This window comes from Mustela erminea, chromosome 7 (assembly GCF_009829155.1).
Source record: "Mustela erminea isolate mMusErm1 chromosome 7, mMusErm1.Pri, whole genome shotgun sequence".
Classification (NCBI taxonomy): Eukaryota; Metazoa; Chordata; class Mammalia; order Carnivora; family Mustelidae; genus Mustela; species Mustela erminea.
Genome location: NC_045620.1, coordinates 20,062,867 through 20,184,762, shown reverse-complemented (window position 1 = coordinate 20,184,762; position 121,896 = coordinate 20,062,867). Strand labels below are relative to the sequence as shown.

Below are 121,896 nucleotides of genomic sequence, written 5' to 3'. Positions count from 1 at the left end.
CCATTGCTGCTGGAAAGACCACCTCGAACCCTCACACACCACACTAAAAAAGTCAGAGAACCGCTCCCTTCTCCCCAGTATGGCGGCGCCGGTCACGTGGGTCAGCGGGCCGGGCCGGAGCCCTCCTGGAAACCTGCCGTAGGTCACGTGGATGGGGGGGCGGTGGAGACCACGGGGGCGTGGCCGTAACTCCGCCGGAACCGCAGGGGCCGAGGCTCCCCGCGGGCCACGCCCCCCAGCCCCTCCGGGGGCTCACGCGCAACGGAGGGGTGGAGTCAACCTCGTGACCTTTCACCCCAGCATGGCTGCGCCCGTGGGACCGGTGAAGTTCTGGCGACCGGGTAAGGCCCTTGGAGAAACGCTGGGCAGATGCGGCGGCCTGACTTTGATCTTGGCCGCGCAGCCGGCGCCCTGGAGCCTACGGACCTGCTCGCAGGCCTGACCTCGGCGGGCTGGCCACCGCCGCCTCAGAGCTGGTAGGCTCTAAGGCTCGGGCGCCCACCGTGGTCCCGACAGATTCGGGCGTCCGCCCCCAGCCTGGGCAGAAACTCTCTGTGTGACCTTGTTAGAGTCTCAGCTTCCCCGGGCCTCGTTTTCCCCACGCGTGATGCCTGTCTTGCCCAACGCTGGGAAAGCGCTGGAACGCCCACGCGTGTCCTGTTACCGCCCGGGGCTGCGCTGTGGCCCGGCGAGCCGTGCTGCTGAGGGCTTAGGAGCTCAAATGTGGAGTTGGGTTACCTGGGTTCGACTTCTCGGCTGTGCCCTGTAGTAGCAGAGTTCTTTGGGCAAGTCACTTAATTTTTCTGAGTCCTAGCCTCCTCCTGTGAAATGGGTAGAGTAATAACTATCCTGTGGGCTTGAATGACGAGCACGGTGCCTTGTCTGACCCAGAGTAAGTGTTCATAGAAAAGGGAAAGTGCCTTATTTTGTTTTAGGGTAATTCTTGCCCATCTTGAGTGCCTACCAGAAAGTGACCGCCCTCCTTTGTATTGGCTGTCACCCACTTTCTCTCTATCAGGCAAACAGGAACGTGAGTCACAAAATGCTTTGCCTGATGCGTTTTCGTTTCCTTATTCATCACGATTTTATTGACTGTACTTGCCAGATCCTGCTAGATGCCTTCCTCCTTCCATCAGTTTCTTGTGAAAAACAGAAGTTTTTTTTATCAGTTAACCAGCTTGCCTTTTTCCACCACTTGCACCTCTGGAGGTGTGGGTGTGCAAAGTATATTGCAGCAAAAATGAAATGAGATGGAGAAGGTAATACAGGGAAAGCTTTTAAAAGGTATTTTAGAGTGGTGCCCTGAGATGCTAACCATGCATATATGTGATGTGGGAGATAAGACCAAGCAAGGGATGTTAATTCTTTTTAAAAATCTGTAGTTTGGGGGCGCCTGGGTGGCTCAGTGGTTTAAGCCTCTGCCTTCGGCTCAGGTCACGGATCTCAGGGTCCTGGGATCGAGTCCCGCGTCGGGCTCTCTGCTCAGTAGGGAGCCTGCTTCCTCCTCTCTCTCTGCCTGTCTCTCTGCCTACATGTGATATCTGTCTGTCAAATAAATAAACAAAATCTTAAAAAAAAAATCTGTAGTTTGTCCCCTAGTGACAGTTTTATTCAGCATTTCAAATCATTAGCCAGTTATCTGTCCTGAATTTTATTTTCAGCCAGAACTAAGATTGCATTAGGTAATGAGATACCTTCTATTTTATTTACTCAAGCCTTTAATAACGGGCCAAAACATTAAGTATAACAAAGGCGTGAATGAATTGTCGCAAATCAGAACAGAATACTGTTTTGGCTAAAGAACGTGGGATTGCTGGAAGAGTTCTGTTCCGTTTTTTAGTTCCTTTGTTGAGGGTATACGTACTGAACGCCTAACTGAGTGATCAGGAGGCAAATACAGATGACCAGACCGCTGCTCTGCTCTCAAGATTTATTCTCTCTCTCAAGTTATGATGTGAAGTTAGATATCCTTTAGAAGAGGTATTAAAGTGAGGCAGAAAGAAGTGGTGGTAAGGGAGATAAGTTCTATGAGTCAGACTGTAAAGCTGTCCTTGACTGCCACTTGCTAACCTGCTGACTTGGCAAACTCACTTAAGTGCGCAGTCTCAGTGACCTTATCTGTAAATTGGGCATAAGAGCACCTACCCAAAGGATTTTTTTGAGGATTAAATGAGAATGCATGTAAAGCTCTTAGTACTAGGTACATGGTAACTATTTTAATTACACAGAGGCATAGAAGAGAGGGAAAGATTCAATGTGTGGATAAGAAATACTTCATAAAGATAGTGATATTTTTGAAGTGAACAGTGAAACACAAATAAGGTTTGTTCCTCGGAAAGGTAGGAGTATGGAGCTCTGGGCAAAGGGTGCAGCATGACCAAGGCAAAGTGGGATGTGTGCATGCCTCAGGAATGTCCAAAAAACCAAAGTAATTGAGTAGCGAGATGGTGTTGAGTGATAGGCTATATTTTGGGGTAAAGCAAGAGATAACGCTGTTCTGTTTCTAGTTCATTATTTTAAAAAAAATGCTATTTGTGACCCCTCTACATTCATTCCATAACCCACTAATGGGGCATCACTCAAATTGAAAAACTGAATTGAAAAAATTGAAAGGTGAGGGAATGCTCTGTGGGGGTGGTTGGGGGCTGCTGTTTCCAGCCTTGTTTTGTAGATGGAGAAATGAAGGCATTTGTGCTTTGCAGGATTACGAACTTGTTACTCCCTTAAGTATAGAGAATGCTCCTGAGGGAAGGGCAACCATAGGTCATCAGAATGGACTGTGGGATGTACATAGAGGGGAGGCAGTCCTCACTTGGCTGAATGAAGTCTTTTGTGAGGAGGAGACACACTCCTTATTGATTGACAGTAGCTCTTGTAAAACATCTCATGACAGAATATACTGAGGAGGGGCCGCCTGGGTGGCTCAGTGGGTTAAAGCCCCTGCCTTCAGCTCAGGTCATGATCCCAGGGTTCTGGGATTGAGCCCCGCATCAGGCTCTCTGCTCAGGAGCCTGCTTCCCCCTCTCTCTGTCTCTGCCTGCCTCTTGGCCCACTTGTGATCTGTCTGTCAAATAAATTAAAAAAAAAAAAAAAAAAAAGAATGTACTGAGGAGGACTTAGCTGTAGGGGAGAGCCAGGGAGGGGTAGTGAAGAAGACCCTTGGGTCATTTAAACCCTGGTGTGGGAGCAAGGAAGAGTCCTTGCAGGAGCGATGCTAACATGGCTTTAAGACAGCCTGGAAAGGTTTAAAACGTGTTTTAAAAAGGAGGGAATTTGTGACAAAAGTAGTGGATGAGGATGAGGTATTCTTTGCAGTAGTGTTCTTGGGGAAGGGTTATAAGAAGTTATTTAGATGTGGTGATAATAAGGGAAGAAGGGAAACCTGCCTCTTTGAGCACAGGCTTTGTTCCAGGTCCTGTTCTATCTTTTATCTTGTTGAAAGGAAGGTCAGCGTTTTGGCAAAAACAATACGGCCGTGCCCCACTTACACGATTTTTGGCAATCTTGGACCTCTGGAACACAACTGTGTTCCTAGAAATAAATGAAGAAGGGATTAGAGATCTGTGACAGTGACTCTAAACTTAGCTCTAGGGGGTTTATGGGCCATGAGCATTTTCTATCCCGATACGTTACATTCAGGTGTATTTTTCAGAAGAGGGAGTCCATAGCCTTTATTAGGTTGTTGAGGGGATTTGGGACCTGCAAAAAAATGTCAAAATAAGTTGCTGGGACAAAGGTGCTTTCACATGGCATCAGACTCTGAGTTCAGAAGTCCTGGGAGATGATGGTTTTGGATAATCACCCCTGTAGTGCCCCCATGTTTGATCTTCCAGGCAGGGTTTTTATGATTCACAGAGGCATTCCATCCCAGTGCTCAAAACTCTAGCCTTTGAAAATAGCTTCCTGTGTCACGTTGAATTCCAAACCCTGTGTCACTTACTACTCTGAGTTCTGTCCAAGGGGTACACACACAAATCGGCACGAAAAGTTCTGGAAACTGACCATAGAAATTGAACCCATGTTCCTCTTAAGGCATTTTCCTTCAAAGGCTAAAATCCATGGTACCTATAAGAGTTTTACATGATGGGATATGGCCATTTTCCACCATCCTGAGCACCAGTTTGTCATTGTTCTTACCAAGCAGCCATCGTGGAAAGCTGTCATTTAATGTGCTCGGCACTGGTTTCTTGGAATGGTACTTCACACCCAACCACTCCAGGTCTGTGGTTCAAAATGGGGGCTGCTTCTTTGGAGAACACTGTGGAAATTCCTCAAGAAATTAAAAATAGAACTTCCCAATGACCCTGCCATTGCACTCCTGGGTATTTACCCCAAAGATAACAGATGTAGTGAAAAGAAGGGCCATCTGTACCCCAATGTTTATAGCAGCAATGGCCACGGTCGCCAAACTGTGAAAAGAACCAAGATACCCTTCAATGGACGAATGGATAAGGAAGATGTGGTCCATAGACACTATGGAGTATTATGCCTCCATCAGAAAGGACGAATACCCAACTTTTGTAGCAACATGGATGGGACTGGAAGAGATTATGCTGAGTAAAATAAGTCAAGCAGAGAGAGTCAATTATCATATGGTTTCACTTATTTGTGGAGCATAACAAAAAGCATGGAGGACATGGGGAGTTAGAGAGAAGGGGTTTGGGGTAAATTGGAAGGGGAGGTGAATGATGAGAGACTATGGACTCTGAAAAACAATCTGAGGGGTTTGAAGTGGCGGGCGGGGGGAGGTCAGGGTACCAGGTGGTGGGTATTATAGAGGGCATGGATTGCATGGAGCACTGGGTGTGGTGCAAAAATAATGAATACTGTTATGCTGAAAATAAATAAATGAAAAAAAAAGGGGGGGGGCTGCTGTCTCCTGCATCCCACACCACTGGCCATGGTTGGTTGGATCAGGCTGGGTATTGGACCTGCGCTGGGGGAAGAGGACCCTCCCCCGGCTTCCAGACCCCACACACCAGGGACTCCCAGCCCTACCTCGCTGAGTCTTATACTTTCTCTTTAGCATGTGTTACCACCTCCTGACGAAGCTGTGTTCTGGGAGGAGGAGTAAAAGAAGCAAGTAAGCTGCTCAAGGGTAGGGCCCAGCATCGGGAGTGTTCCCTGTGGTATCTCCCGCACTTCAGTCCTTGTGGAGTGAGTCAGTGGATGGCCCGGAGTTGTGAGCCTGAGCGGCCTTGGTTCCAGCTCCGATCCAGAAGCCAAGTTGAGGGATCGAAAGGAGCTGGTGGAGAGGCGCTAAGATGAGAGAAGGAGCAAGCCCTGGCAACATTTGCGTGCCTGGTTCCTGTTGTCCCTCGTCCTTGCCACCACCCCCCCCCCCCCCCGCCGCAGCAGCAGCCCTCGTCCTGCGCCTCAGCCAGTTCCCACTGGGTTTCTGTCGCTTGTATGAGTAGTAATTGGTAGTGACCGGAAAATATTGTCTTCTGGAATACAGTTATATGTGGCCAAGTTGGAGCCCAGTGGGACTCTCCTCTCGGTTCTTGATGCTTCGGTGAAGCTTTTTAGGGAAGATTTTTGTATTCTCTCAGTCCTTCCTAGATGCTCTCCTGAAGTTAAAGTTGAGTATCTTCTAGTAGTTTGAGGTCAAATGCATTGCTTGTCTTGTATCTTTGCCTTTGAATTTGTAACATCTGCACATTTTTCTGTCCATTGGTTGCATCAGAGAATCTGAAAAAAGCATTTCTCTTACAGGTACCGAGGGACCAGGTGTCAGCATCTCTGAGGAGAGACAGAGTCTAGCTGAAAACTCTGCAACCACCGTCGTCTACAATCCCTACGCTGCCCTTTCTATTGAGCAGCAGAGGCAGAAGCTGCCCGTGTTCAAGGTACACTGAATAAGCATGCGCAGTCGGTTGGCCCGAAGCAGTGTGCGGTGGCCTCAGACTTGGTACCGCAGTGAATCATGTCCTCTCCCTCTTAGCGATTCTGTAGGACACAGTGAGCTCCGAGCCGCCCTCATCTGAGAGGATGAAGCTCAGAATACGTGTGTGTTACTTAACCATATAAACCTTGAAAGTCCTTAATTTTTTTTTTTTTTGGTTAGATATTGTTACAAAATGAAAAACTCGAAGAGATGGGACGCCATTCTTTTCCCCCTTCTTTGATTTCAGTTATGGACAAATTCAGCCATATAGAAGAGTAGAGAAAACAGAACGATGAACTGCTGTGCCTCCAGCTTCAACAGATTACTAGCCTGTGGCCAATGTTAGCTTTCTTTTTTTTTTTTTTTTAAAGATTTTATTTATTTATTTGACAGACAGAGATCACAAGTAGGCAGAGAGGCAGGCAGAGAGAGAGGAGGAAGCAGGCTCCCCGCCAAGCAGAGAGCCTGATGCGGGACTCGATCCCAGGACCCTGAGATCATGACCTGAGCCGAAGGCAGCGGCTTAACCCACTGAGCCACCCAGGCGCCCTGTTAGCTTTCTTTTTAAAGGCGAATTTCTTTAAATAGGACTCACTGGATATATGAGGAGGTTTCTGTGGAAGAAGTTACCTCCCACTGACACAGTGACGGGATTTGGGTGGATATTATGTACTGTGTGCACATCCGGCCCTTGATTTTATTGGTCTCACAAAATGGACGTATGTTCATTTTGTAAGAGACCAAAGCATAAGCTAGAATTCAGAATACGTTTGTTTATAGCCATAGTTCTCCAGTGCAGACACACGTGGTCCATGGGCTCGCTTTCTTCCTGTTGCCAAGACCACATGGGAAGCCAGACTGTAATCAGCAAGGGAGCCGTAGAACAAGGGCCATTTAGATAGAGCTGAAGAATGTTTTCTTCATATAGCCCCCGAGGAAGGGTGATGCGCTCTTGAAGCCTCACGTGATGCCCCTGGAATGACACCAGTAGGTGTGGCCACCAGCACCCATGGCTCGCTGTCTTCTTCTCCTGTACAGTGCTGGGGGAAAGCTAAGTTCTCACACTAAGGGTGTCCCTTTGTCTAGATGGTGTTAATCATTCCTCTTCTCTTAATATGGGCTTTCTCCAAATTGATTTGAAACAGAATCCTTCTTAACTTAGCCAAGTCACCTAGATTAGAGTTTTATGTGGTCCCGAACATTTTAGTCACTCACTGACCTTTCTGGGTTTCTCTCTCAGTTGATTAACTGTATTCAATATATGTGAAGGTAAACCAGTTTGCCCCTCAGGAGATAAGATTATAGGTTCACTGTTGCTGCCTCACTGTTGAGAGATGCAGTTTGAGCTGTGGTGGTATCAGGATTCTGGAGCTAGACTTTAGAGCTCAAACCCAAGCTTCCTTGTTTTTGTGCTGTTCTCACAGCACAAAACGCCATCTGAGCTTCTGTGTTGGTATCTGTAATATGGGACTAATAGCCCCTCCCTCACAGGATCGTTATGAGGCCCAGATGAGATAATCCACACAGAGCATTTAGCAAGGTCGCTGACATATTGTGAGTGTTCAAGTACACAGATAATTATTGTTTACCAAGTATTTAATTTGGGCCTTTTCTTGAGTGTTCTTCATCCTCCAACTGAACTTACAAGAAACTATAAATAAAACAAATGAAAAAGTAATCAAGGTTTAACATATTAATGGAAATTAAAATTTTATGGGTTATTGGTAAAAAGCAAAACAGAAGTTAAGCATAGTTAGGTTCTCATGAGATGTTAAAGATAAATCTAGAAGATGAAAAGGGTAAAAGGGACCCATTCACCAACCCCTCCCCCATTAAAACTAAAAGTAGCTTTAAAAACAGAAATTGAAACTATAAGGGGCAATAAATATAAAGTTACTCCCTTTTCCCTGCTGCCATTACAAGGCAGCCTTCTCAACCGCCTTCTATAGGGTGGTGGTCTTGCTGGGGCCCGATCACTGCTATGCGAGGTGGTCCTCTCACTCCCTTACACGCCCCCTCCCTGAAGCTCTGTCCCCTCCTCCGCACCAGCCCTTGTGCATTTCTCTCCTTTCGCCCGTGGGTGCTGCTGTCATTTTTGCAGTCTCCAGACTGGAAATCTGGTCATGTCTCTCTCGAATGTCACACGTTGGACCTTCTCCATGTGCAGCCCATCTTATCTAGTATGTGAAGTGTGAGTTACGGCCTTCAGTTTTCTCCAGCTCGGTCTCATCCAGTAAGGCACTGACAGCCCAGGGAAGGTCCAGACGCTAGCTCTGCTAGGGAAGCCGGGACTACCTGTCTTGTAACTCATTTCCTAACCACACCTCGAGCCTTTTGTGGGCTCTTGATAATGCCCCTGGAATAGAGTTTGTATAGTTTGCTTGTTTCCATCTTTTTCCTTTTTCTTATGTTATTTCCCTTTCCTGGAATGCCTTGTCTGTTTCTTTTTGTATTCAGATTGTCTTTCAAGTTTTCCTTGACCGTCCACCATCCATCTGTCTATCCATCCGCCCACCCACTGGTTGGATCTACCATTCACAAAGTACCTGCAAAGATCCCAAACCTTTCGCCTTCCCCTACCCAAAATGAAAGCAATCCCTAAGTCCAGGCAACTGACAAAAAACGTTTAGACTAATCAAGAGAAACCACCTGTAACAGGATCTGCTGTGTATGCTTGAGAAATGCAGATTCCTGGGCCCCATCTTACTCCTACTGAGTCAGAAACCCTCGGAGTAGGGCTAGGAATCTTCATTTTTAACAAATATCGTAAGACGATTTCACACTAAAATGTGAGAGCTAGATATTTGGACCTCAAATAATGCCAAATTAAAAACCCCAAGCAGCCAGTACTTTCGTGAGGCCGTTAGGTAGCGTGTTCACTCTCCCAGTCCAACTGCGTCGTCGGGGCCCACTCAGATGGGCCGAGCAGTAAGGGTGGGGGTCTCGGCAGGATTCGCGGCATTCCAGACCAGGTATTTACGGAATACCTTCATGAATTTCCAGGCTGTCAGGTGTGTCTCTCAGCACACGTGGGTACAAAAACACACTCAGAGGCTAAGTAGATAGGATGTTGGAATCATCTCTTCTGTTTTCTGCTCACAGTGAATGGGTAAAGAAAGGCTCAGTTGAAATACAGGTGTAGCTTTATTACGAGCTTGGATTTAGAGGTAGAGGTGAAAGCATATTCTTTTTGTCTTTTTTCCCCCCTCAGTTAATAAGTGAAAGAATTTGTAACTAGGTAATGTGTAACTTGTAGGAAATGTAAAGCTCTCCTTCACACCCTTGCTCCCTGGCCACCCTCTTCTGCTGCTGGAGGTGACACAATGACCAGTTTTTTGTTTGGTATTATTTCCTGCCAGGATAGCTTGTACATAGCATGTATGTATCCTTTCTTTAAAAACAAAAATAGTAGAGTATTATTTATACTGTTTCGCACCTTGAGTTGCTCCCTTAACATATCTTGTTGGCCATTCCTTATCAGTGCAAATAAACATTTGTTCTTTTTAAAAATTTATTTATTTTTATTTATTTTTAAAGATTTTTATTTATTTATTTAACAGACAGAGATCACAAGTAGGCAGAGAGGCAGGGGGGCAGGGAAGCAGGCTCCCTGCTGAGTGGAGAGCCCAATGTAGGGCTTGATCCTAGGACCCTGAGATCATGACCTGAGCTGAAGGCAGAGGCTTAATCCACTAAGCCACCCAGGTGCCCCCCTTTTTTTTTTTTTTTTAAATTCAGTTAATTAACATATGGTGTATTACTAGTTTCAGAGGTAGGGTTCAGTGATTCATCAGTCTTATGTAACACCCAGTGCTCCTTACATCACGTGCCCTCCTTAATGTCCATCACCCAGTTACCCCATCCGCCTACACCCCTCCCCTCCAGCAACCCTCATTTTGTTTCCAGTAGACATTTGTTCTTTTTAGCACCCAAGGATATTCCATTGTTGGAGTGTTTCATAACTAATTTAACCCTGTTGATGAACATTTAGACTGAATTTTTGGCTATTACAAAAAACACTTCAGTGAGTATGCTTGTATATATACCTCTTCGTTCATATGTAGTGTTAGTATGTGTAGTATAACTTCTTGTAAGTGAAAAATCTTGAGTCAAAGGGTATCTGCATTGCATACTTTGTTAAGTTACTGCTCTCAGTTGCACTTGTTTCAGCTTATATGGTCACCAGCACTGCAAACTGGGAATCTGTTTTGATAGTTCTTTTTAAGATTTACTTTCCTTTGGCAAACAGCTCAAACAACTCATTTAAAATTTATAATGTTTAAATATCTTTCTTTAGGTCTTTTAAGAAAATGTATGGCTCTTTACAATGTATGTTTCTATTTTTCAGCTTAGGAATCATATATTATACTTGGTAGAAAACTATCAGACAGTGGTGATTGTTGGAGAGACGGGATGTGGGAAAAGCACACAGATCCCACAAGTGAGTATATGCTCATATGTGTCTTTGCACTTAAATTTGGATGGAAGGGTTTTTTTTTTTTTTTTTTTTTTGCTTTTTTTTTTTTTTTTTTTACAGAGATCACAACTAGGTGGAGAGGGAGGCAGAGAGAGAGAGAGGGGAAAGCAGGCTCCTCACTGAGCAGGGAGCCCAACGTGGGGCTCAATCCCAGGATGCTGGGATCATGACCCGAGCCGAAGGCAGAGGCTTTAACCCACTGAGCCACCCAGGCGCCCTGGATGGAAGGGGTTTATAATTTGAGAACTCTTCTTTACTGTAATTTGCTTTTTAAAGATCTTCTGTCAGAATATATTCAACCCAATTAGATACTTTTTATTCAGCTTTTGGCTCTTGTGATTGATGACCATAGAAGAGTTGTCTTTGATTTATTATAATTCCAAAATAATGATTGAATAGCCATACTCTGAAAGAACAGTGGGGACTCCCTCAAAGAGGTATAATGCCTGGTTTTTGTCCTCAACTAGTTACAGTTGAAGAGGAGGGTGAAATGAATGAATACTGCTCTAGTTGTAAATAAAAATAGACTACCAAAGAATTTCATGGTGCTCTGGAAGGAGCCCTTGTTACGAGGCAAGCCGCTGTCTAGTGTGGACAGAAGTGGACAGAAGGATCGGGAAAGGCTTTGTAAAAGAAATGGCATTTGAAGTAGACTTTGAATGACCAGTGGGAGCTGGCCAAGAAGACGTTCTTATCCAGGAAATACTGTGGCAGAGACACTGGGGTGTGAGAAGTGTTTGGGACTCAGCAAGAGTGGAAAGACAGGGTGAGGTCAAAGTGTGTCTTACAGCCGTGACTTGGAGGGTGAAGAATGATATGTCAGTGGTCAAGAATGAGAGTCACTGCAGGCTGTCCTTCCCTTTTTAATGTAGATTTTTATAGAACTATGAAACTTATATCACAAAGTACTTAGATCATAATTGTACAGCTTCATACACTTTCACAAGTGAATACACACGTATAACCAGCACCCAGATCAAGAAGCAGGAGAGAACATTACCAGAGCCTCAGAAGTCCTCTGTGTCCCCTTCTGGTCTCCTGCCCTCTCTTCCTGCTTCCTGGGGAACACACAAGGATATCTCTCATTCTGGCTTCTAACCCCACAGATTAGTTCTGTTTTTCAACTTACAGAAGAGATAATACAGCTTCTTTTGCCCAAATCAATAATGGATTTAGGCTGTGGCCCAGACATAGGTATTTTTTTTTTTTTTAAAGAGTTGTCATTACATTATTCTTAGGATTTTTTATTTTTTTAAGATTTTTATTTATTTATTTGACAGAGAGAGAGATCACAAGTAGGCAGAGAGGCAGGCAGAGAGAGAGGAAGGGAAGCAGGCTCCCTGCTGAGCAGAGAGCCCAATGTGGGGCTCGATCCCAGGACCCTGGGATCATGACCTGAGCCGAAGGCAGAGGCTTAACCCACTGAGCCACCCGGGTGCCCCAGGTATTTCTTAAAAGGTCCCTGGGTGATCTCCATGGGCAGCTAGGGCCAGGTAAGTGAAAGGGAACAGACAGCAGTAGAGTAAGGACAACAGCACCTGGTGGCCTCTAGGCAAAAGAAGATGTATTATCTCGTAAAGGTTTATTTCTTCGTCCTACTCTGTGGTCTTCTTGGGTTGATGATCCAGGATGGGAGATGACCCAAGATGGGGCCTGGGAGTCTTGGGGTACATGGCAGGATCAAGAGATGGCTTAGGTTTTAGAACTTGTGACTGGAAATGGCACTTCTGCTCACGTTTCATTGGACAAGGCAGGTTTCATGGCCGGGTAGTGGTCAGGTGGCGGTACGTGTAATCTTGCTGCCTCAGGGGTGGGGGTGGCAGGTATTTGGATCCGTCATACAGTACAGCACAAGGATCTGGTCATTCCCCCAGCAAGGCTTAGCTGCCGGGCAACAGAGAGGCCCTGCTGAGGGGTGAGTCCAGGGAAAGAGTGGCCTGGAGGCGGAAGAGCAGGATCTGAGGATCTGGCCTGGGCATTGTGGAGAACAAAGGAAACTTTTTTTTTTAAATTCTGGAGAATTATTTAATAGGTTCACATGGTTTGCAATTTAAGAGATGTGAAAGGACATAAGAAGATCTCTCCTCTGCCCTGCCCTCTGATGCTCATTTCCTGTATGCAGATAGAACTGATGTCATTAGTTTTTCAGAGATTTTCTTACTGCATTTACAGAGAACTGTGTGTGTGTATATCCCCTCTTTAAAAACACAAATAGGTAACATCTGTGCGTGCTTTAAGGTACCTTGTTTTTTTTTCCCCCTTAATGTATCATTTTTCATTTGTGTAGATCGCACATAATTTATTTTACCAATTCCTAGCTGAGGCATTTAGGTTGTTTCCAGCTTTGTGTTATCACAGTGATACAGTGAGTCAGTTTGCATGTAATTTAGCACATGTGTGGGTATACTTACAGAATAAATATAGTAATTAGGGAGTTGCTGGATCAGAGGGCAATTAATTAATTAATTGCTTTTAAGGAACTGTGTTTTCTTGCAAGCACTGTGTTTCTTGAATACATTCCCATGGTTGCAGAATTCAAAAAGCACAAAGAATAAACGATGAGGAGTGACTCTCCGAAACTTTGCTGGTGAAATTGATGAATGGGTCCTTGTGTGATAGTTGATTATATTATTGGTCTGGATACCTGCCACCCCTTGTTGTGGAAGGACCATCCCTCTTCCCCGCACCACGCAGTTCTTCTTCCCTGAGACCACCGCAACTCCTGGGGACGCTAATTTGAGTTACAGCCTAGGAAAATTGGACAGGCTGAGGAGCTGAAGGTCACAGCGAGAATGTGGAGCAGGTTTTTCTCAACACACCGTCTTGCTGGATTTATATAATGTCTTTCCTTGGAAAAGTACCACATGCTAAAGCACCAAGCACCCGTTTGAAATTTCACAAACTATTTGTGGAACCTAGATGATTTTTTTTTCCCCCAGAGCTCTGTCAAAACAATGGACGATGAAAACAAGTTCTTTGCTACACTTTTTGTTAGCGCTGTTTTTGGTGGAGTGCTTCCTTATCCCGCTCCTTAATGAGAACACCAGATTTGGTGACCCTTAAAAAGAGCGAAGATGGAATTCAGCGTGACATCCACTTCCTTTTGATAGCAACACTTTTCCTGCTTTTGCAGCATCTTTAAATTTCCATCTGTCAGCAGTCATAAGCATGCAGGGGTCTGAATCACAGGTGTATGGAGGAGAATGGCTTCATGGGCAGGTTGTTTATTATTATGGAAATTACTTTTCTCTTGCTTACCACTGTTACTAAGAGATTGACTACAAGTACGTGTGTTTTATTTCGGATGGTAGAATCGTGTCCTGGTTATGTGGCATGGCCATGATTTGCTGAGCTTAAATCCCAGCTCTTAGATTTTTATCCAGGTCCTTGGACAAGTTATAGGATCTCTTTGTTTGCTTCTCTCTAAATTGTTGATGATGCCATTACCTTCCTCATAGGTGTGTTGTGAGGTTGAAAAGGGCTTATGCAGGCAAGGTGCTCTGCACAGTGTCTGACACCTAATAACATAGTCCGTGAATCTTAGTTGTTATTTCTCGTAGTTTTGTTTTTGTCTTTGTGTTGATTGGTGTGGTTGGTAGTGTTTTGCTTATGCATTTAATACAAGAGAGGGAAACTTTACAGTTTTTATAGCAAAAACCTACATTATCTAAAACATGTTGTTCCTTACAGTCATTTTTAAAAAACTATTATTTCTAGCTAATTTTGGACTGACAAAACAGTTGCAAAAAGAGCACAGAATTCCCTTAAACCTCTCCCACCACTTCCCCTGGTGCGGTAACCAAAAGCAGGCATCGCCATGGGTACAGCGCAGCCATTGGGCTACAGATCTTAGGCATCTCTTTAGTGTTCTCACTGGTGTCCTTTTCTAGCTCCAAGGTCCAGGACCTCACTTTGCAGTGAGTTGCTGTGTCTCCCCATCTTCTCTAGGTTGGGACAGTTTCCACAGTCTGTCCTCCTCATCCTTTAGGACCTTGGCAGTTCTGAAGTGTGCTGGGCATTTATGTGGTAGAACACCTCTCAGTTTGGATTTGTATGATGTTTTCTCATGGTTAGAATGAGGTGGTGCATTTGGGGAAAGAATACCATAGAAACGGTGTGTCCTCACTGCATTGTATCATGGGGTTTGAGATGCTGATGACTGATCACTGGCCAAGGTTAACCTTGGTTCAGGTGCCAGGTTTTGCCTCTTAAGTTACTGTCTTGCCTTTTGGTAGTTGGTAAATATCTTGGGGGGAGATATTTCAGACTCCCCTTTCCTTCAAGCTTTTGCCTCCTAATTTTAGCATCCCTCAATGGATCTTGTCTGAGCACTTACTCAGGCATTTGCTTGATGCTTTTCTCTTTCCCCTTTTCCTTCATTAAATGGAGTCTTCTCTAAGGAAGAACTGTCCTTTCTCCCTCATTTATCTGTTCAGTTGTTTCTGTATATCAGTGTGGATTCATAGAGATATATTTGGTTCGGTGGCCTAAAATCCAATACTGTCTTTTTTAGTTTGTTATTGTGATCATTAGGAGCTCCTTTAGTTAGACCTTATGTTCTTTCCTAAAGCCTCTGTCCTTTTTTTTGAACATCTCCTTAGTTTCTAGTACTGCAGGGCATTTCAGGCTTGTCTTCTGTTTTCCCTGCACTAGCCCTGGGATCGAACACTTCTCCAGGGAGCCCTGGCTCCTTTATTGGAGAATGGTGTTTAGAAATCAAGAATTGGGAGGTAGGGTGCTCATTGCTCTGAGGTGTCATTGCTGTAAGTCTCAGTGGGCTGATTTAGGAAATATAGATGGGACTGCTAATCCCCTCACATGAAAACATCTGTATATCTGTATCAATCTGTATATGTATTAAAAACCATGAATTTATGCTGATACTTCTGATGGTAATCCAATGCCATGGGGCTCATTTTAGCCTTTCCTTGTTTGTAAATTTCTCCTACAGTGAGAAACTCATTCCTCATTATTTTCAATATGTTAACTTATTTGTTGAATTCTAATGTAAACATAAAGTAGTTCTAGAATTACTAACCCGTACCCCCATTTGGTTGTTTACCCACATGTACTACCTGGATCACGGTTCTCTGTCTTTGGCTTTACACCATCCAGGCCAGACGGTGTTCTCCAGTTACTTAGGTTGTGTCTTCTCCACCCGCTTTGGGGTGATCCTGTAATTCATTTGTACTACAGGAAGGGCCATTTGTTAGTGGATTTCCTCCTGGTTTCCCTTCATGTACATCTTGATTGGTTTTGTTTACGTCTTGGACACTTGAAGAGCACGTGGAACATGCCTGGGTCTGAGTCCGAGCTCCCCAGAAACCTCGACTCAGAGCATCGTCGCTCCCTCTTCATTCCCTGCTGCCCTGTTTCCAGTTCTCCTCCTTCCTCCCAATCCTCCGTCGACAACCATTCTCTTTAGTTTCTTCCCTTCTTTTGAACAAGTGAGCAGAGACATGTAATAGGATTTTAAATTTTTGTCCTACTGTAAAATACATATTCATTTTGAAACAGTTTAGACATTATAAAAATGTGTAACTGATAACAGCTGTTACCCACTTTGGAGTTTAAAAATGTATACGATCAAATGAGTATATAACAAATGAATATATACAGTAAATAAATACATATATAAATACATACATACATAAATAAATACATAAATCAGATAAATACATACCATTGAATTTTATGTGTATTGATATAATGGTGTATATACACATGTACAAAATCTAGTTATTTTATATAATTAATTTATTTTTTAAAGATTTTATTTATTTGACACAGAAAACATAGCTAGAGAGGGAACACAAACAGGAGGAGTGGGTGAGGGAGAAGCAGGCTTCCTGCTGAGCAAGGATCCCAATGTGGGGCTTGATCCCAGGACCCTGGGATCATGACCTGAGCCAAAGCCAGATGCTTAATGACTGTGCTACCCAGGCACCCCCAGTTATTTTTATTTAATCTGACTAAAATGTTTTGTATGGTTGATATTTACATTGATATTTACATTGAGGTGTCTCTGTGCATACTTTAAAATTCTTTGTTCTATAGATTTAGCACTGTTCTGTGTGGCCCGTGGATAGAAGTTTATTCCTTCAGGCAGCTCTGATACTTGGAAATTTGAAGGACTGGGGAGCTTTGCGCAGTGGCAGTATCGTAGCCAATGAGGTTTATCCGAGGCGCGATTATTGCTAATTGAAGGACTGGGGAGTCAGAATGTTGAACTTGGGCCTAGGTTCTTCTGATTATCAGCTCTGGTGTGAGTGTAAGCAAGTTACTTAAGATTGCCAAGCCTCTGATCCCTCATTTGCAAAATAATTTCCAAAATGTCTACCAGGATAAGAACCATCTGTTACTAACTTTCTCAGTGATTTTAATACAATAGGGTTATTTTGGGAGAAATTGTTTCTGGAGAAGTGGTGTCGGATGCGTACTTACATGTGGTTTTATTTGCAGTACCTTGCAGAAGCGGGCTGGACCGCCGAAGGACGAGTGGTGGGAGTGACCCAGCCTCGAAGAGTGGCTGCCGTTACAGTGAGTTTCTTTCCATGTTGCAAAAACTCCATCTGCGTCTTCTGTTTCAGTAACTTCTTTTTTTCTTGTTTCCTCAAAGCCCCAAAATGAATATGGGGTGGCTCTTGAGTGTTTAATTCTTCGGTTGAAAAAGAACTACAAGCTGCTTATTTTTGTAAATTGATACCTGTACATTACAAATTTTTAAGTAGTAATAAAGTACAGGGGAAGTCAAAACAAAAAATAATTAAAATAAATAAAAATGTCACCACCCAGTGAAAACCTTGTGAACATCTGTGGATGTCATTCTGAGCTTTGCGCTTCCATTCACACGAAGGTGACTGGTAGCATTGGATGGATAGAAGTATTCTAAAAAGTGGATGGCAGCTCCACGTTTGCTTTTGTTGAATTTCACAAAAGGGGAAACCAAAGTGAAATAGGTGTAGTTACTGAACTTTGGAGATATATTTGTTCACCACATGAGAACCTGTGGAAGTCTGAAAACTAAGAAATGAGATTATAGAAAGCTTTACTGTTACTTCTTTTTGAAACTGTTACGGGTAGTTTCCTGTTACAAAAGAGCAGAAGCCCACTTATTCTTTCTGTATTTTCTCCCCTGTTTGTTATAGATGCAGCGCTGTGACTTTGATTTCAAGGGTATAAATACATGTTCTTTTCTGTAATCATAACTCCCACAGCTGATTAGCTTTATTTCTAGTTTAAAGAGAGCCAATGTTCATCACTAATTCTTTGCCATGGTTTTGCTGACCTTGAATGGCTCATTTTGACTTATTTCTTGATTGGCTGAGTTGTACATGCCTGAGAATGTTTGGTTGTGGTCTTTGTTATGAAACTCTTGCTTCGCCCTCTCTTTCCCTGGGAACTGTGCAGATGTTACTCACTGCCTTTTGACAAGAGGATCGCTGTGCAGAAGTCTGAGTTTCAGCGGGCTTTTCCCCTCCTTCCTTCCTGGCTCACTTTTTCCTGTCTGGATGCTTGTAAGCTTGTTTTTGTGCCAGGACATATCTCGATGTGGATTGTTTGGTTTCATTTTTTCTTAATACTGAAGAACTTTGAGTCTTCAGGTTCAAATCTCAGGTTTTCTTCTATTCTGTCTTGGCATATATATTCTTTTTTCTAAGGGCATCAATTGAGTGTGTATTAGATCTCCTTTGTCTGTTTTGAGTGTTTATCACCATCTCTGGAATCATCTGTTCTTTTCCAGTTTCTTTTGTAAGATGTCTCTAAACCTGTCCACAATATCCATGATTGTTTTTAGTCAAATGTATTCTGTTTTGGTTCCTTTATCTCTCTTCTTGGGTCTCATAATCACCTCTTCAAATTTTTTTTCTTTCTTTAAAAGGGAAGTGAATATCTAGAACGGAAGGAGATAATTGCGATACGTTACAGATTTTAAAAGCTGATAATATTACAAACATTAAAAAAAAATCCAGAAAAATAATGGAACATTTTTATTAACTGCCTGACACATTGCCTTTTTTTTTTTTTTTTTAAAGAGAGAATGTGTGCGCAGGGGTACACACAGAGAATCTTAAACAGGCTTAATGCTCAGTGCACAGCCCAGTGCGGGGCTTGATCTCACGACCCCAAAATGACCTGAGCCTAAACCAAGAATCAGCTGTTAAACCTACTGAGTCTCCCAGGCACCCCCTCCCTGGCACATTTCTGTAAATGTTTTTTTTCCTGCAGTTGTTGGCCGCATTCCCCTGGGTCATGTCTTCACATGAGAATGATTTTCTGTTCTTCTCTTATGGAGGGAGTAGAGCAGTATTTTAGTGTTTCCCTAGCATAGTCGATTCAGATTTGCTTTTTATTATTGCCGCTGTGGGAAAGTTTCTTCATCTTTCTAACAGTTTTTTGTAGCATTGTATAAATTTGGGGATAATTCTCAAATTTGAGAAAAGTCTCTCAGGTGTCCGTCATGCCTGAGCTGGCAGGTTTGGGGGACCTCTGCAGATTGGCTTCTGACCTGTGCATTTCAGACCTTGTTTCTCCTTGACCCTCCTTTGACTTTGTCTTTCTGCCTTACACTGTTTTTAGCTCAAGCTTATGATTTCTTCGAAACTGGATTCCTTTAGCTGATTTCTACTTCTTTCTTTGGAAAATACTTTTAAAGTTTATGTTTAAACTGCAGTTTTGCTTCTGTTCCTGTCTCTTTCCTTCTTGGTTGGCTTTACTGCAGTGGACCGGCATTAGGACTCTGATGATGATAACTCATCTTTGAGTTGGACCACAGATGGCTGCAGAGTCGTGAGGTTGTGCTGGTCTGGTTAGTGCATGGCCTCCCACCGAATCCCTTCGCCTCTTTTGCCAGGGCAGGATGAGGATCTGGAGGTGCTCTCCTTTGTGATTGCAGAGGTCTGTAATGGCTAATGATAAAATTCTGTGGGCTTTCTGATTTAGGACTTGATTACTTGCTGCCTGACTGCCTGCCTCTCTGTTAAATCTCACTCCCTGGTGATTGTTTGCTATCAGAATGGTTCTCTGCGGAAACATTTCCTGTGTCTTCTGGGCCTGAACATGTTGCTGCTTCTTGTCTTCCTAAAGTGAGTGTTGTCCGCCCTGCCTCTTGGGGTGGTGACACCTATGTTAAGAGCGAGCCAGTAGTATGCTGGGCTTGGGCGCAGGCCGGAGCCTCTCTTCTAGAGTCAGACCTCACAGTATTTGGCAGCCGTGCTGCCTAGTTTGTGTGGGCTTGTGTCTGGCTGTTTCCTCCTTTCATCAAAGAGGTAGGGTTTGGTTGCTGATATTTTTTATTTCTTGTTTTAAATTAGCTCTCAGAGGAGATGGGGGATGCCTTTATTTTGTCATCCTTACCCGGACAAGAAGTTAATTCTTTGCCTTGAGTTACTTTTGCTCAGTACTGAGTTTTCATTATTATGTAATCCTTTCCCCCAGAGTTCACTTTCTCATTGTCTTCAAGGTAGAAATCACTGATAGGCATTTTCTGAGTCTTGTGTGTGTAAGTAAATATAGAGAGAACAGTTGGGAAACTACACTATAGTGTTTAGACTTAACCTTTTATATCACGGAAAGATGACTCAGTTGCTTAGGAATTAGAGCAATTTTTTCTCTTTGTAGTTGGGAATCTTAGCTCTTAATCACTTTGCATTTAGCTCCAAATGTTACTGTGGATAATTTCCATGAAACGCCGTGCCTTCTCTGGAAAGAGCAAAGAGTGTATACATTAACAGTGGAGTATTAATAGAGCTCTCAAGTTTGAAATGCTATATCTCAGAGAGTACTTTGTGTGCAGCCTAAACTCTGAAAACAGTCTCAGAGCCCAAGAACAGATGGCGTGAGCCACTGTGTGATCTCCATGAGAGACACCTACTAGCGAGCAAGTTCACTGGGCTCAGAGAGTTGGGGTTTGTCTTCCAGACCAGGCCCTGCCTTGACCTGTGACTCAGGACAAGTTCTCAACCTTCCTTATTTCAGTTTCTTTCTTTATACCAGCGAGGGTCTCTTGCCCGCCTCATGGGCTGCGTGCGTATTTAGTGAGATACAGTTTGTGAAAACTTAGAACCTGCAGGCAGAAGTGCTCAGTGAGTGGCTTCTCTTTTTCTCTTCACCTTCCTTTCTCTGTATTTATTTGTCTCTTTCAAATAGATACTATTTATCCAGTCCAACTGCAGAAGTTGGTCCAGGCCAACTGAAGAAGTTATGGGAGTAAAACTTAAATAGTAGAGGTAAAAATCTGTTAGAAAGCCAATAGAATATGACCTTTCAAATGTCCTGTGGTGCAATAATACGTGAAAGAATAAAAGAGTTTTAAAATAAAATATGTTTTATAGCAAATGTATACAAACAGTGAATTGTAATTGTAAGAAAAAATATGTTTGGCTTTTACCTTCTAGACCCATAAAATGATCATATTTTTATGGAGAGGGTTGGTCCATTTATACTCATTGTTATAAGCCTGTTTTCCCATGAGCTCCTCATAGCTCTGCGTACGCATTTTCTATCTGTACCATTTTCTGAGATTTATAGTATAATCTGTGGAGTTGGAATTGAAACAATAACAAAATTTTTGCAGTGAAATCCTGGTTGGCAGGAAGTAGAACCGTCAGAGGTAGAGTAATAATTTAGGATGGATTTCTGATTTCATAAGGTGGTTTCAAAGACTGTGTGGTGTGGACCAGCTGCGGAATGATTGATTCTCTTTTGGCCTACTAGATCTGTAATTCCAAGTCATTAGGCAGAGCCCCTTCTAATCTTCATCTGTTCTTCAGTTTCTTAAACACCAATGGCCAGATAATGCCTAGAAAGCTGAGTGCAGGAAAGCCTTGGGCTCCTGACCCTGGGGCTGTCACACCAGGGCAGTAGTGGAAAGTGCGTCAAGACACCTCCTGTGCCAGCCCCCCTTTCAGACTCAGGACTCAGAGTCCATGGAGAGGTGGCCTCACCTGTGGAAGGGGGGGATTAAGTTTATATCATGAATATTCAACTCTTTAGTTTCTTTTTATTGCTCTTCCACTTTGATTTATTCATCGTACAAATATTTTGTGTTAATAAGTTGATGACCTTTGAATAGCCTTCTAGGGGTTGTAGTAGACCATGCTTTTGGGTTTTGTTTTCTCTTTCCTCTGTTCACCTTTTATTTGTCATCTATATATCTGTAGTTTGTGGTCTTTGTAATATATTATTAGGTATTTTGTTTTCGGCTTTTACTTCATTATGTTAACTTGGACCCTTCATTTACCTTCTCATCCTCTTTTCTGCCCCTTTTCATTGCTTTCATTTTCTTTATTTCCCCTTTCAGTGCTTTGTGTAGCTGGGGCACTGTTGCAATTGTTTTAGGTTATCTGGCTCAGGTGAAATGTTATTTTGTCTCCAAGTAGAAGATGACCTTGTCCCAGTGTTGAGTTTGATCATTCCTGTTCTCCACCTTCATGGTCCAGTGGAAGGTGCTTTATTTTTTTATTTTTTAAAGATTTTATTTATTTGACTGACAGAGATCACAAGTAGGCAGAGAGGCAGGCAGAGAGAGAGAGAGAGAGAAGGGAGGAAGCAGGATCCCTGCTGAGCAGAGAACCCAATGCGGGGCTGGATCCCAGGACCCTGGAATCATGACCTGAGCAATAGGCAGAGGCTTTAACCCACTGAGCCACCCAGGCGCCCCTGGAAGGTGCTTTATTTTGACTCACAAAGATGTGAGAATTTTTCCCCAGCTGGTGTGCTAAAAAAGCTTTACTGTGGTGAGTCTTGTCCTTTCTTCCACTTTTTGCTTCGGCTGTCAGGAAATGTTGTGCTGAATTTGTGGCTCACCTGAAATAATTTTAGCATATCTGTGTTTTAAAATTTTCTCCTTGGCTTTTATCTGCCTTTTTTGGGTCCTGATCTGTACCATCTTTGTGTGATTTCCATTCATGTTGCTTATTGTTATATGACACTTAATTATAAACTACCCCAGGTTGGTTGTAGAAGGAGGAGTGAGACACAGAGTAAATAAATCATGCTTGTTCTCTAATGACCTGCCCCTTTTCTTCTCATTCTCCGCTGTGTTCACATACTTATTTAAAAAAAATACTAGATTTTCCATAGTATGCGCTCTGTGCAGTAATTTCTGTGTCTCTATTTTTAGCATGATCTTTCTTCTCAAAGGTTGCCGGGAGAGTAGCTGAGGAAAGGGGTGCGGTGCTGGGCCACGAGGTGGGCTACTGCATCCGCTTTGACGACTGCACCGACCCGCTGGCCACGAGAATCAAGGTGAAGTGCTCACACTGCTTTTTCTACTTCGAACCGGGAAGGAGATTCTCTGGGGGCGGAATTAAAAACATGCAGCATCACCGCCACCGGGGGCCCTGTGATACCAGGGCAGAAAGTGTATGAAATCACCTTGGCTTGTGGGAGTTTGGTCTGTGGGGAGGTGCGGAGCTCTCTCATGGCCCAGAAGGGACCTCAGAAAGAAGGTTGAGCCCTTGGTTCTACAGATGAAGAGCTTGAGGGCCCAGGAGGTTGAATGACTTGCCTGACGTATGTGTCCGTTGGTGACAGAACCAGGACTCAAGGCTGTCCTTTCTTGTATGTCAATCCGCATAGCTGTCAAAATATAGAAACCTGCCTCTAAAAGACTGAAAAACAGGGACAGGGTGGTATAAATTGGTAAAGTATAGAATTGACAAATACTATTTTCACAGGTTAGAACTTTTTCATGTTCACGTGTTGGTGGATTTAACTTGCACATTCTTTTACCTAGTTGCTACTGTTGAACTAATTAGCATCCGTAGTTATCAGTGTTCGTCGCTGAGCATCTGCCCTGTGGTATGGGGCTGGAGTCCTGCTCATCAGATGGCTCTGCAGAACAGTGCAATGGAAATTGCTTGATGAGAATCTCAGTTTCCTTTCAATATCCACAGAGGAAATTTGAAAGTAATCAGATGAGCCAGACAAGGTAGTGATTTGTAAAAATAGAGATCTTCTTTTCTAAATTTTTGTACTTTGTTACTGTTATGCCCCAGTAATGGGTCCGTGATTAAAGGAGCGAGACTGATATAAAGCAAAGGTCAAGCAAAGCTTTATTTCACGCTAAGCATCAAGAATCTAACTGAACGTTCAGGGCCGCACCTCTTACAAGAGAGGGCGACCCTTCTCTGTTTCACAGACTAGCTTTAAAGGGCAAAGGCCATGCGGTTGGGCCTGGCCATGCACAGGTGGCCAATGAGATTGTAACACACACAGGAAAGTCCACAGTGATGCTAGGTGACCAGTTGAGTTACAATTTACCCTAGTAGACATTTGAACCAGCCTATTACACCTTGATTGGGATTGGTGCCCAAAAGGCTCCCAAAGGGTGGGGCCCATACTCCTTAGTAACCAGGGAGACAGTATGCATCCCCCCCACTGATTGGATGTCTCTACCTGGCCTGACCCACCTTTGTATCTGGGCTTTGTTACCTGAAGCTGGTTTTTGGGACTTGTCTCCAAGTAAATCCCCTGGGGGAAGGGGAGCAGGGACAATTTCTAAATAGGTCCTTATAGTTACCTTTGAGGTTCATTTTGCTGGGTAAAGAGAATATTCTTCTGTACCATCAAATATATTTGAAGTAGGTAATTTTCAGTGAGCTACAGAACCAAATGGTCATTTTTGTCTCTTTCACAAGAAGTGTTTATATTCCATTTGGTCATCATTTTAGGTGCTCTGCTTGTAACTGGTGCCTGTCATCAGTGGCATGTCCTTCCCACTGCTGTATGGGTGGCAACTGGTCCTGGGCCCAAGAAAAATGTGAAGGAAACGTATCCTGTAAAAACACTTAAGCTACAGTGGATGGGGCAGATGGTTACCCTTGTTCAAGTCCTGAGTTATTTTGGATGGCAGTAATAACTACTGCATATTTCTGAAGAATTTTATAGATACTCATTAACCGTAAATACTAATAGCTAATACTCTTTTTTAAAAAGACTTATTTAGGGGCGCCTGGGTGGCTCAGTGGGTTAAGCCACTGCCTTCGGCTCAGGTCATGGTCTCAGGGTCCTGGGATCGAGTCCCGCATCGGGCTCTCTGCTCAGCAGGGAGCCTGCTTCCTCCTCTCTCTCTCTGCCTGCCTCTCTGCCTACTTGTAATCTCTCTCTGTCAAATAAATAAATAAAATCTTAAAAAAAAAAAAAAAAGACTTATTTATTTTAGAGAAAGAGAGAGAAGGAGAGGATGCCAGAAGGAGAGGGAGAGAGAGACTCTTAGGCAGGCTTCATGCCCAGCGTGAGGCCTGACATGGGGCTCGATCCCATGACCCTGAGATCATGACCTGAGCAGAAATCAAGAGTTGGCTGCTTAACAGACTGTGCCACCTAGGTACCTCCTGATACTCTGGAACCCCGTGTGTCAGGTTCTGTGCTGAACACTTCCCCTGTACTGTCTCTCTGAAGTCCCGCAATAACCCTCTGAGGCAGATACTTTATTATTATTTCCGTTTTACAAATGAGGACTCAGGCTTAGAGAAAGTAGGTAACTTGCCCAGGCTTCACACAGCTAGTCAAGGCAGAATGAGGATCAGAGCTCCCAGCCCACTGACACCGCAGATCTCTGTTTTTAACCACAGCCCTATCCAGCCTCTCTAAGGTAAAAGCAGTTGAAGCTGAGGTTTAATAACCTTAAGAGCCGCAGGTATGTGGTCTTTGGGACATTTTAAGAACAATGATCTCAGACTTATGTCCTTCCTTTGTGCAGACAAGGTCTGTCTTCACTGTTTGTCCACAGTACCAGTAGCTCAGGCCCAGAGGAAATGGGGCTGAGCCAATGTTAAGATAGTAAATGCCAGGTTGAATTCTGCTAGAAGATTTACAGGCTGCACCTGAACACCCCATGATTAAAGTCTTGTTTGTGTCCAGTTCCATTGCTTGATCGCTAAAGTGTTGGGGCATTTCCTCATGGTCCTTTGTGGGAATTGTCTTGTACACACACTGGCGAAGACATTGTATGCATTTGGTTACACTTGAACTTTTTTTCTTTTTTTACACTTGAACTTTTTGAAAAAATCATTAATGTACAGTGTAAGTGAATTATTTCTAAAACTTTGTGTTTTTTTTTTTTTTTTTTTAGTTCCTGACTGATGGAATGTTGGTCAGGGAAATGATGGTTGATCCATTGTTAACAAAATATAGGTAAATGTGCTTTTCCTGTGATAACTTCCCCGAAGTTTCAAAAAGCACCCAAGTAGTTGTGTTAATAGCTGGGACTTAATGACTGCCTTCAGCTGCCTCAAAGCTTTTTTCTTTACCTGGGCTGTTGTGACCTTTGATGCTTTCTCAGAATTTACTAACCGTAAAAAATGGGCACATTAAAATCCCTGTCATTATTGAATAATCTGTCGACTTGTCCTGCTCTTGGCCCTGTTATGTCTCAGGACTGATAGTGATTGCAGATCACAGCACAGAACTGGGCAGTGTTTTGTGTCACACATGATATGCAGAGTCCAGATAGTTAGTTACACTGTCTCCCTCTTTGTGTGTCTTTTTGTCCATTACTCATGGCATTAACTTCGTGCTACATAGGCTCTGTGGTATTCTGGGGAAGGGCATTAAATTTGAGTCCTGGGCACACACACAGGACACAGCTGTGATCACGTGTCTTTTTGCTGTTCTCTGCAGCTTGAGTCTTTGCGTGGTGGGGCCTTGTTCCTATTTTTTGTGTGCTCTGTGGAGTTATGTGTTATATTATAATTTAAAATCAGATATTAGGTCCCATGGGAATCCACTATGGGTTATAAAGCTCTTTAAAGATAGCAATAAATATACTGTTTTCTTCACCAAGATATGTTGGTGTCACCATTTTTATTAGCTTAATAGTTCCCTCCTTGTCAAGGGGGAGTTACTTAGCTCAACTTTTGATGCAAGGTGATTGCACGGGCACTGGACACACAGAAGTCCCATTGATGGTCTGGGTGGGATTATGTGGGTGGTTTCATTGATGCTCACCAAGGCCTTCCCTTTGCTTCTTAGTGCCATCATGCTGGATGAAGCCCACGAGAGGACCTTGTACACAGACATTGCCATTGGCTTGCTGAAAAAGGTGTGACTTTGATGCATGACTTTTTTGTGTGTGTTTTTGTTTTGTTTTATTGCTTGATTAGGAAAGTCATTGTAGAAGCTTGGAAAATCCAATCAAATATGAAGGAAAAAAATTAAAATGATCTGTAATTGTACCCATTCAGAGAAAATCACTGGTGGAATTGTGCTATGTTTCTTCTTTTTTTGTGTGTGTGTCTGTATGTTATGTGCATCTGTTTTGGCATAAGAGGGATTGGACTGTATGCACTAATTTGTATCTTTCGTGTTTCTTTTAATATTACATCAAAATCATTTTTCTGTGTCATTAAATATTCCCTGAAGACACTGTATTTAATAATGTCTATACAATCATATGTCTCTACCATAAAGTATTTGACTCTTCCCTTATTCTTAGGCATTTATATGGCTTCCACATTTGAAGTATTTTATTTTATTTATTTTTTTAAAAGATTTTATTTATTTATTTGATAGAGAGAGACAGACACAGAGAGAGCACAAACAGGGGGAGCAGCAGAGGGAGAGGAAGAAGCGCACTCTCTGCTGAGCAGGGAGCCTGGGTGGAGCTTGGTCCCAGGACCCGGAAATCCTGACCTGAGCCAAAGGCAGATGCTTAACAACTGTGCCATTTGGGCACCCCTGAAGTATTTTAAATAATATTGCAATGAGCAACACCTTTATAATGAAATCTGTTGCCTTTTTTTTTTTTTAAAGTTTTTATTCAGACATACTACAGAATTAGAGAAGGGTCTAATGACCCCTCTGTGCCCATTATCTGGGTTCAGCTGTTACAACTTATGGCCAGTCTTATTTCAGTCTTACCTCTCCTCCCTTCCTCTATTTTCTGATTGTTTTCCTTTGGGCATACTCTCAGTCACCGGACTCGAGAAAGAGAGGGTAGACCGAGGTGATTAAAAGCATAGGCTCTGGGTCAGACTGCCTGGGTTCAGATTCTGACTGCTGAGTTTACTCATCTCTGAAATGGGGATCAGGGAAGTTTCTACCTCTGTGCTAGTATACTTCCCTCTATGGTAGCCACTGGCTACCTGCGGCAGTCACTTAATTAAAATAGAATAAAATTAAAAGTACAGTTCCTCTATCACATTGGCCAAATTTCAAGAGCTCTCTGACCACACATGGCTGGTGGCTAGTGCCTCGGACAGGACCTCTCCATCTTCGGAGAGTGGTCTCTTGGATAGAGCTGCTCTAGGTCATCATTTATTGTGAGACTTAAATAAGATCGTGTAAAATTCTTTGGATGGTGCCTGGCACAGGATCACAAATAGACTGAGGTCCCACCTTTGTACAGATTAGAACAAGATGCCCACACTCAGAGGCTGTCCACAGCTTGGGGAAGGAAGGATGTTCTGGACTTCAGATGCCCCTAACCTCCTCAGCCAGGCATCCCTGTGCAGCGTATGTACTGCGTGGCTGTGTGCATAGACCCAGGAATAGCCCATCACTTACTACATGTTAGTTGCCATTCTTTTTGTTTTCATGATGTTATTCTTTGGCCAAAGATTTATACTTTTGATACTGATTAGGGATTATCCCACCTGCTTATTATTCTTTGGGGAGCAGTATAATAAGAGTCTTATTTCACTAAATCTTTGCCAGCCCCGAGTATTAGCCTTAAATAAGTCTTTGGTAGTGCAATAGATGAAAAAGTAGTGTCATGTTATTGTGTATTTTTCCTATCCTTTATATGATCGTTTCTTCTCTGCTTGTTGATCATTTCTTTTTTTGAATAGCTATTAAGATCTTTGGTCCGTATTTCTGTCTCAGTGTTATCATTCATTGTTTGTTGCTTTTAATGTACTTCAACTGGGGATACATAGATTCTGACTATCCAGAGATCGAGGTATTAGGAAGAAATGGTTTTACCTTTGGTAAATTCAAATTCAGTTCCTAAAGCTCCTTTAAACTTTCAGTAAACATTTTTTTTATCTTTTTATTTTGGAAAGTTTTACTATTTAAACAATTAGGAAGAATAGTATAATGAACCACCTTTTTACCTATGACTTTAATAGTTACCAACTTGTAGTCAGTCTTATTTCATCTCTAGGCTTGACTCCTCAGAAATACACACTGATTTATGCTGAAGTAAATTGCAGGTACCTCTAGAACATGTCATCTCTACATATCATGCTGTTTCATTGTTTCCTAATGCCTTCTTTTTTAGATTCAGAGAAAGCGAGGGGATCTTCGATTAATTGTAGCTTCAGCCACTCTGGATGCAGAGGTACGAACATTTCCCGCCTCACCCTGCTGTCCCCTGTAAGCACAGGGGTTCTTGGACATATCCTTGGGAAGTTACCTTTAGCGAGAGCCTGTCTTTGACAGAATGGCCTACCTTCCTTATGGGGCCATCTAATGTCCTAGATTCCAGGTAATCAGAGGATACTCCTTTTTAGCTTGTGGGTGGAAATTAGCCAGTAATTAACCGAGTTCATAATTACATACTTGTCTTGTTTCTCTACATACTCTGTTTCTCGCCACATAGGCAGTTTCCCTTTATTACTTTTTTCAGTATAAAGTTATATTTCTGAAGTTTATTTATGATTGTAGCATTTAGGTTTAGATATTTTGTGTGCAGTTGAAGTTTTCCCTGTGCATATAATAATTAGTGTTGTAATTTTTATGGCTCAGTTTATACTGTTTTTCTCTCTTACCTTTAATATTTTAATTCAAAAAAATAGTTCAACTCAAATAATATTGACCATTTATTATATAGAAATATATGTATGGAAATATATAAATGTAAATATAAATATATAAATATATAAATATATATACACATGTTCAGTGTGGTGCTGGCTACCAGTGCTTTGTAACCCTCCTTGACTTCTTGGGAAGCAGACACAAAAAGTAGATCAGTATGTCAAGGTGCTGAGATAGCCAGAGAGGGGCTGCTTAAGGCTAGCTGGCTGGAGAACATCCAGAAGTTTTCACAGAGGTGAGACATCTAATTTGATTTAAAAGATGCATAGAAGTCTGCCAGATGGGCAGGTGTGGGGAAGGGTGCCCTAAACATGCACAGAACCCCAGGGGCGTGAGACTATATGTCCAGGGGGCTGGGAGGCAAGTGGACGTGGGGGTCTTACTTTGCCTGTAGGGCCTTGTGGGGGACAGTCTCTGCCCCCCAGTCGCCTCTCTTGTCACCTCTCTGACTTCATTTCTGTCCAGTCTCTCCCATTCGCCTTACACTCCGGCCTCACTTTGCTGTACCTCAGAAAGACCCAAGTACGCTTCTACTCTGGGGAGACCCTCTCTCTAAACCATTCTTAACCCACATGTTCTCATGGCTCTTTGCTCATTTCGGTTCAGTCTTGACCACATATTACCCTCTCAGAGAGGCCTTTCCTGACCACCCTGATGGAAACAGCACCCTGCTGCTCTCCGTTGTCTTACTCTGCTAGTTTTCTGTTTAACACTTGTTTCTACCTAGCATTACGTGCATAGACAAGTGTTTTTTCTTTTTTTTAAAGATTTCATTTATTTATTTGGTAGACAGAGATCACAAGTAGGCAGAGAGCGAGAGGAGGAAGCAGGCTTCCTGCTGAGCAGAGAGCCTGATGTGGGGCTCGATCCCAGGACCCTGGGATCATGAGCTGAGCCAAAGTCAGAGGCTTTAACCCACTGAGCCACCGAGGCACCCCACCAAGTGTTTGTTTATTGTGTGTCTTCTGTTAGTGAAATATAAGCTCCGTGAAGATGGGGACTTCGAATGTCTTACTCTTTATTTTACCCTTCCACCTAAAACAGTATCTGGCACAGAGTAGATGCTCTAGGTTCAGTGACTTTTGATAGAATGGGAAGCAGTGGGGGATTAAAATGGAGATGCTGGTAGGCAGCAGGTGATGAAAGGCCTTACAGGCCAAGCAAAGGAGGAAGGATCTGCCCTACACCTGGTTGGGAGCCCTGGGATGGCGTGAGGTGTGGCAGTGACTTGATCATATTTGAGTTCTAGAAAGATCACTCTGGGTGTTGTGTAGAAGAGGCAAGAGTAGCTGTGGAGATATCAGTCAGCGGGCCAGTTCTGTCATCCAGCTGAGATCTGAAAAGGGCCTTGGCTCCTGGCTCCTGGTTTCCCTATGGCTTCAGGGATGCAGAGCAAGTTGAAGAGAAAAAAAAAAACCTCAGGGTGGCTGAGAGAGGTGTCTGCGTGTGTAGCCCGGCTGGTTTCTCGGACCTTCTCACAGGCTGTAGGAGCGTGTTATCTTCAGTCTGCGCATGATGACCTTTGGGTCAAAGCTCTTTGTTGCTCTTTGTTGTAGAATTGTAGAATTACAATTTTGTTGTAGAATTACTTCGCGCCCCCCCCAAGCATGGCACCCACTGGAACGCTGGTTTGAAGGCCATACCCAGTCTTACCTCCCACCATCTCCTCTATGCCTGTGTGGCCCAGAATGCCTTCCTGTGTCTTACTTTTTACCTTTGTCACCACCCCCTAGCAGTTTTTACTATGTTTGAAAATTACCATGTCTGATTCTTAGAATTGTCAACATCTGTGCTTCCGATATCCTTTCATTGTCTTTTGGTGTGGCACAGAGATATTAAAAAAAGAGCTTCTTTCCTTTCTGCCTGCAACAATTGGTCTAGATAGACGTTTTGGATTAGTTTTTCCAAGTGGGAAAGTGGAGTGTAGGAAACTTGGCATGGCCTGGGGTGCTCTGACGCAGGGCACGCTGGGCCTTTAGCAGCCATCAGCTGGGCCTTTGGTGGCTGGGGCATTTACTCCTTCACTCATCCTTGCCCAGCATGTGTGCATGATGTGGGACCTGGCGGGTAGGGTCCTTCCTGTGTGACTGAGGGCCTGCAGGGCTTGGGAGTCCTCACTGAGAGTAAGAGGATAAGGAGAGAAAGCAGGGGGTTGGGGGGGCATGAGGGGAGAGTGGAGGTGGCAGGGTATGGCTTTGGGCGACATTGGACCTGGAGGCCCGAGCATGCCAGACCCCCTCCCTGGTGCCCCAGCTGCTAGGTCTGTGGGCGACAGACTAATTCCAAGCCCTGCTGCTTGCAGGGATAGATGCCCTCTACTCTGCTTTCGCTCAGGGCCTGGGGTGACCCAGGCTGGTGGTGAGGGCACCAGTGACGGTGGCTGGGAGGCCCAGGCGGAGTACAGTGGGGCTGATCACATTGTGGCCTCGATTGAGTTAGCCGCTTCGTTAATGTAAGCCTAACTACGTGAGCAGTTATAGAACACGACCAGGTATAATTACGAAGTATTAATTTTTTAAGACTTTATCTATTTGACAGAGAGTGCACACAAGCGGGGCGGGGGGGCTTCAGGCAGAGGGAGAGGGAGAAGCAGGCTCCCTGCTGAGCAAGAAGCCTGATGCGGGGCTCGATCACACGATCCTGGGATCATGACCTGAGCCGATAGCAGACACCCAGGTGCCCCGAACTATGAAGTGTCAACTTGACCGTTGTATCACAAGCTATCGTTTTTATTTGCTTCCATCCACGTGGCAGAAATAGGGTTGCTGACAACTCCTACAGTTTTTTGTCGTTGGTCCAGTTTCTTGGAGAGAGACTAATTTCTCTTTCCAGATTCCTAGAGAAGGAACTGGGGGTCAGCTGGGCTCAGGTACCTGCTCGGGACCAATCTGTGGATCAAGGGCTGTTGGCCCAGGGTGGGTGTGTTATGTAGACATGGCTGCGGGGAGCCCACTTCTGTGGGTCAGGTCTGAGCAGCTGCCAGGAAAGGAAGATGGCAAATGTCCACAGCATTTACATTCTGCTTCATAGACTGTCCTCTTGCTTTTTGTCATTTTACGTTCCTCGCTGTGTGTCATTTGGTGTGATCCCACCTGTTTAAAACCTGACTCATACTGTCTTTTTCCCGGTGAAATGAACTTGTGTTCATCTCACTCTTGCCTTTTCTTCACTGTCTCACGAGGTGTCTGCTATTGATCCTAGATTTATTATTAGCCTGTAATTTTCTGTATGTGCGTGTTTTATTTTTCTAGATAAAGATAAAAGATAAATATCTTAAGGATACAGATCTCATGCTTTCTCAGTAAATGCTTGAATTTTATTTCTTGAAAGAGGAACTTCCGGTGTGTTCTCTTCGGCACCACATCTTCAGAAATGAGGCCTAGCCATCCTCCCTGTTCTGCCTGCCTACTTGGTAACATTCAGCTCGATTCAACAAGTTGTTCTTAAAATCTTTCTTCTCTGTCTGCCACTTTGGGGTACCGCGGTTCTCCCCTCTCCTGCTTCCCGGAGACTTCCCCTTCAGACTCCTTTGCCGGCTCCTCTTCCTTAAGGCCGCCCACCGCCATGGGCCCTGGTTCAGTCGATGCTTTGTGCTTGTGGCCATCCCGATTGTGTTCCTGTGCTCCAGCTGGAGCTGTTAGCAGCTGGCTTGTCACCAGCTGCCTAAACTCACAGACTTGTGACTTGCCCTGTGACTGTTGGCTTTTCTCTCGCAGTCCCTCTCTCATCGTGGTCATTCGGGCTCAAGATTTCCTTTGCTTTAGGAAGTATTCTCCCTGGGCTGAGAAGTAGCCCGCTCCTCCCTAGCATGCACGTGCGGGCGCTCGCAGTCTCCGATTGCCAGGCCCCATGGCTCATACCTCTGGCACGCTTTGCTTTCACCCAGCCCATGCCCCGTGTCTGCCTTCATTCTCTCCTCTGAGCTATTCCAGTACCTTCCTGAATTAGCTTGCCTCCAATCTGTTGCCCCTGCCCTCCTCCAGAATGGCCACCTGAACCAGGCATCCACAACAACATGACATCTGATGATGTCATGCCTGTGCTCAGTGCCCTTGTCTTGCCCATCAAATGAAATGCCCACAGGCATTTCATCTGGCCCCTTTAGAGTGATAATACGATCACTGACTAGGTACACAGTCTAAGCCAGGCTGGTGCTGACTGCAGTCACACCCAGGGTAGATGGCAGTGTGTCCTTTTGTAGACGAGAGGACTAACTCAGAAGGCGGGGGGGCTGCCTTAGACCTTGGGCTCTCTCCTTTGTCGGTGTCCCCTTTATGTCTTAGTTTATACTCTACACTCTCTAGAGTCTACACTCTCATCCTGGGACCGGTTGTCCCGTCTCCTTCCAGGCAGGAATTGTCGTCCTCATCCATTGAGGCTTCACCAGGGGGCACTGCTGCCTCCATAGAGCCTTCCTGAAGGCCACTCAGTGCTGACCTTTTCTCTCTGAGTAACTTGTGGCTTTATTTTCTGGTCATGTGGTCATTCTGCCTTGGTTTGTGTTGGGATTGGTTCTTGGCATGCCCGTCCCCCCCGGATTATGCACTCTTTTGGGGTGCGGGGGAAACTGCCTCTTCTCACTTGTTTGCATCACTTGTAGCGTGCCTGTGCTGTGCACACCATGGGACACAGGAGGGCTGAAGTCATTTGAACCGAACTGAGCCTGGGGGGAGTAAGGAATGGTGCCGGGGCTTCCTCAGAGCACAACATGGTTCTTTTGTTGGCATGGGGCACTTTTGCATCTGTGCTTACTCCTTAGAGTAATGACCCAATGACCCAATGACCCAATGACAACTTTGAGGTCAGTGTATCGCATCCCATTATTCTGTAGATCAGTCGGTCGACTCTTGTAGAAGTCCGTTCAGTGTACTTGATGCAGCCCTCAGTGCAGTCCAGGCTCCCGGTGTCCAGGAGCGGGCACCAGCATGTTCGTAAAACTATACGGGGAAGTAAAGGAGGCAGGACTGTGGTCACATAGCTAGACCTCCCAGGACAGTAGGAAGCGATGGCCAGCCAGGCCTGTAGGGGACTGGAGTAATCCCTGGTGGTACTCAGATGTATTCCACCTGGCAGGATTTCCCTGTCCCTCTGCCACTGACACAGCAGCTTCCCCCGGCGCTCACTCCCCTGCCAGCCCCTCTGTGTATCTGGGGTCACAGTCCCCGAGAGGCAGTCTTCAGTGGACTCTCCCTGCCCTGTCTTTGGCCAGAGCTCTTGTGCCAGGCCTCCCTGTAGACTGCCAGTCTGGTGACCAAGTGCCACTGAAGAGGACATAGCCACCTTCCCTGGAGGAGCCTCCAGGAGCTCCTTCTCTGCTCAGGGTACCAGGGGAGTGCCGGAGAAGTGTGTAATGCCTGGCCTACCCTGTACAAGATGCTGTGCTAACTCCCACAGGGCATGGGAAGATGGAGAAGACACTGTCCCTACCTACAGCCTGGGGAGCTTATAGTAAATATATAACTGTGACACTAGGACCATACCTAGTATTCCCAGAGATAAGAGCTTTTAAAAAAAATTGATAACCTTGTATGATCTGATCTGTGCTTTTCAGATTAGAACCACACATCAACCTGATTTAATCTGTATTTAATTTGAATCACACCTTTTGGACCCATTTCACTATTAAAATACAGGAGATAAAAATAAGTAATACCACAGCTACGTGTTGACCCAGATGCATTAGTAATAATATGATTTTAAAATCTAACCTTCATTATTTTTTTATTAAACCTTAGTAAAGAGTCTGGCATTGAAATGTGATTCCTCAAAATGGTATTAATAAAAATAGGATTTTTAATAGTTCTTTTGCAACTGCTAATTTGTGTTATATATATCCAGTCTCTGCTACCCACCCCCTGTTCTGGCAGTTTTACATTATTTTCGTTCTTTCAGTGAGTTACCCTGAACCTTTTTTTTTTTTTTTGAGAGAGAAATGAAGTTTTGTTTTTCTTTTTTTTTTTTAATAGAAATTTCGGGATTTCTTTAATCAGAATGAAACCAATGACCCAATGAGGGATACTTGTGTGATCCTTACAGTAGAAGGGCGAACATTCCCAGTGGATATCTTTTATCTACAAAGGTTTGATGATACTTGTGTGTGTGTTTGTGTGTTTTCACCTGAATAGTCAGGGAATTTTCACCTGTTTTATTTAGGTTTTCATTTTTTCAAGCTCCAACCAGCAGCTCGATACAATTAGAAACCAGTAAGCACTGTTCTATGCCGAAGAAATAGGATCATTCAGATTTACTCCATAAAAGTATGCAGCCCGTAAGGATCTTGCGTTTTTAATGATCATGATTAGCAAACTGGGCCTGAGTTACGGAATGGGAAACCCCGAGGGCAATATCCCAGGCTGCTGAGAAGAGCCTGTTTTGTGTTTCCTGTCCTGGATCGGATGTTCTGGAACCCTGCTCAGTATCACCGCTGAAGGCAGTTGAAAATCTTGACACTGATGTGCAAATTTCTATGAGTCTGTGATTAATAGCTCAGTTGGAAAGAGCAAAATGGTAACAAGATTACAAGGAGGAGGCTTTTGATAGTCTTCAGAACTGGGCTTTACAAGACTGCCTGTCTGGAAGGTCAGCAGTGGTGATTTGAATCATTTGGTTCTTAGCTCTCTACATCTTAGTGAGAAGGCCTGGTTGACATGGTTGGGAGGAGTCCCCTAAGATAGGAAGAGACCACCCTAATTCCTCTACCTAGTCACTGGACAAAGACCAGGAGCCTGGTACAGTGCTTGATAAATCTGAAGAGTTGTGGGTGTGACTTGTGAGTTTTTCTTGCTGGAGAGTATATCCATTAGCTCTGAACAGCCGACTCTGACATGCTGTCCGTGGTCAGGAGGGAAAGTGGAAAGGGGGTGCGATCTAGCACCGGGACCGCAACAACTGATTTTCATCAACCAGGCATCTTCGCATGCTAAAGATAGCACCTTTGTTTGCACGGGTTTTTATTTCTTTGCAAATAAAGCCAAGAATCATGGTATACATGTAATTATGGATTACTTTTGAATGCTGCCTTTAAAAAAAGGGGGGGAGGAGTGAATGTTTTGTTTATTCATATACTGTTTATCTACCAGGCAGGCCCAAACTAACTTGCATGAAGCTTTGCTGCCAGATTATTAGGGTAATTAATCTCTAATTAATGAGCATGTCCTAGTGATGATTTTATCTCCTACATCTTTTCAGTCCTGTTCCAGATTATATAAAATCAACTGTAGAAACTGTGATGAAAATTCACCAGACAGAGGGAGATGGAGACATACTAGCATTTCTGACTGGCCAGGTAATTCCACTGGAATTTTCTCTGCTGAACAGACACGTCAAGACAGCACCAAAATTAAACAGGGGACTGTTCCTTTACCTAGCCATTCATTTCACATTTTATTGTATTTTGTGTTTACTTAATTGCGCAAAAAATTGTTTGGATTGATGTCATTCATCTATTGGCCAGGTTGTCAGGGAATCATTTATTCCCACCTGTTGTATCTGCAGAGCGTTCAGTATATTTTAAGTTTATTAGTTGAGTCCAAAGTAAATGATGTAGTCACTGGGCTGTTTTGTTTACCATGATGACATACTGCGTTAGGCACATTTTACGCGTGTGTTTGCTCCTGCAAGCCTCTTTCCCAGTGATAACCGCCTGTCCTGGAGGTGGTAGGTGGGCACATCTCTGGAAGGACAGCTGAACAAGCTCACGAGCGCTTTTAGAACCACCCTGCAGCCGTAATCTTTTCCACTGTCAACACTTTCCACGGTTCCGTAATCTCTCCTAGGGAAAGCTGCTAGCGATTTCTTATGTTACAGCTTGTCCATATGTATGACATACTTTGTTTGCCACAGTACCTGAAAGCTGAGCAGGATAGGAGCTCTTCTATTCACTGCAGATAGTAAAGATTTCAGTAGTAAATCTGACACTTGCAAATTTTCACCCCAGAGGCACCGCTGTTCAGTAGCATTTGATTAAAAACCACCCCCAAGCAGAATGTGGTCACACTAGAAATCATGGACCTGACCATAATTAAAACTTTGATCCCGACTTTCGTTTTCTTGCAAGGCTGATAAAATGACATGCTTCAGATTGATCTCGGTTTCTTTGGTTCCTGGTTGGATGTTTTTAGGAAGAGGTGGAAACTGTCGTGTCTATGCTGATCGAGCAGGCTCGGGCGCTAGGTCGAACTGGGATGAAGAGACACCTCCGGGTTCTCCCCATGTATGCTGGACTGCCTTCCTTTGAGCAAATGAAGGTGTTTGAAAGGGTGTCCCGCAGCGTCCGAAAGGTGAGACTACCCTGATAATCAGGGCTGTTTGCAGCCCCTTCCCTAGGCACTGGGAAGATTTTTTTTTAATTGAAGTGAAACTTGCTAAACTGGGAGGTTTCTTTAAGACTTTAAGGTCCATGTTTCTGTGCGGTAGATCTAAAAGCACACAATAAATAGTACGTTGTAGAGATTTCTAAACCTGCCTCTCGGAGGGGTCACTCTGACAGTAATTCTCAGAGCAAGTGACTTTCCCTTTGCCGGCTCAGTGTTTCCCCATGGCACAAAACCAGTTTGGCTTCAACGACCGTCTCTGTGAATTGTGATCAGCCGGGAACAATAGATAAGTTACTACACGTGGTTTCTAAACCATTTGTTTCAGGCATCAGTTAACCTGTAGAGCCAGATTTGAATCAATTAATTCAAGGTGGGGCTTGAAAATATTTAGTCTTGAAAATGGCGTGGGGGAAAGGATGTGGTGAAAAACACTGGTTGGAAGGAACCAGCAGGCAGCCAGTCTGCATCCTGCTCATCAACCCTGGTCCTTACTCGGCTTTCCTTCCCATTGGATGAGGAAGGCACAGAACTGGCCCGAAGCTGGCTTAGTGGAGCTGTTTATCAGCAAATGGCAGAGAGGACAGTAGGCGAGGAATGGTCTCAGGGTCCACTCCCAATTCAGACCACTTGGGAGAAGGTGCTCATGGCCGTCAGGATGGAGCAACTCGAGTTGGCCCATCGGACTGTGGCCACCCAGGCAGGAGGCCTGGATTCTGTGCCTGGGTGAGTTGCTCAGCCTCAAGCCTCGTATTTTCAGCTGCGAAACATAAATAAGAACCTTTGAGTCAGTGGTTCTCTGCTATAAATTCTTAAATGTCTATCATCTAAAAAGGGTAGGAAGATTTTTTTTTTTTTTTAAGATTTTGTTTATTTATTTGACAGACAGAGATCACAAGTAGGCAGAGAGTCAGGGGGAAGCAGGCTTCCTGCTGAGCAGAGAGCCCGATTCGGGGCTTGATCCCAGGACCCTGAGATCATGACCTGAGCTGAAGGCAGCGGCTTAATCCACTAAGCCACCAGGGCGCCCCGGTAGGAAGATTTTTATTAGATGATAGATGTTAAAGTGTTTTAAAAAGTTCTCAGTGCTGTCTATCTATGTGTGTTCCTTGCTTCTTGAAACGTTCCAGGGGCGGCACCCCGTGTGCTTGAAATAAAATGTAAGTACCTCACGGTGGCCCAGAGACAGCACGTGGTCTGGCCCTTGCTGTCCTCCAGCCTCATCTCGTCCTTCCTCGGGATTCCGGCCTCCCTGGATGTTTCTCCTTTCTGTGAACTGTCTCTTCTGCCTGGATCTCTAGGGCGTTGCCTGCCTCTTGTTACTCAGCTCAAAATCATCTTTTAGAGAGGCTTTCCCTGGCCATCCAAAGTAGCGCAGCCCACTATTGGAACGTCATGCACAAGGAATGTTTTTAAATACTACGTTATGTTCTATTACTGCTCTGTTGCATTTTATTTAAAGTTATTTGTCACTCTGAAGTTTTCTGCTTGTTTAATTTCACCACTTCTCCACCCAAACACTTACACTCGGATGCAGACTCTGGGAAAATGGGGGCCACGTGTTCCTTGTTCACCATACATCTCCAGCACTTCGAACAGTGCCTGCAAAGCCCGACTTTAGAAAATAGTTCAGATGTGAGTGAATGAATGAACGTGTTCATGGTGGTGATTTCCTTTAGTTGTGCAGAAGGCAGAAACTAACATTTGTTGAGTACTTATTATGGACCCAGCACCAGGCTCTAATTGCTTTAGGGATATTTCACGTTTGATGACCCCCACAACCCAGGAGGGGGTGAAATTCTGTATAAACTGCCTCTTACAGATTCTACACTGTTTGAAATATCTTTAATAAATCTGTTAGGATTTTGAGTAGTTTCTTAAAAGTGAAAAGAACCAAATAACTTCTTTCTACTTTTCTTGCTGTGCGGACTTAGGTGATAGTGGCCACCAATGTGGCCGAAACCTCCATTACAATCAGCGGGATTGTGTATGTGATCGACTGTGGCTTCGTGAAACTCCGAGCCTACAATCCCAGGACAGCCATTGAGTGCTTGGTGGTGGTTCCGGTGTCCCAGGCGTCAGCCAACCAGCGCGCGGGACGTGGTGGCCGCAGCCGCTCTGGAAAATGTTACCGTCTTTATACAGGTTAGTGTGGCGTTCCATCAGGGCTTTTGACTTTCTCGTAGCTAGCCTGAGCACTGGAGAGGATCATAGGTGTTTCCTCCCTCGGGCAGAACTTCACATACAATGCAGACCCCGTCACCAGGCCCTTTGTCCCTTGGCCCCTGCTGCTTTCTTCAGGCTAAATGGAGCACTGCTTTGCTGCTGCTCCCATTGGCTGAGGCTGGCCCATGAGTCCCCAGTTACTGCCATCCCCCCTCCAGCCTGAAGTCTGGGTGTAGACCTCCATGTGGCCTGGGCCACGTGTCTTGGGTCCTTTCTTTCTTCCCTTTCCCTCAGCTTAATCTGCTGCTTTCTCGTTCTGGGAGGACTTCTGACTCCTCTGAGGCCCTGCAGTGAGTTCCATCTTTGCCTCTGGTTGAGAGCACCTTGTAGTGTGAAAATGGCAGGCTCTGTCCTGAGACCACTGATAGAAAGCAAATAGTTGTTCAGCTCCTGCTCTTTGCCAAGCACTGTGCTGGGTTTTGAAGGAGCAAGATAAAATTCTAAGAAAGACTATCCCAGCCCTTCAGGAATTTTCTCTCCAGCTTGAAGGCAGCCATGCCTTCGACAGTGATATGTCCAGAGCGTCTCTCTCTCTCTCCGTCCCCCCGCACTCCCACATCTCTCTTTGGTAGGTAATGGCACCAAGATTTCTCCTCAGTTGTCCAGACCGAATTTTCACATCATTTTTGATCCTCTCCCCTGTCCAGCGTCCATCTGCGCTCACTTCCCAGATCCGGGGGCTTTTTTTTTTTGCCTCTTCTTTCCTGCTGGTAACCATCCCCCTTGTTCAGTCCCTGATGCTATTCTTTCTTGTAGTGAATGTGCCAGGGTTTGGGGATCTCAGGCTAGGTGAGCGTGGTCGGTGGAGGCAGCCCCGCAAACAGGTCGGCATGTTACGGTATGATAGGGTTGCCATGTCGTAGTGAGCTTTGGAGGCAGAGAGCAGGGAGTTATCCCACAGGGGAGGGCTTCACAACTGAGCATTTGTGCCTGATCTTACTGGCCACCCGTGGTTATTCAGGGGAAGGGATAGCACCAGACAGAGGGCATGGACTTTGCAGGTACGTGGTGGGGAGGAAGTGGGTAAGGGAAGTGTCAATGGCAGGGGGAATGGCGGAGCCTGAGGCCAGAGCGGTAAGCATCTTCCACCACTGAAGGCGCTAAGGAGGAAAGATGGGAGAGTTAAGAGAGAACCGGGGTTAAAGGCATCTAGAACCTTAGAAAAAGAGTAACCTTCAGGATACTTGAAAACAAATGTATTGGGGTGGAATTCATATCACATAAAGTTAACCATTTTATTTTATTTTTTATTTTTATTATTTTTTTAAAATTTTATTTATTTATTTCATAGACAGAGATCACAAGTAGGCAGAAAGGCAGGCAGAGAGAGAGGAAGGGAAGCAGGCTCCCCGCTGAGCAGAGAGCCCGATGCGGGGCTCAATCCCAGGACCCTGGGATCATGACCTGAGCTGAGGCTCAACCCACTGAGCCATCCAGGTGCCCCTTTATTTTTATTTTTAAAAGATTATTTATTTATTTGACAGACAGAGATCACAAGTAAACAGAGAGGCAGGCAGAGAGAGAGGGGGAAGCAGGCTCCCGCTGAGCAGAGAGCCCGATGCGGGGCTCTATCCCAGGACCCTGGGACCATGACTTGAGCTGAAGGCAGAGGCTTTAACCCACTGAGCCACCCAGGCGCCCCAAAGTTAACCATTTTAAATCAAACTGTTCAGCGGGATTTAATTATGTCCGCAGTGTGCATTACTGCTTGTCCAGTTTCATAATATTTCCCTTACTCTTTATCCATTAAGCAGTTTCTCCGCACGCCTGCCTGCCTCCTGGCAACCACCGGTCTGTTCTGTCTCCGTGGGTTTATCTGTCTGGGATATTTCGTATAAATGGGATCATATAATTTGTGACCTTGTGTGTCTGGCTTCTTTCATTTAGCATAATGAATGCTAAATGTTTTCCTGGTTTATCTCTGCTGTATTAGTACTTCATTCTTTTTTGGGGGCAGGGATAGGGGCAGAAGGAGAGAGAGAATCTCAAGCAGGCTCCCTGTCCAGCACAGAGCCCCACGTGGAGCTCGAGCTCACGACCCTGAGATCATGACCTGAGCTGAAATCAAGAATTAGATGTGCAACCAACTGAGCCACCCAGGCACCCCAGGACTTCATTCTTTTTTTATGGCTGAATAATATTCCATGGATGGATATACCACAACTTATCTCTGTATCAGTTGATTATATCCATCTTTGGCTTTTGTGAATAGCTGCTGCTATGAAAATGTGTGTTTCGAATGCGTGTTTTTAATTGTTTTGAGCAGACACCTGGCAGTGGAATTGTGGGGTCACACAGTAATTCTGTGTTGAACTTTTTGAGGGAGTCAGGCTATTTTTAAAGAGGAAATAGCCAGTGTTGCCTCATGTTCCAAAGAAACAATGTCACAGAATGCAGACTAAAGACAGGCAGGCCGATTTGGTTGAAAGGTCACTGGCCTCCTTAGGAGGAGTTTAGTGGAGTGGGGTTGGGTAGGGCCCCCCTGACAGTAATGGGGTGCACTGGCATCCAGCCCGTAGACTTTCTTGGCTGACTGGCTTCCACATGAGCTTTCACAGAATGGAGTCCTGAGCAGGGTGCTACCTGCTCAGACCCTGGACCGTTTCTCAAAACCCTACAGGACTTTTCCTGGCTTATGTTATCCCACTGTCCACATACATGCCCTGCACTCCATCCCAGCTACACTCTGCCCTTCCTGAACTTAACTTTTCTGTTTTTCCACATCTCTTATCTTTGATACCTTTCCTTGGGCTGTTCCTTCTGCCCAACAGATCCCTTTATCCTTCAGATCCTCTCTCAGATGACACCTCCCTCTTGAAGTGACCTCACATGCCTTTTCGCAGTGACTGCTTCCTCATTCCCTGAGCCTCCATTCTCCTTCAGGAGGACTGTTCACTGGGACCCAGCCTTGGAGGTGACTGTTTTTGGTCTTGGTCCCAGACCTTTTCATATCACTGAAGCTTCTGGAGGCTGCTCCTGCCACTCCTGGCCCAGGGCCTCACATACTTGGTCTTCAGTAGAGTTTAATTGAACGTCACTAACTCTTGGGCAGCACCTGCTTCCTGTGAGTGGCTTCTTAGCAGGGTTGTCCTGGTATCTGAGAACTTCACTTCTCCCTCTGTCAGCAGTGTGCTTGGGAAGTGTGGCTGTCCTACTAAAAAACCATCCCCAAGATGCTCTCGAAACTCAAGAAACTTCAGGAACTTCTGCTGCTGCCTGTTCTTTAGCACCTCCCAGTTAAACCCATGCCTATGGCCATTTCTGTCTGTCTATCCTCAGAACACTGGTTATCTGTTCACTCACAGCCTTTTTGAAAAAAATTCTTTGGTGATAAGTGCTATTTCTTCATGACACTTTTTGTTGTTGTTTCCTTTCTCTAGTTAACAAAACCCTTACGATCTACGTGGAGGTTGGGCCAGCCTCGTCTTGAGGAGGGTGTGTGCAGTTAAAATGTTGACTGATGTGAGTGGGTAGAGCATTCTCTGTCTAATCCATAAGCTTTCTGAATATATACAAAAGTGATTTAATCCCTTCTCCCTCTCCCTGCCCCCCTCCAACTGCCCTGTTTGTCAGGCTTTTATGAAAAGGCCTCCAAGGTCTCTTCCTCCCTATCTGCTCTCCGGCCTCTTCCATCTTGGCACTTCTGTGCCTTGTGCTTTTTCCTGTGGGAGGTCGCCTGTTGTTCCTGAGGGGGCCCATGAGCGTTCGTTGATCTGTTGGGGGTAGCATCAGATTCTGAGCGCCATGTGGGCCTGGCTTGTTGGTTTTAAAAAAGTTAGATTTGGACAGTTTTTGCTCTTTGTAAGATTGGCTCGTTTTTTGTATTCTGTATACTGATTTGCTTGAAACTGTTCTTCGCTTATAGGTACGGTTCTTGCCTTCTAGACTTGCAGCAGCCCCAAGCAGAGGTTGTGGGACCTGGCGCCAGTTGTGATCCAGCACATACCTGGGGCTTTGATTTCATGTTCTCACAAAAAGCACGTTAAAAAAGCATCCTAAAGGAAAAGAACAGACTTCTGTAAAGATACGTTGTTCATAAAGATAGAAACTGCTAAGGTTAAGGTATTTTTTAAATGGAATGGTCTTTTCAAAATATGAGACAACTTCGCGTCGTGATATCTGATCCTAGAGTCTTCGAGCCTCTCACTAGAGAAGGAAAACTGTCCTGTGGGCATAATGATTGCGTTTGATTGTGGCATTTGACCCCAAGCAGTTTTGATTTCTTATCCTCAGAGGAAGCCTTTGACAAGCTGCCTCAGAGTACCGTCCCTGAGATGCAGCGCAGCAATCTGGCGCCTGTCATCCTCCAGCTGAAAGCGCTCGGAATCGACAACGTCCTCAGGTTCCACTTCATGTCGGTAAGTCCTGCTTCTGTCCGGACTGCCCACAGGTGAATGTCGGGACATGAGCTAGAATGCATCACTTTCTAAAAAAAATTTTTTTAATTTCCACTTAGCTCATGTGTCGTGTGCCTGCTTTGCACCAGGCCCCGTGCAGGGTATGGGGTTGCAGGGCCAGACAGGGCAGACACATTTCCTGTTCTTGCCTGACGGGGGGTGACAAGTAAGTGGGTAGTTGCCGTGGGTGGATCCAGTGCTCTGAGGGACAAGGGAAGGACCCCCAGCCCGGCTGGTCTTGGGTGGAGTGAGACCTGAAACCCAAGTAGGATTCCACCAGGTCAGGAGGTGGGGAGACCCGGGATGGCGAGTGTGCGGAGGCCTACGTGAGGGAGAGTCACCACTGGGGGAGCCGGGAGGGCTGCGGCAGAGCTGCGGGGGACGTCCTCGGGGCTGATCCACTTTCTCCTTGTTTCCTGAGGCTCATTCCTGGGAGGGGAATTATTGGGTCAAACAGCCGTAGTCGTTTTGGACATCCGTGATGTGTGGCCAAACCGCTGTGAGCTTCAGCAGCACACACTGCCCCATGCACTGTGCCTCTGTCATGCCCTGTTAGAGGCTTGCTAATTTGGTTGATGTCAGGAAAGGAAGAGAGGACAAGTATCGGTACCTCATTCTTTGATTTCTCGAAAGACAGTTAAAAAAAAAACCATTTATTGGCCACTTTATATTTCTTCCGAGTTGTGAAGCCATTTATCTGTTAGAATTAGTGTTTATTGTGATTTTTAAGAGTCCTTTAATTAATTAGACATTAACCTTTGTCTGTAGTATTTTTTGGAAATGTTTTTCTAGTTTTTTGTATTTTCCTATTTATTTATTTATTTATTTATTTATTTAAAAAAGATTTATTTATTTGACAGAGAGAGAGAGAGAGAGAGAGAGATCACAAGTAGGTAGAGAGGCAGGCAGAGAGAGAGAGGGAAGCAGGCTCCCTACTGAGCAGAGAGCCCTATGTGGGGCTCGATACCAGGACCCTGAGATTATGACCTGGGCCGAAGGTAGTGGCTTAACCCACTGAGCCACCCAGGCCCCCTATTTATTTATTTTAATGTGCAGACATTATAAGTATTTCCATGGTAAAATCTTTCTGTCTCTGTTTCTGTGATTTGTTCTGTTATTCCTGTCCTTATGAAGCACTTCCCCACCTCTAGGTCAGTTAGTAAACATTCAGTCATATTTTCTTCTTGAATTTTTATGATTTGAAGACTAGTGTTTTAACTCTTGTTCTCTCCCAGTTGCATTGTTACATGGTGTGACGTGCCTGGATTCTCAGATAATAAAGTCCCTCATGTCTTATATGTCATAACGAACTAGGTGAATGAAGGAATAGAAAATGCCAGTCTCTCTCCCAAAGAAAACAACTGTGTGTTTATCATAAGTATGGAAAAAATATACTCTTTGATTATTGGTGTATGCAAGAAATTATAGAGAAGATAAACAGTGTATGCAAATTAAAAGCTTAAGAAAAGTCTCCCATCTAAGATGAAAGGAAAGCATATAATGACAAAAACGACATATCAGCATCTTGAGAGCTGCAGTTTTTCATGAATCATTTGGAATAAATATCCACTGGAAGAAAGAGCCAAAGCAAAGGAACCAGCACAAATAGTAAATGAACATTGGAACATGTATGGCTTCTCCAGAAGAGAAATGAGTGTAGATTGAAATTGCTGAAAGGTGTCACTTCGCATTAGTTAAGGGATCAAACACGAAGAAAAAGGAGAAAGTCCAAAGCTGACATAGTTTGGGAAAGTGGTTTTGTACTCTGCTTCAGTCCCGGAGGGCTTTCTGACATTATTTTATGAGGTGTAGGAACTCCTGGTATTTCTTCTCAGGGAAATTTCTCCTGAAAAAATAATTCAAAAGAAGAAAAGGACGTGCATAGCATGATAATGTTTATAGTATCATTGTATATTAAATTTTTTTTAAAGATTTTATTTATTTATTTGACAGATAGATAATCACAAGTAGGCAGAGAGGCAGGCAGAGAGAGTAGGGGAAGCAGGCTCCCTGCTGAGCAGAGAGTCTGATGTGGGACTCGATCCCAGGACCCTGAGATCATGACCTGAGCCTGAAGGCAGGGGCTTAACCCACTGAGCCACCCAGGTGCCCTGTATATTAAATTTTTAAATAGAATAGTGAAGATCATAAACTTTTGGACAACTGAGGAAAGAGGAAAATACGTACAATTTCATCTTCATATATTCCCTTCATGTTATTTTCTCCCTGAAACTGTGTGTTTTGTTTTTTTTTTTTAACAGTTGAAATTAGAGACCATATACAATTTTGTTTATTTAGCAGTTTTAGTTCAATTAGCAAAGAACTGAAAAGCACTGTGTCTTTTATGGAGTATGACCTCGTTGGACTATTATGCAGCCATCCCAAGTAATCATTGTGAAGTTCCTCTGGGCTTAAAAAAAAAAAAACCCCAGAAAACCATACAGAAAAACAAACTAAAATTATACATATGCAGTCCTTCCAGTTGTGTTGAAACAGTGTTCATATATGGTCCCCAAACAGATGAGGCCAGGGAGACAATCTAGTCAGTGTGTGTTTAGGTGAACATACTGGAGCTGTGATTTGGACCAGATAATCACACTGAAGGTCACAGTAGCATCTTTGCTTAAAGAATGTCAGATTGCCTAGCATTCTTTCTTTTCAGAATTCAGATTCTGCGTGTGTCAGTTGCCCCCTGTGGGGGAAGGCCTGGCACTGGGCTCTGGGCGGTGCAGTGTTACCCACCAGGGTTGCTGGAATAGAAGGTTGAGACTGTGAAGGATGAAAGTCAGAAGTGTCTGATGAGAGTGTAGGAAAACAGGGAGGTTGTTCGAAGTAGGGACCCATCACTTCTGGTGGAGGGGAGCATGAGGGAGGGCTCCAAGGGGCAGAGTTTAATCAAGCCGAGATTGAAGACCCAGTAGCAGTAAGGATGCTATGAAGGAGAGGAAGACCGTTGCAAGGGCGCCAATGTGAATACAAGCACGGAGGCTGGGATGTGTGGGGGACATAAGAGGGAAGAGTGATTTGAGTAGGAAATGGTCACATTTTATGTCTGTTACCTGAAGAAATGACTTCAGGAGGATTCTTATGTTTTTACAGCCCCCCCCAGCCCAGTCGATGGTTCAAGCGTTGGAGTTACTCTATGCCCTGGGAGGTATGCCTGTCTATTACATGTTCTCTCATCTGCTTACTATAGATGATAGTGGTTTGGTTGTATTCATGGGCTCTTAGTATCTTCAGGGATGGGACTGCTTCTCTCCATATATATAATTCTTTTAACAACCCTTAAGCTTCAGGGATGTAAAAAGGTGGGACCATAATTAGATTAATAGTACATGAAGTCCAGTTATGGCAATGAACTTATAAAGCATGTTGGTACATCAGGAACTGTTAGAGCCTCACTCCTGAAAGACATCTTGAAGATTCCCTACCAGTATTTTAGATGTTATGTCTTCAGGCCTGTTTCTCAGTCCCTCCACCCCATCCTGAAATCTCTGGCTCAGCATTCTCTTCCTGTCCCCCCTCATTCCATTCCTGGAGTTCCCTGTGGAGAATTGGGTCGATGACTAGCCCATGGAGTTCTTTGGGGCAAGGAAACACCATGCTTTGTAAGAGCCTCTATTCTATTGTTTAAAAATGTAGTGTTTACTCTAAGATAGAGAAAACTGTAGCCTTGAATTCATCTGCTCAGGAAGTACCTGCCTTCTGTGAATACTGCTCCAAATGAACATATTGTCTGGTTTGGTAGTAGGTTTAGGTAGAGGTTTAGTCCTTTGAGATTGTTTTGTTTGTTTTTAACATCTTTGTTGAGGCATAATTCATATGCCATACAAGTTACCCATTTAAAGTGTACAGTTCAGTGGTTTTTAGTATATTCACAGGGTTATATGACCATCATCTCAAATTTGGAACAGTTTCATCACCTAAGAAAGAAACCCTGTACCTATGAGTGCTCCTTCCTTACTCCCTTTCCCCTGCTTCTCTCAACTTCAGGCAACTAGTGATCTAATATGTCTCTGTAGACACGCCTATTATGGACATCTCTCATAAACAGAGTTATATCATCTGTTCTTTTGCGACTGCCTTCTCTCCTTCAGCCAGTGTTTTCAAGGTTCATCCGTGTTATAGATGTGTTGATATTTCATTCCTTTTTATTGAATAATACAACATTTCTTGGATTGGATATGTCACATAGTATCCTTATCCATTTTGGAGTTAATTTTTTTGTATGGGGTCCATCTTCATTCATTACATTTGTGATACTTCCCCCAAAGGAATAGCCAATTACTGATTTAAAAGATGGATTTAGAAGGCCGTTATGTGGGTCTGGGTCATGTCAGCCCAGAGTGAGTGTATGCCGAACGGGTTTCCATCCCTATTCTCAGGCATGTCATAGGACCCTGAAAGCAAGGTTTCCTGGGGTCGTCTGTAATGTGTATGAGAGAACATTGACAACAGAGAAGTTTTTCATTTGGATTGATATGCCTCTAATGCAACAGGAAGTTAAAATATTTTCTATTTCTTCACTGCCCTAAGGAAGCCGGAGAAGGCAAGGGGAACCACCCAGCTTAATCTCCAGCTACAAGCTGAATTATCGCCTTCCAAGAGATGATTATATGGGAACAGAAGAGAAATTACCTTTCCCGTCTTACTCTGAGCTCTGCAGCATGTATTTTAATGGCTTGCCTTGGGAGTAGTCTGCATGGTAGCAGCTCCGGAAACCCATACCTGAATACTGGCTGGTGGCACAGGGGCAAGGAGGGATGTGGGGAATTGGAGTCCACCCAGTTCAGTGAACTGCCCAGGGGGCAGCTGGATGAATAGTCCTGGTGTTGGCACCCAGGAGAGGTCTGGGCAGACATTGAGATTTGTAGTTGCTGGCCTTGTAATTGCTCTCGTAATGTGCAAGGAACGGAGGGCTCGGGATGCCCTTCTGGGACATCTGCACTTGCATTTGGAAGGAGCAGTCTCCGGGGTGGGGGAGGGGAGTGGGAAGCAGGAGGAGGCCGCAAGCCTGTTCCCTGGGAATGAAGTCCTTGAATTGAAGCTCTGCGAAGTGTCAGTTTTTCAAAATTGGCTTTTCGGGAGCTCAGAGTGGGTCTTTTCTTCTTTTAATGTAACCGCATTCTGATGTAAGATTGAGTTTGGTAGCGAGGTTCATCTTTTGGACACCTTTTCGTAGCGTCCGTCGTGCTTATCCTGGTAACCGTACATCTTCCAACAGAAGGTACACGCCTTCTGATTTCTGTTGTTGTTCTTACGGCAGGTCTGGACAAAGACTGTCGCCTAACTGAACCTCTTGGCATGAGAATCGCAGAGTTTCCTTTGAACCCCATGTTTGCAAAAATGCTGCTTGAATCAGGTAGGTGGAGACCAGTAGTTCTCACTGATTCTGTCAGGATTAGCTCTTTGAATTTTGTGCACCCTGGGGAAGAGGGCATGATATATTCCGTGTAGTGAAGGAGCTTTCCTCTAATGCTGTCTGACTTGGGCATGTGGTTAACTGGGGAATCTGTGTCAGTCACCATTAATTCATTCAGTAGACAGTTTTTGTTTTCCTGGGGGCCTAGAACAGACGCCTGATTTTTTTTTTAAACATGGAAGTTTTTTTTTTTTTAAATTATGATAAAAAATACATGAAGTGTACCATTTAAACATTTTTAAGTGTAAAGTTCTGAGGCATTAAGTACACTCACACTTTCAGTCGGCCCTTATCACCATCCATTTCCAGAACTTTTTCTTCTTTTTACACTGAAACTCTGTCCCCATTAAACACCAACTCCCCACTCCCTCCTCCCCCCGGCCCTACAGCCACCCTCCTACTCTGTCGTCATGAATTTGATGATTCTGGGAACCTCCCTTCAGCGGAATCCTATAATATTTGCCCTTCTGTGACAGGTTTATTTCATTTGACATACTGTCTTCGAAGGTTCATTCATGGTGTAGCCTGTGTCAGAATGCCCCCTTTTTAAGGCTGCCTAGTGTTTCCCTGTGTGTGCCGTTCTCCTGCTGGTGGATACTACTGAATATAAAAGTTGCTTCCACCTTCCAGCTGTTGTGAATAAGGCTGCTGTGAGCACTGGCATAGAAGTGTCTGTTGGAGTCCCTGCTTTCCCTTTTGGGTGTGTGCTTCCAGTGGAACTGCTGAATCATCCAATAATTCGGTGTTTAATTCTTGGAGGCCTCCCCGTACTATTTTCCCGAGGTCACACCCCTTTCTACTCCCACCACCAGCACACAAGGGGCCCAGCTTCCCTGATGCCTTCAGATGTCTGTGAGGATGGGAGTAAGGGGCAAAAGTTCTGAAGTTAGAGGTCAAGTCAGAATCATCTACCCGCCACCTCGACCAGGAAAAGCAATTAGAATTTCTTCTTGCTTTTGGCTAACTTTTGTATGCACTAGCAATTTACAAAGCTGTATTTCAGACTAAGCGTGGTGAGGGGGGTAGCTTTAGTTTTGAAACACCCGGATGACCTCAGGCTTAATTGAGAAATGGGACTCTTAAGTTTGGGGTTGGGGTGCGTGTCAGTCATGAGGCTGGAAGCTGTGGGGAGGAGGACAGGTGCGACAGTTCGCTGTCACCGTCCAGTGTGCCCCGGATGCTGATGGCTGCAGACCCTGTTCCCAGGTGTGAGCAGTCGCTGCCCGAGGAGGGCTGCCCTGGTTTAGGTGTGTATGGGGCTTGCCAGGTCAGGTGAGCCCTGTCAGGAGGGAGACCAGCCCTGAGAAGGGTCCAGGAAGAGAGATACTGCAGAAGGGACACAACCCATATACTCTCTGCGCCACACCCCCCTCCCCTGCCTCGGATTTTGGCCAGGATCCTAGCTGTTCCAATTGAGAGTAGGGAACAGGTGTGGAGCGAACCCGCCCTTAGTGACTCGGCTCCTTTGGTCCCACCGTGGTGTGTAACTGGAGTTCTCAGAACCCTCCTGGGCCTCTGTTCATCTGGGCCACATGTGGGACATTACATTCAGAAGGGTAAAGTGTTGATATGTTATGCACTTTAACAATCAAACTGTATATACATATATGACTTTAGTTTGTAGTATGGTATAAGGAAAATAATGAAATGTCTTTCACTTCTCATTGATAGTACATGTTTGAAGTCAAACATGCTTTTTGTTTTATAGGAAATTTTGGCTGTTCTCAGGAAATTCTAAGCATTGCAGCCATGATGCAAATCCAGAATATCTTTGTGGTCCCCTCAAACCAGAAGTCTCAGGCAGTAAGTCTAGCCTTTTCCCCAAGTAATTCATACCAGTCTCTTCGACCGTGGGTTCCCTTGTTGAAATTCTCTGGGAACCGCTGATGACAGGGCTGTGCAGATGGGACCCACTTGCATTCTGAGTGTTTGCGATGTGCCTGACATTGTGCCAGACATTTTATGTGCGTTGTGTTCCCTTGTGTCTTCACCATAATCCTGGGAGGTAAACACTGTTCTCATCATCTTTAGAGGTGGAGGCGCAGAAAGGTTATATAACTCATGTTCGTGATTGCACAACTGTGGAGCAGTTGCCTTTCATAGTCTGGAGCCCCCAGTCACAACTGTGACCTGTTGCTCTCCCCATAAGGGAAATGGCCTTCATGCTTCTCTGGGAGCAAGCTGGGTGGTGCACTGGCGATATAAGAAGCAGTGCCTGGGCATAGCTGGCTGATTTTGGTGGCAGTGGAGGAGTACTCTAAGCCAGGGAGATGGCAGGGCCCTGCCCGAGGCCCCGGCACCAGACACGGCTGAAGGAGTGAGTGCTGGGGAGATTGGAGAAATCAGGCTACGAAGAGCACCCTGGAGGCGAGGTGCACTGACAGAGGCAGGCCAGGGTGAAATCGGCTGGTTCCTGCCGGAAGAGTGGGAAGTGGCAGCCTTGCACACGCAGGAGCTGAACTTGGACGTGTGGTGATTGTCTTCTTCCCGGACAGTCGTAACATGATAGATGACATTTTCCAGCCTCTGTGCCTGGTGTTATGTCCATTTTCTCCCTTTTTTGTTTGCTTTTCTGTTACACTTTCTGACAGTCCTTCCTCAGAGTAGACAGACTCGTTTTCAAGATGAGGAACCTGAGGTGCTGACCACTGTCTGGAATTATACTGTTTCCCCTCCCCGGTCCAGCCTCTCTGCTGTGTTCTCCCCTGGGCCTTCCTCCCACCTGCTGTACCATATTTGGCTTGTTTGCTTGTTTGTTTTTTGCTCCCACCACTGCTTGATTCACTGCTATATCCCAAATGCTTAGAACAGCCCCTGACCTCTGGTAGTGTCCCAGAAATACCTATTAAGGAAGGAATGGAAGGAAGGCAGGAAGGTGGCTAGGTAGGCTTTGATTATGTGATATTTGATGCAAAGAGAAAATTCTAGAGATACTAAGCAAATTTGTTTGCTTACTTATGTGTTGTATGTGCTGAGTTCTTGTACTTGCGAGAAGAGGGTGGTGTTGCCCAGGATCATATAGAAAGGAAAACTGAGGGATGGGGTCTGAAAGGATTGCGTGGCTGGTGGTCGCCTCCGAATACAGAGTTGTCTCCCGCGCGCCAGACTGCTGGCCACCTGCCCTCCAGGAATGTGCATTCTTCTAGGGGCTGTGGTGGGGGGTGGGGGGGGTGGAGGTTCTTCTGAAAGAGATGGTATGGACTGGGTAGAGCAGGAGAGAGGTAAGAACACTGACGCTTCCCTAATACCTCTGGCAGGTGTGAGAGTGAATCCTCTTAATCCCGCAGCAGTCCTGATAGGTTTAATAATCCCAATTTTACAGATAAAGAAGCTGAGGCCAAGAAAGTGTATATTACCAGTCTGAGGTTTTGGGGAGGTGGTGGAGTCAGACCGGGTACAGACCGGGTATAGACCAGCTACAGATCAGGTCTTTCTGACTCTGCAAGCCATGAACTCTTCTGCTTGTAGTGTTACCACCCAGTACCAGAGGCTCACGGGAGTGGACTTCTGAATGTTGCTTTGTTCTTTCCAGATTCGAGTGCACCGAAAATTTGCTGTGGAAGAGGGTGATCATCTCACGATGCTCAACGTGTATGAAGCGTTTATCAAAGTAAGTACAGCTGCCACTCAAAAGGCCCCTCCACCCAACTCAGGGTGATCTAGGAGTGAGGGTTCCAGATCAGTTTATAAAGCGGTGGCCGAGTAACCCACGGGTGGGGCCCCTGCTTGGGTTTGTGCTGTGATTTTGCCTGGAAGAACATAGGAGTCGCTCCTGGCTGTCCCCTGCCTGGAGATGGGACGCATCAGCAGCACACTGATGGCTCGGCCTCCCCCTCTCGCTACCGTCTCACACCCACCGGTGCTGCTGGACAGCACTGGCAGACATCTGAGTAGCAAGTCCTGTTCTATTTTCTGCCAAATAAGTGAGGCCAAGAGTGTGTGGTGTGGAGTTGAATTCTTCAAAGCAGTGTCTTTGAGATTGTGTCAGCCGCCTCTCCTCCAGCAGGCACCGGCCGTGAGGACGGGTGCAGAGGACCGCGTCTGTGTTTTTCTGTAACATTTTTAACATTTTGTAAAACTAAGCAAATAATACAGCTTAAGAGTCTTACCAAAAATTGCTGAAAAAGAGCTCTAAAGACGAAAAGTGTAAGAAACCTCTTATGTAGAGGAAAGGGTGGGAGGGGAATTAAACATTTCTGATTTTCAGTGTCTCGTATTTGTTTCTTAAACACTTCTAGAAGAGAACTCCTAGGTTTTTGTTTCACCGGAGATATAAGGGAGATGATTCAGTTAATGAACAGTCTTCGGAAAAGCCTGATCTCTTACTGAGATCATGAGTTACGAGTTACAGGAGTTAAAATTCATTTGTATGAGCGCAGCTTTGCCATCTGCACTCTGAAGCTCGCTCTGCCGGTGGAAGGCGGGCGCACGTCTATACCACGTTAGTGTATAGTCGCCTTCTTGGGAAATCTGTGGATGACATTTTCTTATTCAAAATGCTTTCCTTTTTGGCTTGGAGTAGAATTTCAGAGATACATCCCCACCGTAGTAATGTAGTCTAAGACATAATGATCCTACTTAAGAATGTCGAATAAAATTAAGCACTATTGATAGAAAAATTAAGTGTTGGGGATAAAGAGTAGTCATTTGCAAATTATTTCTAAATTGGCAAGTGTCATTGCGCGCCCGGAGTCTCCTAGAATGATGAACTCACAGAAAGTTGATTTACAAAGTTAATTTATAAGGACCCACAGGGAAGTGGTTCTTTCTTTTAACTCGCCACTTAAGAGGGTATTTCAGACTGAAAGTAACTGTCTGGAAGTTCTCCTTTGCCCTTTGGCACGGGAAGCTAGACGAAAGAGCAGTCCGATGGTATGTGTGGTGATCAGCATCCATTGAGGAGCATGGGGCAGAAGGGGGCCCATTAGGACGGGAAGGTCTTGTCCCACTGAGTAAGCGAAGGGGGGCAAAGGAAACCATGCACCTTGCAGTGTAGCCATGGTCAAGAACTTGTCTGCGTTTCTCTCACTCCTCCTCTGTCTGGGTTGCCCTGTAGCACAATAAAAACTCTCAGTGGTGTCAGGAACATTTCCTGAATTACAAGGGTCTTGTCAGAGCGGCGACAGTGCGAGAGCAGTTGAAGAAGCTTCTTGTCAAGTTTCAAGTGCCCAAGAAATCTAGCGAAGGTAAGAGCAAACCTTCACACCCGGCGACACCCCGTTCTGTGCCGTTGACATGTATTTGCAGATGGTCCGTGCGAGGCTGGTGTGAGGGCATGGCATGCTCCATACCTCCTCTGGGAAGACACGGAATTGCCCGTGTTGATGCAAAGCTGAGCGTATAAAAGTAGCTTGTTTTTTCCAGGGAGGTCCATTTTTATTTCTTAGGGCTATTCTTAGTGGGGAAGAAAAAATTGACAAGCCCTGACAAGACTTCAGGATCATTAGCATTTTACGTCATTGCATGTTACGTAGTTATTAATTTCTGCATGTAGGCTTTGCAAGAAAAGTTGCTTTTAAGTGTGTAGTATTTAGGGCTCTACCATATAAATTAGATTTTACGTTCAAATGCAGACATGACTCATGAAGTCTGTGTTTTGAGCCTCAGCAGTCCCTAGGGTAAGACAGGAGCACTGCGTAAGCCTTGGTCTCTGGCTTCTGGCCGTGACTGTGACTACCATTAACTGAGGACATGCTTGGTTACACCACAGCAGGTGTGGTGTCACAGGGATACTTTGTGTGGTGTGGGTGATACTTTCCTTACCTTACAGATGGGTTGTAAAGTCCTAGGGAGAAATTCAGTTGCGTTCAGGACAGCATAGCTGGTTCAGCTGATCCAGATCTGTGTGTGGCTTATAACCTGTGCTCTTGAAGGGTGACCCCCCTGCTCATTCACTTGGCTGCTGCCCATCGAGGGCCAGCCACACGCCCGGTGCCCGGTACCCTTGGCACCACGAGTCCCTGCTAGTGTTCCCCAAGTGCCGAGAGCAGGCCGGCCGTGTGCCGAGCGTGTCCACTGTGAGTTCATTTAGTGCGCACACCGGTCTAGTGACTAGGTACTGCTCGAATCCCTGTTGATAGATGAGATCAGTGGGCGAAGAGGCCAAGAGAAACTTGCGGAAAGTCACACGCCGAGTGTGTGGTGGAATCGGAAGTCGGACTCGGGCAGTTTCATTCCTGCCGCTTCAGCCTTATTTTTGCCTCTATCCTAACAAAGTGATTACAAAATGGCCAAGACATGGTGCTGACTCTCAGGAAACAGTGCAGGGAAGGGAGAGACTGATGCGGGTAGACTGAGTGCTACGGTGTGAGGTCTTCAGTTCCCTTTGAAGTTAGAGGAGTAGAGCCATCAGTGCTTCAGGCAGACGGGTGCGGATGTGATAGGAATGCAGGCAGACGGGAGCCCAGTGGGGCTGGGCCTGGGAGGTCGCACAGCAGGCCTCAAGTGGGGGTCAGGTTCAGTCCAGCAGCGGGGTTGCCCTAGCAAGCACAGGGCAGGGAAGCTGTGGAGACACGTGCTCGGGGTGAGGGGCATATTAGATGCTCAGAATTCTGATGAGTGAAGACGCTCACAGGAGAGGGGAGAGTTGAAACTGGGTGATTGGGTAAAGTTGGTGTCATTGATAGAAATGGGAAGCTTCCAAAGGCAGCTGTTTGGGGGAGAAGCTGATCTTTGTGCTTGTCACCTAGCAGATGACAGCCTTATTTCTCCATCTGTGTTTCTTAACCTATTTTGCATTATCAGCCTCTCACTCAGGAGAAAAGTGATGTTAAATTTAAATTCTTCCGAATAAGAGAAATTAAACATAAGGGAAAATAAGATTTTGTAAGGTAGGGTTGGGCCTTGGTGGGCCACAGCCATTGCAGTATCTAAGATCTATCCCTTCCCTGCCCGAGAGCCAGTTATCATCCCTTTGGAAGCAGTGTTCCCCTAATAAGAATGTATGTTCTACATAGAAGTTTCTTTTGGGTAGCAGTTAGAGAGAAGAGACTGAATCTTGGATCAGACCTTGGTTAGAAATGTAGATTTGAGATTTATCAGTTATTGCTGAGAAACAATAGAGAAAATCGTGGAAACACAGTAAATTATGTACAGATTTGAAATTTCTTTTCCTTTTTTTTTTTTAAAGATTTTATTTGTTTATTTGACAGACAGAGATCACAAGTATGCAGAGTGGCAGGCAGAGAGAGAGAGAGGGGGAAGCAGGCTCCCTGCCGAGCAGACATCCTGATGCGAGGCTAGATCCCAGGATCCTGAGATCGTGACCTGAGCTGAAGGCAGAGGCTTAACAACTGAGCCACCCACGCGCCCCCAAATTTGAAATTTCTAAGATGTTAAAGAAAAAGCAAATAGTAAAAGTATTTTTAGCAGACATAAGAGATGAAAAATTATAAACTCTATCATAGAATGAGTTCATTTAGCATGCTTAGAAAAAATACTGGTTTCAAAAAAAAAAAGAAAAAGAAAAAGAAAAAACACACATAGTAATTGATAAATGTGCAGTAGAAGGGGTACCTTTTAGCCAAAACATTGCCAGTAAGAATGCGGTGACACTGACATTCTTGTGTACTTTTGATGGCTTAATAAATTATACTGCCTTTTGGAAACTTAGTTACCAACGTACTGTATTTCATTGGTTCTAAGATGCCATCATTTGTAAGGCACGCCATTATTTTATGTACCACTAGGAAAAAAGTATTGCTGGTTATAATTAACAAAATGCTGTCCTGATTTCAGTAAGCTAAAGGGGGAAGAAAGGGTGAGTCTTAGAATTGATGGAATGTCCTATGTTGTAAGCCACACACATGGCATTATCCTTTGCATAATCACTTAGAATGTATCTAGTGAAAATCATCTAACAAATGGTTGGGCTCTATCCTTGGAAGATGTTTACTGTAGCAATACAGGCACACCAATTAAAATGGGACATTTGAAAAATTGTAAAGAATTATGTGCTGTAGCTTATTAGAACAGAAATAATGTTGTAATGTTGTGTCTTATGGAAGAACCATTAAGGTTTTCTCCTAAAAAAGTTCTTGGTGTCACTGGCCAGCTTGTGGTGTGCTGTCTTGGGTTCTGGTGCCTGACCTTGGTCCTGTCACCCTGTGGCCAGGTGGGGTTGGGGCATCCCGAGTTAAAGGAACAGTCTGGCATGCTTCCTTCTATAGCCATAGATGGTGCCAGGGCTGGCGTCCAGCACCGGGAGGTGTGGGACTGGGGCTGGTTCAGGCGAGGTTTGCGAGGCGGTTTGACGCAGCCTGGGCTGGAGCCTCACAGCACCGGCCTGAACATGCAGAACCCAGGGCAGGCCAGGGGCTCACCCATCGCTGTGTTTGCCGCCTCGTGCAGGTGATCCAGATCCAGTCCTGAGGTGCATTGTTTCAGGATTCTTTGCGAACGCAGCAAGATTTCATTCTACTGGAGCTTACAGGTAATGCGATACTTTGTGACGTCATCTGCTAAAGGAGAAATCTTAAAAATGATCCAAACCCCATAGAAAGCTGATGTGCTGGGAAAGTACAGAATTAAGTTAAATAGGTTTTCTTTATCTCCTGCCTCCTTGCAAAGATGAGTTGAGGTTAACTCCATAGCTTTCAGCATAATATCTTAAGTTGATGGGAATGATTCTCAAATATTCAGCTCATCCGTATGTTGTGGAAGGATGATAATTATAAGCCTGGAGGTTGGAGATATTTCCATTCGAATAACGGAAGAAGAGAAATGGAAAGGACCGTTAGAGATGCTCTTTCCTGGAGAAACAACCCCGGCTGTTGGCATTTCATTGTTTCTAGAGACCTGTGGGACCTTGTGGCCATAGTTGCTCTCTGGATGTTGGGAAGTGTTTCTTCGTGTGCTGGATGTGCCGCCTGCCACAGACCGAAGCCTGTTTCATCCACTTCCACTTTCTGGGCAGAAAATCCCTGGTCTTCCATGCCCTCCTAGTAACCTCAAGACTTTGCCTTGTTCTGGTCCAGAGTGTCACCTGAGCCTGTTTAAAAATGTATCTGTTCTTTTCATATGGGAGCTGTCCAAAGGCTTCCTCCCCAGCTTTTCTTTGCATTTTCTCCATATATTATTTTGTCATTAGCCTTTTCCCCTCCAAGAATAATACGTTCCTATTTTCTGAGGGGAAGTCGGCTTCATGGTCCGTCAGTCCCTTTGAGGCAGAAGTTCAGTGTTGATCAACTCAGGCCACCTGGTGGCACAGCCAGGACCCTGGGGCGCTGGTCTATCACAGAGCTGGAGATGAGCTCCATCATGGTGCTCGAGGTGCTTCCCTAATGCACCCACAGCAACACCCCATAATTAGGGTTTGGCCAGCAGCATCCTAATCTGTTGCTGCTCTCTTGTGATCTGAGCTTATCAGTAGTTGTGTGCTGGGTAATTATTTTTTGAATTAAATTGAATCAAATCTGAGTTGACATTTGGAATATTATCGTAGAGAAATGGATAGTCCAATACGGAGCTTCCTTTTTCCCCCTATTATTATATCCCCCATAGCCTTTATCTTTACTATTTAATTTTGTTTAATAGGAAAGTGTGTACAGGTAACCTTATGTATTATTTCTGTCCCTAAGGAGATTATTTTTTCTTAATTTTTTTAAAAAATTATTTATTTGACAGAGATCACAAGTAGGCAGAGAGGCAGGCAGAGAGAGGAAGGGAAGCAGGCTCCCTGCTGAGCAGAGAGCCAGATGTGGGGCTCGATCCCAGGACCCTGGGATCATGACCTGAGCCGAAGGCAGAGGCTTTAACCCACTGAGCCACCCAGGCGCCCCTAAGGAGATAGTTTTGAAAGAGAACGTATGGAAGATAAACATGAACATGGGCAGAGCAGTGTATTTTCCATGTTTCTTTCCTGAATAGCCACATGCTGGTCTTTTGTATGATTTGTTCTCGACTTCTGGGGTGGCAGTGGGGGAGGGGACATTGAGGGCACTAGAGGAGATGGAGAGAATAGATTGTTCGATTGAAGTACCACCAGCGTGCAGTTTTTGATAACATGAAACACATCTGTGGGAGTGTCCCACTCCACGTATTTCAGACTGACTGTGGCTAAAATTCTTCTCTTTGCCAGGACTATCCGTGACGATCATGAATTACATATCCACCCTGCCTCGGTCCTCTACGCAGAGAAGCCGCCTCGCTGGTAAGCTGCCGTCTGCTTCTGAGCCTTGTAACTGCTCAGAAGGCAAGGCCTGGTTCTTGTTCGTCCGTGGGTCCTCAGGCCTGGCAAGCAGCTGGCATACCCGTTTGTCGACTTTGTTATGCTGAGTCATCTACAGAATTTCTGCTCTTATCAGATTTCCTTACGCAAATGGCAATACTCCTGTCCTCCCTCATGTACTCAGCAAAATTTCACCTTCACCCACAGACTAGGTGCTAAACCCTACGCTGGGCACAGCGACGTGGAGGCGGATTGGGGTTCCGGGCCACAGGCCTGGTGGAGACACAGATGCAGACGCATTCCAGCAGCTCAGGAGAAGGGCCTGCTGGGGGCGGGTGGGGTGGGCGTAAGGCACGGGGGCTGCCGAGTCACCCGCCAGGGAGAGTCAGCAGTGGCTTCGTGGACGAGATGACATTTGCTCGGGGGCCTGCAGGCAGGACTTTTTGGGCAGAAAAGGAGGTGGAGGGAATACACACTGAGGGAGGGACAGAAGCGAAGCCACGGGAAGGTGAGGGAACCGCCTGTCTGGGAAGTGGGGAGTCCCTGCTACGGCCGGCACAGGCCAGCCCGAGGTGGTGTGTGACGGCGGGGGCAGGTCTGAGACTGTGCCGCTTATGAGGGAAGAGAGGCGCACACAAGAGGAGGCATTTAGACCTTTAATAGGTTGGTTAAGTTTTTGTCCAATTTGATAATAAAAAATTGGGAGTCTGTGTTTTGTCTGTCTTTTTAGAATCCATTTTTCTAGTAATTCATTTGTATTGTGTTTTAGAAAGATACTGCTCTCAGAGTGGATTGGAGAATTTAAAAACAATAACTGGTTCTTCCCCACAGATCGGTGGAGAAGGCAGAGGAGAGTGAGCGGGCCTGGGAAGGGAGATAATGGTAGAAGCGAGAGAGGGCAGAAAGGTCGCTGGGAGGTCCTTGGTGCCCTGAAGTAGTGGCTTCTCCAGGCATACATCAGCGTCACCTAGAAGCCCGTTAGAAATGCAGATGTCCAGGCCAGGGCCCACCCCTTCTGAATCAGAAACTGAGAGTGGGGTCCCATCTTAACAAGCCCTCCTTGTGGCTCTGATGGGTGGTAAAGTTTGAGACTCTTTCCCCGAGGCAAGGGATTAGACTTTATCCTGTAATGCCTGCAGATCCAGAAGCTGGTGGTCAGTCAGTTCTGGGTTTAGAAATGTTGCCCTGTGTCCGTCAGCATGCAGAGTGATTAGAAGGGGGAAGCAAACCTCGGTTCTAGATCCTTTCCCAAGGGTTTGCTGACTTTGGGTTGACTAATTTGGGAGTTGCATAAGTGGGGAGACTTCTTTTTCCTGCCTCATTCCTAACGAGCCCTGAAGGGCAAAGAGCGTGGCAGAATAGAGCCAGTCCTGAAGCAGCCGCATCACCTTAGGGTGCCAAGGGAGCACGGTTCCCCTCCGGCCTCTGCAGAGGGCCCCTCCCTCTCACTGGGTCTGACCTTCAGCAGCTGATCGTTTGCTGGCTTCAGAGGCGGGCACATTGGCAGTGCGGCCGGGTGTTTATCGTGATTAGGGAAGCCTGTGTCAGCACTTCAGATAGCTCAGGAACCGATGACTGTCTACTGTGTGCACTCGGAAATCTGCGGATTTGACACTATCTTCTTGGCTTTTTGGTGTCTTTTACCTCAGTTTCAGGCAAGGCGCCCACTCTTCCTGTTTTCCTGTAAGTCGTGGTATAATTCGTGTACAGTGAGAGTGGTGACAGCTATGTACACCCATGTCCCCCACACTCCAAGTAAGATGTAGAATATTTCCACCTCAAAAGTTCCTAGTGGCTCTTTGCGGTTCATTTCCATCCCTTTTCAGAATCAGGCAAGCCTTCGCTTCTCTTTCTACATTTTGGAATAAAGTCAGTGTGCTCTGTTGAGAGTTCTGTAAATACAGACTGAGAATCCAGAAGTGAGAAGTGAGATGTTCTGTAAGTGATGTCAGGCTGATCTCCCCTGTAAAATGGCACGTGTTACCCACTAGTCAGGTCATGAGGCGGAAGCGCGTTTGGTACACACCGGAGGTCCCGGGAAACGGGAAAACTCGCCAGCTCTGCTTGCTGTGGCTCTGGGTTCTCACCATAAGGTATAGGAAATTCCTGTTTTCTCCTGCTTTTAGGGTTATCTACAATGAAGTTATACAGACCTCCAAGTATTACATGAGAGACGTGACTGCTATCGAATCCGCTTGGCTGTTGGAGCTGGCTCCCCACTTCTATCAACAAGGAACGGTAGGGTCAATAGAGACTAGCCTTCAAAACACCTGTTAGCTGCCTCTTTGTATTTTTAAGTACACGTCGATTCTCCAGTTTCATGCCCTCAGTTTCATTCCCCCGATAGTGCATGGGGTGGAAAGGCCGCTGCCATATCTCTCCCCCATTCTGGGTGAAAGCCCTATACCATTTGCTCAGAGAGAAGTGCACTTAGAAATCTATCCCTCCAACTTAAAAGACAAAAATAATGTATCTTTGGCTCTTCCTCTCCCCCTCTGCTTTTTCTTTCTTCAAAGAAATTCTGTCACACTTGGGACTATGTTCACAAGGAGTGGCACAGATACTCTCTGATGATGACGGCCTCACCAAGCACGTAAGCTGGTCTGCAAGCTTACACCTGAGGTGGTTTGCACCGCGGTGGGTGCTGTCGCATGTCAGCGTTTGGTGCATACTCTTCCGTGGCAGGCCCTCGGAGGGGGACCAGCAGGGTAGTGAGCCTCGTGGAGGAAATGGATAGTTTGGTTTTCTTCGTTTTCACAGAAAAAATCGTCTGTTCCTTGGGATGGGTTGGGAAGGCCGTACATTGTTCTAACAAGATCTTTAAGTGGTGGTTATATTTGGAAGGCTGGAGTGAAAACAGGTAAATCAGGGCTCACAAACTTCCATTGACTCATTCCATTTGGTCTGCATCATGTTTTTAATTGGGGTGTTTAGTGCAATCCCTCCTAATGCAATTATTGATATAGTCGGATTGAAGTCTGCCGCGTTGCTGGTCGTGTCCTGTCCTCTGAATTAGTTCTTTTTTCTTTTTTTACTGCCTGTGCTGTATAATGCCCAGTGCTGGAAAACAGTTGCTTCAGCTACTTTGTTCAGTTTTACGACTGTTTACCCGAGAGAGGGGAGTCCAAACCTCTTACTTCATCAGGGTTTGTAACCAGACTGCAGTGTTTTCAACCCAAACTTAAAAGATTGATGGGTGCGTTTAAAAATTGAGAGATTTCATAGGAAATACAGATTTCGGGTTTCTCTTAAAAGAAATGGTAAGTCTGCCAGCACTAGGGGGCGCCTGGGTGGCTCAGTCTGTTAAGCGACTGACCTGCTCAGATCCTCTTCTCAGGGTCCTGGGATCAAGTCCTGCATTGGGCTCCCTGCTCAGTGAGAGGACTGCGTGTCCCTCTGCCCCTCCCCCTGCTCCTGCTGTATCTCTCTCTCCCTCTCTCTCAAATAATAATAATAAAAAAAAACCTCTGCCAGCACTGGGCCCACATTACTGCTTGGCAGCCATCAGCGGGGGCCGGGGAACGGCTGCTCACTGTGAGTGATGCTGTCTGGGTGCTGCAGCCCTTTCGGTTGTTTCCTTCTGGAAACATTTGAGTCATGACCCCATAAAATGGAAGGCTCTTCTTGTCCCTCCAGTGTTAGGGGAAATTGTCCTTTTAAAACCATCTTAAAGCATTTAAATTGTATCCAATCAAATGAAAAGTATTTCAAGCCTGTATGGTTCTTCACGTATCCTCATACAGACGCTTCAGCTGGAAACCAGGTCAGCCGCAGGCACAGAGACACGTTCCGAGTGTGTCTCCTGTGCTGTGTTGGGCTGACAAGACCACACCCCAAGTGAGAGAGTGTTTTTCCCCCAGAACCTCTCAGGTGGGAAGCAGCGGACTTCCGAAGTCCAGGAGGAGTGAGGGGAACCGCCAGCTAGAAGCCGAGAGACACTGTGGTTCAGGCCGGAGGATGCAAGCATTCGGGGGCGGGGGGGGGGTGAACCCGAAGTTGTCCCACATCCATTTAGACTCTGGGAGAACAGGATTAAGCTAGAAGCTGAGTCATTTTCCCTTCTCATCTCAAAACCGCAGTTCAGGCCCACCAAGTTAGAGCAAATAGCCCCAGAAATCTGAAGAAAATGACAATCCCAGATTTCTGCATTGGTCTCTTCTCTCCAGATGTCTGTTGTTCTGCTCATGATCCATTCCGATCACAGCCTGTGATCAGAGTATTTTTAGAGATGCCAGGATCTTACAAGTCATCTGGTGCCACAGCTTCCCAGCGCGAGGGCCCTGAAACCCCCCCAAGAACCTTGGCCCCTTCTTACCCAAATAGTCCAAAGGTACTTGTACTGTTAACTTGTCTGGAATGAATGGATTTCCTCAAGAGCCCTGCAGGTCTCCGCTGGCCACCCATGTATGGTAGACGCTCCTTTGTTCAACCCGTGGCCTCCCCCCGCCCACAGAGGGTCCCTGGCGCAGTTCCTGGGACTGTGGGTGACTTTCCATTGCTATTGTTTTCCGAGTGTCACTCTCTCCCTGTATGGAGGCCTGAAATGGTCCAGAGTCGGCTGTGTTTATACTCTGGATTCTTCTAAGAAACGAACACCAAAAATGGCCCTATGCACAGGCACGATGACATCAGCCCCATGCTCAGGCTAGGGCTGGGAGCGCCTAACGGTAGCTGGAGGGGTCCTCTTGGGTAAAGTGCAGGGAGGAGGGAGATCACGGAAACACCGCAAGACTCCCAGCTGGAGGGAACAGGGTGGCCTGCTCAGGGAGTCGCCTTCCTGTCCTTAATTTTGTGTTCTGATTCTCAGAGGTGTCCTTGGGATCTAGACAAAACCCTCTTAACTGGGGCCTTTGCAAGAACCTGTACTGGTTGTTTCTCCCCCACATGTGGTTAGAAAGGGACTTCCTGCAGCTCCTCGAGATACCTGTCCCATTCCCTCCGTCAGTGGGTACAGCTTCTGGACAGTGTGTTATGTCTCCTACACCCTGCGTCCTTCCAGGGCCCATGGTTCCCCATCAGCAGTGGCCTTGCTGTCTCAGCCCATGTGGGTGTGCAGGTTTTGGGCACCGAGCATGTTAGGGACCAGCAGTCAGTTTGGGAGGCCCTCATGTGACGATTCCACTGCATGCTAGGGTATCTCTTGTTTGTTTGCTTAGGATTATGAGGGGGTACTCGGGATTCCTCAGTCAGTGAACAGAGGTCCATTATTCAAAGCTTCTGTTTACATACTCTGCCTTAAACTCATGCTTTAGGATTACTAGCACTTCTGGGATTATTTTAGAACATAAAGTATATTTCTGTCCCCCAAATGGCTATTATCCGATGCCCACGATTATAAGGTTATGCATCCTGTGTTCTTTATACTGGGGGGGAGTGATGTTTCTGAAGGGAAAGGGTGGCACTAGGACGTGTTCTTTTCCTGTGTGTCTTCCCTCACGTGCATTTACCAGCGGTCTGTGGGGACCAGGGCCCCGAGCACATGTCCCTGCACATGGAGGTGCTTGGTGAAAGCATGGGTGTCCTTGTTCTATGGGGAGGGTACCGTCCTTGACCATTTGCAAGGAATTCATAGAAACATGAGGCGATGTCCAGCCTGAGCCTAGTCCCCTGAGCTCAGGGGTTTGGCTGTGATGCTGTCCTAGGGGCTGGGGCAGAAGGAGAGTGTGTCCCACCGACACCTTCCCACGGAGCCCTGGGTGACCAGGGTCGGCCATGCTGGGCTAGGCCTTGGGTTGCTGGACCTTACTGAAGGCCCATCGTCTTTGTTGGTTCCTTGGGCTTTTCCCCTCCATATTGCTTTCTGAGGGGCACGGCATCTGCCGACAATGTGCGAACCAGAGGGCTGCGCTGGCATGATCATTGATGTGGGGGTCCTGCTGAAGTCCAGTCTGTTTGTCTGAGCGACCCCTAATGCTGATGGTTTCTCTTCTCTTGCAGCACCTGTCCCTCAAAGCCAAAAGGACCAAGGTCCAGGACCAGTGAGCAGAGCTCGGCTGCCACCGCAGGGAACTTGGCACCCTCTCCTCCACACTGTGGTCCCCCGCCCTGGGTGGCGAGCTGGCCCCGGCTCACATGGAGTCTCCTGCTGCTCTGAAGTGGGCCGCAGCCCGTTCGTTAGCCCTTTCCTTCCTGCTCCCCTCGGCATCTGTGCTCCTTGCTGGGAGCCCGGGGAGACTGCACAGGGGCAGGCCCCCCGCCGCGCTGCACCCAGGCAGAGCAGGGATGGGCAGGGCCGTGCTGTCTGTTCATGCAGTGCTCCTGCTGACCCAGCATGCCACTTCTGCCCGGCGCTCGGTTCTGGCCCAGCTTCGTGGGGCACAGGAAGGAAGGCTGGCCGCTGCGGCCTGGAGCGCTGTGCGGGGTGTGCGGGGCTGTGCGGGGCTGCCTTCGCTCGCCCTGGCGGGGCCCCAGCCATGCTGCCGGGTGGAATGAGCAGGAGACTCACAAGGTTTGGTGACCGACCGGCGGGACTCGTGTGCACTGTTCTCGGTTAGTGAAGGATTTCTGTCTCACAAGCGGGCCTCGCTTTCTCCGCGTATGACACCGCATCCCGACGCTGCCACTAGCTGAACGCTGGTGAGCTCTGCTCACCCCCGGCGGGAGCCTTCTGCCGCAGGAATTCACAACAGTTTAGAAGCTCTAAGCTTCTGTAGCTCAGGAACATAACTTGTCTATTTGTTTTTTGTTTCTTTGCTTGGGTTCGGCGAGAACCCGGGCGCCCTCTCAGCAGGCGCGGGGTCCAGCGTCGCCCCCAGGTGTCCTCGCGGGGATGATATTTGCATTTCAACACATGACCGCCCGGGTTTCTCCCCTGTTTCAGTGAGCTTTATGTCAAAAACATGTGGCTTGAAACTTTATTTTTGTACTGATCTTAGTTTGGATGTGCCACTTTTGGCACCAAACATGTATGTCATTTTTATTTCCATTTTGTAAACATGTAAATAATAGTGATAACTTGTTAATAATAGTAAACCTTTGTACCTCAAGTAAATGTGTTCCCTCCCACCCGTGGTACTCGTGGTCTGTATTTTAAGATGGTCCAGTGACGACTTCTGCGAGAGGGCCTGACGTTTGCTAAGAAGCCTCATGTTCTGGCGCCACAGCAGCTTTTGAGGCTCCGTGGACAAGATCAGTGGCCGTCCGCCCTTGGGAGCTCATGGAGCAAACCATGGGATGTCGTTTAAATAAAGGCCTGAAGAGGTGCTAATTTTTGCCAGTTTCTGATTGGGATCTTGCCGTAGAGAGGTCAGAAACACTTACTTTTGTAAAGGTGAATTTAGAACCAGGGCTGATCGTGATAAGCTGCTGTGGGAGTGGGAGAAGGAAAAGGTACGGGGTCGACATCCTCTGCAGGGAGACTGGAGATCCCAAACGGGAGAGCCAACAGCTGGTGCTGGGCGAGGGGGGCTGCGCGCAGACGGGAGGGAGCGCGGTGTCACCTCTGCCCCAGAGCCTGGATCCTGCCCGGCACGTTGACCCTGGCGCCCTTACCTCCTGCGGGCAGCCCTTCCGGGTGGAGAGGGGTCTTCACTGTCAGAGGCTGCAGCCTCACAGCCCCGGTCTGGCTGAGGCCCCCTTCCTGTGTGTGAACAAGCACACAGCCTCGTGAGCCAGCCACGTCCCGGCCTGGTTCCGCACGGCCGGATCGCCTGGCTCCCCAGACTCTCTGCAGAGCTCCACCAGACCACTTGCGTCAGGCTCCTCGTTGGTTTTCAGTTGTTTTTAGTGAAACACCGGCAGCATTGGGGTGCCTTCGTTTGAAGCCAGGTGCTCCGGTAGGAGAGTGGAGAGGAGATGGTGTGAAACCACGGGGGAGGGGAAAGTGGGGGTGTCCTGCAGGCCCGAGATGGAACTTTCTCTGCCAGTAGCTGGTCTCCCGAGGGTGGGCCAGTGCTGCCCACTCAGTCCATCAGCAAATGCTTGGGCGCCCGGCCTGTCTAGCTGGTGACATGTGACCGCACAGGCAGACAAGAACCACCCAGCGGGAGGGACTGCAGAGGCCAAGGTGGTGGTTGGAGGCCAGGGCAGCACCCAGAAGAGGCTTCCCCACAACCAAGACCCTTTCCTAGTGGATGTGGATCGTGCTCAGGTTCTGCTCCCTCTGTCCTCTCCCTGCTGAACGTTTCCCTTTGGTTGTGAACTTGGCGGGATGCATGGACCCCAGCTCTGTGCTCCTCTGTTGCGGTCCCATGTTAGCACTGCATGTGCTGGGTGCCACTTTCCTTCAGTCTAGGGGCCCCTCGCCTTCTAGTCTGTTCTCAGCTGTGCTTTGCAGGGCCCAGTGCTGATGGGCTGGTCAGTGAGTTCATGGGGGTTGTGTGGTGGTCGTGGGGGGGGGCACCACAGCTTACCTGACTGCCCTTCCAAGATGAGGAACTTGCAGTCGTGACCATTTTAGAAAGCTTAAGTTAGACTGTCAAGAGTCTTTCCTTGAATTTAGTTTTTTTTTTCCCCCCTCCCTGGTGCTAAATGTTCTTTCTTTTGGAAAATGGTGATGATAATTAGGTGGTACCTTGGAAATGTTCTCCTTGGAAAAATAAAATTCCAACAATCCTACAGCAGTCTCTCCATTAAAAACTAATCCAAAACAAAAATGAAAACCAGTTGACGAAATCACCAAGGCAGGGAGCCCTCCGCGTCGTGGGCCACACAGACTGGGGCCCTGCTGGTGACCGGAGCACCACGCAGCACAGCTCCCAGTGAGGTGGGGGGCCGTGTGCGTCTGCCTTGCCAAGCAGCTGACTTTCTACTGAACCCTGCGGCAGCTGGGCGATTACCCACATTTACATAGCTGGAAGGATTCAAGTTAGCGGGACTCAGCCCCCACATCCCTTACCTCACCTTTAGATAAGATCAGATATTTTCCACTCTCTGGTGACTCATCTGGATTTTTCCTCAGCCTTCCAACTCATGCTGAAACAGGGTGTGGAACTCTGGATTCCCTGTCAGTTTCATCTTTCTGCCATTGAACCTGGAAATAGCCAATTTAGTCGTTTCACGTACCTACAGCGGGCCACTTGGGGTGAGTAGCCAGAGTGTGCACGGCAGGGCTTGCCCCTGTGTCCTTGTGGTCATTGCTCCCTATGGCAAGCCAGGGTGACGTTCCGCTAGCTGGTGGATCATGGAGCTGTTACCCTGTGCCCTCTTGGGTGGTACTGAGCTTGTTCAAACAGGCTGTCTCCCTGCTTGAAGAAGAGCTCCCAGGGCAGCACTTTTCCCAGGCCCCGGGGCAGACGTGGCCTCGGCCCCCACCTGGCTTCTACAGAAGGCAGTGAGCAAGCCAGGGAAGCCGGGATGTTCACAAGGGAGTCAGTGTGGTGGCGGGGGCCCAGCGGTGGTGCCCCAGAATCTCCAGAGCTGGGCAAAGGCCTGGCGTGGCTCTGCCCAGGGCTAGTCCACCGACCGTGGCCTGGACAGTGACTCTGAATGCGGATGTCCAGGCCAGGCTCCTCACTGGCCCCAGACTCATGGGACGAACATTTACATGATCTAAAAGTAGCGCAGGTTGCCTGCCTCCTGCCCTTACCTCTGGACCCCAGGGGCGCTGAGCGCAGGATTGGCTATGGACTTCGAAGTCTGCCTTCAGCTGGCTTATTTTAGCCTTTTCTTTAATTCCCGCTTCTTTCTGGTTTGGAGTCCAGTGAGGTTTTCTCAGCATCTGGCGTTACTGGGCTTGCTCTCAGCTCTTGTTGCTTTGTTTCTCCTTGTGCATGTGCTATGTCCTTGCAATCTCTACCTCCTGACTTCTGCATTTTTCCCCCTTTTAACCATGAAATTGGAAAAAAAATACACACATGTTGGATCTGCTTCATTTTCATACTTTTTTAAAGAAGTGTTTTTACCTTGGGGCACCTGGGTGGCTCAGTGGGTTAGGCCTCTGCCTTCGGTTCAGGTCATGATATCAGGGTCCTGGGATTGAGCCCCGCATTGGGCTGTCTGCTCGGCAGGGAGCCTGCTGCCCCCGCCCCCGCCTCTCTGCCTACTAGTGATCTTTCTCTCTGTCAAATAAATAAATAAAATCTTAAAAAAAAAAAGTGTTTTTACCTTAATCCTGATTTTAACTTCTTGATCTTTTATGTTTTACTGATTTGTCTCTAGCTTTTATTTTGTACTTTCAGGCACAAAAAGGAATCTCAGTTAGGTTTTTTGTTTTGTCCTTTAAATATTTTCTTCCATTATTTTTCTCATTTTAATATTATTCACTTTAAACTCACCCAGACAGTTTGCTTCCCACTTCATTTCCTGTCCAATACCCACCTTTTGTTGTATCTTAGTCCGCTTAATTTGTTTTTGTGGTTGGCAAGAGGCTTACCTGTAGGTGTGGGAGCTGAGAGAAGGTGTGTGCAGTGGTTGAATCCAAAGGATTAGCTGCCAAGAATATACAAGGAGCTCCTACAGATCAACAACAGAAAGACAAGCCCAGTAGAAAGAAATGGGTAAAGGGAATGAGCAGTTCATAGAAGTAGACCCCAGAGTCTATCTACCAAGTGTGTGAGGAGCTGTTCAAACTCGGGCATCAGAGGAACGAAAACTAAAGGACCAATTAAAGAATGCTTTGCACTTGTCAGCGCCAGATTAGCAAAAATTGCAAAGGCAGGTCTTGCCAGGTGTCGGCAGAGATGTGGGGACTCAGTGCAGTGTTGGTGGAAAACCACAGGGCACCGCTCATTAAATGAAGTCTACGCATGTCCCATAGTCCAGAAATTACACGTCTGGGTGAATGTTCCCAACCAAATGATTGCCTGGGTCTGCAAGCAGGCATGTGTGAGGGTGCTCCCGCCATGCGAATGTGGTGGGAGGGGTAGCAGTGATGGGGGTGGGTTTGGGTGTTCGGGGAAAGGTCCAGGGCTGACACCAGCGACAGAGTACTACAGAGCCGGTTTCCAGCCACCGACAACACACTTAAAAATAGCTGAGTGAAGAAAGGAAGAAATAGTTGCAACAGTATCATTTACAGACACTAAAGATAAATATGCATAAGAAACAAGACCACATTTGCAAAACCACGAACATATGTGCCTTAAAAAGGTTGCCTGTGGGGGTGGGGGGATGGGAGTGAGGAATGGGGGTAAAAGAAAATTAACAAGTGAAACAGGGTAGCCTGGAAGAGGGAGCCTCAGGTGTTCCATCTTCCAGAGCCCTGGATCTGAGGGCATGTGTCCCTTCATAGTCAAGGTCAAGAGGCAGGTTTACCTGTGGCCCAGACAAGCGGGGGGTTATGTGAGGTTGGCCACACCTTAGTGTGTTGATCTCAGCGACCCTGCTGCGGGCTTCCCAGCGTTATACTGCAGGAGCCGCTTCTGTCCCGGAGGTGGTGCTCTGATGAACACCACAATATATGTTGTTGTTGCGATGCCCATTTAACTGATCCCCTGCCTCCCCTGTGGTGTGCTTACTGGCAGCCCGAAGGCAGCAGCAGTAGCTGGCCTTGTATGACCACTAAGGAGTGGGGGGCATGCAGCCTCGTGGTCCCTTTCAGTAGCAGCAAATGAAGTTGCTGGAAAAGCCCTCCCCAGACTTACGCATAGACACACCACTGGGATGGATGGTGGCTTGTGTGATTTATCTGGGCAGAGTTCATCCATGTCTCTGAGACAGGAGCTCGTGGGACAGATTGCATCGTTGGGAGGCCTCCCTGCTGGCCAGCACCCTTAAGATGAAATGTGTGCTTTCAGCCCATGGGGACTGCTGTCCCTTTGTTGCAGCTCTTGGCACTCTGCTTCCAGAGCCTTCCTGCTCTCAGAGCTGGCCTGGTTCGTTATGAGGCTAAAAAGAACAGGATGTGCCAAGGCTTTGAAAAATCCCTTGATGATCTTTTATCATCCAAGGAGAGTGTAAACTTCAGCTGTGTTTGTTGCCCTGAGGTGTGGCTCCTCTCTCCTGACCATTGGCTTGCTTGTCATTTAGAACCAGTTTCATTAGCGCTGGTGTCTGGTTTTCCAAGAATTGTCTTCTAGGGTGTTGGGGGGGGTGGGCGGCGAGAAATGTGGGCCAGGTTAGGGAGGCACAATGCAAATTCAAAGAAGCCACCAGGGATCTTATGAAATTTAAGTCTCATTCTAAACTTTTTATGGCTTGGGGAATAGGTGTTATAAATCATCCTGGCTTGGGCTACAGATCCAGAAGGGGGGCAGATTCCGGAACAGTGACCTGTCCCAGTGGTGAGTGGGGTCATGGGGACCCAGCTTCTAGGGAAACAGGGCAGGTCTCCTGTTCCCAAGGTCATCTCCCGAACTGTGACGATGCCTGGCCCAGTTCTGAGTGGGTCCAGGTGGAGTACAGTGTTTACATTTGGTTTTTGCTAATCGATGGGTGCATCGTTCCAGCCAGAGTGGGGATTAAAGGCCCTGCCTCCCAGTGTCCTTTTCTGGCTGCTCTCCGGCCTCCCGTGCAGGTGGGACTTGGACAGGCCCTGGGTCTGGGGAATGATACTTGCAGGAATCACACACCAGTGACAGCACCATTGGGTGTCTCCTGAGTGGTGGGGGCGAGAGCCGTGAAATCTGAGTCACAAGACCTGGATTTAAAAAGCAACGACCAAAAAACCTTCATCGAAGTATAAATTACGTAGGACGAGTGCATTCATTTTAATTGGATATTTCAGTGAATTTTGACCAATACATGTACCCCAAATGACTGCCCAAATTGAGTATAGAACATTTCCATCCAAACCCCTTTATGATCCATCGATGATCTTTCATTCTCTCTACCCCCACTGCAGCCCCCAGACTCAGGCATTGCTATTCTGCTTTCTTTTTTCTTTTTCTTTCTTTTCTTTGCTTTTCTTTTTTCTTTTTTTGGCTCTTCTGCTTTCTGTTAATATGAATGACTTTTGCTTTTCCTAGAATTTCCCATCAGTGGAGTCATTTGTATCTGGAGCAGACCAGGTTTAAGCCCCAGTCCCACAAAATAGATAACTAGGGGACCCTTGACAAGACGCAGTTCCCTGTTTCACCTCAGTTTCCTTGTCTGTAAATTGAGGATAATAGTAACTTACGGCATTGGCTGAATCACGTGTGCCCTGGCTCCGGGCTTCGCTCCGTGTGGTGGTGGGGCCATGGCCCCTCAGTGACAGGGCTTCAGCTCTTCAGTCCCACTATGTCCTAGAGGACCCCCTGCTGCCGATCCTGCCACACCTGTCCTAGCCTCCCTTGATCTCAGGTCCTGCATAGCTTTCAAGGAGAATTCCTTTTATTTAAATGAGAGGAACAAAGACACCCTAGGAAGACTGGGATGAGTAATGAGGGTCCCCCCTGCCCGGTTGAGTAGAGGCAGTCAGTGCCCGAGTACCTATAAAGGGGTGTCCACAGAGACCTGGACTGGGTGCTTCCTGGCCTTGGCACTGGGACCCTGGGGACACTGGGGCCTCCCTGGAAGAGAGTGTGAGCAAAGGCATGCATGCGGGTCTGCAGGACATTTCCAGGTGAGCGGTGACACCGGGGACAGACCTACACACTTGGATCCAACAGGAGCAAACCTGGTGGACACCCCCAGACCCGACATGATAAGGCACGCACTCACCTCTGGCACACCCAGAAAAACTTTCAGATCAGACAACACACACACAGGCAGACCCAACATTCAGATGGGTACTGAACATTTGCATCCCCGGCTCTGGGAGATGCGTTCCTGAACACAACCAAACCCCTGCTCCCCTGAAGCTCACCTTGCTAGAAAATGATCTTATATTTATGATGTTCCCCATCCTTAGCCAGGGGTGTGGAGGGTCCTCAGTGTGGCCCTGAGTTCCATCCAGAGACACAGGCCCACTCATCTGCTCTGCTTCTGATGCCTCAGAATGTGCCTGCACCGCCCTCTGCTGGCCATATGGTGGCACTGACACCCCAGACCTGGCGGTCCCTGTTAAGGTGAAGGCAGGAGGTGCTTTTGGTCCCTTGCTTCTGGGAAGCTGGCATAGCAAATATGGAGGGGGCAGGGACAGTGTGACGAACTCTTCCCCTGCACCCTTTGTAATTTCCTGCGTTCGCCTTCCTCTCCCCTATCAGTACTGTAGCCAGGGCACCGGGGCGTGGGAGCACCTGGCTCTGGGGGACCCAAACAGACCAGGTTTGGCCACTCACTGCTGACCAAATCCAAAGGCAGAGAAATGAGTGGTAGCAAAACAAGAAAGGAATTTATTTCAGTGAGGCCAACACTGGGAAGACGAGGATTACTGTCTCAAAGATTATCTCCAAAGTGCTGAAAACACTTTCAGGTTTATATGAAGAACACTGGGACAGATGTCTGTGGGTACCGGCAGGTGGGCAGTGAAGGTCAAGCCCGTCATGGCCTTGGGGTCAGTCCCACTGGTTCTTGCTGGCCCTGGGCAGAACTTCGCTTGAGGGGGTGGTTTCGGTTCCCATGAGGGGACACTTAGCCTGCGGGGTCTTTTGTGTGAGTTAGAAGACAAGCTAGAAGGGAGAACTTAATCAATGAGAAAAGTTTGAGGTCAGAATGGAGGTAGTCCAAGTCCTCTTTCAGGACTTGGGTTTGAAAAAAGTTGATCCAAGTCATGATGGTTTCTGAGCTGTCTCCTGCAGAAGTCCCTTCTCACGGCACCATCCTCACGGCCCCCAGCTCTTGCTGGTTTGGAGACTTCTTTCTGAGCCGTCTTCCATCCAGCAGACATGGAAGGACCCACGTCTTGAATTTGGAGGTGAAATCCAGCTGACCACCCAAGGAGGCCAACTCTCTGAGGCCGGATGCTGGAGAGGCTCCAGCCAGTAGGCCAGTGGAGCCTGGCCTCAGCCATCCCAGTCGGGGGCAAGGATGCACCTGAGATGTCATCTTGAAGGGGATGCTCCAGCCTGAAATCGTCCAGGCCCCAGCCTTTCGAATCATCTGAGCTCAGCTGAGGCCCCAAGCCATCCCCACTGTGCGCTGTCCAAATCCTGGCCCACGGACTCTGCGGGCATTCTCGTGCCACCAAGTTTCAGGGTGGATTATTCTGCAGCACCATGCCAGCCGGCCACGTACCACCCAGGCCGCGACACCCTGGCTGCGACAGGCTACACAGGCTTCTGAAGCCGGAGCTGTAAACAAAACCCTCTTTGGTAATGCTGTTTCCTCGGAAGAATGACCTCCTCCACCTTTTCTAGCTAACCGTCTTGGAGGTCTGGGGGCCTCCATCCCCTGTGATTGCTAGGGAGTGTGTGACATTGACTTGGTCTCTCCATGTTCCTTCAATTTGGACTGGCCAGGCCCCTGTTTATTCTAACGGGAAATCAATGTTTTATGCAATAATCATTTTGCCCGCAGGGTCTGAAGCAGAGGAGTTGGCACGTGGGGGATTGGAACTGCACGAAGTGTCAGGCACATGGGCGGGGGCGGGGGGATAGCAGTGGGATTGGAAGTAGACCCTGAGGGAAGTCAGGGACACTGTCGAGGATGACGTTGTGGGGGCACTGAGGCTCAAAAGGCCACGGGCCTTGCCCAAGGAGGATACAGCTTGCTGGGTCCACGCCCGGAGGCTTGCCTGTGTGCTCAGGGCAGCCAAGTCCTGGTGGGGGTTGAAGGAGCGCTGTGTCCCGCTGCTGAGCGCGGCAGCCGGCAGGGGGCGCTGGTGCTCTGCGTTTGTGCCACCAAGTTAACCCTGTCCACCTCAGGGGTCCTGTGTGAGGCTAGTGCCCAGAGCCCGCCAGACCCGTGTCCCTTTGGCGCTCGCTTGCCACCCGTCCACCAGGCGTGCTCCTAGCTGCCCTGGCCCCGGCCTGGGCACCTCGGAATGGAAGGAGTCTCCCTGCATCGCCCGTGACAGCCCCTTCCTATGCCCACTGTGCTCAGGGCTGGGCAAGACCCATCAGGTCCTTCAATCCTGACCACCTCCTGGAGGAAGGCACCAGTCTCCCCAGTTTACCAGTCTGGTGTATGATAATAATAACAACAGAAGTCAAATTATTCCCACTAAGCTTTATGGAGCTCTAATTACTGACTTGGCTGGCCAGGGACCTTCAGAGCGGAGACAGGGCAGGCAGTGGAGGGTGTGAAGCCAGCCCCCAGGAGGTGGCCGTTCTCATAGCCCCCTGTTCTACCATCAGGATCCCTGAGGACCTGGAGGGGAGGAACAGATGTGCCAGAGTAAATCTGAAGGGCCAGGGGGGATGTTCAGACCCTCTGAGGCTGCCCTGTATCCGCATTTCTGTTCTTTGCAACCATCCTTCCTATGGTCTTGAGTGGCAGAATGCCTAGGTCACTGCCCAGGAAGAGGAGGACAAGCATTGCCCAAGTTCATGGTACTCAGAACTATAGCTTGATCCTGGAGCTGTGTCCGTCTGTGCCGGGGCTGTGAGGTTGAGGTCATGACCACTGCTTGACCCCATCCCAGTGGAGGCCCTGGGCTATTGGAGTGCAGCGAGTGAGCAGCCCCCTATGGAGGCAAAGGCCCTGGTGTATGGTAGTGTAGTGTGGTGAAGTGCCTGGTTTGGGAGCCATAATGCCTGGGTGCAACGCCTGTTGTCACCAGCGTACCAGCGGTGGGGCTTGGGCATGATTTTTCAAACCCCTGCCTCTGTTTCCTTGTCTTTAAAATGAAGATGATAATAATAGTGTACCATATCTGTGTTAATCATGCTTTTAATTTTTGGGTTTTAGGATGCACTGACACCCTGAGGCTTTGGAGACCCCGGTAGGGACTGTCTGTCCCAGGGCTGGCTAGTTTCTAGAAATAGTGAACGGTTTGCCTGGAGCGTACCTTTCATATGCAAACAGACCAATCCAAGCCCCGACGCCCGCCTACACCTTCACCTTTTTCTGAGACGCGTAAGCCAGTGTCACTCCTGCTCCACGTCACCCCAGGGGCAGTACCAACTAGGGACAGCGTTGTTGATAGCCTGGAGCCTGCAGGGGTTCCTCAGACTCCGCAGTCCTAAGCTGCTTACCTTGCCTTGCCCATTCCTTCCTGTGAAAACCACAACAAAGCCTCTGGCCCAGGTTCTGCCCTGTGCCAGCTTCCTGGGGACTCTGCTCTTCTCCATGGGGCCCTGCTGCCTGGGAATTCCTCTTGGGAATCGTGAGTATAAAGGCTCTTCTTTCAAGGCAGTCGTCTTTGTTATCTTACTCCACCTGATTACGACACAGTCCCGGGTACATTTTCGAACAGTCGTGTCAGATTGTTGCAGGAATGAATGACTTCCCTTTTCTAAAGTGCTTACAGCAGTGCCTGACTCCTGGCAGCTGCTGAACGAGGAGTAGCTCAACTGTGCTGTTTGTATCAATAGCCTTCCTCTGGGTGACTGAGTGCTCGTGCAGCGTGAGAAGCAGCCAATGCCAGGTGCCCAAACGAAGGTCAGCCAAGTGCTCCTTGCCCTTGGCAGGAGCGCTGAACCTCCAAGCTGCCAGTGAGAGTGCCAGGCGCGGAGGGTTCTAGAAGCCAGCAGAGGGAACTGTCCCTCCCCCCCACCCCCATTTGACTGCAGGTACTAAATCCCCAAGCAGGGTCTCCTGCAACTCCCCTGCCCACCCACTACTCCCCTGAGAACCTCAGCTAAAGTCAGGTAGTCGCCCATTGATAATTACATCCAATAACACTTCCCCATGTGCTGGCAGTGACCAGGCACTGTTGTTAGCACTTTGTGTCAGCCATTCTCAAACTTTTTAGTCTCAAGAGCTCCTTATACTCTTTTTTCTAAAAAAAATACTTATTTGTTTACTTGATAGTAGAGATCACAAGTGGGCAGAGAGGCAGGCCGACAGAGAGAGAGAGAGAGAGAGAGAGAGAGAAGCAGACTCCCTGCTGAGCAGAGAGCCTGATGTGGGGCTCAATCCCAGGACTCTGAGATCATGACCTGAGCCAAAGGCAGAGGTTTAACTCACTGAGCCACCCAGGTGCCCCAAGAGCTCTTTATACTCTTAAAAATTACTGAGGATCTCAGAGCCCTTGCTACTGTGGGTCGTGTCACTATATACCATTTAAAGAGTTAGAACTGAGAAATTGTAACCGTATTTAGGGTTTATTTAAAATTGCAATAATAAACCCATTATTGTGGGTTAACATAAATATCTCATGAAAAGTAACTACATTTCCTGACACACACACACACACACACACAAATGAGAGAAGGCAGCGTGGCAGTGTTTTATGTTTTTGCAAATTTCTGTCATGTCAGGCTTCATAGAAAACAGCTGGGTTTTCATATCTGTGTCTGCATTCAAGTTTTAGAGATCTCGCATGTCATGTAGTCTGTGGATCATTCTGTTGAGTATTAAAATAAAAATCTTTCATCCAGAGTGAAAAAAGACAGCATCTTCCTATTATTATGAACGTAGTTTTAACAGTAATGGACACTCTGCAAGGGTCTCAGGGAACCACAGAAATCCCCAGATCATACTTGGGAAACCACTGCCTTGTAGACTTGGTGCGGAGGTTCTAATATGCCCCTGCTTTACATGAATGAACTGAGGCACAGGGGTTGAAGTGACTTGCCCAGGGTCACGCAGCTGGAGTTCAAAGCCAGGCTGCCCAGAGAAGGGGCTCGTTACCGAGAAAAGACCTTGGCTTTGGTGTCTGTGCCCAGCACTCAGCCCTGAGAGTCGTCGGGGCCTAGGCTGGACACAGACAGATGGAGACAGGCAGGATGAGCCTGTGGGAAGGGGAGTTGGGTCTGGGCGGGGGGTGGCTGGGGAGGGGCCCCGGGGGATCCGTTAGTCACCAAGTGGTCCTGGTGACAGGGCTGGAGATGGCAGCTGCTGGCGGATGCAGCCTCCGGCTGGAAAATCAATAGGTGATCAGCGGTCCAGGGGCACCGCTGTTCATCAGGTGCGTGCAGAGGCAGGGGCGGGGGTGGGGGGCCCGGAGGAAATATCACTGACCCCCGGCAGGATTGATCAAACAGCCAGACACCCAAGGCCAAACTCACTAATAAAGTGAGACATTCAGCTCAGCCAGGCGACTGCTGGCTGAAGGTCTTAAAAAAACCGCTTAGCTGGGGAGTTCTTGTTAAACTGTCTTTGTTTCTTGAGGCCAGTGGGAGGGAGGACTGGCTGGTTGGTGGGGGGGCTGCGGGGGCTGGCTTGGCTGCTGTTGGGCCGCCGTTTCTTGGCCTGACGCAGGCCTGGACCACAGAACCCCAGGGCCAACACAGCAGGTGTGTGTGGGTGTGTGCACGTGATACAGCACACACCATTTACACACAGACGTGTGTGCTACAGCCCGTATGGTAAGCACGTCCCGTGTGCACACATGCACGCACACACGTGCATGCTACAGCCCACGTATGCACAGATGTGCCTTGCACGTGTGCGTGCTACGGCTCACACCATTTGCATTTGGGGGATGAGCTTGTGTGCTAGTGGGTTACGCTCTTCACTTTTTCATGAATATCACCACTTCCTCTGCCTGTAGCTCCAAAGATGCAACAGTTGTAATGACAGTCACGGTTATTACGGGGCGAGTGGAGGGGGCAGTGGGGATTAGGAAATTATATCTAAAAGGCTTAGAGTCTGGGGGCATGGAAAGGAGGAAGGTGGGGGTGAGAAGCACGAGGGCTGCGTGGGTCGGAGTTAAAGAGTGTTTGGGCCAGGAGTTGAGAGAGAGGAATTAGGGGGGCTGGGAGAGGTGCCAGGGGGGCTGCAGGGGGGTGGGGAGGATGAAAGGATATGCAAATGGAATATTAAGAAGTGATGTGATGGCATCCCTTGACCCCCTCTGAGGGGTGTGAGCAGAGGAAGAGTAGAATGACCTCCAGTAACCTTCTGAGCATCGGGCTGGGTTTCCTTAAATGTCCTGCCAGACTGAACCTGGGCTTATGGGCACACCAGATTTATTTGGGTTAAATAATGAAATCATTCAAACGAAGGGTTACATTTTAGGGGATGTCTCTGTGGCTCAGAGATTGCACCAAGAGCTTTCTGTGTGTCCTCTCCTAGCCTAGCCCTCAGCATACAGGGATGGGAATTAGTTTTATGTCGGTTTTTCTGGATGGGTTGGAGCTCAGAGGCATAATCGCCTGCTTAAGTCGTGTGGCCAGTCAGGGGCGGGCTTGGGATTTACCACTGCTGCCCCAGTCATTATTTCAGAGTCCTTGAGGGGTGCAGTGTGGATGCCGGGGGACCTTATTAAGTAGACCCAGCCTATATCCGGAGGAAGGTGCATTTCCCATCCTTGTATCTTGCCCTGAATTCAGAGAGCCGGGCGCCTGTGTGGGGGTGGAATGTTTGACCTCCGCACCATTAGACCCTTCACCTGCCAGCACTTACAGCCTGTCCCACCCCCACCCCTGAATCCCAGAGCCCCCAGACGGGCCCCATCTGCTGTGGGTATTGCTGAAGGCCAAGTGGGTGCAGAAGAAGGTGTGGGGAGACCCCTCTGTGCTCTGGTGGTTGACTTTAACTAGCATGCTTGGGTTTTATTTTTTATTTTTTAATTTTTTTTTATAAATTTATTTATTTTCAGAAAAACAGTATTCATTATTTTTTCACCACACCCAGTGCTCCACGCAATCCATGCCCTCCATAATACCCACCACCCGGTACCCCAACCTCCCACCCCCCCACGCCACTTCAAACCCCTCAGATTGTTTTTCGGAGTCCATAGTCTCTCATGGTTCACCTCCCCTTCCAATTTCTCCCAACTCCATTCTCCTCTCTAACACCCTCTGCTTGGGTTTTAAACCCCGAAGCTGTTGGGGTTTTATAAAAGCATAGAACAGAGTCATCGGGAATGATTGGGCATCTAAACAATGGGAGAAATATGAAGCCGTATTTTCTCAAAAAATGGTCCTTGAGCCACCTGTATGGTGGGAATAACTGGGTCCCTCCCAGACTTGCTAAACCAGAATCCAGTCTGTGGGGGACCAGGACCAGGAATCTGCTTTTAAAAGACCATCTTGAGTACATTCTAATTTGACCTTTGCACTTTGGAGTGAGTGTGTGACGTGCTGTCCCGGGGAGGGGGGCCTTCCTTGGCTCCCACTGGGACTCATGCAGGTCTCTATTCAGATGTGACCTTCTCCCGACATCTCTCCCGCCTGCCTTACCTAAAATAACACTCTTTCATTCTCAACCCCCTTACCTGGCTTTGTGATGTATTATTTATTTTCACTGCATGGATCACTAGCTAAACTTTAATATATAAATAAGTTATACAGAGCAGTATGTATCATGCATTATATTTTATATGTCACACACTGTATTCACATTTACGATCTTTTCATCTGTCCTTACCTGTCAAGAGTTTGGGAATGGGAAGTGCTACAAGCCAACCATGTCTAACTACATTTTCCACGGGCAACTCTCGCGGAATTTTAAAACGGTACGACAGACTTAGGTCAGAGTCTTAGGTCCTGGCTTCCTTCGGGCCAGGGTATACAGAGATGGCGAGATAAAGAGAGAAAACCGTTTTCTGCCTGTTTGCTAGACATTTGGTTTTATTTTTGTTTTTTTGTAGTTTCTACTGAATCATGATTTCCAAATATAACTATAAATATAGATTATAAACTCAGAACAAGTTTATAATCAGAACAAGTTTATGATGACAACTTTGTGAAAAATACGTGCGCATATACAGTATACATAGATACATATAGGCATACTTTTACTCCAAAGGAAATAGAACAGATTTGATATTTTGCCATCTGAAGTATGGCAGGAAGATAGGCTGTCTGTTGGTAGATTAAAGAATTTAGAGGATGTATTGGCTTGAGTAATGGAGCCCCCAAAGATATGTCCCCCCTAGAACTTGTGAATGTGATCCGCTATGGTCTAAATGTTTATATCCCCCCCAAAATTCATGTTGAAATCCTAACCCCCAAAGGTAATGGCATGAGGGGGTGGTGCCCTTCAGAGGTGATTTGGGTAGAGCCCCCCCCGATGGGATCAGTGCCCTTATAGAAGAGACTGCACAGAGCTCCCCAGCCCTTTCTAGGCAGTGAGGACACAGCAAAAAGATGCTGGCTATGAACTCCAGAAGAGAACCCTCAGGCGACTTTGCTCAGTACCCTGATCTTGGGCTTCTAGCCTCTGGAACTGTGAGAAACTAATTTCTATTGTTTATAAGCTACTTAGTCTGTAGTATTTTGTTCATGGCAACCCACACAGAGGCATATGTAACCTTATTTGGGAAAAGGGTCTTTGGAACTGTAGTTAAGGTAAGGGTCCCAAGATAGGATCACTCTGGCTCATGTGGGTGGGCTCCAAATCCCGTGACCTGTGTCCTTATAAGAGGAAAACAAGGCGCCTGGGTGGCTCAGTGGGTTGAGCCTCTGCCTTCAGCTCGGGTCATGATCCCAGGGTCCTGGGATCGAGCCCTACATCGGGCTCTCTGCTCAGTGGGGAGCCTGCTTCCCCCTCTCTCTCTGCCTGCCTCTCTGCCTACTTGTGATCTCTGTCTGTCAAATATATAAATTAAAATCTTTAAAAAAAAGAAGAAGAAGAAGAAGAGGAAAACAGAGGAGGAGAAACACAGGAGAAGGCCACGTGAAGGCAGGGACCCACATCATACAGATGCAGCCACAAGCCAAGGAATGCGAAAGATTCCTGGCAGCTGCTAGAAGCTTGGAGAAGCTTGGAACTGATTCTCCCTCAGACTGTCCAGAAGAAACCAATCCTGCTGGCACCTTGATTTCTGACTGGCATCCAGAACTGAGAGGGAATGATTTTTTGTGGTTTTAAACCATTGATTTTGGGTAATTTGTGATGCCAGCCCTAGGAAACCCACATGGGAGAGGGTAGGATGCTGTTCTGGAGGAAATGAGTCTTGGCATGTGAATGGGGGTTGCACGCGTTCTGTGTGTTTCTGGAGAATCGTGGAACTTAGAGATACCAGCTCTTGAGGAGGACTTTCTACACCCAGAACGTCCAGGACGGAATGGACTCTTTTGGGAAGGAAGGAGCTCTCCATCACTGATGGGCCACAGGGAGTTAAAGCATCTTGACATCTAAAGCAACTTGACAACTTTGAGGTCTCCCCAGCCCTAAGAATCTATGCACTGGTGCAAAGAAAAAAGTAAGCCTGACTGATGACAGAGGACCTAGAGTAGATGCCCAGGTTGGTGTCTGGGGGCCTGAGAGATGGAGAAGGTGGGGCTGGGAGAGAATGGGTCTGTGGCAGAGGAACATGTTGAGCTTGGCTGCTGGATGGGGAAGGTGTTTCCCAGACTCTGGAGAGTCTGCAGGGCTCTGTCCTCCGTGAGCCTCATAGACCATCCGGCAATGCACTTTCCCAGCCACTTTCTGATAAAGTTGTCTCCCGTGTGGATGTTGCCTTGGACACGATGTTCACAGACCCTTAAGGAACAACATCTCTCAATGAGCCCCAGTATTTTCCCAGCCAAGAACTTGGTTCCAAGTTCATTAACACTGGTTTGATACTCTCTTCCCATTCTGTGCCAAGAGCTGGTGTGGACAGAATTCGTAATGCCACGGACTGGTGCGTGGAACTGACTGTTGGGTTGGAAAGGAGTGAACTTAATTATGTTTTAAGTGTACTTTACGAATTGGGAGTGGATGTTGGCATGGGTGTGGGGAAACAGTACACTTACCTGTTTATTAGGGGAGCACGAATGGGCATAGCTCTTATGGAGAACGGTTTGAAAATGCCCTTGAGATACAAAATGTGAGCAGTGGTTTGGGATTCTTAAGTCTTCAAAACTCAGGTAGGCAAGAAATGCAAGTTTTTGTTATTTTGTAATTAAGTTTGGTTTCTGTCTCAGGACCTCCCGCTCCCTCCCAAATACACTTTCACCCTCTGGCAGGTAATGAAATCTAACTAATTCAAGATAAACTCACCACTGGAGGCCCTTCTCAGCTAATTAAAATTTTTCTTCTTGCCCCCTTCTTCCTGGGGGTGTACTGCCCTTGGGGGTTGTGGGTGCTTATGTCGTGGGTCCTTGCTGGGTTGTTAGCCTCACCCCTAGAATGCTGTCCATGGAGGTGCCTATGGGACTGCCCTGGGTTTGTTGGCTACATTTGCTCATGGCTGACGCCGAGACCCCTTGTGGTGTCTCAGCTCGCTTCTCTGGCCTTCTCAGAAGCACAGAGGTCTTCAGAGCAGTGAGAAGGTCATGACCTTAGGCCGTGTGTCTCCCTCTGCCATCGCTTCCAGCATGACAAGGGGAGCAGGTGGCAAGTGGGTCCAGGTCCGCTCTGCTCTCAGAGCTCCAGTCTCGTCCGAGGTACCAGTGCTCCTTCCCCGTCCCGTCCTTAGCATGAACCCTGAGCAGGTGCCGCGTGAGACCTTTTCCTGGAGACCTCCAGCATCAGCTTCTTGCTCTCCGCCTTCCCTACCCCTCCAAGTTTTCCTGGTTTTAATTCCCTCTTTGCAGGAAGAGCTGTTCCTTCAGCATGCACTCTTCTGACTCTTACATCCTTTTTTTTTTCTTTTTTCTTTTTTTAAAGATTTTATTTATTTATTTGACAAACGAAGATCACAAGTAGGCAGAGAAGCAGGCAGAGAGAGAGAGAGCAAGCAGGCTCCCCGCAGAGCAGAGAGCCCGATGTGGGGCTCGATCCCAGGACCCTGGGATCATGACCTGAGCCGAAGGCAGAGGCTTTAACCCACTGAGCCACCCAGGCGCCCCTGACTCTCACATCTTAAACCTAAAAGCCAGAATTTCCCACTCTGTTCTTTTCTTCTCCACTTACCCCCGGGGGCAGGCTGGCACCTGAACGGGGAGCGCCCTCCAGGGCAAAAAGCAACAGGACTGACATGACGTTTGTCCTTTGTGTTCCAGTGTTATGAAATCTCTAGAAGGGACAAAATCACAGAGTCAGAAGGTAGGCAAGAGGTTGGGGTTGGGAGAGAGGAATGGGGTGTTACTGCTTAATGGGTACAGAGTTCCGTATGGGGTGCCAGAAACACTTCTGGAGATGGCTGTTGGTGATGGCACATCACAGAGCCAACGTCCTAAATGCCACTGACTTGTAGACTTAGAAGCGGCCAAAATGCCACCTGTTATGTTCTGTATAGTTCACAAGAAAAATAAGTAAAATAAAATGAAACAAAAAACAGGGCAGAAAAATCTCATCTTGATTCCTACTTGACAATAGCTTTCTGACCTTGATCAGATGTTCCACTTGGGGGACTGAGTCTCTGGAAAGTTCTGCCGAGGTCTCGTATAAGATGGTGGGCGAGGACGCAGGTTGGAGTCTGGCCCGCGCTGGTGAGCCTCTGGGACAGCCTGTGTGTCCACCGGGGGTTGGGGGTGCTGAGTCGTGGTGGAGCCGCGCTCAGGAGGAGAAGGAATGAGCCCAGCTCCGAGCAGGCGTCCACACGAGAAGTGCTCACAACACAGTGCGTCGGAAGCCTGCTTGTGCAGAAACTCCACTACCTATGGAACGGGGATGAACTTGCCCCATATTTGAACTTGCCCCATATTAACTCCCTCCTTCTCTCCCTCTTGCCCTCTCTCTTCCAGGCCAAGTTTTATTTACCTGCACCGAGGCTCTTTCCTCTTTCACGAGCTGCGGGGCTCCTAGCCTCCCATCTTTGTAGGGCACGGTAATCTTTGGTCTTTTTTTTTTTTTTAAACATTCAAAAAAGTCACAAGTAATAACTCATGGGCAGACAAGTGCATAACATGTAAATGTCCAGTTTAAAGCAGACATCTAAAGCAAACACCTGGGGACCCAACACCCAGGGGCCCAACACCTGGGTCAAGAAATCAAACCTTGCTAACACCCCAGCTGCTTCTCTTGAGTCAATTCCTCCAAGAGGTAACTGTTACATTTAGTGTTATGGTAATCATCGTTGCTTTTATTTATTTTTTTAAAGAGTTTATTTATTTGAGAGAGAGTGAGATCATGAGTGGAGGTGGGGCAGAGGGAGAAGCAGACTCCCCGCTGAGCAGGGAGCTGGATATGGGACTCGATCCCAGGACCTGGGATCATGACATGAGCAGCAGGCAGAGGCTTAACTCACTGAGCCACCTAGGAACGCAATCATCCTTGCATTAAAAAAATAATCTTTGGGGGGCAATATATTTTTAATTTTTTCTAAGTTTTTATTTAAATTGCAGTTAAATACAGTGTAATAGGAGTTTCAGATGTGTAATATAGTGATTCAACACTTTCATAGGACACTCTGTGCTCATCATAAGTGTGCTTCTTAGTCCCTACCCCCGATCTGCCTCCTTTCTGGAACCATCAGTTTGTTCTCGATAGGTGAGAGTCTGTCACTTGGTTTGCCTCTCTCTCTCTCTCTCTGTTTTCTTTCCCCCTTTACTCATTTGTTTTGTTTCTTAAATTCCACCTATGAGTGAAATCATATGGCATTTGTCTTTGACTTACTTCACTTTGTGTAATACTCTAGCTCCATCCATGTTGCGGCAAATGGCAAGAGTCCATTCTTTTTGATGGCTGAGTAATATTCCATTGTAGATGCAGACAACATCTTCCTTATCCATTTATTATTGATGAACACTTGGGCCACTTCCATTATCTTGGCTATTGTAGATACTGCTGCTGTAAACATCAGGGTGCGCGTATCCCTTTGAATGTTTTTGCCTTCTTTGGGTAAATACCCAGTAGTGTTCCTGGGAAGCGGGGCAGTTGTATTTTTAACTTCTTGAGGAAGCTCCATGCTGTTCTCCAGAGTGCCTGCACCACTTTGTATGCCAACCAACAGTGCGGGAAGGTTGGGCAATAATTTTAGATTGTCAAGATCTTCCACAGCCATGGCACGTGGACCCAGTGAAGGGCGTCATGTCAGAACAATGCCATCAGCTGGCCTATCGATGTGATTTGGATTTCAGTGCTTTTCCCACTAATGTTCTTTTTCGGTTCCAGGATCCAGCCTGGATTCCCACATTGGATTCCGTTGTCATGTCTCCTTTGGTCTGTGACAGCTCCTCAGTCTTGGTCTTCACGACCTTGACCCTTGTGAAGAGGACTGGTCAGAAATCGTGTAGGAGTCTTGCTTTTCTTTATGCTTTTCCTCTCCTAAGTATGTATTCCTGAACATCATCATTGAGTTTGGCCTGTTTGGGATTTTATGTCCGTGAAATTCCATCACATATTTTCTTTCATGTCTTACCATTTTTATTTAACTGTATGTTTTAGGGGGTCCCTCCGTGTTTTTCTGTGGAGTCAAAGTTCTTTTTCTGTGCTGAATGTTCCATTGTCTGGCTGCGTGGAATTATGATTGTAACAATACAGCGACTATAATTGCACCATTTTACTATGACGGGCTTCCGGGGTATTTGCAGTTTGGGGCGGTTATAAACAATTCTGCCAGGAGCATTCTTATCAAAGGTCTCCTGAAGTACACAGACCATACTTCTCTAGGGCATTTTCCAGGAACGGACATCTGGATCACACCGTCGTACATATCTTCAACTCGACGAGGCAAAGCCAGACTGTTTTCCCAATGGTTGCGCCCATTTACAGCCAGACCTGCAGTGCCTGAGCATTCCCAGCCTGCCACACTGCTGGTTTTTGGAATTGAATTGAAGGAGTCAGGGTCCTGGCAGGAAAGAGATGTACATCACAGGCTTAGAAGAGCGGCAGGGTCTGATTTCAGAGAATCTGATGAAGAGGCTATTTATGGGCAGGTGGGCAGGATTAAAGGGGCCAGGAAGGGCTGTCTGGGTGCCATTGACCACCTGGGAGTGACCAGTGACCACAGAGGAGCTGTCACACCCTAGGCTGATGTGGCCGGGAGACAGGAGAGGAAGTGGGAGCCCCCGGGAGCTGTGAGTACAGAGGCATGCTTCTCAGCTGGTTTTCCCCTCTGCCCCATTGTAGGTTGATTTGTGTCCCACTTCCCAGCCCCCATCTGATGCCGCTGACCTGTGAGTGTGACCTTATTTGGAACTAGGGTTCTTGCAGATGTCATTGGGTTAAGGTGGATCTGTCTTAGTCACTTGGGCTGCTCTAACCAAAGACCACGGATTGGGGTGCTCAACAGCAGACATTTGCTTCTTGCAGTTCTGGAGGTGACAAGTCCAAGATCAAGATGCTGCAAGATCTGGTGTGTGTTGAGGACCACTTCTTGGGTTGTAGATGGCAGCCTTCTGGGTGTGTATGTACGTGATCGTGACCGTTCCTTGCAGAGAGATGTGGAATGATCACTCTGTCTTCTACTTCTGTCTTCTACTTCTACTACTTCTTGACCTAAGCTAGACCTAAGGACTTCCCAGAGGCCTCCCTTCCTGACAGCGGCACACTGAAGCTTAGGTCTCACGTGTGACTGGCTGAGGACGCGGACATTCAGTCCATCACAAGGCATACTGGATTGGGGTGATCCTTCATCCAGGGACCAGTGTCCTTGTAAGGCCCAAGACACAAGGAATGATGGAGCGGAGTGGGGGCTGGGGGGGATGTGGCCCCCAGCTAAGGCACGCAAGGAGTGGCAAGGAAGGAGTCTCCCTAGAGCCTACAGAGGAAGCGAGGTCCTGCCGACACTTGGCTTCCAGGTTCCCTGCCTCCTGAACTGAGAGAGGGGACACACCAGTTGTTCAAAGTCACCCAGTTTGTGGTTTTGTGTCCGCAACCCTAATGCACCCCTTCCCAGCAAGGACACTTTTTTGAGACATTTGTTTTCCCTAATTCCTCCCTTCTTGCCCTGGTGAAACATCAGTGCCGTGGATATACTATTTGTCTATCTTTGTCCTGTGGCACTCTGGTGGGGTGGGGTGGGGGGTCGCCAACCATTGTCACATGTGAGGTTTTCACTCCCAGAGAACCTGTGGTCACACCCTTGGGTGTGTCCTTGCTCCTCTTGAGCTTGCGGGGACTGGGGGTGGGGGTGGGGAGCAGACAGACAGAGGGGAATCAGAGGAGGAGCTGGAGAAGGGACCCCTTCCTGATTGCCCCACTGCCCCCTGGTTTCCTGCCAGGGCCTCCTGCTGGTCTGGGAAGGGAGTCCTGCTTCCTGGGGCTGAGCAGGGCAGAGGGTGTGGGGGATGGAGCAGAGGGAGGTCCATACAGACGGCAACCAGCTCGCAGACAGGACTGGTTCACAGCCTCCTGCTAGTCCTTCAGGGGTCTGTCCGTCCTCCCTGGAAATATACGAGAACCACCCCTCCCACCCCAACCAGGATGATGCAGGGCAGCAAAATGGGAAGATGGGCCTTTCCAGGATTCCTGAAAATGGTGTGGTCATATGAAGATAGGCAGCTCCATTTCCTCTGTGCAAGCCAGGGCCCAGGCCTCTTCCTAAGGCCCTGGGGTGATGGTGGTCGATGTCACATCCTGGGCACTCCCGCGCCCTTCTCCCCAGGTTGCAGCCCCCCTTCCCCTCTTCCCCTGCCTCCTCCTCAGCAAACCTTAGAGCCCTAACCCTCCGACAGTCCAGTTCTATCATTGCAAGGGGTGTAGGCAGAAAAGACAGAAAACAGGATGGAGATCAGTGTCTTAGGGCTTACAAGGAGCCGTAGAGTATCGTAGAAAAGAGTTTGGATTCTGGGCCAGACTCCCTGGGTTTGGATCCTGGTTCTACTACTCACTGGACTCTGTGCCTCAACTTTCTCTTCTGTAAAATGGGCGTACAATGGGACCTACCTTATATGGTTATTGGGAGCATTAAGTGGCCTCATGGACATGAAGTGCTCGGAACAGTGTATGGTAAATCATCGCACTGGGTTCGCTCTACCGCTGTCCTGCAGGATGCTTGTGCCCGTAGGAAGGTCTAGGGTATCATTTCAGGGGAGCAGAAGGGAGCTTACAGGTGACAGACTTCTACTTTTTATTTTATATTCTTTCGTAATATTTATATTTTTTGAAACAAGGAGCTAGCACATATAACAGTTTAGAATATTTTTCTTAAAATTTTTAACTCGTTGGAAGTAAAAGATAAGCTTTTGAAAAAAAAAAAAGGTAAGATTTGCACCATTTAACGTCAAACATAAGGTGTGAGAGACCTTCATCAATCTCCCTTTCACTGCATGTGTGCTTCGAAAGAAAAATTTATGAGTGTGCCTGGGATTTGGGTTGGACTTGCCTGGTCCCCTGGAGCCAGGGTTCTCGAAACTTCTGCTGGGCGCACGTGCAGGGACTGAGCCCTGGCCTGCAGCTCTCCACACCCACCCCTTGTGGGCCTTCCAGGCGGGCCCCCGCCCCTGCCTGCCTCCCAGCACCTGCCCTGGTTGCCAGGGAAACGGCCCTTTATTGAGTGGAGCCATCCCCAACTCAGCCCAGTGATTTGTCCTTGTCTAATTATTATTACTCTTTGCATTTTCCCTTTGGATGAGTAATGGGGGAGGGTCGGGGGGTGGGAGGGCACAGGAGCCGAGGAGCGGTGATTTGTGGGGTCGGCAGCTCATCTCCGAGAGGAGGACATTCATCTTCCTGGAAGCAGAAAACAGCCCAATGGAGACAAATTCAACAGTTTGGATCTGTGGGTGCAGATCTGTTTGTGTGTTCACACGCCGGCCGGGAGTCCCCTGCCAGGAGCGTGTTGGCACATGGACTCGTGCTGGAATGAATGTGTTCCCTTGTTGCCATGAAGCCTGTATGTGGAGGGTGTGGTTCTGGTGGCTTCTCTGTGCACGGTTCGTGAGGCTGTGTGTGTACACACCTGTGTACACCTGCTTGTGTGTGTCCTTCCTACTGTGCTTTCCAAGCTGGGTGTGCCTGCTTGTGTTGGCTCCATCGCCCACACACCTGTATGCCCCTGTGTGTACGTGGACTCTACCTTCTGTTTTCACGCACGGATTGTCCTCGAGGCTGGGGGCTGGGCGACTGCCTGCGTGCGAACCCACTATGCGTTGTTAGGAAAACCCAAACCCAGGCCTTTAAGTCAGGGTGCTGGCCCTGAGCCAGAGTCCGCTGAGCTGCAGACTGAGGGGTGGGGAGGTTCGCACACCTCACTTTTGGGCAGCTGGCACAGGTTGCAAAAACGTTTTCACTCCTTTGCTTCCGCTTGAATGCATGCCTTTCGCACATGACTCTGCAGTTCCTCCTAATAGATGGTGAAGTGTATTTCCCCACCCCCTGGGACCGGGCTGGACTTGAGGCTTGCTGTGGACAGTAGAATGACGTGGAAGGCACAGCGAGCCTGTCCCAAGCCTGTGCCTCCAGATGCCTGGTAGCTTCCAGTGGCTGTCTGAGGACAGTCACCACATGAACAAGCCTGAGCTAGCCTACTGGAGACCGAGGGACCCTTAGAGGTCAAGTGCAGAGGATCCCAGTTCTCCCAGCTAAGGCTGTCCTCAACCCTCTTACAGCCGTCTCCCCTGCAGCCCCGTGAGAGCACCCAGCCTGGGCCAGCAGAGCTGCCCTACCTTCCTGGCCACTGAGCACAGGTGGCCCGAGTGGGCACTGCTGACCTGTAGGCCTCTGAGCAAGAATACTCCTTCCCAGGCCCTTGTGAACCAGCAAGATGTGTTATGCAGCCTTGTTGTGGCAAAGCGTGCCTGCTGGTAAATAACAAGCCTGTAGGGGCTCCTGGACCGCTACACGCGGTGGCAGCGTGCACTGCACAAGGGCACAAAGGATGGGTAGCTCTGGATACCAGGATTACCTGTCAGTTTTCTATTGCTGTGCAGAAAATCACCCCCCTATTAGGAGGCTGAAGTCCACAGACATTTACCTCCGAGTTCCTGTGGGTGGGAAACCAGGGCTTGGCCTAGCTGGACGCCTCTCTCCGGACATCACCAGGGAACTCCTGGGGCTGCAGCCTCATGCTGGCTAAAGGCTCCCTCTCTCTGGGAACCTGAGGATTCCCACCTCTCCTCCGGCTTCAGGATACACTGTCTGGACCCCGTGTTGGGAGGTCGAAGGAAGGGCTTCCTTTCGAGGCAAAATGGCCTCGGTGCCAGTGCCGGGACCTGGACTCAGGAGCAATGGATGCTTCTGTCTGTCAAGAAGCAGTTCATTCCAGTAACCCAAACTGGAAAGAATCCTAACGTCTGTCAAGAGTAGAATGGCTAAGGTGTGGCCTGTTCATTCATGGGTGTGCTACACAGCAGTGAAAATGAAGTATTGGGTACGACACGATGAATCTCGTGCAGTTAATGTGAGCCTTACCAGCCAGCGACAAAGCATGATGCTCGGAGGACTTCAGTGTCAGCTTCCAAAAGCAGGCAGTGTGATCTAAGGCTGGAAAGTGGGAACGCATTTACTCAGGTTGCGGGGTAGGGCTGGATAGTGTTTGGGGTAGGGATAGTGTCCTGCCCCTCCTCAAACCTGGGAGCTGGTTTCACAGATGGGTTACTTTGGGAAGCTCTATGTGTAGCTTTTGCCCTTTTCTGTACATATGCTGTGCTCGAAGAGTGTATGGAACAAAAAGCCACCCTCGAGAGAAGAAAACAGTGCTGGGGTGTGGTGGGACGGTGACAGGCGGTGCTGGTGCATCAGCAGGGGGTAGGTCATGTTCAGACTGTCAAGGCAGATTAAAGATGCTGAGCATTCCTCTGGGAGCAGTGGGGAGGGGTGTGTGTGTTACAGGCAAATAGCATATTTCCACTTTCATTTCAGAAACTTGCCCTGGAGCTGGGGCAGGAAAGGATACCGGGGCGAGAGCAGAAGCTGAGAGATGGGTTAGGAGGTCCTTGATACGGTTCCAGGAAAGAGGACAGAGGCTTGCGTTCTGGGGAAGCAGTGGGGACAGGGAGAAGAACAGGATTCAGGGGGACATCTGGGAAGTTGAGTTGGCCAAGCTGGAGGAAGTAATGTGGGGGCTGGGGGAGGAGACAGTGCAGGAGGAATTAACGAGACGTCATCACTTCTGCAAAGTTCACGGAGGATAACGAGCACACCTGGCATTTGGCTAATGAGTGTGGTGGCTTTAGTCCCTGGTCTGGGGGTGGGAGGCTGGCTCCCAGACCTGCTGATACTGGTGCACTGAGATTTCAGAAGGGCGGGCAGAGCCTTGGCAACGGAGAGGCAGCTTTCGAGCAGAGTGGCAATGTGTCCCCTGCATGCTGTCTCTTTAGGAAGTTGGATGCTGGGCATCCTGAGACTCTGGGGCGGGGGAGGGTGGACAGCCCATGTCCCACCCTTCTCCCCAGCCCCCCACTCGTTCAGATCATTTCCCAGGACTGACCCCCATCCTCTTCTGTGCCCCTCACCTCCATTGCTTCATTCCGGTTTCTGCTTTGCTCCCAAGCTTTGAACTCTGTATTGTCAGGATTTTGTTGACTTATATAACTAAGATAGCTAGAGATATTTCTGCCTTCAGGAAGAGCTGGATCCAGGTTTCCCCACCAGTGGCATCAGAATCTGCTTCACCTCTCAGGGCTCCTTTCCTTTCTGTGTTCTTCTCAGTCAGCATGGCTCCTATCCTGCTAGACGTACACCTTCACTGTTCAGCAGCCCAGAGCTGGGATTTTTAAATTTTCATGGTAGTTCCAGCAACTATCCTAGGACTGACTCTCTTTGGTATGAACTGGCCACGGGTCAGGCAGAGTGTGTGTTTTGCCAGCCAGGTGTATATCAGCGCTCACACGGAGGGCGCGCTGGGTTAGCCCGGCTCTAACCACCTGATATCGCATCAGATTGGGATGCTAGAGCCAGAGCAAAGGGGAGTGCAGGTGGGCAGACAGACCCCACCTTGTCCCTGCCTCTCGGCTGGCGTCCCTAACTTCCAGGATCGGGAGCTCGCCTACTTACAAGGCTTCGTGTTGGGCCCTGACATCTTCCTTTGGTTGGTTGTCTGGAGTAGAAAATTTTGTGTTAACCTCATCAAGCCCTGTTCCTATGCTGATGACCAAGGAACACTGTCTTAGGGTTCTCCTGAGAAAGAGACAGGATGCATATGCATGGATAATTTACATATGATATATACATACAATATATAAAGGGATTTATTGTAAGGAATTGGTTCATACTGTTATGGAGGCTGACAAGTTCCAAGATCTGCAGGGCGAATGTGTAAGCTGGAGCCACAGGGGAGCCCGTGGTGTCGTTCTAGTCTGCAGATCAGCAGGCTCAAGACCCAGGAGGAGATAGTATTCAGTTTGAGTCTGTAGGCAGGAAAAAAAGCTGCTGTTCTGGTACTGAGACCATCAACAGGAAGAATTCTCTCTTACACGGGGGAAAGTAAGACCTTTTGTTCTGTTCAGGCCTTCACCTGATTGGATGTGGCCCACCCACATTAGGGAGGTCAATTAGCTCTACTCAGTTTACCAGTTCAAGTGTTAATCTCATTGAGAAACACCCAGAATACCTTTTGGCCAGGTGTCTGGGCACTCTGTGGCTCAGTCAAGCTGATGCGGAGAATTCACCATTGAAGCTACCAAGGTTAGCTCTAACTCTGTAAGGCTAGCTCAGAGAGGTGGTCAGAGGTCTGGGTTGAATCAGAATGCTGACAGGACATCCTCTGCGCCCAGAACAACCTTCATGCCCACCTCTGAGTAGGTTGTGTGGCTCCTCTGCCTGTATCTCACCCTTAAATAATGTCTTTATTTTCATCAAGGCCTAAGTGGAAAGCCGGGGGGCTCAGGGAAGGCCGGTTTCCAGATGTTCTGCATGTGCCCAGCTCTGTCATCCATCTCCCCGCTGTTCCGTGCCCCAGGGAAGGCTGATTCCCAGGAACTGTGACCCTGGGGCTCCCTGTGCTCTGGCTTCCAGCACTGGAGGGGGCCGCTGATCCCTGCAGCCGTGGCCCTGCTTGTGCAGCTGTGCTCCCGTGTCCCCGCCCCCACCTCTTCTTACCCCTCGGGCGCAGGGACCAGACGGGCTCTTGCGGGCTCCCCTGTGCCTCTGTGCTCTCTCTCCTGTCCACACCTCCATCCACATTCCCCTCCATCTAGCTCCTCAGCGTCCCCGTGGAGTGTGCTGAGGGCAGGCTTCCTGTGCGGGGGGGCCAATTCGGGAACAGGTGGAGGCCTGCGTGGGGGGTGGGGTGGGGGGCGGCTGTTCCCTTCTCACCCTACCCCAGGCACTCCCAAACGTGTGTTAGCGCTTTCTGTTCTGAGAAGGCTCTAGTCCGTCCAGCCCGGCAGAGTCACTCTAAGGGATTTCCACCTCCTTCACCGTGATGATGATTTGGGGCTGGTCGCTGAGACTGGGTCCCTTTCTTTCACTGCCTCTTACGAGTTGTGTGACTTGTGGCAAGTTGGATGAACTTCCTGAGCCTCCCCTGCCTCACCTGTAAAGTGGGTATAATGACACCTTCCCAGGGCCGCTCTGTGCAGCTTGCTTTGTTTGAACACTGGACTCTTGTCTTTGGGGGAGTTAAGTGTGGCCACTCACTCACTCGCTTACTCTGGGACCACTGTCTGGGTTCCACAGTGCACTGGACGGTGTGTCTGACCATTATCCATCAGGATGGAAGCCACGCCCTTCCCTTTTTTCTTGTCTTCCAGTCCAAGAATTAAAAGAAAAAAAAAATCAACATTATTGAAATACAATTTACATAAAATAAAACTCATACATTTTATTTATTTATGTTTATTTAGAGCTTGCATGTGCACAAGTGAGGGGCAGGGAGGGGACAGAGGGGGAGGGAGAGAGAGAATCCCAAGCAGACTCCCCACCGAGCACGGAGCCCTACTGGGGCTCGGTCTTGTCACCCTGAGACCATGACCTGGGCTTTGACTGAGAGTTGGATGCTTAGCCGACGGAGCCACCCAGGCGCCCCCTGAAGTCAAACATTTTGTTTTTAGGTCAATGATTTTTGACAAATATATACGGCTGTGTAACCCCCACCCTGGTCAAGACAGAGAACATTTTCACGACTCTGGAAGTTTCCCTGGACCACCCACTCACCCTCAAACACCTGCTGATCTGGTTTCAGTCACTTTCCCTGAGCTTAAGTTTTCATTTTCTTCTATTTTTGGGGCTAGGTTTCTTTTTCCCCTTTCTCTTTAGGGCACACATTGCCTTGGTAAAAGCAAGATTCACTTTTCTACCATCTCCTCAAACTGTTGTTGATAATGGCCAGATACAACACACTGTACGCAAATACACCCCACCTACACACTCATTCACACACACACACACACACACACACACACTACACACATTCACGCATACCCTCACACATATATTTTAGGTCAAGGAAACTTTTTCGAGGCTCAAAGAGACCTAGACCAAGGTAAGGCAAAAAACACAGTTTTGTTTTTATTGAAACCCTTCACGCTGGTGTGCACACACACACACACACACACACAGAGCCCCAGAAGCCAAGAACCATTTGCTAGCACCTTCTGCTCCCCTGTCAGAGTCGGAGCAAGAAGAGAAAAATCGAAATTCTTGCCCTGTCTCAAAAGTAAAAGGGACAAATTAGTTTCTTGTCAGTGCACTGCAATAAATACGTTGTCATTTTTATCCCCCGGTGAATCATGGTCTCCCATTTCTCCCGTAACTATTATACAGTCTGCTGGCACTATATCATTTTTTGGTAATTTTATTTTCACCAATTGTTTTATGAAATTTTTGAGTTTTATGGACACTAAAACAAATCTAGCCCGCGAGTGTTATAGTCCTTTAAATCATCGGCAGGAAATCTCAAGGTTCCTCCAGACTGTGGCGGAAGGAGGCTTTAGGGAAGAAAGATGGCCCCTAGCTTATAAACTGAGCAAAAACCCAGAGATAAGTTTGTAAAAGGGACATAGATCACGACGGGTGAGAATCGGGGTGTAAAACATCTTCCCGCTCAGCTCCTCGAAGAATGAAAATGGACTTTTATTTAGCAGAAACACTAAAGAAGCAGGAGGGAAGGAATACACGTTTCTGCCCCAACAGCCTGGATTTCCCTTGGAGTCTGTGTGAGCCCCACGCCAGCTCCTCACCGCCGGGGAGGGCCGTCACGTTAGGGACCCCCCTGGGGCCACTGGGCACGTCCCTGTTGTCTGCAGAGCACAGCCCTGTCCCCTCCCCTTGCAGATGTCAAAGTCATATCCCTGTGGTGATCAGTGAAAAAAGAGATGAAAACCAGTTCTAAAACGTGTTAGAAAAAGAAGACAAGGAAAGAATGGGTAAATCAATTTGGAGAAAAGGCTGGCCTTCCCAAGTATTAAAATGCATGATAAAGCTACAATAATAAAACCAGTATGTTACTGGCACAAGACTAGACGGACAAATCAATGGCGTGAAACAGCCCCTGAATAAGAACTGGCTCTGTGAAAAATGAAGGGTCACATATCAGTGGAAGAGGGATGGATTATTCAGTAAATGCTACCTGTAAATCTGGTTATTTGGAAAACAGTCAATTTAGAACTCCATCTCATTCTAGAGTCCAAAAAATAAAAACTCGATGGTTGGTGGAAGGTAAGAAATAAGACAATAAAAGTCTGGAAGAAAGGATAGAGAGAATTATTTGATCTCTAGCTGAGGAGGGTTTTATCCTTGACCTTGGATAGAACAGCCGAGGAATGGGATAGACCGATTTGGCTTTGAAGATGTTTATGTGCCTGTATTTTCAAGATGTAGCCCCCAAGTAAAGATCAAAAGTCAAAGTGACAGAGTCTTTCTTGACGTATGTGATAGGAGAGGTTAATGTCCATAAATTATAGAAAATCACTGGCCCTTAATAGAATAGGCAAAGGACAAAATTGTATCATCTATTGGAGAATAAATATAAATAAATATAAATACCTCCCAAGTGTAGGAGAACATTTCCAACCATGCTAGTTGTGATGGTTCGTTTTACGTGTCCACTTAACTGGGCCGTGGGGCTGTCCAGGCATGGTCAAATATTATTCTGGAGTGTGTCTGTGAGAGTGTTTCTAGATGAGATTAAGATTTGAATTGGTAGGGCCCCTGGGTGGCTCAGTGGGTTAAGCCGCTGCCTTCGGCTCAGGTCATGATCTCAGGGTCCTGGGATCGAGTCCCACGTCCGGCTCTCTGCTTAGCAGGGAGCCTGCTTCCCCCTCTCTCTGCCTGCCTCTCTGCCTACTTGTGATCTTTCTCTCTGTCAAATAAATAAATAAAATCTTAAAAAAAAAAAAGATTTGAATTGGTAGAGTGAGTAAAGCAGATTGCCTTTTCCATTGTGGGTGGGCCTCATCCAATCAGTTGAAGGCCTGAATGGCTTGAAAAGACTGACCTACCCACGAGTAGGAGAGAACTTCTGCCTGACAGCCTTTGAGCTGGGAAATGTATTTTCCCCTATGCCTTTGGACTTGAACTGAAAGAACTGAACTATCAGCTCCTCTTGGGTCTTGAGTCTCCTGGCTTTCAGGCTAGAACTACACCATCGGCTCCGTTAGGTCTCCGACTTGCTGACTGCAGATCTCGGGACCAGTCACCCTCCACGATCATGTGAGCCAATTCCTTATAATAAATCTTGTTTTATATATATCTCCGTATCCTGTGGGTTCCATTTGTTTGGACAACACTGACTAGTAACCAAGTCATCAGAGAAATACAAACCAAAGACCTGAGGAGGGGCGCCTGGGGGACTCAGTGGGTTAAGCATCTGCCTTTGGCTCAGGTCATGATCCCAGGGTCCTGGGATCAAGCTGCACATCGGGCTGTCTGCTCAGCGGAGAGCCTGCTTCTCCCTCTCCCTCTGCCTGCCTCTCTGCTCATGCTCTCTCTCTTTCTGTGTCAAATAAAGAAATAAATACAATCTTAAAAAAAAAAAGTTCTGATGATATGCTAGCTTTTCTCCCGCCTCTGGATGTATTGAGGATTCTCTGGGATCCTCCCCATCAGCATCTAGACATTCTCACGACCCTCCCAATGTCAAGAACGTCACGTCTCTTGTCCCTCTCCAGCCCCCTCCATCTGCTAGCCCCTTCAGTCTCTCCCACAGTCCACTTTCTTTAGACATGGATCTTGAGTTTTTAAAAAATTATTATTATATGTTATTATACTTAATATTATTATTATTTAGTTATATATTTAGTTATTATCTTTATATCTCAAGAGGCGAGTCTCCCCTCTGTGCCGTCCCGTTGTCAAACTCCTCGCCCTGACTTGCCTGGCCCCTTCTTCCACCGGAACCCAGGTCTTACCAGTGGCTTGGTGTCCAGCCACACAATTTCAGGAGGCACCACCGGGCGTGGGCTTCCACGGGAAGGACATGCTGCCGTGTGCCAGAGCCCCCTGCCAGAGAGTCACGGGGCCAATGCAGCCCTTCCTTGTTAGAGCTTTCTGGTGTCCTTCCCCAGAGGCAGGGCAGAGATGAGATTCTTCAGAGAGAGAGGAGAAGCGTATCAGCGACAGAGACCCTCCAGGCGGGTTTTGAAGCAGGAGTTTTGCCCCCAGTGTTTGCAGGTCAATGAGCTCGTCTTCATGTTTCTGGCTGTCTGTCTCCAGTAGGAAACAGAGCCTCCAAAGAGTCAGCCTTTTTGATTTTATTTAACGTTGCATTTAGAAAAACGTAGCAGATATCCCGGGAAGACTTTGAAAACATGAACAATCTTTCCTCCTCGTCCTCCACGCCCCGCTGGACTTTGGGTATGCACACGGCGACATCCAACGCCTGAAGGCTATCTGCACCCAGGTGACCCGGCTTTGAGGCCCGTCACTGGTCCCCCGGACACTGGTTGCCTCCAGCCCAGCCCGCTCTCTCCCCAGCAGCCAAAAAGAACTTTCTGAGACATTGCTGAAATCCTCACACTCCACCAAGTCCGGAAGCCTCTGGAGGCTTCTGTTTGCAGTCATGGTAGAATCCTCACTCTCTCCAGGCCTTGCTCCATGCCTGGCCCTCTAATCTTCTTGTCCCCCGCCTCCTGGACCCCTCCGGGTCAGCCTGACGGGCCTTGTTCATGTTTCCAGAATGCCCCACGCTTGTCCCGGGGGACCCTCTGCCTCCAGTGCTCCTGCCTTGTGCTCTACAGCCTGATTCCTGCTCCCGGCGGGCTCCGTGGTCCCTTCGCTCACCTCAGAGTGGCCCCCACTGGCCACCATTTCAGGGTGTGAGTGCCCCTTTTATTCCTTTAAAGAAATTTTTAAAAAAGGGTTTATTTGAGCAAAAATCAATTTGAAGTAGGCCAAACCAAAGAGTGGTGAAGAGGGCTCCTCCATTTTCTTCTTTTTCCCAGTCTCCTCTTCAGCACTCCTCAGAATCTGTGCTTTTTAATTTATTTTTATTGTATTTTTAAGATTTTATATATTTATTTGATGGAGAGAGAGCAGGAGAGCACAAGCAGGGGGAGCAGCAGGGAGAGGGAGAAGCAGGCTCCCCACTGTGCATAGAGCCTGATGTGGGGCTCGATCCCAGCACCCTGGGATCATGACCCAAGCTGAAGGCAGCTGCTTAATGGACTGAGCCACCCAGGTGCCCCAGAACTTGTGATTTTTAAACCGTTCATTTGATTCCTCGTTTGCATCTTGTCTGAGGGTCCATGGGACAGTAAGCGCCTCAAGGACAGGCATATCTCCGTGGCACGCCCAGCAACTAACACAGCACTTAGTACATCGAAGACACTTGATAGAAATTCCTAGACAAACTGATAGAACGAGAATAAATGATTGAGATAAAGTGGTTGGAAAATGCTATGGCTTTTGGGAAGCACGCCTCCCCTCCCCTGAGCTCCCAAGAAAGAGCGGTCCTCAGATGGCACTATTTCCAGGAGGGGGGTCAGAGTGTGAGGATAACAGTTGGAAGACTTGAACTGGCCAAGGCTGTGGGTGGCTGGCTGGCCATGGCCAAGCGGGCAGGTTGTGCCAGGCGTGAGCATTGTCTGATTTTTGGTTCTGTGGTGATGCTCTTGGACCTCTGATGTGCACAGGAATCACTTTGCTAAGATGCAGGTTCAGATGCAATAGGTCTGGGGCGAAGCCTTAAGTGTGGTTTTCTAAGCAGCTTCTGGGGGTTGCTGATGCTATTAGCCCAGGGGCCACACTTAAAACATCCGGGTTTCGGCCACTGGTTCTCCAATGTGTTCTTCTATGGAATTGCCTGGAGCGGCTTTGATGCTCCCAAGAGATTCTGCTGGGTTGGTCTGGCATCGAGATCTTCTGAAAACCAGGTGACGTTCACGTGCAGCCAAGTTTGAGAACTTCTCTTATGCACAGTAATTTACTTTATAAATAATCGTGACAAAATGAAATTTGATTTGTCAGAATTCTTTTTGGAAAGCACTGCATTTTTGTGGAAAAAGAAACTTCCTTGACAAGCCTGTCTGTGATGGGTCTGGGTGGGGTGAACACTTCTGCAAGTTGAGGCAGAGACGGACCTGCTGCCTGCCCGTGGAAACAGGTGTGAGCCGGGTGGAAACAGGTGTGGGTCCCAGAGATGGAGGAAGACCTCCTGCTCCTTCCTCTCACCTGTTCAGAAAAATTAATAAAGTAGTAAACTGCTTGAAAAGAAGGACTTTTATTTCAAAGGCTGCCAAGGAAGGCAGCGTTTCCCAGGCTCACTCGTGCGTTGGAATCACTTGGGGATCTTTGAGATAGTCCAGGTGAACTCACAATCGTGACATGGGACACAGGCGCCAGAACTTTCTGAAGTTTCCCTTGGTATTCCACTGTGCAGACACATTTGGGAACCACTGAGTTCAGGTAATGAGCCTCCAGCAGCCCTGGTGTATGACTGCAGGGCACAAAGTCAGGGAAAAGCCAGGGTGCGTCAGCTCCGGGGGAATCCCCCCAAAGGCCGGGATGTTTTTGGATTCTAGAATTTGTTGCGGCTTCAAATCAAATGGAACTAAAATTCCAAAACCAAGAAGGCCCCAGCAAGCCACCATTAGGGAGACACTTGGTTTGAGGAGAAAACTGCTTTTGTAAACCTCAGTTTGCTCCTCTGTAAAATGGGACTAATAATTCCTGAGCAGTGAGAATGTTTTGACAAAGGAGAGGATGTGGGCGGATGTACTCCGTGATATGCTGTATGAAGAGAAAGCTCCACATAGATTTTTCAGTAGGGCGTTCTATTTGATGGGTATGGCTTTTGATAGAAAAGCGTAACGGAGAAGAATAATTTGTTAATTTAGGTTCAGAATTATGCACCAGTACAGAGATGTGCTAGCTCGAGCGCCACCTCGTGGCAGAAACTGGAGTTGTAGGAATGGGAGCGGGATGCCTCCTTTGGCAGATGGGCTGGTTTAAATAGGTTTCAATAGTCTGAATTCAAGCAAGAGTTTTTTAACCTCTGCCCCAATGACATATTAGCCCTAATGATTCTTTGTTGGGTTGGGGGTATCTTTTGCAGACTAGGCCGTTAAGCGACATCCATGGCCTCTATTCACTTGGTAGCACCCCTCCCTGCAGGTATGACAACCAAAAATGTCTCCAGACTTGGCAAACGTCCCCCGAGGGACTGAACTGCCCCTGGCTGGAAACCACTGAGTTACAGCAAACAACAATAGTAATAATAATAGTAATATCCGCTAATAGCGTGGGCTAAGGCAGCAGGCCTGTGGGAAGGGGAGACGGACCTCCCCACCGCAGCGGCTGGCAGGACGATGCCCCCGGTGGCGGGTGGGCCATGCCTGTGTGTGTGTGAGGGTCTGCCCATGCCTAGCCAGGGTCCCTGTGCCCACAGGAACGCAGCATTGAATAGCAAATCCCAACACCGCGACAGGCAGAGACAGAGGGAGAGCCCATGGAAGCAAGGAAAAATTGTATACTTTAGTACTTTTAGTGGCACATTTTTCTTGCTTTCTGAACACGGAGTCCCATATTTTCAGTTGGCGCCAGGCTCTGCCAAGTCTGTAGCTGGCCCCGGTGACAGAGACGGGTGAAGGACCACAGGGTAGGGGGACTTTCGCATGGAGGGGGAGAGTGGGAGCACTTGGGAGCAGCTTTGGGGGGTGGCTGACCCGAACCTGGGACCTTGGGCAGGCTCGCCCCGTAGGGCCTGGGGCAAGAGTACAAGCACTGCACAGTGAAGAATGTTGTTCGCATGCGTGTGGATGCCCCAGCCCCAAATCCAACCTCCATCTGCACCCCCAGACTGCTGTTCCGGGGCCACCTCCCAGACTTGGGACATGTCTGTCTTACGCATGGACCTGGCAGAGACCCTGAAAGTGAGCTGGAAACCACTTGGGCAGAGAATTCTGGGATGCAGATGGCTGGAACATGGTCTGGGAGGAGGGTGTGGGCTCCCAGAGGGCATGACCCGTTGGTCCCATGGACTCAACATGTGGAAGGGGAGAATGGAGGACTGGGTGCGGCCTGGGTCCAGGCGGACAGAGGGTGTGAAGGGAAAGACAGCGGCTGTTGCAGTTTGCTCAAGGCACAGCTCTGGGAGGGAGGGGCTGGGAGGCTGGTTTCCCGGAGAGGAAGCCCCGACCTGGGAAGCCTGGGGGTCGCAATGGCCCAGGTGTGGCCTCGCAGGTGTGGAGGCAGGTGCAGGAGCCCGCAGCGGTCTGGGGAAGGGAGGGCCCTGCTGCCTCGCCCAGCAGCAGGAGCCCCTTCCATTCCCAAGGGGACTTTCCTCTCCTCCCCCGACAAAGTCTCCCCTTCTTCCTCGGCAGCTCATTTTCTAAGGAGAGCAGGTGTACTTTTATAATATGGAAAGGTGGGAAAGGGGTTCCAAGGGGAGGCAAAGGCCCCGAAACAGCAGAACATGGGGGCAAAAAGAGGAGTTGCTGGAGAGGAGAGTGGAGGCGTGTGGGCCCCATGGAGAAGGTCTCCCTGAGGGGGTGACAAGGGACACTTGACGCGTGGGTGATGGGGAGTCAGGCAGTGTGGGAGCAGAGGGGTGACGCAGTCAAATGGGGTGATAATGGAGTGTGTGGGCTGCATGGGGACACGGGAGGGATGCTGGAACTTGGGGGGTGGCCTTGAGAAGGGGGACGGAGATGATGGAGACATGGGGACAAACGTGGAGGGGAGTGTCCACGACGCACCCTGGGGTTTTGGGTTAGGGGAGAGTGAAGGGCAGGTGTACGAATCACATCCGAGTAGGAAGCCAGGAACCTGATGCATTTTCAAACCAGTTAACTGAGAGCAGTATAATGAAGGGGCTATTTGCACATAGACAGACAGACTGAGGAAGCCATGGGATGGTGCGGTGCCCGTCCGCAGACTGGCGATGCTGGGGAGCCTTTGCCACCTGCAGGGAGGGGTGAAGGGGCGTGGTTGCCCAGGGGGGCTAGCTAGAGAGGGCTCCTTGGCAGAGCCGGGGCCATGGATGGACCCATGTTTACCTGCAGGGATCCCGCAGGGCAGGGGCCAGCAAATAAATACCCCAACCTCTCTCCTACCAGTGCTTCCTGTAGTCTGAATCCAGCCAGAAGCCAGCGTGCAAAAGGTCCCTACGGGTCACTCTCCTTGCTCACCTGGCAGGGTGGCCCAGGCTGCTGGTGAGAGGACCTGCAGGGTTCCGGGGGGCTTCTGGCGGGAATGCGGAGAAATTGGGGGAGTGTACCATGTTGAGGTCTGGGCTGGCCATTTAAGGCCCATGGAGAAGTCTGGGAAGAGCTGGGTTTGGGAGGGGAGGGCTCTCAAGTGTTGTTCGGCCCCCTCCCGGCTTGCACACCTAGGCTGGGGCAGACCCAGATGTGGCAGGGGGTGTGTGTGCCCCTGCAAGTCTTTCCCTTAGGGACTCACTTTCTGCTTCGCCCTGGTGGACCCGAATAACAGCCTCTAGCCGGGGAGGGCTGACTCTGAGCCTCCAGCCACCATCCCCGCTGGGCCCTGGCCTTACCCACCCCCGTCCTGGGGGGTGGGGCAGTTTCATCTCTCCCTTGGCCTCAGGCTGGCCCAGCCAGCAACAGCTCTGTCTCCCGCTGTCAGGGCTGCCAAGATGTGACAAGCGGCAGATGGGCCTCTGATCAATGGACCCCGTCCCTGAGCAAGGACGGTGGGGCTGGGGGCAGGACGGGGGAGCGGCCGCTAATGGATGGGCCCGGGAGCAGTGATGGATGGGCAGGAAGGAGCTACCATTTGTCTTGGGAAGTGAGTGGCTCCAGGGAGGAGGAGAAGGGGGGGTGGCCGCAGGGCTGGAGGGTGGAGGGTGAGCCGCAGGGGGCTGGGAGCCAGGGGTGGGGGAGAGCAGGTGGGTGTTCTTCCTGTCCCAACCTGGCTCCCCCGAGCCTCGGCCAAGAGGACCCTCCCCGCAGGGTGGAAAATCAGAGAAAGCCTGCGAAGCGGGCAGTCAGGTCGTGCCCTCTCGGGGCTTATTCAGGGTGAGTCAGGTTGCTGTGAGATTTTCCTCCGGGACCCTCATGATCCTTCTGACCTCCTCTCCTCTCTGCCCTTGCCCCCCACCAGTGCCGCCCGCTCATGCCCCACTGTAGCCAACGGACTTGCTTGTGCTTCCTCAAAGGCCTCTAGGCCTGTGCCAGGGCTGCACCCGCAGCGAGACTGTCCTTTCCCAGGTCCCTGCAGGCCGGGTGTCAGAGAGGCCTGCCCTGGGCACTTCTTGTCGAACTGCAATGGCTCTGTGCCCGCGCCGCACACTGTCACCCTTACCCTGCCTACTATCTTAGTCACCACCTGAAATCCAGGCCATTTACTTGCTGTGGTCGGGACCGTGGACTCCGCGAGGGCAGGGAGCTGTTGCTTCTGTTCGCTGCTGTGGGCCCAGGGCTCACCATAGCACTCCAGAGGGGGCTCCACAAATATTTTCTCCCAGTACGGAAGAAAGGGTTCACACTCTTGCCGGCTTTGGGAGTCTGGGCCGTCTCACAGCTTCAGTGTGACTGTCCCTCTTCAGAGCCCCTGTGCAGATGATCCGAGACAGGTGCATCTGCCTGGGGTCTGGCAATGGCCAGTATCCTCCATGGACTTGGAGCACAGGGTCGCCCTTCTGTCTCTTCAACCCAGTCTCTGCCCCTCACCGTGGATCCCTCCTGGAAAGCCGGCCTCCTCTTCATGCCCCCCGCCCCCAGCTAGCTCTGAAGGAGATGCTCTGACCTTACTCCTCAAGCCACGGTCTCCCCCTGAGGGTCAGCCCTGGTCCTGGTGGCTCTCATCCCTCCTCCACCCCAGACTAGAAACCTCCATATCCCCAGTAGCATTGTCCAGATGGAGGGCTTTGGAGGCTGGCAGAGCCAGATTCAAATCCTTCAAAGTCCCACCCTAGCTGAGTACAAGCCACCTCTTCGAGTGCAGTAGACGCTGTTGGCCACTCTCCTAATCGTAGTCAACTTTATAGGTCAAAGCCTGCTTTCTGCAAACACCTGACACTGCCTATGGGCATTTTTCTGGCCATGGGGTGTTCAGGGTGCAGGAGAAGTCAGAAGTAGCAGACCCTCGGGGTGCCTGGGTGGCTTAGTCAGTTAAGCATGTGACTCTTGGTTTCCACTCAGATCATGATCTCGGGGTCATGAGATCAAGCCCCGCAGCAGGCTCCATGCTTTGTGGGGAGCCTGCTTGAGATTTTCTCTCTTCCTCTCCCTCTGCCCCTCCCACTGCTCATGATGTCTTATGCGCTCTCTCTAAAAATAAATAAGTAAAATCTTAAAAAAAAAAAAAAGGTAACGGACTCTCAGTGTTCCTGGAACAGTGCTTGGTTGATGGCAGATGGTTGGAAGACCGGTCCCCCAGCTCCCTGCCCCCCACCCGCGAGCGCTGGGGCCGGTGGGTCTCTCTGGCGTGTTAGGAGTCCATTGCCCACACTGTGACCTTCTGGGTAATTCTTTATCCTGCTTTCCTTTCCTTCTCTTCTTCACTTCCTCCCTCACCCATGCTGTTTCTACGGACACCCCCCATGTCCATCAGTTGCACTCGGATACTGTTTCAGGGTCTCCCTGGGGGGAAACCCAAACCAAAAGACCTTGTACCTCAGTCTTTCCACCACTAAAATGAAAAAGGATGGCGTTCCAACCTCCTGGGCTTGTGTGGGGGTTAATTTTGTGTTGACTTGATTTCCCCTGGGGCCCACATTAAACATGCCTTCTGGGTGTGTCTGTGAGGGTCTCTCCGGGTGAGGTTTGCATTAGAAAGGGGTGGACTGAGTGAAGCAGAGGGCCCTCCCCAGCGTAGACTCGGGCATCGTCCAATCCTTTGAGGGCCTGAATAGAACACCAGGCAGAGGAAGGAATTTACCTATTTTCTTCTAGCCCTTTTCTCCTGCCCTTGGAGTGGGGTTCACACCATCAGCACCCCTGACCCTCAGAACTTCAGACTCGGATTGAATTATGCCGCTGCCCCCAGCAACTCGCAGATTGCGGGTTGTGGGATTTCTCAGTCTCCATAATTGTGTGAGCCAGTTCCTCCAAATGAATCTCCATGTATATACATATCCTACGGGCTCTGTTTCTCTGCAGAACGCTGACACACAACTCACTGTAAGGATTGAATAAAATGATGCAGGTACAAAGCACAGAGCCTAGCCTGTGTGCATTCTAGCTTAAAGCAAAATAACTAACCCACTAGTTCCAAAAAAAAGCAGCTAAGGTCCAGAGCAATGGGCTCTTACCCCTTGGTCTTCTCCTCTTCTGGTAGAACTGCTCCCAACCAGTCCCTGCTGTCTGATCTGCCCTGGGTTACATTTTCTGTCCTCTCACTGTTTGGTCATGTCCTTAGTATACCAGGTCTGGCCAAGTACCTCTTGAAGTTTGGGATCCAGGTTCCAGGTGAGGCAAGGGCTGTGTAGCCAACTGTCCCCTCCTTGCTTTACACCTCTGTTGATGAATCCCTCTGTTAATGAATCTCCCGATATCAGAGCCCATTAGCTCCAGTGGTTCTTACTGCATTAATGAGAAAACTTCTAGCACTAGTCTTCTTGTCCTTGTTGTGCTCTATTTATTCCCAAGGGCTGAGCTTCTCACATCCCCAGGGCACACTGGTAGACTTATGACAAGACTTAGAACTCCAGGCTGTCAGGGTTGTTACAAAGTCTATCATCCTAGACCACCAGCAAGGGAATCTGTCAAACCGTAGAATTGTGAGAAATAATAACTCCTTATTATTTTAGGCCACTCAGTTCTGAGATGATTGGTCACATCGCATTAGATGATTGGTACAGAAGTTGGTACAGGAAATAGAGGGTTGCTGTAACAAACACCTGAACTATTTGGCCTTGGCTTTGGGGCTGGGTGGTGGGCTGTGGGTTGGTGAGGGGCTGTCAGAGGCTGGAGGAAGGGCAACTTGTGTTATATTGGGGATGGGGGACAACTGGCACATCTGCCCATGGCAGCTTGGAAGATAGAAAATGGGCTTGTGCACTTGTGGGTCTACCTAAGAAGATCTCTGGACAGAATGAGAAGACCTCGAAGGGCTGCTTGCCTGCCCCAGCTGGATCTGATGATGTGAGAGGAGGGACTTGAGCTCAGTAAGGAGCAATGTAGTCTGTGAGCAGATTTTAGAGACATATAGAAGGTCAAGGACTTGCTGGGATTGAAAAACAAAATTAGCTCTTTTCTCCAGTCTCTCCAACTAGTAAAAAATTCAAGTGAGATGAGACCTGTCCTAAAGATAGAGTTTGGGACACCTTGATGGCTCAGTTGGTTAAGGTTCTGACTGTTGGTTTCAGCTCAGGTCATGATCTCAGGGTCATGGGATGGAGCCCCACATCAGGCTCTGCACTCAGCATGAAGTCTGCTTGTCCCTCTCCCTCTGCCCCTCCCCCAGTGCTCACACTGTCTCTGATAATAAGTAAATAAAATCTAAAAAAAAAAAAGATAGAATCAATGATGTGGCTATAAGACCCCTTGTTAAGGTGTCTGACAGATTTAAGATGGTACTGATATCCTCTTGGTAACACAAAATGACTTCTAAGATTCTTAAGGCCCCATAGAAGAGGGAAAGAGAGAGAGGAAGAGCTGGAGGGAGGATGAGAGAGAGGGGGAGAGAAACTGTCTCAACTGGAGTAAAACTCAGCAGCTACATAGGAAACCCATAAAGTTTTCAAGAGAAGTGTATCGGTGAAAACACAACAAGCTTGGACTTAAAAGTGCCCATAGTTGTCCCATAGTTGTTCAAGGTGAAAAATAGCCCTCTGAGTCCCCAACTTTTCTCTATGATATGAAGCAGGCTGAGAAAACCATTCAGCTGTAAATGCCAGCCATTTCTGGAGGAAGAAGATGGGTGACGAAGAGGGAGAGACTCAGGAGTCAGTTTTGGACTGGGGAATTACTCCCAGGGAGCCGAACTGGCCCCTAAACATGGGCTGTCCTCTGCCCCAGGGAATGCGTTGGGAATGTATGCCTGGCTAGACTGTAGTACCGCTATGAACCAAGGACTCTCCCTCCCCTGTTTGGTTAGGAGTGTCTACTGTGGATATCCTGCCCCCTTTTCACCTTTACATTCTGGGTCTTGGTGGGGGGCAGGAGGAGCTGCACCCCACAAGCCTCATCTACCCATGGCTCTGGTTCAGAAGTTCTGTGGATTGAATTCTGCCTCCCCAGATTCATATGGGGAAGCCCCAACCCCCAGTGTGACTGTCCTTGGAGATGGAGACTTTAGGAGATAATTAAGGTGAAGGGAGGTCATAAAGGTGGACCTCTAATCTGATAGGATCGAGCCTCCTAGGAAGAGGGAGAGGGAAAAAACCCTCCTTCTGTCCATGTGTGTGCACTGAGCTCAGGCCGCATGAAGACACAGCAAGGAGGTGGCTGTCTGTAAGCTAGGAAGAGAGCCCTCCCTGTAACCCAGTGGGTCTGGTGCCTTGATCTCAGAATTCCAGCCTCTAGAACTATGAGAAAACAAGTCTCTGTTGCAACCCCAGGTGACGGTTGCTGTTGCTATGGTATTTTGTTCCAAGCCTGTTTTGACTCAGTCAAGCAGGTGAGATCCTGGACACTGAGCCTGAGTGTGAAGCCACAGGGGGTTGGCATTTTTGGGAAGAGAGAATGAACACATCTTGAATGCAGGAGGGATGGAAGTCATTGTGGCAGGGAGCAGACTATTGATGAATTGAAGATCATGGACAGAGTATTGGGTTGTCCCTCTCATGTAGAAACAGAGTCTGTTTTCCATCCAGTCAGTCTAAGCTGTGAATCTCTGCTGGGCCCATGACCTGCCTGGATTCGCAGAATAGGGTGGAAGTGATGCTGGAGAATCCTAGGGTGTAGTAAAGTACTAGAGATAGTCCATAGTGCTGTCATAAAGGGTTGGGCTGAATCAGCAATTTATGTCCACACTGAATGCCTGATAGCGACTAACGCAGTGGGAAGGATCTCTTCCATCAGGATGGATGGAAATCTCTTCCAAGCTTCTTACCATTAGGTTATGAAAGCAAGTTTGCTGAATAGCAACTTGAAGTAAGGGTTCATCTGTGTCAAAATATAAGCACAGGGAACAAACCATATCTTTTCTTGTGGCTACATAGATGTGTGTGTGTGTGTGTGTGTGTGTGTGCGCGCACGCCCACACACGCACTCATGTGTGTAAGGTCATGAGAACAAAAGAGAGACAGAAAAATCTGGTTAGAAACACACCAAATGGAAAAGAAGTGTTTCCCTCTGGGGAGGGGTGAGATTGTGGGTGGGTCGGGGGTGAAGCAAGAGGGAACTTTTATCTTTTTACTCTATTTATCTCTGCCTTTTTTTTTTTTTTTTTTTGAAATAGAGAGAGTGTCTCCATACACATTAATTGTGTAATTCAAAAAGTTAAAAACTGAGGAAAAGAATTATCCAGTAACCCGATCCAGAATCGGGCCCAGGATAAGATGCTTTCCTCCCTGGCCTGTGGTTAGTGGAAAGCACAGCATCTCTTGGAGGGTACTTCTCCCGGGCTTGGAGCAATTCTTCTATGACCCTGGCTACTGTCACCTGCACTTCTTGCCATCCAGGCTGTCATTTCCCTCCCCCCGAGCATCCCTTCTCCCTCTGCAGCAGGAAGATCACTCTCTCTCCCGCAGGAGGCACAGACGTTCCCAAGGTGTGGGTGTGCTCGTGGGCTCGTGGGCTCGTGATGTCTGCCATCCATCACAGGCACGGCTTCAGCCCCAGCCCTGGCCTCCCACTTCCTCGGGAGCTTCCTGCCCTCCTGTCACTAAAACATCGCATTGTCTTGTCCCGAGCAGTTTTTATGGGGAGGCAGAGTCATGAGGAGCAAAACAGAATAATGGGGGTTGGCTATTCACAAGGCCCTAGGGCTGGTTGTGCAACCTTGGGCCGGCCACTTAAAACCTCCCTGCAGAGTTCACTTTTTATGAAATGGGAACCAGAGTGTCTTCCTCTTGAGGCTGCTGTAAAAAGCAAAGGGGGTGATGTAGGTCAAGCACCCCAGGTAGGGGCTGGCACTAGGGATTTCCCTTTTCTCTTCCCTCTGTAGCTGTGTGACTTTAGGCAAGTCACTTAACCTCCCAGAGCCATTCCTGTCAAATGGTAATAAAGACACCCTACACCAGAGGGTTTGTTCATTCATTTAGCAAATGTTTATCGAAGACCTACTATAGGTCATGGGTCATGTACTTTTCTATGTATTAGGGATGTAGTGTTGAACAAGACAGACAAAGTCTATGGTCTTATGGTGATGCCTCTCTCATGGGAAAGACAGAAATAAAACACATGGCTGTGCTGACAATTGTCTCGAGAAGCAGTGAAGTACTCGGGACCTAGTAGGTTCTTGAGGGAGGCAGCCCCCCACCCCATCACTCACAGCCCTGGCCATGTCTGAGCTTCGGGAAACTGTTCTGGGTGCCCGAGTACAGAGCTAACTCCCCCCATTCTGGTCCTGGTTCATCACTGCCCAGGGGTCTTTTGTAGTATCCTGAGTGATGTCTTAGAGGATGTGGCTTCTCCCCTGGGCTGGAGTGCTGCTGTTCTGAGTAACCAAGATCTTCATCCCAGCCTTCACTGCCCTTTGCTGTGGGCTGTCTGACTTCTTGTGAGACACTCCTTCTATCCTCTAGGAACTTTTCACCTTCCTTGATGATGCAGAGTGTGGAGAGGTCCCCTGGGACCCCTCATCCTTGCCTACAGAGTAATAACCATCCACTGGGCATTGTGACATGCTAGGGCACTTAACATTCATTATCTCTAATCTGACGGCAACCCCGGGTGATATCATAATTCTCTTTTTACGGAGCGGGAAGTGGAAGCTCAGAAAGGTTGAGTAAATGGCAAATGGCCACACAGCTGGTTAGTGGCTGTGTTGAATTCAAATCCAGTCACTCTCTGCCATTCTGAGGATGATCTGCAACAATATGAGTCAGAGTTGGGGAGAGGGGGGATGGGGTCAGGACAAAAGAGAGAAGTCTGGAGGCTGGGTAGGAAGAAGTCTGGAGGTGGGACCCTGGCCTTCATGTCTTCAGCCCCTTTGGGAAGGTAACTTCATGCCCAGGGAAAGACAGGAGGGAATGGAGAGGAGAACAGATGAGACATTACTTAAATATTTTGGTCCCAAGATGGTATCTGAACAGTTGCACAGGTTGTACATTGCACAACTCCAGGTGGCATCATTCACACTAGTCCATGAGAATGGCATCCTGCAGGGATATGTGGTTCACTTCCTCTGCTATAGGAGGACTTCTCAGCAGTCCTAGCTATGATGCCATGGTGTCAGAGAAGTTCTCTTACTCTGAAACAGGGACCCTTAACTCCTACAGAGGAGAGAGATCAGAGAGGGATAGTCCACAGCAGCCACTGAGTATCCCAGGAAGAATGAGGTAGAAGTGTGACGTCTTTCTCCCTGGGTCTCTCCTTCACCATAGTGCCTGCTTTTAAGTGCCTCACGGTCTTACTGCCTTCTACCTCCTCTTTGCCCCATGGTAGCCTTGGGGGCCTAATCTGACCCCTTTCTCCAGAACCCTTCCTACAGCCAGCTTGGGTATTAGGGAGGCCCAGGGTGGCTTGAGGGAGGGACTGATATGTCAGTTGAGCCATTGATCTGCCTCCAATTGGCTCAACTCTAAGAGGTTTTCCTCTTTAAAATGCAGGGGAGGGCTTTGAGACACTGGGCTGTCTCACTGCCCAGTGGCCTCACTCTCTCCCCCCTGCCCCCCCCCCCCCAGTGTAAATCCCCAGGCCCCTCCCCTCCCTGTCAGGGACTGATTTCAGCCCACAATGGTGATGCTTTATTACAGCTCCCTTCCTGCTGTGAGTAAATAAGTTTGTCTCCTTTATATTCCCTGGGCAATTAGGAGAATGAAAGACTGAGCTTTGGATTAGCATTTATTTCCTCCAAACGTTTATATGAGGCCATTTTCCCACTGACAAATTGTGGGGCAAATTGTTCTCGAGAAAGTCTGTCTGCGCAAAGGTGCTATGATTAAACGGCTGGTGTAAATTTGGGGCCATAAATCCTTTCCCTGGGTTAACGGGATTTATTCTCAGCAACTGCCATTATGGGCTCAAAGAAATAATAAACGAGGTTGATTTTGCACCTGTTTCAAGGTAATTAATATGCACACTAAAGCGAAAAAGAGATGATTTTTACAAACTGCCTGGTTGGTGGCTCAAAGTCTGGAATCGTACTGGGGTCCTCAAGGTCCATGGACAGCCTCTTTTAGGACCGAGGGCCGGAGCTCCAAGGAAGGGGTCATCTGGGATCTATCTGACCCAGAGCTCTTGTGTTGCAAGTAACGGGCCCCTCAGTCAGCTTGAGGAATGGGGAGTTGCCAGGAGGCCCAGGGAGAGAGCAGGACTTTATGAAACTCAAGCATGGAGTGCTGGGCAGAACTCCGTGATTGCAAGTGACAGAGACTCACCGCAGAGCTCCCGGGACTGAAAGTGGTGCTGCAGGAAGCCAGTCCCTGCAGGCTGGGATGCAGACTGAGGGCCATTGGGTGTCTCTCTCTGCTTCTTTGATCTGCTCCTATTTGATCCCTCAGAGCTGGCCCTGCTAAGAAGCCCCTCTGGAGGAATCCACAATTCTCGTACATGGAAGTTCACTGGGCCAACCCCACTTGCTCTTCCTTTGGTGCCCCCATGCAGGGATGAGGGTTAACAGTCCTGAGGTGTCTAGTAGGGACTTGGCCTTTCTAGACTCTGCCTCAAGCCCATCCTGGCTGGAAGGGGTCTGTGGACGTAGAGGGATCGTGTCCATCAGGCACTGACCTCCCACCTAGCACCACAGCCTCTCTTTGTCCCCTGTCTAGATGCCCTGCCTTCTGCTTGTAGATCTCTTCCCGCTCCCCAGCCCAGCCCTGGTCAGATCCGCCGCTGGGAACTCTGACCCTACACCCAGCCACTGCCTGCAGGATTGCTCCTAACAGACTCTCCCCGAATTCTGTGATCTGAGCCCTTCCTGGGTGGGGCTTCCTTGGAGGGGAGTTTGGACCCAGACTGTGGCTGAGAACAGGAGCTCTTCTGATGGCCTCTGCCTGTTCAGGGGCTGCCTGGTCCCCTGCCCTCCTCCCACCTCACAGGTGAGGTCCCAGGGGGCTCCCTGGATGCCCAGGGGGAAATGATCGGGGTAATCTGTCTGAACACACATGTGATGGGGCAGAGAAAGTATCTCAAGAGTGGGCTCTGGGACCAGATGGCCTGGGTCTGAATCTGAGCTCACTACCTGCGAGCTGTGACATCCTGGCCAAGTCCTTTCACCTCTCTGGCCCTCGGTTTCCTCCTCTGTGTAGTGATATGACAGCACTGTCATCTTGCCTGTGCCCCACCCCCCTACAAAGTATAAATAGGTTGGATTTTATGACTGTGCCGGGGAAGGCAGAGAAGGGAAAGATAAGGGATTAGAAGTGGGGAGTGTTGCCTATCCTTGAATTCTAACTGGAAAGGCAGAATAAGTGGGTACCGTGGACTCAACTGTACCTTCTAGAAGCTTCTTGGGAAATGTGGAGAGTGGGTGGCCCAGCCTGGGGGAGCTAGAGAAGCATTCACAGAAGAGAGGGCACAGGGGATGAGGCTTCATGGGTGAATAGGAGTTCTTCAAGTGCAGCAAGAGGAAAGGACATATTGCAGGCAGAGAGAACTCCTGTGCAGAGCGGAAGAACCGACTGTCCGTGTTCAGGGAATGAGGGGCAGGTAGGGGTGTGGCCCTAGAGGGGTGTGTTGTTTTGAAGCTCATGGCAGAAACTCAGATGAGGAGAAAATATCCAGTTAAGTCTTCTCTTTAAATCAATGAATTCTGACTCTCATCCCTACCCCATGGCCCCCTAAACTGGCAGGAAATTCAGTCTCAGTCAGAACCCAGCCCCTGCCCTTCTGGGGCCCTACCAGAAGGCAGGTGGTTCCTCAGATCTCCTCAGATCTGGGGCTGGTTCCTCAGACCTCCTTTCTGTGTGGCCCCATCAGTGGACGTCGTCCTGGTCAGGGCTCACAGGCGTCCCTGAAGCGCTGTGACCTTCTCCCACGGGGGACTCCCATCTGTGTATAGGCTGGGTGTTACGGGGCCTCGGGTCTTGCTCAGTGAATGACACAGCTTTCCCCTTGGTTGTCTATGGCGACTGGTGGCTGTGATGGATCCCCCCCACCCCCCTCACCCTGCTCCTTCTCCAAGCTGGGAGGGGACTCCTTCTTCCCTCCTAGGCTGGGGTCACCTCTCCAATGGCTCTGAGCTTGTTGTAAAAGCCAGGGCCACAATGGGCAGGGACTACGAAATCCCAGGCTCAGGGACCCACAAAAGGCTCTGGGTACAGGCTCAAAATGCACAGAAAGAAAAAGAGGAAGCAAGGATGGACGGGGGGTATAGAAGGAAGGAGGGAAGGAAGAAAGAGAGAGAGAAAAGAGGGATCATGCACAAAATGAATTTCTCAGGTGCGTGTCCGGCCGTGGTATGATGCCGGAGGGCAGGTGGAGGAGGGCAGCTGGGCCCGGCACCAAAGCCTGAACCTGAAGGGGCTTAGGCGTCAGGCTTGTTACCAGTGAGGAATGACCTTGGGAGGGAGGCGATGGGGTCAGGCATGGGGCTCAGCTGTGAGATGGGAGAAGGTCCCGAGAGGGGCGGCTTTAGCCGCGAAGTGGAGTCCGGCTCCTGAGACCATGTGGTCCTGGGGACAGAGGCAAAGCCAGGTGTTCAGGAAGAAGCTCTTGAACCTCCTCTTTTTGGGAGCGGGTTGGGAGGGCCCTGGGACGACCAGGGGCTGCGCTCGCCTCTGTGCGTCTGCAAGTTCGCTGCCGTCTCGAACCTCCAGGAAATTGTCCCCTGTGGCTGCTGTAATGAAAGACCACGGAGGGAGTGCTTCGAACACAGAGACTTATTTTCTCCCAGTCTGGAGTCCAAAATCAAGATGTTGGCCGTCGGTTCCTTTTGAGGCTTTGAGGGAAGGGCCTCTCTGCTTGGTGTGTAGATGGTCGCCTTCTCTCTGGGTCTGTTCACGACGTCTTCGCTCTGTGCCTGTCTCGGTCCTTCCTCTGAGGACACTGTCCTGTTGGCTTCAGACCCATCCAACTGTCTTCATATGAACTTGACCCCCTCTTTGGAGACCCTATCTCCAAACACTGTCACATTCTGAGATTTGGGGGGGCTGGGACTTTAGCACAGGAATTTGGTGGGGGTGGGGTGCACAATTCAACCCACGACCCCTGCAGACCAACCCCGGAAGATAGACAGGATGATTGGGAACTGGGGGTTAAGAGAGGTCAAGTAAATTGCTGGGGGTTGCAGAGCCAGAGAAGGAGCAGAGGAAGCTTACCCCCTGCTGGTGAGCGGCACTCTGGCCAGGTCCCTGTGAAGCCCAAGTGCTCCTGGGGGGCTAGGAGGAGGCCAGAGGAGAGAGGAGAAATTGCGTTCTGACAGCCACTTTGCTGGCCTTTTGTCTCTCTGCTCGTTGCCTGCAATATGCTTGCCTCTTATTACTCAGGCTAGGTAGATTTTTGCTTGGCTGAGCTGAGATCAAAAAGTAATTTTTCTTTTTTGCAACAGCCAATTAGAAATTCATTTATTTTCACATTATGGACATTTGGCAAAAATTTCTTTGGCAATTTAGTTCCATTTATATAGTCTGCATAAAGGGAGACAGTGAGACTGGGGAAAAAAAAAGGCAAGGCCCCGGGCAAAAATTAAATGCAGAATCATGTATTAGAAATGAGATGTATTTACTATTGTTTTTGAAAATTAATGGTGCATTTTTAGCTTTTATAATGTAATTTAATGATGCAATTCATCTAATAAAAAAAAGAATGCATTTTAACTCAGTCACACAGACCTACTGGGGCACAGCACAGAACACCTTTCTTGTGGAAAGGGTTTAGAACGGAATGCTTGGGGCCTTTCTCTTTCTCTGAAATAAAAAAAAAAAAGAAAAATGGTTTGCGTGTGTGTGTGTGTGTGTGTGTGCGCGCGCGCGCACACTCACATTTGGGGTATCAGCAGGAATCCAAGAAAAAGGACATTTTTCTTTTGCCATGTTGGTGTTTGTGTTATGTTACCACAGTGTGGGAGCAGCTACTGATTTCTGGAAGCTTTGAGGGTGTTGGCTGTCCCTCTGCTAAGTGAGCCCCAATGCTAAGACCCTGGTGGGCTGGATGGGGAAAGGGGCCCTGGTGCTCTATGGGACTCCGTCCCTACTAGGTTGTGAGTAGGGGTGGACAGACTGTGGTCTGGGCATCCTTCCCAAAGCCTTGACCACACTTGTGAGTTTCACGTCCTGCTGGCTTCCAGGCTCCAACATATCTCTCTCAAGTTCACGTCAAAGAGCCTGATTTCCACTTGCCATTGGTCCCATTTGGGCTTAAGGCAATGGAGGTCCATCCTGTGATGCACAGAGTGGCTGGGAGACAGAGCAGGAGAGGGAGGAGGGTGGGGGTGGGCGGGTACTGACTTTCCTATCACCAGCTGGGCACTGTGGTAGCTGTTTTGTTGCCCCACCACCCATGAGAATGACAGATCCTTGAAGTGGGTTCATTCCTGTCTCGTTCATGCTGTATCCCTAGCCCCCAGGATACCGTAGACACTCTCCCCAGAACCTTTGACTGGCAGACTGACAGATGGACCCTGGGCCAAAGGCATTGCATTTAACCCTGGCTCCAATGAGGTGAAGAGGTAGGGCTCCCTGTTTTATAGGAGACATGTTGGCCCAGAGGGGTAGAGCATTTCTCAAGATCACTCCGCTAGTAAGTGGCACAGTGGGGACCAAACTGGGGCTATCTCACTCCAGGGCACTTGCCCTGAACCCTATGAAGTCATGCAGTGAATGAATGAATGAATGAATGGATGAATGAATGATGGAAGCATGAAGGCATGAGTGGAAAGATGGGTGGTTTTTCCCAAGGCTACCCAACTAAGGAGCTGGGATTGGAGCTCAGATTTTCCGATTCCCCCTTGAGAACTTCTTTTCTCCAACCCCTTTACCCTTAGCAGGAGAGAGGAGACCATAGAGAGAGAAAGGGGCTTGGGGGTTTATTGTAATTGTGGAGCGGGGATGAAGGTCATGAGTGTAGAGGAGACCCAGGTGTCTTCTGGACGTTGGGGTCCCTGGGGAGGTGACCAGGGCTGGGTTACAGAGTTGTCCCAGGAGTCATTTCTATTCATCAGTTCCATTGTTATTGAACATCTACATGTGCCTAGAGCTCACCTGACCTTGTTGAACCTTGAGCCTTGGTTCTGGAAAAGAAAGATAACCCCTCAAAGTATTTCTCAGTAGGGCCCCACAAATGCCATTTCAAGCACTTGACTCAGCTGCTGTCTGGTCAGGCTGCCAGCTCTCCTCCTGCCTTCTCCTGTCCTCTCCTGCCCTTCCCTACCAAGCCTGTGTCTGACTGAAGCCATTGACCTTGATGTTCTGCAGCTCTACCTGGCCCTGAGGCCTGGACTTTCAGCCTTGGCAGGGGGGAAGGAAAGGTATGTTCCTGCTTTCCAGGAGGGCAGCTTGGTCTATGCCCTGTGCTGGGCCAACTCTGCATATTGGAATTTGACATTTTGGGGCTGCCTAGAGAAGTTACCGGCTGAACATAGTAAATGGGCCTCTTTGTTTTTGGAAGTCTAGAACAGCTCTGTCAGTATGGTGGCCTTTGGCCACATGTGGCTGTTGAGAACTGGAAATGGGAATTGACGTGTGCCTTTAGTATACAGTTGGCGCCAAGTTCTGCAGATTCTGTGCCCGTGAGTGCAGCAGCTGAAAGCCACCCCTCTTAATTTTCCTGGGTCTAACTAGAGGGGCTCCTCACTGGTCTGATGGGAGAGGGGCCCATCGTCAGTCATGTTGGGTGAACCTTCTTCCTCACTGGACCACGTACATCTTAAAACTCAGATGTACCCTCACCAGACTCCCAGAGCTGGGATTCTGACCACCTGTCCTCAAGCACCTAGTGTCAGCTCGCTTCAAGTAGCAGAGCCTTTGAGGGGGACACAGAAGCCTCTCCTTCTCCCTGGGCTCCTAGAGCTTCTGTGGAAATCCTTTCCACTGCCTGAGAACCCCCTGGAGAATCAACGCTTCTACAAAGCCATTCCACCCCTAATGTGGAGTTGTTTCTTCCGTGGAAACTCAGAGCACCTTAGGCACCCTGTGTTCTTCATTCTAGATGTTTTGCCAACCATGTTCTTCATGGCTTAAGCTCCTGGCGGCTACAAGCTGCCCGACTCACCTTTGCACCTCTGCATAGCTCAGGCGTGTGTCCAACACCCGGCAGCATGGTTTGGAGCGAGTGGAGGCTGTCAGGTCCACAGAGATGTCTGTGCAAAGGTCCTGTGTGCAGGTAGCAGGCACGAAACTGATAGATAGCAAGCTGGTACTTCAGCAGGTAAGAGCTGGTGATAGGACTTCCCATCTTTTGCTGTGGGGCCATCACCTCTGACACGTACCAAGAGTCACTGTGCAGTGACTCACGTGGCCTGAGCGCCCACAGGGCCCCGGGGCCGCCCACCGTGTGCATTTCTGCCCACTTAATCCTCGTGCTGGCGCTGTTTGGTAAGGCTGCATTATCCTCACTGAGCAGATAAGGACTTGAGTCCCAGGGAGTTTAGGAAAACAGTCCGTGGAGCATGAGGCAAAACTAGGATTGGTCCCCAGGCTTTGTGACCCTAGAATGCGGGTTCTCAACAACATGCAGGTCTGCCTCTCACAAACACACGTAGAGACCCAAGAACATGTGCAGACATGAAGACACAGAGCTACACATGGATGAACACACATGCGAAAATGGATCCACATCGGGGCACCTGGGAGGCTCCATTGGTTAAGCCTCTGCCTTTAGCTCAGGTCATGATCTTGGGATCCTGGGATCGAGCCCCGTGTCTTCTCCCAGCTCAGTGGGGAGTCTGCTTCTCCCTCTCCCTCTGCTGCTCCCTTTGCTTGTGCTCTCTCTGTCTCTGTCTCTCTCTCAAATGAATAAATAAAATCTGAAAAAAGGGAAACATCCACATAGATACAGAGACAGACATACAGATGCACCCACCCTTATGTGGCTACACAGCTGTAAAGATACACTATGCACACTCCCACACGTGCCTACCCCTGCATATGTTCCTAGACACACACCCACGCGTGGACCTGCAGCAAACACACGTGTGGCCCCTCAGCCACGAGACTAGCTCTCCGCACGCCCCCATATACACCTACGCGCAGAGCTCCTCATCCATACCTAGGTACCCACACACACCCTCGTGCACACCCCTGCAACTATGCTCGCAGACACACCAGTGGACACGTGGCTAGCACACATGCAGGTGCACGCACAAGGCACGACATTTGCACATGGGCGTGCTTGCCCGTAAGCAGAGCTGGAAGTCCCCTGCCCCTCCTAGCTAAGCATGCAGAGAAGTATGTGCACGCCCGGCTAGATGCTCTCATTTATGCCGGCAGGAAAACATACAAATGGACACACACACACTTTGACGTGTTTCTAAAGGCACCCACTCCCAGGTGCGCAGAACGCCCGCTCCCCAGGCACAAGCTCCCAGGCGCTCATTCAAGCATGGTGATCCAATTTAAACCGAAAAGGGAAAAACAGACTTGAAAATTAGGGTGGGGGGAGTAAAAAGTCCTTCAGAAAGTGTAAAGCTAATAAGCTGGCAGTGGAGAGCCGGCCGCCTTCATGATATCAATAACTCAGTATTGGGTTTCCAAAAAGACATCACATAATTTTTCAATGAGAAATCCATGAGGCTGGGAGATGCCGTTGTGGTGTGAATTACAATGCGCAGGGCTCGTCAGCCGCCCCTGTCAGCACTTTCTCGGCCGCCTGCACGCGCGGGAAGTGCTGCGGCTGCAGCCCAGGACAGTGATCGTTGCTATTATTTCTCTGTTTCAGAGCCTCAAGTGAAGAACCCAGGAAGCCAGTGTGTCCCTTGCTCCACCGGCCCCTCCTCCCGTGGTGCCCAGATCAAGAAGTTTCCCCACCTGGTGTTTTCTCCAGTGCCTTTAAAATGCTCTTTGTATCCCCTCCCCTGTCCCGGAGCCCTCATTCTGGGCATGACTGGCCCCTGGGGCTTGGGGACCAGGGGCAGGATGTGTGGAGTCAGAGTGTGGGATGCTGGAGCCCGCCGCGGGTGTTGTGCCATGCAGGAAACTGTGTTTTCTCGTTTCTATCTGCTGGACCCGGGATTTTGATGAGCAGAGCCGGCTTACTGGACAGTGATTTCTTCGAGGGTGCCTTCAGGGTGGGATTTCAGTTTAAGGAGGAGGGCAGGGTCCGTGGGAGGGGCAAGAAGGGGTGCTCTGGGTGGAGGGTGGAGGCATCTTTTTTGAGCAGGGAGCATATTAGGAGGAATTGAGCAGCTGTGGGGAATGCACTGAGCGGACAGGACACTAGGAGTAGGGAAAGGGGGCCATGGGGCAGAGATTTGACTGACCCAGGGGCCTCTCCTCTGTATTTCTGTGATGTCCTGGACTCAGTCCACTGTGGTGCTTATTGTAGTGGGGCTCAAAGTCTAGAACCCCCCCTCCCCGTTACTAACCAGTATGACTCTTGGGGGTTAAGAGTTGGACCTCCAGAGTCGGGGTTCAAATCCTGGCTCTTCCATTGCTGATTGTGAAGTCTTAGGTAGGTTGTGTAACCTTTTTGTGCCTCCATACGCATTTCATAGGGTTAGTCCCTTCTCCCACACTTCACTGGGGTGGTGACCAGGAACACCTGGCCTGAGTATCAGGAGAAGGCCAACTCCTTCCCTGGAAGCCACCCTAGCCTGTCCACCAGTGGGACACCAGCTCCACATGCCTTTTTGTGTCCGTAGGCCATTGTCAAGGCTGTTCCCTCTTCCTAGAGCTCCTTTTTTACCTGGACATGCTTTTACGGGAGGCTCGGAGCCTGGGCTCAGATGTCACCTCCTTTCCCAGAGCATCCTGAAGCAGGTGTGACGTCTTTGCCACTCCTGGGCCACACCATGGTATGATTACTCATTCATTGCTTTCAGCCCAGTGGGGCTTGGGATGACCAGTGAACCCCTTCTGGCTTTGCTCCAGAGTCTTCAGCAGGAGACACAGAACCCTATGCCCTCCGTATCATCCTCCCATTCTTAGATTCGATGTGTCATTCATCAAGGGAACACGAGCTAGTTCTGCCTGCTGGGTTCCTCGGTGCTAATCACATGCCTGTCATGGCACGGGGCTTTCCAGGCTGTGTGTACTGGACAGAGTGGGTGAGGAGTGCTGGACCCTTGTTCTGTGGGAGGGCCAGGAAGCAAAGGTCCTGAGGTCGTGGGGCCCTGGGAGGGAGAGGAGGGGGTGCTGACCTGCAGCTTGACAGAAGCTCAGGCTCCACACGGGCAGCTTTCAGCCTAGCAACTGCATGGAGACCTCAGTTCTGTTCTGGTATGAAGCTACCTTCAGATGTTACTTCCTTTCCCTGGGCATCCTAAGCAG

The 121,896-nt window shown here is 48.3% G+C and overlaps 1 protein-coding gene and 1 pseudogene across 5 annotated transcripts; both read left to right on the top strand.

The window, feature by feature from the left end:
• The first annotated feature begins 233 nt into the window (after positions 1 to 233).
• Positions 234 to 66,857, top strand: DHX35 (DEAH-box helicase 35). Of its 5 annotated transcripts, XM_032350672.1 has the most exons (22): positions 234 to 341; positions 5,716 to 5,849; positions 10,236 to 10,328; positions 16,827 to 16,904; positions 22,509 to 22,613; positions 25,444 to 25,505; positions 26,343 to 26,412; positions 28,591 to 28,650; positions 35,096 to 35,208; positions 36,318 to 36,414; positions 37,250 to 37,408; positions 39,376 to 39,586; positions 43,901 to 44,025; positions 47,164 to 47,218; positions 49,331 to 49,426; positions 51,195 to 51,289; positions 53,019 to 53,096; positions 54,543 to 54,672; positions 57,836 to 57,917; positions 59,565 to 59,636; positions 61,781 to 61,892; positions 65,592 to 66,857. In XM_032350672.1, the coding sequence occupies exons 1-22, from the start codon at positions 302 to 304 to the stop codon at positions 65,634 to 65,636; spliced, it is 2,112 nt and encodes a 703-aa protein (XP_032206563.1). In that variant the 5' UTR covers positions 234 to 301; the 3' UTR covers positions 65,637 to 66,857. The 5 variants fall into 5 exon arrangements, 3 of the variants coding, with proteins under 3 accessions (XP_032206563.1, XP_032206565.1, XP_032206564.1); XM_032350674.1 differs by lacking the exon at positions 49,331 to 49,426; XM_032350673.1 differs by lacking the exons at positions 59,565 to 59,636; positions 61,781 to 61,892; positions 65,592 to 66,857 and adding an exon at positions 58,279 to 59,105.
• Positions 16,505 to 16,710, top strand: LOC116596603 (annotated as a pseudogene).
• Positions 66,858 to 121,896: the final 55,039 nt, after the last annotated feature.

What these genes read in the sequence shown, in the direction of transcription:
- DHX35 (XM_032350672.1), top strand. Translation starts at nt 302, where the DNA reads ATGGCTGCGCCCGTGGGACCGGTGAAGTTCTGGCGACCGG. An exon ending in AGAAGCTGCCCGTGTTCAAG is followed by an intron (nt 5,850 to 10,235) that starts GTACACTGAATA and finishes TCTATTTTTCAG; the next exon opens with CTTAGGAATCATATATTATA. An exon ending in CAAACCAGAAGTCTCAGGCA is followed by an intron (nt 51,290 to 53,018) that starts GTAAGTCTAGCC and finishes TGTTCTTTCCAG; the next exon opens with ATTCGAGTGCACCGAAAATT.